At 39.1% G+C, this 144,179-nt stretch overlaps 2 protein-coding genes across 2 annotated transcripts in view; both read left to right on the top strand.

Annotated features, from left to right (window-relative positions):
- PLRG1 (pleiotropic regulator 1) overlaps positions 1 to 9,068 on the top strand; it is a 15,688-nt gene extending 6,620 nt beyond the window's left edge. The window contains exons 9-15 of the mRNA XM_041479983.1: positions 192 to 341; positions 461 to 562; positions 1,063 to 1,165; positions 1,774 to 1,882; positions 3,360 to 3,499; positions 4,953 to 5,146; positions 6,156 to 9,068. Coding sequence (XP_041335917.1) covers positions 192 to 341; positions 461 to 562; positions 1,063 to 1,165; positions 1,774 to 1,882; positions 3,360 to 3,499; positions 4,953 to 5,146; positions 6,156 to 6,215 — 858 coding nt within the window. The 3' untranslated portion in view covers positions 6,216 to 9,068. The remainder of the gene's footprint in view (positions 1 to 191; positions 342 to 460; positions 563 to 1,062; positions 1,166 to 1,773; positions 1,883 to 3,359; positions 3,500 to 4,952; positions 5,147 to 6,155) is intronic.
- Positions 9,069 to 27,996: 18,928 nt separating this feature from the next.
- Positions 27,997 to 130,305, top strand: DCHS2 (dachsous cadherin-related 2). Its single transcript, XM_041480135.1, has 20 exons — positions 27,997 to 29,823; positions 70,490 to 70,681; positions 75,587 to 75,818; positions 88,792 to 89,028; positions 90,358 to 91,377; positions 92,744 to 92,919; positions 93,270 to 93,369; positions 98,760 to 98,917; positions 100,022 to 100,856; positions 101,787 to 102,026; positions 105,919 to 106,053; positions 106,299 to 106,508; positions 107,709 to 108,566; positions 113,327 to 113,434; positions 116,875 to 117,086; positions 118,575 to 118,726; positions 121,548 to 121,678; positions 123,144 to 123,430; positions 126,135 to 126,273; positions 127,685 to 130,305. Exons 1-20 carry the CDS (start codon positions 27,997 to 27,999, stop codon positions 130,303 to 130,305), a joined length of 9,870 nt encoding a protein of 3,289 aa, XP_041336069.1.
- The last annotated feature ends 13,874 nt before the right edge of the window (positions 130,306 to 144,179 follow it).

Genomic DNA, 144,179 nt, shown 5'->3' with positions numbered 1-144,179 from the left:
CATCAGGGATTTGTGGAGTATCACTAGTTCTTTTCTTGAGATTTCATTTTTTACATGGTAGTAGCTGGAGAGTCTTTTTGTGACTGTATTTTTAACTTACATTGCAGCAGGATCAGTTACATCTGGGCTGTTTACCCAGATTCACTGTGTAGCTTTTTCCTGTCTACCTTAAAATGCCTATTTTGGTGCAGATTTGGGACCTTGCTAGTGGCAAATTGAAATTGTCTTTGACGGGACACATCAGTACTGTACGTGGGGTGATAGTAAGTGCAAGAAGTCCCTACCTCTTTTCTTGTGGAGAAGACAAACAAGTGAAATGCTGGGATCTTGAATACAATAAGGTAAGTTGCAGTTTCTTTAATTGAAGGAATTAGTTAGGAATTAGTAGTAGCAAATACAAAAATCAAAGTATTTGGAATATTCTTTCAATTATTAGTTTGCCTGGTTTTTATTCATCTAGGTTATCAGACATTACCACGGTCATCTAAGTGCTGTTTATGGCTTAGACTTGCATCCAACAATAGATGTGCTGGTGACATGCAGCAGAGATTCAACAGCACGAGTAAGTATAGCATTGTTGTGTTTAAACATCTTGATGTGTGTATTTCAGTATCTTCATTTGTAAAAATGAGTACTTAGCAAAAGTTATCAATTTAGATTAAATACTGAGATGATTTGTGTTAGTTTTGTCTTATATTATTGATAAAATTGAAGCTCAAATGCACAAATGTGCCATGTTCCTTAAGGATAATGTTTTATTTCTTAATTTAGTAGGTAGACTACATCATACATGTAGGATTGCTTAGTATTTAGAAGGTGGTGTTTTAGTATTAGTATTATGGTGACTTGAATGAGCCATATGCCTGGAAGTTCACTGGCCGGTTCCTGCTGCCCTTGAAATGTACCAGCTGAGGCAGTTCTGTAATAAATGGTTACCACCTAAATACCATTTTTTTATCTGTAGGACTATGGCAAGGAAATTATGTAATCAATGACAGTGCCTAAAATACATTGACTATGCACCTGTTGCTGACCTCTGACATATTTGCTGTGATTTCATAGATTTGGGATGTAAGGACAAAAGCCAGTGTGCACACGCTGTCAGGACACACAAATGCAGTAGCAACTGTGAAGTGCCAAGCTGCAGAACCACAAATTATTACAGGTATAGTAGGTGTAGTTTAATGAGTAACATGATTGAAAAACCTAATGGTGCATGTGTTTGTTCAGTAATTGTGTGATGTTCATGATGTTGGTGAATTTGCTCAAATCTCATACTAGTTTCTGTTGAAAATGGGCCCTGCAATGGTTATTACGTACTGTTAATGGTATGTTTAAGCAAATATGGCTGTGCATTGTTTGAATGTTTTTCTGCACTTCCTTTTTTTTTCTGGTATTTTCATTTGTGTTATAGTATGTATTGAGACTTGCATTTTCTGTGGTATTTCAGTTCTCCCCATTTCAGTTCAGGAGTGTCCAGTACTGTGGTTAAGTATTCCTCTTCTTTCCCATTATGTCAAAATCAAGCTTTGTAGTGTAACTTCTTAAAGTTACACTGCAGAACAGGACACTTCTTAAAACTGAGTAAAAAGCACTTCTTAAAAATGAGTAAAAATACTTTTGCAATCCGGCATCTTCCTTCATCTGAGGTGGCATTAGCACAGTATTTATGTCTCTCTCACATCATTCTGGCTGCCTTAGCAAAGTAATAATTATGATAAAATCCAGGTGATGGTTTTTACTATTTTTTTTTAAATTTTCTTCTCATTGTAGGCAGTCATGATACTACCATACGGCTCTGGGACTTGGTGGCAGGAAAAACTCGTGTTACTTTAACAAATCACAAGAAATCTGTAAGAGCAGTAGTGTTACATCCAAGACAGTAAGTTTTCTTTATTCTGTTATGCTTTCACAGTTTTTTGAGAATGGAAGAGAGCCAATGAGAATGATGATCTAGAATGGTAGAGCATAATAATGTGAGAAACTAATGCACTTAGGATGTTGCAAAAATGTACATAATAATTACCAGATACATTTTACTGCACTGATTGTGCTTCCCTAGTATTGGCATTGGTGTACATTAACAATCCTGAGAATGCCTTATATCCCACAGAGTTACTTCTGTGTGTGCCTTTTATTCAGTCCTTAAAACTCGGTGATACAGTGGTCATAAGGATAATAACAAATACGTATCTGAATGGTTGTGAGCAGGAATTGCAGTAGTTTTGTAATGGACCAATGCACACATGTGATTAATGCTCAAGGAGACAGTGATTAATAGAATGGTCTTTCTTTTGAATATGTGGTTCACTGCACAAAGCATTTCAATCTAACTGGCCTTAAAAAAAACTCAATGTGAGAATTGAAGCTTTGAAGCAGATGTTCTTGGAAGTGCTCTGAATTCAGATGCTGTGTTTTGATGCACAACAGTTGCCTGTTTGGATCCCCATGAAAACAATGGAGAAAAGGAGTTCACATAGAACTTGATTACTTCCTTGTCTTTAGTATTTTAAAATTACATTCTGTCATTTCCGTCAAAAATGCAGAATCTTTGATATGAATAAACTTCGTTCCAGTGTGTGCCTGAAAAATTGTGTAGCCTGTTAGCTATAGAAAAAGCCTATATTTTACTTACATTCTGAAAAAAAAGTAATTCAGGGTTCAGCTTCATCACCTTTCTGTGATGAACACTTGTTCTTGTCAAACTGTAGCAATTGTCAGCCTATAGTTCAGTATTTATTTTTTTTTTAATGTTGTGGTGTTTTCTCATAATACTTAACTTTTTTATTTGTGGTATATTTTAAATAGACAGCAAATTCCCTGGACATTGTGGCAAATGAAAGTATTCCTACAGGCTAGCCAAATAACCGTGTGACTGCTCGCACATCTTAAAATGAAGGACATTTTTATTTTGGGGTAACTCAGTGGGAGAATTTATCTTCCATAGTTACGTTTTTGCAGGGCTTTTTCCTTGCTTGTGTAATTTTGGAAGACTAGCCATTAGCCTATTCTTGGGGTTTGGTACCTTTTCATCTTGTTACCTTTGCTGGGGATGCCCTGAAAATTTCCCAGAGTAACAACTGAAGAGAACTTAATGTGCATTTTAAATATTTGTTTGCATATTAAATCCTACGGCATACAGGATGTTACAAAGTTTAGTTTATGAAGTAGAAAGAAAACAGTAGGAGTAGGTAATTCACGACTTCAGAAAATTGCTTAATTTCATGTGAAGTAAACAGATAAGTAGTTTTAATATTAAGTAATTTTGCAACTAGCATTTAGCAATAGTTTTAATGAAGGACATTTGCTCTGACTACAGCTATTTTGAGCTTTAATGTACTGTGTTTATTTTCTTTCAGTTACACATTTGCATCTGGTTCTCCAGATAATATTAAGCAGTGGAAATTCCCAGATGGAAATTTCATTCAGAATCTCTCTGGTCACAATGCTATTATAAACACACTGGCTGTAAATTCCGATGGTGTTCTGGTCTCGGGAGGTAAGAATGAGAAATACACATTGCTCTCTCTCCCCCATGTACATATGGCTAGAGGTCCTTAGGCAGAGATGCTCATGGAGCTCTGCTTTACCTAGGCCTGTCAGCCTGCTGCAGGAGACCGTTTCATTTTGTAGTGAGTAGGGCCACTTTCATGTCCTTGCATGTTTCTGGGCTGCATGCAAATAAAACAAATTTGAAGGACTTCTAATGTACTGTATGGAAGAGGTTTCCTTTTCTCAGCTGGCTGCTGCTGCAGGGCTCCAGAGTCCATCTTTTGTGATCTGCTGGTCATTAGTGTTGCATCCACTGTTGAGGCAGTGAGACTGGATAGAGGATGTAGAAGCATCTTGCTAAAGCTGAATGGGAATAAGGCACTTGGTCGCATGTGCCCTTGGTCTGTAGGCTAGGGATGTGGAGTAAGATGGAAATGTGCTAAGCAGGAATTGGGAAACAGCCAATTACATTGTCATCTTACTCTGATTATGTTTCCAACTATGTGTAAAAGGGTCCCCTGATTTTAAAATTTGGTTAAAGCTGTGTTTAACAAATAGCTCATCCCCAGTAAGAGCAAGAACTTCAAAAAATACTGGAATGGACTTACATGTCATTATTATTATTATTATTATTATTATTATTATTATTATCATTTGAAGACACTTTCAGAACATCCTTTTAAGATTTTTTTGTTAGTAGTAGGTAAGTCTTAAAAAACACCTTCTCCACATAAAAAATCTATTATAATTTTACTGATATTAATTGTGACTTTTAAAAAGCTAAAATTTGAGTATCAATTCTCCCCTTTACATCCTAATGCTATCTACAGTAGCTTCAGAGAAGGTGATGCTGAATCAAAATAAGTTGATTTTTACCTTGGAGTTTTCTGCTGTAGAAACACCCTTCTTGAAGGGTTGGGTTTTGTAACTGAACCCTTGGGTTTTGTAACTGAAAAATTTTCTTGAGTGCATCCTTCTGAATAGAGAGTTCTGATTGCTGTGAATGCTCTGTAGCTGATGCCAGTAGCAGCAATACTGGAAGTGGTTTAAACTGGATTTGGAATAAAATCTGCAAACATTAAACCTACTTTGCATTAAGTCCTTAATGTCCTAGTCTCTTTGGGAGGATGATGCCTCCTCATTCAACTTCAGTGGAGCTACTGAGCAGGGAGCTTAATATTCACCAATACTAGTCCTTACTGTGCCTCCAGTGCAACTTGCTGCAATTTCCCTGTGATGTAGTGTATCATCTCTCTGGGTTATCTGATGAAAATCTGGATGAGATTCTGAGGAAGGAAAACAGCAGAAAATAGGGGAATTTATAGGGTGTACTGAGCTATTCTACGTGAGTGTTGTGTGATGTATTCCTGATGTATTTACTAGTTGTTCATGATGCTGTTTTTAGAAAACATAGAAATTAACTGGTCAAAATACTAAGTTTGTTTGTTTGTTTGTTGTAGCTGATAATGGCACTATGCACCTTTGGGACTGGAGAACTGGATACAATTTCCAGAGAGTACATGCAGCCGTACAGCCGGGTTCTTTGGACAGTGAATCAGGAATATTTGCTTGTGTTTTTGACCAGTCAGAAAGCAGATTGCTAACGGCTGAAGCTGATAAAACCATAAAAGTATACAAAGAAGATGATACTGCGGTATGTCAAAGTATCTTTTTAAAGTATTTTCATAAAATCAGAAAAATTCAGACAAATAGAACACACATCTGTTGGGGACATGTTAAGACTTACATAATCCATTTTGTTGAAGTTTGAAAGACCTCTGTATTAGCATTAACAGGACAGTAGCTAATTTCTGCATTCCTAATTGTTGTTATGTGCTGTAGTACAAGTAAGTGTTTGGTCTGTGAACTCTTCTGTTAAAGGTCTTTGTGGTGAAGTTTGGAGAAATGTGAATACAATCATGTATGTTGGGTTTTGAACCCAGTGGGGAACTGTGTGGGGTTGTATTGATAAAAACATGGGAATCAGCAAAAGGATTGCTCTTTTAAGGTTTGTTGTACTTATTTATATGATCTGGATTAGTTGTTGGCCTTGACAATTAGTTGTTGGCCTTGACAATTTTTAGACTTAAGAGTCAAGAGCTTATTTTCAAACTGTTATTCTAAAATATGAATTAATTTACCAATGGAGAAGACAACAGGTGATTGCACAGTTTATCAGTGCATGTCTTCAGTATAAAGAATGTAAGAATTTTTATTAAATGTTGGAATTTTGCATTGAATTAGACTAGAAGTAAGTCTTAGATATAAAGAATCAGGAATTTTTTATCTCTTTTGAAGTTGGGCAAAACACACTCCATGACATCTACCGATACTGATGTAGACATGTCTGTCGCTGGCAGCTCCTGGTCATGTGTTTTGATAACTACAGTGTTGTTTTGGAAATGCCACTGGCAATCTAACCATTTTCCTTGCTGGAAAAAAAAAGACAAGTACAGCACAAGTATTGCTATGTACTTCAGACAGTGAGATGATAGAAAATTTAATTTGGGTAAACTAATTACATATTGTATATTAGACATTAATAATGCTACATATGAAATAGAGTACATATACTTCATAAGTAATATTTTAAACCAAACCTTAATTATAGGTGAGTTTCAAGTTTAAAATAATCCTTATGAGATTATTTTTTTTTCCTTTAGACTGAAGAAACTCATCCTGTCAGCTGGAAACCAGAAATTATCAAGAGAAAGCGATTTTAGTGCGGCAGCATACTACTTCTGTAATTTTGTTTTGGCTTTCCTGAGAGCATTCAGTCAGATTTTGTTCTGCCTAGAACAGCAGAGCAAGAAGTCAGCTAAGTCATTGCTATTTCAACATGTTTTATAATAAATTTTATTTCTCTTTCCTTCTGTCTTTTTTTGTTGCGATTCCAGCAAACCAGTTGAATCTTAACTTTGTGGAGCATGTATGGTTCATGAAAAACATAGGTGGCAGGTGGTTATTTTCTTAGACTTACACTCAATAGATTCTTACAAAAATATTTTGATGAGCTAGGTTGTCTGAAACACCCTTGCTTGACCTCAAAATTTAATCACAAATTTATGCATAGAAGTCATCTTCTGGAAGTTCCTTAGGTACGCTTTCAGATTTTAGACCAATATTGTTTCTTGTACATAGGCTAAGTACTAAGTTAGAGTTTCTGAGTAATTTGCAAACAAGCAGGACAGCACAATAATAAGGTAGTTTGCTTTATGAACATGGCCACTGAACATTGCTGGTGCTGTGTTATTGAATGAAATGGATCTTCAGAGTGTATCTTTCCCCAGGAAAGTGTTCAAATGGAAGCACTCATCCTCACTTAGTTATTTCAGAATGGGCTTTCTATAGCAAGGACTGCTGTTGAATCACTTTGTTTGCAGCACCAGTTGACTTTCTTTGTAGATGAACTGTTTGCTTTTGCCAGTTATCTAAAGCATATATGACAGTAGAGTGCAGTGAGTTTTTAAAACTCAGCTACAGGAAAAGCTCTTAAGTCATTTAAGCCTTATTTTACAGGTTGCTGTCTTCCCGTGATCTTAGGAAGGAATTTAAAATGAACTGTAACTGAAAGGTAGTTTGTACTTCTGGAGGGACAAATCTTTCATGGGCTCTACAAATAGTCATGTAACAAGCAGTAAATATGTAAACCTCCTTGCTATTGCTTATCTGTGATGTCTGTGCTGCTCTAAAGTACTTTCTCTTCACAGGGCAGTGGAGAAAATCATTGTCATCTGGCCATTCTGTTATTGGCAAATTCGCTAGCAGTGTTAATAGCTGCATTGGCAGGTTTTACGCTGGGTAGAAGCTGAGAATTAGTCTGTGGCCTCATTGATATCAAGCGTTGATATCAAGCAATTCACAATAATTATTTCTATTCTCTAGCAGTTTGACTTCTTTCAAATCTAGGATTTGTGTTAGAGAAGTGATTTATTTGCAATGTAATTTACAAAAAGCTAGTGAAATTATGTGTTGTTTATATTATGACAATTTTTGTCTTTTTTATGATACATAGGAGGTCTTGTATTTATAATCTGAATGTTTGACAATGTCATTTTAAGGGATTCCGTGCTGCATAAATAACTGAATTTTAGTTGACAGCTACTATCGGAAGCAACTTCACAAAATAGGAAGGGGAATATTTGGTATTTATGAGTTGAATTAAACATCTTTTATTTGAGTGGTAATTTGATTTTTTCTGGATCTTGATTACGGTTCTTTCCATGTTAACTAATACAGCAGTTAAAAATACAGATTGTGGCTTAGGCATGTTGTATACTGCTGCTAATGCTTCATTCCAGAAATCAGTCAATTATTGGTGTTATACAGAATTTTGTTGCTCACAGTGAAATCCTATTCAGGAAACCAGAGCAGAGAAACAACTGAACTTGAAAAGAGGTGGGATTGTTGAAGATTTTTTTTGTTTCATTTTGTTTTGGGATTTTTTTAAGAAGTGACTTTTTTTTTTTTTTTTTTGATAGTTTGGAATGAGGAAGGAGAAATTACATCTCTAGCTATGGGCCACAATTCTAGAACTCCTTTTCTGTACTGGCACTTTACTTTAGAAACTGCATGTATTTTACTCTTTATCATTTTGAAGAGAGATCAAAAAATCTCCTTAAGAACCCGTGTTTCTTCTCTGGACTTCTGCAGGAATCTGGTATCTTGGGGCAGTGGTTACCATTTCTTCTTTGTGCCCGCAGTAAAGATTTTGTTTATACATTAAAGGCTGTGCACTATTACTTGGGATAATATGTATCCTTTTTGGCCCTAGGATAGGCTGCCCCAGTTCAAAGTGTCATTTTTTTAAACGTGTATTCTTGAACATTTGATTGACTTGTTCGTTTCCTTCTCAGAAGTTTTTTCTCCCCTTGACACTAATGTGAATATCATCACATGTTTTTATGTAAGCATTGTTTGTGGTGCATCAGGATTATCAGATTTCATCCAAGTACTTCCCTGGTGCCGAGTAAGTCTGGATAGTCAGTTGAGACACACATAGGCCTGATCGTGTAAGGTACACAGTGACATTAGATTTGTCCATGTCAGTCATAAGGTGAAGCAAAAGAGGAGGATCTGATCTACTGCATGGGTTATCCATGCTTCTGGAAAGGGTCACAATGCAATGTCAGTTTAAATAATCTTGACTGGGAGTCTAATTACAGAAAATAGTCACTGTCCTTAATTCATAGAATTTGATGTTCTCTTCTGTATAGGCTCAAATTATTTCTACCACAAACCCTGAAATTTGTTTTATACTGTGTATAAAATAGCAGAGAACTTAGGAAATGGGGTTTTTTGTAACATAGAAAAGTGCAACTGGTAAAAGTGATGAATTTTCAGACGACTCTGCTTATACTGAGGCATACAGTGTAAGCTGTGCAGCTACCATGCTGTTGTGTTGCTGGCAGCGTGAGAGTTGTGCAGAACAAAATGTATTTGGCAGCTGAAAGGCTTACAGAAACAAGTGTCTAACAGCAGCTTCTTTTTAGTTTTGTTGGATTGGAATGAAAGTGCTATACCTGATGTAAGTGACAGCAATTTAGCAATCAATAAAACCTTCCATACAATATGAATTCATGTCTTTTTTCCATTATGGCTTTTATAGTAAGAAGAACAAAAAACAACTGTATTGAAGTGAAAATAATTCAGTATTGACATGGACTGTTTCCCATAGCACAGTAACAAATATTTCTGCACATCAGCTGTAATGGGAAGAGAGAAACTATTGATTGCTGTTTTATGCAGAGCTTCTTGTCTGCATGAAGAGATTAGCAAAACAAATTGTTCATGCATTTTCTCTAGTGTGTTTTTATAAACACAAAAACACCTCTGGGAGTTAAGTATGAGTTCTAGGATGAGCTCTGGGGGAGAGTTTTGTGGCAGGATCATCCCTTTGGTGTTACTGTCTTCCTATTGCTGCTTGTCTTGTATCTGTGTGGGATAGGCTTTGTAACACATGGTCATGTTACTTACGTCAGTAACATGTTAACTTCTTTCAGGTACATATTAGCACCAGGGTTTTGTTAACCTTTCTTTAAGGTTTTTATTTGAATATAATGAGTACACAAGCCCCAAACCTGTATCTAAAGCATGGATTAATTGGAGGCAATCATCTGCAAATTAGACCTCCGCAGTAAAATAATTAAGCTAAATGTCTGTCTCCTTGCAAGGAAGGTTGAAATCACTGACAAGAAAACTAATTGAAAATGCTTGGGAAATTTATATTGTGCTGGGTTTTTTTTCTTTCTTCAAAAAACCTGCACACCTTCCTCCCTGTGTTTGAGAAGTGCAGGTAATGTGTGAAATGCTCATTTCTGCCAATGTGTTTTTGCGACCTTTGCTTTATTTTTTTAGGGAGAGCATGTCTGCAAGATGTCGGCTTTACTCTTTCTAGTCCAGTAACAGTTTTTGAGTTTTTAGATGCTGCAAATCTCTTTTTTTTCCCAGGTGATGCATCACTGAGAGAAGGGATGAAGGGTTAGGTACTTCAGAGCAAGGTAGAGTCAATGCAGCATCGGTATGAATTGTGAGAACCAAAGGCTGCACATAGAGAAAAATAAGACTTCCCAGAGACCAGATAAGAGAGCTGTAATTAACTGAAACCTCTCAGGGAGGTGAAAAGGATAGTGGAAGAATTAAGACTGAAGGAGACTAGAGCTATGATGTCTGAAAGGAAATATTTGAAAACTTGCTACATGTACCTGGCAGGCTGGAGTAGAGGAGGCATTTCTGGATTAGAATGGAAGAATGAAGGAGCAGGAGTGTGTTAATGTGGGTGCAGCCAATGGTGAAAATGAAAATGTGGGCACCTTGATGCAAATAAATCTTTTTACAGCAAGCTATAAATGCATTTCTGAAAAGTGCAGGTGTTGTATGTATATGCATGTTCCAGTGCCCTCATGCTCCAAATTATAATTCAGTTTACTACAGAAAACTCAGTGGCAGGTGAAGAATTGTGGACCACTGCAGAATGGTAAGTCTGGAGAGATTTGCAGCTGCACTGGGATTTTCACTGAGGAGGTGCTTGCTAGCACAGTTCTAAACAAGGCTTAAAAGTGAAGTGTGAAGAGTGAAGCCAAAGTTTGCATTATGAATATCTTAAAAAAAAATAGGCTTTTTTTTTTTTTTTAAGATATTTGAATGTCGGGATATAGGGATTACCTTACAACACTGAGTTTGGTTTTTTCTGACAGGTAAGTGGTGAGTTGAGGAATGAGAAGTGGGTTTATAGCCACAGAATATGCTGAGAGGATGCATTGCTGTTGGGAGACTGTTGTGATAAGTAAGAGTGTAGCTTGTGCAATCAGAAAAGCCTTTGTGCTGCATCCAAAAGTGGTTTTTTCGGTTTTTGGTTTTTTTTTTTTTAATGGGAAAAGACACTACAAATCGTGACTTAACTATTTCCAAGTAAATCCCCTTGACAAGCAAACTTACTTCCTGCACTGACAACTAGACGTCTGCTCTCAATAAAGCAGCAGTATAGATTATGAATATAAAAACTCCATACAAAAATCTGAGCATGGCTTCAGCTGCCAGATGAGTCACATTTCATATCCTGTAGGTATATTAATTCTTTCCTGCTCATTCAATTTCTTTTCTTCCCATGCAACGTGCTAATGAACATGTTTCTTTTAAAGAAAGCTTGGCAATGCAAACCAACCAGAATCTATTAATTCTGTTAATGACTTTGTTCTATTTGGAGCTGAAATCCTGGTGAAGGAGTTTTGTGTTGCCCTAAATCAAACTTCAACAGGAAATTAGAAAGTAACTAGCAATCAATCACAGTAGCTAAATGGAAGCATAGATAAAATTGCTTGCTGCTTACATAAATTATTGTAGTGGAGTGCATTTTTTTTCCTGTTTTCCTGGGCAAATCTGATTGATTATTTTTGGTTTTTTGAAATTTTTTTTGTTAGATTTTGTTTGTTTGTTTTTTAATTTTTAGGTGAGGTTATAAATGTCCTTTAATTATATGAGAGGAAAGAAAATTGCTCCTGCTGCTTCTGCAGTTTTAGTTGCCATGCAGTTGCCAGTTCAGTGATGCAGTTTTTCTGGAGTGATTGTAATAGAAAGACTGTGTTTAAAATGGCACAGTGAGTTTCAAAGATTAAAATACTGAAGAGAAGGTGCACACACTTCCCGTAACATAACCCTGTGGCAGTGCAATTTTAGTTTTGTATTCTCTCACAGGTTTCAATTTCTCAGTTTTTTCCTTGGGAAACTTTAAGGGTGGAAACACTGCTAAGAAGTTGGAAGCTATCTCTAGCTCATATCTCCAGCCTGATTAATTATGATCTGATAACTCCTTTCTTTTTTCCCTTTTCCCCCAAACTCGTCCTGGCCTTCTTCCATCAACAAGATCCATGAGGAGCCTGTGAGACCCTCAGCTGTTCTGGAGAGCTTCATGTTGGCCAGGTGCAGCAAGCAGTGCTATCGATTGCTCTTTCAGCTCCCTGTGTGGTTCAGCCTTGCTGCATCAAACACTGACCGAACTATGCAGGGGAAGTGTTTTGTGGTGGGAAGTTGTTCCTGGAGACAGAAAATACTGACTGAATAACCTGATGTTGATACATAATTGTTCTGCCTCCATCCTCCCAGTTCCTCTCACCCTACTTGATTTTTCTTGAGAAATCATAGTAGTACAGCACACTGTGTATAAGATGCACCAGTGGTTGTTAACAATGCCTCACACTGGTTTTAACAATAAAATCTGATAACTGTTTTCATTCGTAACAGAAAATAAGCAGGCGGTAAAGCCCGAGGTTGAATGAGGCACACACAAAGGAAACCTAAACCAAAGTGAGGAAGATGTTCAAGTAAATCATGTTGAGTTTTTTCTCTTTTTAACATGTTCAGTTCAGCTGTGTGCCCAGTAATAGTTGCTAAATTTTCTCAGCATTCCACTGAGAAACATTCAGGCCAACCTGGCTGACTGTCCTGGCAGAGGCTTTGTATTGGTGAAGCTGAGCAGGGAATTCCTCTGGTGGAGGAATGCCAAAAAGGCTTTGAGTGAAAAGCTGTCCTTGTGATGAGAAAATGTCTAGCTTTTTTCTGTTTCACAGTTTCTTTGTTTCTTAAACCCCATAAATAGTTGCTGTGAATAGTAGACAGATCTAGTATTGCAGGTAATAAAGACCTTTAAATTGTGGTCAGACTTCTAAATTGTCTTAAAATTTTGGCCTCAGGGATATTCCAGGACATACAAGTCTCATGATAACACAATACCTATAGAGAAATAAAACAAAAAATCACAGGCAAGAAGCCATTACCAATAATGGTCACAAGTAGAAAATGGGAGAACTTTCTGCTCTGGAGGATATTGCATCTCCATACACGTCTTCCAAAAAGAAAAGCCTAAATGTTATTGCTCTATTCAAAGGGAAGACAGAAAGGATAGCGAGGTGAGGTGTGTTTATAAAATGAACAGCCAGAACATAAATGTCTGTGTGCTGTTCTGTGTGTGCCTTACACCCTGCTTACACTGCAGCAGTTAATTTGAAACAACTCTGGGATAACTGATACCTGTGTGGAGAGGTGTGTGGGATGTGACAAACAGAACTAGTGATTTTCTGCAGGACACACCTCACAGTTAACCACTAGGAGCCAGCATGTTCTAAAATAACCCAGCTGTTGTCACTCCTCCCTCAGGGCAATACTGTGTTTTCACACTGTTCTCCTTGTTTTAAGACATGTCAGTTCTCACTTCTTTTAACGTGGTGCTTTTCTCTAGTGTAGACAGGACCAAAGTAGTATGTGGTTGAATTTAGAAATGTTCCTGTATAAAGAATACACTTTGCTCATCCTCTTTCCTTTTCTTTCTCCCTTTTTTTTTCTGAAAGGTTTTCCTGTATGTTCTCACATGCAGTACACGTGAAGTCACTTCTCTCTTTCAGTAAAAGGGGAATGTAATTTGTATTATGCAGGAGATAGAATAAAGGTAAATGTTCCCCGAGAACCTTACCTTGGAAAAGATTAAAATGTCTTAGCCTCACATTTTGATGATAAATAGTTATAGTCAGCTAAGGCTCTTGCAAAAATGCATTTGATTCTCAACTTTTTAAATTAATTTTCACTGCTTTTAGTTTTCCTTACTCTGCTGTAATTTCTCCCTGTGCTGACGCTGACTGGGTGGTCAGCAAAGTGAGATGCTGCTTTCCTGCTTCCTGTGCACACTTTGTCCTTCCTCTTTCTCAGCCTGCCCCTTCCAGAATGGAGGGAGGTGGTGGGCAGAGACACAGCCACATCACTGTCCTCCCAACCCAGAACTCTGCCTCTTCTTCCACTCCTACCAAAAGCCTCCTTGTTGGCTCCTGAGCAGAATAAATAATAATCTGTTGTTTCCCTCCTGAGCACCAGAGACCATCAGAGAAGTGAGTGTATTACAGGGGAAGAAGAAATGGGTTTCTTGATGCCTAGAGGTTTAGAAGTTAGAAAGGGATCACCTGCTTGAAACACTGGAGTTGTGTTTATAGGGTCATGTCTTCTAAAATTCACTGTGGAGTTTGTAGAGACTCTAAAGCTGTTTTGTTGTTTCTCCTGTCTGAAAGCATCACAACAATAAGAACAATGATTGTGATCTATACTTTGCCACAACTATAAGGCACACTGAGCATGGAGTTGCATTTTTTATGTTTTCCTCCAAATAGCTTTTTATGCTTTTTTTTTTTTTTTCTTTTCATTTGAAATGGGACTGTGAAGTGTCACTGATTCACTCCATTGGATTTCTACATTTTGTTTGGCAAGGTCAATGCAGTTTGGGAAGCAGCAATTCTACAGCTGCTTTGCTCATTGCCTCCCTGCAGTGATCATTGTCCCTAACAAATATACAGCCTGAGCAGTAACTAAGCATAGCACAGAAATGGATCCTGCCCCATGGTGCTATGCTTAGTTCCTGTTCAGGGGCTGGATGACTGCAGTTGCTTGAAAAGCTTGTTTCTTACAAATCTCTGGGGGTTGCTAGAATGGTTTTGCATCCAGGCCATTGGTCCAAATATTAGTATTGAAGCATTTTTGCTGCTAAAAACCAAAATGTTTCCTACAAGGCTCAAGGTGGTGTAAGTCTACCATGGGAGCCATGTGTCAGTTTGGAGGTTTTCGCACAGGTACTGGGGTAGATCCAGCCTGTGCTGCTCCATCCATGTCCCACCTCTTGCCAGCCTTTCCTAGGAACTAGTGGCAGTGACAGCTGCTTCAGCAGGGCAGTGTCAGCTATTTGGAAATGTGCCCAGCTCCTTGGGCTGTTTGCTGCCTGATCATCCATCCCCACCAACACACACTACCAAAACCTGGCCATGCAAACCCCACACAACCATCTACTTTTCACGCAGGATATTAAACTTGGAGAAAATAAAGCATATGCACATTACTGAGAAAATAAATTTTGGGAAGCTAAATTTGCCGTTCCTTTTTCACATTATTTTCTCCTTTTAAATCAAGACGTGAATGTTGTGATATGCACTCTGTGTGTATGGTGACCCTTGCTGTTGCATCCCATAAAAGGAGGAAGGAGAGGAAGTGTTCCTGTTCTTGTATTTGCTCTGCTCTGAAGTCTTCTTTGTCTTGCCAAAATTTCTTCTTTGGCATTTTTTCCATATCTGGCTCATTGAAGCCATGCATTTGTTTTCCATTAGTTGCCTTGGTTAATATGATGAGTTTCTTTATTATTATTTTTAAATACTGCATTTTAAATGAAAAAATGCACTCATTCAGTGGTCTGATAAACTGGTGTTATTTGCTGTCTTTGCCTCATGTCCTTCTTTTCACTCATTTTCCTTCTTTTTAATTCACATCTTTGAGCCAGCTTTGCTCATTCATACATCATTTAATGTGTTTTCATGGGTGTGGTACTGCACACAGAAACCCCCAGTGTGAGCCCAAGCCTGCTGTGAACTCTGCCCAGCTCACCTGTGTGCTGGGAACAGGACACTGCAGGTACCAGGGACAAGACGGTGAAAAGAGCAAGGTGTGCTTAAGAAGCTAACATTTTTGAAATATCTCTGTTGGCTGGTTGATTCACTTTCCATCTGTCAACATTTTCCACGTCTGTTCTGGGCTTCTTCTCCTTTGACAGAAGGAAGTAGAAATAAAAAGACCACAAGAGAATAAGTATTGAGAAGTAACACTGAGCAGATGAAATGCTGGTCTACATCTTGTTCTGTGGCTGTGGGGCAACAACCCTTGTGGAGGAGTAGCAGAAAGCGGTGAGAGGAAAGGCATAACTGCTGCCAGGATGGCTAGGCATCCTCTCTGAACACATTTTTCTGCCCCAGTTTAATCTCTCTGGTGCTCAGGTCATTGCCCTTTTACTCACTGAGAAGAGTTTAGATGCATTTCCCCATCCTCAACCTTTCCACTTTGCCATTTATTCCTTGCTTCATGATTAACTGTGCTTGAAATTGGACACAGAGGCATGTGCAAGTGGAAAACCAAAGGAGAAGACCCAAACTGTGCTGTTGCTATTAATGGCAGGGCTAGCAGCCAGCAACTTCACTTGGTTATGCCAAACCCAGATTAGACAGTACAAACCCTGACAATTTGGTATTATTTTCTGAAGAAATTATTCAAAGTCTATTTTCTAGTGGGGAGACAAGACTGCATTTTGCATGAAAAGAATAACTTTCTTTATCTGTTGAGCAAACACAGAGCATCTGCCTAACATATATATATCCAAGAAAATGTAGGCAGAAAATGTTCATTTTGGAACTTAGTGGATGAAATTTTGTCCCTTTGGAGTAAATGGGAGATTTGCCATTGACTCCAGTCAGGCAGGCGTTTCACCCGATACTTTTTACATATGTTTTTATATGTTATGATAATTCGTGAATGAACTAAAATAGTCCTGCAGAGAATATATGAGGATTGTTCTTCTCTGGCTTATGGGGAGCAGCCTTCATTTATATTGGGGTTCTTGGAAAGAAATATGGATGGGAGAGTCTTTACCACATTAACAATACATACTTCATCTTGTATCTCTGTTTTGTGTAATCCATCAACAGCAGCATTGCACAGAGTTAGCTGAGAAAGGAGCACAGATGGGAAGAAAATGTTTGAAACCAGATCTGAAGGAGGCTGAGGTGAGTTTTCTGGATGGGGGTTGTAATCAGCAGAGAAAGCAGAGTATCTTGCCCTTTGAGGGTGTCTGTCTTAGGTTGTTCCAAGTCTATGATCCAAAGGCCTAGTTGGGCTTCCAACCTCATTCTGGCTGGATTTCTAAATGCTCAAGAAATCATTAGTAGCCAGGAGATCTTTGGGGGGGTTATTTGTTTGTTACCTGGCACGGGGAGATTCTGAAGAATCCTTGTGGACACAGACCTTGTCATTTCAGCCAGGTTTCTGCCTCCCAGCATCAGGTTCCTTCAACGTTCTCCTTATGAAGATGCAACTTCTACCTGATGAGAAACCGATACCCATGGACATTACGGGCTGGTTTTATCCCCTGTGAATGCACGATTCCTGTGCTCCACAGTCTGCTTTGGACACCTCTTGCCTTGATTTGAATATGTTAGCTTTGGCCTGGGAAGTTCCAACAGTTCAAAGGAGCTTGTCCTTTCCTGGCTCAGCCACCAGTTAGTGCTGGCCCTTGGCCTGGAAGGCTGCTAATGTAAGAGAGAAAAGGGGTAGCTGGAGAGCCATTTCTGTTCCGTTTCTGGAAGAAACTTCCATTCTTGTCCTGGTCAGAACATCTCCAGAGGATGAATAAGCGGTCTGGAACTTAGGGAAGGAAAGAAAGAGGATGAAGTTAATGCCATGATATTTTCTGTTGCAGGACTCTGGTTTGCAGGCAATTGGGGGAATCCTCCATTACTGTAACTGCATTTAGCTTAAATATGCAGTGAAGTGACCACCTAGAGAAAATAAAACCATAGCTAATACAAAGCCCATGTAAATCAGAGCATGAGCAGATATTACAAATAATTGGTAGGATAAAAATGTTGATGATGCTGTTGACTGCAGCGTAGAGAAGCCCCAAACTTTTACTGACAGATCTGCTTTGCCTAGCTTGGGTGTGAAAGCAGTAGAGCTGTTTGGATGGTATTGTGTGCAAGTGAATAAGCTTGTCTTTTCAGAGCAACTTGGGTGTCTTCCTGTTGCTGTGGTATGACTAATCCCAGCCACGATAATTTTCTTCCATGTAGTTGAGAGACATCTGTATTTCCAAGTGGATCCTACAGTTATGACTACATGGCAATTACTGCAATTAAAAAGGTGTGGTTTAAACTAAAAGATTATTTAAGTGCTCATTGCTAAAGACTTGCATCTGTTTAGCAGCCTAACAGTGCACAGTTTGGAGTGGTTCAGATTTTTCATTTCCCTGGTACACTACTGAGTCCTGAATTCTAGCTGGTACTTCTACCAGCTGCCTGGTAGAAGTACATAGTACATAGGAAGTACATAGGAAGAAGTATAGCCTGTGCCTTTAACCTAGGCAGCAATGGCATAAAGTTGTTGCAGTAAATAAAAATTTCAGATAAATGCTTTAGTGTTCAAGCAAAGAAGCCTTTGGGAATATTTAAACTCATTCTGATTTCCTTTAAATATTATCTTGGCCACAAAATACTATTATTTGTCCTTGCAAAGTGGTTTTTTTTCTGGAAATTTGTGTTTTTTTTAACACAAATTCTCTTGTATCATATTGTCATGTAATAAATTTTCGTGGTTTGGCTGATGTTCTGGTTTAAGCCTGTTCTAAAACAGAAGGAAGAAAAGTAGCCTAAAATAGCAATTAGAAGAGAGATTTGAGGGTTATGAATTATTTTCTATTTCTGTCACTAGCTTAGCTCTCAGCTCAGCATGCCTTGAAGTTGCAGGAAATGTTTTATTGATTTCAGTAGATCTTGGTTCAGGTGCATTTAGTCTAACCTTGGACAAGTCAGGTGCCTTCTGTGTTGGGACTGAAAAGTACATGTTCTGTTTACCCCTCCAATGGGTCACTATAAAGCTTCATTCATTCACATCTGCAGAGAGCTTTAGGGCTTGTAAATTAATGCCACTTTCTAAAGCACAAACTATTATTTCAGTGTAGATGAATTCATTTTACCTTCCCACCAGCTGCCAACAATCTGTTTAGTGCAATGAAATTCTGACAGCCTATGTCAACAACTGAAAGCTCATTCATGACCGAGAGAAAAAAGAAAGAGAAAATTCAGAACTGAACTCTTCCCCTAGCAGAGAATGGCTTTGTGTATGAAAATAAAAATTTTGTCTATCATTTCAAAAGGCCCTCTCATAAAAGAAATGCATGTTAAAATAAAACTGCTGTTACTTTTTCATTCATTGCATTACAGACCCCTCCTGGTTCTTGATGAAGAGTGAGGTGAAATATCGCACGACTGAGCTACAGAGAAAACAGCAAGCTGTTCCAAGTGCATAAGCCAAAATGAGCATTCAGAGAGAGATCACCCTGTCATGAGCTCATGCTGGCAATATGTTTTTTTCTATGGGTGTAAACTGAGATTTGAGCCTGAGAGAGACTCCATATTCAGCCCTGCAGGAGCACTTTTGTGCGTGTTGTTTTCTTTAGAATAAGTGAGGAAGTTGTGAACTGCTCCCAGACCTAGAAAAATACCTACAGCCGCAGCGAGTTCGATGGCCTGCTCCCCTTCCCTCCCCACCATGCAGCAATAAACTGGAGTCAGAGAAAACATGCAGGTTTTACTGAAGGGACAATGTCATTTTGCCCTTTATGATTACTTGGGTTTGTGTGGTGGTCTGAGCGTTCTGCCTGTTTTCATTCGGGAGGTGGTAGGCAGATGTAGGTTTGGGGTTGGCAGAGGCAGGGACATGGTGGTCAGGGCTGGGAAGCTGGAAGGCAGAGTGAGTCCCTGTGTGAGCAGGCATGATCTGAAGCCTAATGTCCCTGCCCCTGTGTGGCAGTGGGGTGCCCGTCTGTATCATGACTCTGGGCAGAGCCCAAAGTCAGCAGAGTGCCCAGTTTCTCTGTTTTGTGAATTTTCAGTCAAAAAAGTACTGTGCTATAGAGGAACAATGTCATTTGAATTTACTAGGATATTTTATGTCCTTCTGTGCTGGTTTATTTTTGCTAGATGTGAACAATACTGGGATTTCTGGTATAAACTGCCCCTTCCAGGCAGTCACACCTCCCTCTGCCTGAGGTCTACTCCCAGCAGAGTGTGATCTGTTGCATATCCTGTTCTAGACCTAAACACTTCACAATTCCTTTCAAGAGTGTCATATCATTCTTATTAGTAAAGTTTGAAAAGCATAGCATTAATTCTTTTCCTGGGTGACCTAAAAAAGGCTAGTAACTCTTGTTAGGAAAAGAATATATTTAAAAATAGATGCACTTTTCTAATCCCCAAAGTGCTGGCGCCCAGTTTTAGAGTATGACTACTGCCCCAGTAGGCTGGGGGCATTGTGGCACTGGAAGAGACCATCCCAGCTGTGCTGTACCCAAGACACGTACTCTGATGAATATGTTTAGGAATCCAGTTTCCTTTTCCTGATGGCATTTTTCAGCACATTTCAGAGATGGGATGCATTTTGAGTTATTTTGAAAGAAGCAGCTATAAACCCTTTGATGCAGGAATTCAGAAACAATGTGGTCAAGTCAGGCATGAACACATGGCAAATGTTATTGAAATAGTAAGCTGAGCCTACAGACACTTCTTGCCTAAAATTAGCTGTAGAAATTTAGTCTTTCTTGTTCTGTTGTCATATTCTTGTTCATGAATGTACATGGGTTCAGAAGTCCTGAATTCCTTTTACAGATGCCTAGCAGTCTTTCTTTTTCCTCTAAATACATTACAGAAGTTTATCTTATGCCTTACTTAAAGGCTTAAGAAACTTCTCCTTCCTATCCTTTTTGGCTGAGTTCACTCTAAAATACACTGATTTCTGTATTTACTGCAGTATGATACATCAAAGCATTGCAACCTATACTGAGGGTTATGTTAAAGGTAAGATAGTCAAAGATATGAATGTTCATGAATATTCTAGGAGTGATGAAAAAAACATTTAGAAATATATTTTTATTGACTATTTTATGGTGGGGAACAATCTGCTGTGGGTAACAGTGTGATATCCATGTTTGAAGATTTTAAAACCACTGCTGCGATGCTGTGTGTGATCTCAAGCATCTCATAGTTGACATTCCCACCACCAGAGCAGAAAATACATAGCTAAAATTGGTAAAACCCTGTGTTATTTTATTCTTGAACACACACACACACACACACACACACACACACACAGAGGAAAAAAAAAAAAAAAAAAAAAGGTCAGCAGTGAAATACAACTAGAACAGGCTGGGAAAAGCAAGCAGGGAAAAACAAAAGCCACTGCCTTGGGATGCATGTTGCATTGCTGATGCACACATGGAGTGAGGGCTCCACAGGGAGCTCCCCACCCCGGTGCATTCACTGTCTATGATCACTGTTTTTGCACAACTGCAAAGACTGTTTGGCACTAGAAACTGTGATGGTGAGATGGTTGGGGCTTTTCCAGCATAGAAGCCCACCTTGGGTTTGGTTTTTCAGGCTGGGACCTGTTAGGGTGGTGCTGTGACACCTCCAGCTGAAGAGCAGGTTCAGTTTCACCTCAGGGGTCGCTGTCCATTGCAAGATGTAAATGTGCCCTATCTGAGCACCTGCCTGCAGTCCTCTGTGGAATGGTGATTACGAGCCTTCTCAGCCCCATAAAGATTCTGTAGGGATAAACCCTATTAAAAAAAGATAAGATCTTGGATAATTCAGTGGCAGCCCCGTAAAAGTAGGATTTCCCCCTGCTGACATGAAGAGGCTTGAGGAAGCTGTCAGAACTGCTTTTAGATGCAGCTTATATGACCTAAATTAAAATAGGAACTGAACTTCTGTCTCCAGCACTCAGTCTGGCTTACTTTAAATCAAATAGGATTCATTAATTAAGATTTGTACAAATTTGTTTTCACGTCTAGTAAAAATGAGTGCCTATGGAGAAGGTGCTAGGTGCTCCACTGTCACTGACCAAAATTACATGAGCAGAATTACCCAGCAGTTGTACAAATAGGCATTTGTATTACAGCTGCCAATAGAAACAAACCTGCTACAGGAGGTAACACAAACATCTGCTCGCCTATGGCTGCTGGGGGGGTTTCACCCCATCCAGCCACACCTCCAGCTGTCACCTCCCCAAAGAAATACGTAGTACTGCATAATACTGTGTGCCCTGAAAATCAGCAGGTCAGGGTGCTTATACAGGGACAAGGAGGATTGCTTTGTTCTTGTGTATTTATAGCTTTGTCTTAATGGACTGTTTAAGAAAACATGTGAACCTTTCAGGAATGTAATTGTGGTAGTGTCAGTTGTAGCACAGCAGCCAAAACTCAGGCATCAAAACTCTTTATGAAATTATCATCTGGAAGAAGAATACAAATGCTCAAAAACTGCTGGTGAATTCATTGCTTTTAGTGTTTGTACACGTGAGAGAGAGAAAATAGCCAGGGGCATTAATTCACACATGGATTATGCTATATTTCACTTTTAAAAGCAAAGCTCTTTTCTGATTCACAGCTATTTAAAATAATTACTTAGCTCAATGCAGCAAGGGAATCAGCTGGCAGAGTGGCTTAGCATATTAAGATACAGCTTTATGTGTAGACCCTCCCTCCTCTCAGTGCCACAAGTCCTCAGCAGGGACCTCAGCTGATGAAGTGATAGCAGCAGGTTTCCAGTCTCAAGCACACTGTGTGGGCTGCTCTTCTGTGATCAGGGCAGCTGCCCGGGGAAGCTGGATTTTTGTAGATGGGAAAGCCAGAAAGGAACAGCCTAATCGTTTAGCCTGACTTCATTTTACTCGGTAATTCCTGCCTAAAGCCCTGTCATTTGTGGCTGAAATAGAACATGTCTGTTAGCTGTCTAACCTTGATTTAAAGACTGCAAGGGACAGAAAATGCATCCTATCCCATGGCACACCATTGCAATCATTCTTGCTATTTGCATCTTGTTTGCAACTTGAACTCTGCTAACTGACTTTTAACTTCCAGCTACTGCATTTTGGCTCTCTGGCACCACTAGTGCTGTGCACAGTGCTGGCCAACGTTAACATCAGCTAACTGACGTCACTGGAAGGAAATCTGGGAAGAGCTACTTCAGAGCAATCCGCTGCTTGATGGCTTCCGTGTCTTTAGATATGGTTGTAATGGTTTTGTTTTGCATGCTCTCAGCCAGCTCTTGATTTTTAGAGCTTCAAAGCTTAGAGAGAGATAGATTAGGAAGCACAGTAAATGCTAGGATATCGTATCCTGTAGATGTGGAATAACTTTCATATTGCTGCACTCACATCCCTGATTTAAGACGCTGCATCCAGATGAAGATAATCTGGATTTGGAGCTCCAGCAAATGTGTTTGGTCATTGCAGACTTTCAGTATCATCTGCAGTTCAGACAAACACATCCGACAATAGGATTTGGTCCCGTTTTGTTTCTCACATCTGTGTCCTTTTTTCTTTCGTTCTTCTACACACATAGAATTTGACTACTGGATCTGATTGCAGGTTGTAATCTATTGTTGTGTGACAAATTTGACAATGTAGATAATCTCATAAATTTTATCTGAAAATTCAACATAGTGCTCAAGGGAGATATGATATCCAAGGAGTATTAAATCCAGCCTGGGATATATTTTTTCATGCTTTCTGGAGCTACCTTTCAGGTTTTAGAGAGCCACCAAGGCTGGATTCAGCAGTGGCAAGCAGATGGCAAAAGACAGCTTTATGTGGAATGCAACCCATGTAGTGGGAAGCTCTTGTGTGTTTATTCCTGGCCTGTAAGGGTGAACCCTTTGCCATCCTAAGGAGATTGCTTCAAATCTGCATCAGCTTGTTGGAATAACAGACAGCTAAAGAAAGAAGCCTTTTTTCTGTTTTAAAGATAACCCCATATCATGTTAATTACAAATGAGGTAGTGAACACCTGTCAAATATGGAGTCTTTTACTTTTGGATAAAGTCTTCTTGCTAGATTAATTAAATCTGTGACCAAGTTTATAAACTAAATACAGGTATAGATATAAAATTAGTTAGGATGTCAAAATCTGAATGAACACCTACCTAGGAGAATCTAAATTAATTATGTTAATATTTATTTTAATATTTTATCTGATATTTTCTATAAACCTTTTTCAAAATAAATGATCAGTTTTATATATATATACATATATATATTGTGCATAACAAGAAATGTCTTCATCTTGTTGTGGATAGTGGGATAAATTTAACATGTGTAGGACACAGCAAATTTTTTCAGGCAAATCTAAGTATATTTGAACAATCACCTTGACAAGTGATTGGATTTGCAGCTGGGAAGGTGTGTATAAACACATTGGGGTCGACAGCAAAGAGATTAATGAAGATCCATAAAACACAAAACTGGGACTGACTATTAAGTCTGGTTGACAGTATATGAGATAAGTGGACTAGAAATAAAGTTAATGTGAAAATATTGATCTGAGTAATCCTACTTAGATGGTTATATCCGAGTTACAAATTCTGAAGTAATTGCCCACAGAAGGCAGCAGCAACATGCTCTACAGGTGGAGTGAAGGCATTGCGATATATCTGGAATGAAACTGAAAAAAAGCACTACTACTATCTGTACTACAAACAGTATGAAAGCCTTTCCCCTTTGAAGACCAACTCAGGTATATTATTTCCAGTCAGATTCTGGCAACTACATGATTTTTCCACAGAGAAGGCAAAGCATCTATTATTTCACAGCAAAAGGAGTTCAGCAAATTAGCTTGTGATTAAGAGTTAAATGATGGCTACCAGAAAAAAAAAAAAATTACATTTCTCTGCATTTATAAGGAAAGCAGTCCCTACATAGCTTTCTATTATAGTAACTGTGACCAGCCTCCATGTGGTCACCAGCAAATCTTTTGTGCAGCTGACACTCCTTCAAGGAGGTGTTGCTGAAATCAATATATGTGTGCCTGGGGAACTATAAATAATGAAACACCTGATGCTTTGCAAAGTTAACGCTTTCTCCATATATCACATATTACAGGCTGAATGCCCATAGTGACCCCAGCCAGTGAGGCTGGAGACAAACATCCTTTCTTAGATCCAGCTGCAATAGTTGAAGATATTAGTGCTTCCCCACGCCACAGTTTTGCCAGAAAGCTGATTTATATGGGTGTTCTGTAACCCAGCATAGGAAAAAAAATCACTGGGGTTAATGGAAATCATTGTTTCAGCATTGCTTAAACTAATCTCTGTCCTTAAACTAAACCCACAGAGGATCAGGGAACACCACCTGGTAGGCAGAAATGGAAGCATGGTGCCCACTGGCTGAAAGGCAATAACAAGCAGCTGACACCATGCTGTCTTCAAACAGCAGGAAATAACTTCATGGAAAATTTTTCAGGTTTTATTTTATTTGCTTCAGCTCTGTCTGGAGCAGTTCAGCCACGCTCTGCCCTCAGCTGGCTGCTACCGCCCATCTAATGAGCGCTGGAACGGATCCTGCAGCGCTCCCGCCCTGCGTCAGCCCCGAGTCAGGTGGCTTGGCTTACACTGCTGCTGCTGAAGATGGTTTGCAGTGAGCCAGCGAGTGGCAGAAAAGGAAGTGGTCATGCTGCTTTACCATCTCAGCCATGTCTTCAGCATGGGAGAGTCACATCTTCAGCTGCCACAGCTGTTGCGTGGGAGAGGCAATGTTTGTAGGTAGAATTAACTCTTATTGATAGACCTTGGTGGTTGTAACAACACTATCTCTGTTTCAGTGATCTTTTGCACTCTAGTGTCATACCCAGCTATAGTTTGTTATAGTTTAATTCTCCTTGAATGAAAAAGAATTTCCAATTAATCCAAGGAGGATTAAGCTATAGTAAATTGTCATTTTCCAATATGGGCTGATTAAATTTGAGCAGCTGATACAGCTATCACCTTCCAGCTTCCTTCCTTGCTCCTTTCCTGGAGGTTGGGTTCCTGCCACAGGACAGCTGAATTTGGCATGTGGAGCTGCTTAGGAGCACCAGAGTTCACTGCCTTGCATAGTGGATTAGAGGGATGCTCATACAGGGTTGCCTGAAGACACAGGCTTAAAAATGAATTCCTATGCTGTTCACCTGCCTACAAAGTCAGAGGTGACTTCCTCCAGGAATGGAATTGGAAAACAGCAGCAGAAGTAACTTTCTTCTATCTAACTGGCTGGCTCCCCAACAGGCAATCCCTTCTAAACTGGAAAGTTTTGGCATTTTGTGTACTCTAACCAACATCCCTCATCTTCAAATAATATGCTTATCCTCCTGTCCACTTTTTACAGTGGAATACTTCATAGATCTGAGGAGCTGACTATGAGAGCGATCTGTTGAGGATGTAGGAGGTGGCTAGTGCACTAAAACTTTGGCACCCTGCTTCCCCTGGGATAATGTCATGGTGGCAGCTTCCCACCATGTCTTAGAACTGTCAGTTCTCTTTTTTGTGTGGGTCAGCATGTCAGTGAGAAAGAAGATGGGGAACAGCAGGGGCAGCTAAATATATCCAGGAGATGGCAAACATCTCCTCAAGATTTAGAAACTTCTGTTTGTGATTTGTGGAAGAAAAGAATGAGGTCATGAACATGGCAAAAGAGAGGAAGAAAAAATGTTTAAGAAAGGAACGGAAGAAAGACTCAGAGAAGGCAGAAACATAAAGAAGGTAGAACGCTTAAGACGTAAAGCTCATGCTCACAGTAGGCAAAACATCTATAGTGTCCCAAAGATGTAGTATTTCTGGAAACATGCTGTAGTTGGGCAGTGCTTTCATATAACTTTATTTCATATAAAACTGTTGAAGTGTCCTAGTTTCACAAAATACATGACTACTGCCAGAACCACAGATAACTACGTCAGTCTTATTTTTCCCCTGCTATCTTTATGCATGCTGTATCTGAAGACAGAATTTTGCTCTTTAGGCACTGCCTGACCATGTCAACAGCAGGTTTTATTTAGTTTTTTGGTAAATGTGTCTGATTGAACATGATTCACATGTTTTCTTAGTGACAGCATGGGCTGCAAGGGACATGGCTGTTTTTCCAAACTTGCTGTGATTCAGTGGAATTCAGGCATTTTCATATTGAACATCTGTGACTTGGGGAAGATCCATGTTTTCTCAATGAATATGAATGAAGCTGGCAAGGGTCTCTGCATTTCCTTCTTGCTTCTATGCTTGTAATTATCACAGTGTATAAATATACAGAGACTTTCTCAGAATGTGCCTAAGAAGATCTGACAAGATCTAAGCTTTGCTCTGCCGTGTTTCTCCGTGTAAGGAGGCAAGTCAGATACAGTGGATGTGTTCCCCCTCCTGTCCATGCAACCACATACAGGCAGTAGTACTTCTAAACTTACTTTAGAACCTAATTCTCTCTCTTAATCCGGATATGTGGAATTGCGTAGGTCTCAAAAATGTTGGGGAAAAGATCCTCACCTTCTCCTCACTTGCAGTGAGTTTGCTCCCTCTTTAAGAGTGCTCTGGCAGTGTACTTGGGTAGTTCTTCCATGACTTGGAAAAGAGACAAATAGTAAAATAGCTGCCCTCTCAAGTGCCCCTTCATAGGAGAGGACTAAGCTATAGTAACTCCTCCTGCTACTTACTGTTCTTTGCCCTGATTTTACTTGTCTGTCCTAGGATGAATTTACTATTCTCTGAGCAGCTGTTAGATTCTTGCCTGAAAGCTGAAGTTAAGTTTGTAAAGGATCAGTGGGAACAGCAAGAGACTAGTAAGCACCGAAGCATTGTACTTGGCTTTCGTGGACAGATGGATGGCTGGTACTTAGCATTTATATGACACTGTGTATTCTCGGTGTCATTGAAAAACACTTATTCTTTCTTATACCATTCTGAGATAGGTATAGGAGTCAGGAATAGTGGTAAAGTTCCAGTCTTGCGGAAACTGAAGTTTCTGCTTAAAGCTTACTTCTGGTAAATGCTTTCCTGCCATGCTAAGTTGCTATTTACTGACTAAGTGCTAGGATAACAAGCAAGCCTTTTAATGAAAAATGAGGACCAGAATATTAAGGCGAGACAAATCCTTGCTGAATTGTGCAAACTCGTTCATCCTCGCAGATTTCTGTTTCATTTAAATTCTTCTCCTTCACGAGCCATGCCTCTGCATCTAGAGGCAGCCCGTGCGCTAGTCACGCTTTGCCCCATCAGCAGGAAGCCAGCTGATTCCCCGAGTAATCAATTTCGGCGAAGACCTCTCCGGATCCTGGGCGGCACCGGAGCAGCGCCACACCATCCCGACCCAGCCCGACACGTCCGTGCGTGGGGGAGGCGGCCGCCCCCCGGGCGCTGGGTGGCTGGGCGGGCGGTGGCCCCAGGGCTGCGGGGGCGCGGCGGGGCGGGGGCTGCGCGGGGCGGCGGCGGCGGGAGCCGCTCTCCCGCCTCCTCGCACACGCTCGTCCTTCCCATCACCGGCGGCGGCGTTCGGAGTTGCTCCCGCGGCGGCGAGGCGGAGGCACCTGCGTGGCGGTGGCGAGCAGCAGGGCGCGGGCTGCCCGCGATGCCGGCTTAGCGGCGGAGCATGGCGCGGCGGCTGCGGGCCGGCAGGTGCCGGGGCGGGCAGGGCGGCGCTCCCCCGACGGGACGGGCGCTGCCGCTGCTGCTGCTGCCGCTGTGGCTGTGCGCGGCCGGCGGCGGCGCGGCGCCGGTGTATAACCTCAGCCTGGCAGTGGACGAGGGGCTGCCGGCCGAGACGCTGGTGGGCGACATCCGCGCGGGGCTGCCACCGGGCGCGGACCCGCCCGGGGGCTTCCTGCTGTCGGAGGGGAGCGGCGAGTCGGCGGTGCTGGCGGATTTCCACGTCCAGCCCGAGACGGGCATCATCCGCACTGCGCGGCGGCTGGACCGGGAGCGGCGAGCGCGCTACAGCTTCGCGGCGGCCACGCTGCGCGGCGAGGTGGTGCAGGTGGAGATCGCTGTCACCGACGTGAACGACCACCCGCCACGCTTCCCGAAGGACAGTCTACAGCTCAACATCTCCGAGCTCAGCCCGCCCGGCACCGCTTTCCGCCTGCCGGCTGCCCGTGACCCCGATGCCGGCGGCTTCGGCACGCAGGGCTACGCGCTGCTGGAGGAGGGCGGCGCGGCGGGGGAGCCGCCGCTCTTCCAGCTGCGCTATGTGCGGCCGGAGCCGCTGGAGCTGGTGCTGCTGCGGCGGCTGGACCGGGAACGGGCGGACGTCCACCGGCTGGTAGTGGAGGCGTGGGACGGCGGCAGCCCGCGGCGACGCGGCCGCCTGCGGGTGTCGGTGCGGGTGCTGGACGAGAACGACAACGCGCCCGCATTCAGCCGCGGCGAGTACCGGGCGCGGCTGCGGGAGGACGCGCCGCCGGGCACCGCCGTCTGCCGCCTGCGGGCCACCGACCCCGACCTGGGCGCCAACGGAGAGGTGCGGTACGCCATCAATCGCCGGCAGAGCGACCCCGACGGCTACTTCGCGGTGGAGGAGCGCAGCGGCATCCTGCGTCTCCGCCGTCCGCTGGACCGCGAGGCGCGGGCCCTGCACCGCCTGGTCGTGGAGGCGCGGGACGGCGGCGCCCAGCCCGAGATCTCCAGCGTCCTCGTCTCCGTGGCCGTGCTGGACGTGAACGACAACAGGCCCTCCATCCGTCTGCTCTACCTCACCGAGACCGGCGGCCCACGGGTCTCCGAAGGGGCGCGGCCCGGCGACTACGTGGCCCGAGTCTCCGTCTCGGACGCCGACGACGGCGGCGACGCGGAGGGCGCGGAGGGCGACGGCGGCAGCATCTCGCTGGCCCTGCTGGGCGGCGACGGCGCCTTCGCCTTGCGGGCAGCCGGGGCCGGCGTCTTCTTCCTCTGCGTGGCGGGGCCGCTGGACCGCGAGAGCCGCGACCTGTACGAGCTGCGGCTGGTGGCCACGGACGGCGGCACGCCGCCGCTCTCCGCCGAGGAGCCGCTGCTGCTGCGCGTCGCCGACCTCAACGACGAGACGCCCGCGTTCCCGCAGCCCCACTACCGCGCCGCCGTCTCGGAGGCCGCCTCCCCCGGCACCGCCGTGCTCCGCCTCAGCGCCTCCGACGCCGACGAGCCGGGCTCGCCCAACGCCGAGGTGCGGTACGCGCTGGAGGGCGACGCGGCCGCCCTGGCCCTGCTGCGCATCGACGCGCGGAGCGGCGCCGTCAGCACCCGCGCGCGCCTGGACCGGGAGCGGCAGGCGGCGCTGGAGCTGCGCGTGGTGGCGCGGGACGGTGGCGTCCCGCCGCGCGCCGCCGCGTGCCGCCTCAGCGTGCGCGTGGAGGACGCCAACGACAACGAGCCGCGCTTCGAGCGCGCCGTGTACCGCGCGCGCATGCCCGAGCACGCCGCGCGCGGCCGCCGCCTCCTCCAGGTGAGCCCCACACGGCCCCGCTCGGCCCCGCTCGGCCCGGCCCCGCACGGCCCCCCACGGCCCGGGCTCCGCGGCCGCTGCCCTGGAACACCTGCGCTCCATGGCAGCGCCGCCGCGCTGCAGCACGGCCGGGAAGCAGGGAGCGCGGCAGGTGGAGCGCTGTTAATGAGCGCGGCCCTCGTACCGCCATCCGCACAAGCGCCCTGAGCAACGCGTTCCTTGTCCCGTAACACTTGTAGCGTGGGTAGTGTGCGCAGGAGCTCAGATCTTCAGAGGGAGTCTAGTATCTGCTCTGGTTGAACCTCAGAGGGAGTTAAACCAACTGTGATACTTTGAGGACTTGAGATGGTTTTCAGAGAGCCGGTAGGAGCCGTCCCCGGGGGCAGCATCACCCAGACTGAGCCAGAGAGAAGGGCAGACAGTGTAACACACAATTAAAATGCGCTTCAGGGTCTTTGTGATGGTACCCGAAGTTTCTGCTAACGATGTGAATCAACTCACCCTGCCTTTGCAGAAACTGATTAGTCCTAATAGAGAAAAATATTCTACTTGTCCATAAAAACCCCTTTTTATTCTTTGCAGGTGAGGCTGAATGGAGGCTTTGGAGGGCCAGAAGTTGACAGAGAGCCCTTTTGCTTTTAGCTTAGAAAAGCATTGCAGAATGTATACCTTTGAACTGAACAAAGCCTTTTCCATCAGAAGAAAATTCACAGCAGTTGGGCCTGTGAATGCTTCTGAGTTTGTGCAGAACTTACATGAATTTGGGAAAAACCATTACTTAAAGAGGAGACCTAGCAAGAACTGCAGTGTGTTTCCTCAGTACTTTTGATAAAAAAATCAATCTGCCTTTGCCTTCAGGTGGCCTACTAAATTAATTTTTTTTCTTTTCAAATCAGGAGCCACTGGTGATATTTTGGGTCTGACAATAGCTGATTGGAATAAAGAGCGTTTCCTTCTCTGTATCATTTTTCTCTTTTTTTTCCAATTGTACTCTGAGCTCAAGAAGTACACAACTTTTACAGCCCTAATACAATTTAATCTATAAAACCTTGGGAAGGTTGAGCTCGTGGAGCTTTTCATTTGGTATCCCAAGCCATCACTGCCCTTTCTTTTTCCTTCAACACCATGGGGATGGGGGGTGGGGAAGAAAAAACCCAAACCTAAAAAAACCCGGAGCATCGTGTACCGGTGGCCCCAGGAAAGCCCAGAAGAAGAGTAAAACGTAATTGTGGGAGTTGTCCGTGTCCCGGGGAGGGGCGAGGGCGCTGCGGCAGCGTCCGTGGTGCTGAAAGGCAGCGGGGCCGGACACCGCGGCGGGGCTGGCGGATAGCGACTGCTTGCTTTTGATTGAAGCCGGGAGAAGCCTCCCGAAGGGCTCCTGAGTGTTTCAAAGCGAATAACCTGTAATCGTGGTTTTACTGTTTTGGTTTTTTTCTTGAATGTTTTGGTGCATTAATAGAGCAGATTTTTTAGGGCCGCACGTGTCATGCACTGTGATGTCATGGGCGTGGATATCACTCACGGTGCGCTGAATTTTGGAAGTGTTACCATGCTGCCATAATCCTGTTTAGAGAGTGGAAAAAAATAGTCATGTCCTGGTGATGATTGAACAAGGGGTAATAAAGCCATACATGAATGAGAAGGAGGCATGAGAGACATGCACAAGAGGAATAGCAGATGAGCATCCTATGGCCTGCCAGGAGAGGAAGCTGGTTCTATCTGCAGCTTAGTCCAGGATCATTGCAGTAATGTCCCAGTTTCATACAACATTGTGTAGCAGGCTTAAACTTTAACAGGTCCACCTTTTAAAATTATCCTTGTATCTTTTCCCCCAGGAAAGGAAACCTTGTATTCAAAGATTGTGAGCAGGAAGGGCTATCATGAAGCGGACAGCTCTGTTTATATTGCTCTAGGAGTTGCAGTGAGTGATGAGAATGTAGAAAATAGGTTTTGGTTTGGCCAAGCTGGTTTGCAGGGTCTGTGATATGAGTCAGCCCCAGGTGGGCTCATGAACTTCAGAGCTAGCATGAGAAAGAGGTAACCATGTTACTGTTATTGCTGCTTCTGGAGAATAGGAAACAAACCAGGATATTGAAGGAACTACTCATGTCACATCTTCCTCTGCTGCACATCCTGGGAGGTGGTGAAAAACATTTGTTTTGTATTTGAGTCACAGTCATGATACCTGGAAGTCTTCCAAACCCTCTAGTCTTTTCCCTCTGCAAGCAGGGGGGCTCTTGCAGTAGGGCATTACTGAAGTAGTCATGTTCATCAGTAACCTTTGGTTGTGACAAAAGCTGGTGACAAACCTTTACCTCGTACACTGTTTGTCTAGAGCCTTCCACCTTAGTGCTTTGCTGTGCCTCTGCCCAGCCACTAAATAATTGCACAGCTTGTTCCCATATGTTCTTGACTGCATGTGGATAATGGGGGATTTCTTTCCTTCTGGGAAACCTTGAACTCCTACTGTGTTCATTCAAGTTATCTCCATTTCCCCCCTGCTCTCCACAGATGTAGCCCATAATAGGGGCTAGTCTTGTGTAATGGATCAACTTGCATGCAAGTCTGTATTAGTGGTTCCTCCTAGTCTGTAGGAATGCAATTAGAATAATTAACCATGTACTTAAAATACATATTTTTCAATCACTTCTGGAAATACTGCTTTGTTCCAGGCATATGTCTGGCCTTTTCCTTGTGGACAAAAGATCTACCTTCCAGTGCAGATTGACCAGTAAGGGAGAATCTGAATCCTGAAAAATAATTTGAATTTGTTTTCATTAATTAATATAAGAAAGAAATGTGGTGTCATAATGATTGCATCCTCAGGGTGGATAGCACAGGTGCAGATCAGAAATCTGAGCAGACAAATGGGAGAAAATTAAATGAAGAAAAGGGAAAATCATTGGAAAAGTAGAGAGTTATCAGACTTTACAAATAGAGCAGATGTATGCAGTGAAAGACATAAGCAGAATTTTGAAGTCACTGACAGCATTTGTTTAACTTTGGCCTATTTTTTGATACTAAACTTCTGGTTTGTTACCAGTTGTTATAGACACACCTTTATTAAAATATAGGCATTCCTGGTGGCATGCCTAAAAAAAAGGCATGGGAAGGTAAAAGTGAACACAACCAGAAATAAATTGTAGATCAAGGCAATTTGCAGTAACTAAAAGGGAAGCAGCAGAAGCACCCTTGGTGTGATGTGATGTCTGTAGACATTTTAGTAATGCTTTGATTTTTGCAGATGTATCAACATCCTGGTTTCTTCATGTAGAGGTACTGCATGTTAACTTTGAGTGGCCACTGGCCTTAAGCAGTTATTATGATGATCTTTCAGCATAATAAGATTCTATTTTCCTGAAGATCTTCAGCATGGCCTAGAAATGGAATAAGATGGAGGAATGAGTGAGAACTCATTGGGTGCCCTCCTGTCTTTCTTACTGTACTTTCTGAAGGACCAATATGATTACAAATGTCCATAGAATGTTGAGTGATGGTGGTGATTATGTCCTATTTCTGCATTCTTTGGTGTGAGCTTGACAATTTTAGGTAGATTTAGCATCTGATGATGTGTAACTCTTTGATAACTGCACTTCTGTGGCCTTAAGGTAAGGTGTGACAAAGTGTCTCTCTTCTGAGCCATTCATTTATCCTATGAATGAATTAAGAAATAAAGCTTTGTCATAGACTTGTCTTGATAACAGAGGTTTAATTCTGATTGCAAATTTTATTTTCAAACTTTTTTTGGTGATTGTAAGGCTTCTCAATACTCATTGTTATGGTTCTCTTTAGCACAATATATCTCTGAATTACAGTACTGTATTGCCAGATTTGTCAGGATTTCCTGTCTTCTAGCTGAAGTCGAGTATTGAAAGGCAATATTCTTCCTCTCTCTGTCTGAGCAGTGTACAACTTTATCTGAATTATGATAACTCAGAGCATCATGATGGCATCAGTTTGCCTGGTGGTTTTTTACCTGGATGGGTAGGGTAGACCACATTCTCTTTCTTATCCTCCATGGACTCCTACATGAAAGAGTATTTCCCTTACTGGCTTCTGCAAAGCTTAACAATTTGGTGATGATGACAGCTGTCAGTTCAACTCAAATTTTGAACTTAATGAAGTTAACACATTAACTTAATGTGTTATACAGCACAGTACATTCTGTATATGTTTGGGGCTTGTAGGTTAAACTTACTTCCAGTGCCAGTGTGCTGTAGCTTGTAGTGTATAAATGTGTGATGGTCATTCTCTTACAGTGCACATGCATTCTTATGAAAAGTCTAACAAGTTATGTATTAGAAACAGCCCATGTCAGTAGTGTTTTAGTAAATTTATTTTCTTTTATGGCGTATTAGAAAATTCATGTTTATTGGCTTTAGAGTCACCTCTGAAAGAGCAGAGGAAGAGAAAAATATGTTATCTGGCAAATGATAGAGACTCACATGCATTCCAGTGTTATGACAACTTGCACTTTTCTGGTCCATTAAGAAGGATGTTTCATTTTATTTAAAAATAACAGACTTTCTGATGCTGAGATTGTGGGAGGTTTGTAAATACAATGACATCAAAGAAAGATTTTGTTTAAACATCTTAAAGCTAATCTAGGTATGCCAGGAATTATGGAATAATAAATCAGTGAGACTTTAGAAAATACTATTTAAAGGTATAATATATGTAAGAAGGATGCATGTGGTTTGAGGATTTTTTTAAGTGCTTAGTATATTTGAAAGTTGTTATTTGTACTTTCTTGAAATACACATTTCCAAGAGCTACTTGCAGAAAGAGAGAATTCTAAAAAGACATTTTAACATGCATCTTCTCTAATTTTTCTCTACCTTCTGCAAAATTAAAAAAACAAACTAAGAGGACAAAAAGGAATGGAGGATACATCCCTGCTTTGAGGGATGGAAACTTAGAGACTGTAATCTGTCATTGAGACACTAAGCAGGTAGCACCAGCATTGGATGCAGACCACATTTTTCTTCCTTTTCTTTCCCTGAATACTGAAACAAGGAGCTAAAAGGACAGTCCTTTCCCTTATGGTTTTGGTTCTGGATCATTTAAGCCACACTGCAATTACCGAAAACAGAACGCAAGCCAGCAAAGAAGGTTCATGTATATTCTAAAGAGTTATGAAATCCAATTCTTCCCTGTTAGAGGTAAACCAGAAAGACGCTAAAGATGTCATGCCATGCATTCCTCTGCTTCTTGAGTTCTCCAGGTCTTATTTTCACTGTATTCTATTCAAAGTCAGCTGCAGAAAGGACAGATTTTTTTTGTTGTCTTGAAATGCTACTGTGTTTTAAAACGAATACAGTTGACAACACAGACCAAACCCCAGACTAAATTACAGTAACAGCAAAGAAATTTGTCATCTCATCTGTAGCTATAATACAAAACTATTTATTTGTTCATCCAATTTCTATTCTTATACTGAGTCTGAAAGCAGTTAACATGTCATCATTTATCTGTTAGATGTGTAATTTTGTAGCAATTACTTCTTTCTAAATTCACAACAAGTATCCCTTCACACTCAGAAGCCGTTCAGTAGATTCTCAGTTTATTATCATAGCTTTGTGGATATAAAATCGGTTTTTGTAGCTATGCACAACTTTTTGTGATTTATTAATATGTAGCTTTAGGAAGTGTGGGTGGTCTGGGCTCAAAGATAAATAGATGTTTCTTTGCATCTGTGCAGCAGTAGTAGATGACCATGCTGAGTGGATTGCAGGAAGGAAGAAAAAAAAACCAACCCCCAAAATATATAATTTTAATCATTAGGTAACTTCAGGTGAATTGGAACTCTCCAGACACTTTTGCCTAAGAATTCTGTTATGGTGGCCTTTTAGCATTTTAAAAATAGAAAAACAGTTCCATTTAATAATTAAAATATTTGTAAGAATGAGACTGTTCCTTGATGCAATCCTTGCCTGGCACCAAATGTATGCTTTGTAGATATAAGAAGCTCTGATCCTGGGAAATTGGAATTGTAAGCCTTTCACTTTGCTTCTCTTAGTTTGTGATTACTCTTAAATGTGGCAAATGTTAAATTTTCAGTGTCTAACACCAAAAAACCATAAACATTTGTTTTATATTTGAGTCACAAAAAAGCAGATCTCCAAAGGTAATTGCCCCTCCATCTGTGTAATAAATCTACAGCTGTTTGCTACCTTAATCCATGATTTTGAGAACATATGAAATATTGAAACATCCAAAACACATTGACATGGAAACATTTGGCTTTTATTTGAGAATTAAAAATTATGTTAAAGTTTAAGAACAAAAGCATTTAAAAAGTTATTGCAGTAAATTACCTTTTTTTCCCAGTTCTCGGAAAAATTTTTTAATTGATGTCAGCAAACTGGGTCTGGAAAGAGGGAAGTTTTGAAAGCTTATGTGTGGATAAGTCCAAAATTTTCTGCATAATTCAGTCTATAGCTGTGATAGGAAAACAAGCATATGTGATAAAGTTATTCTTGTTGGAGAAATTAGATGTGTCCCTAACTATGGAAGAGGAGTAATGATATTAAAAAGTCTTAATCATAGACTTTATATTGCAGAAAGCTGTGTATTACAATATTAGCTAATAGCCTGCTCAGAGCACCAGTGGCAAAGACAGAGTTCTTGAATACCTTTGGCTGCTCCATTTTTAGATTTTTATGCAGCATAATGAATAACATTTTTGTTAAGTGTCCAGCAAGAGTTCATTTGTAGCCACTGACCTTCTGGAGTAATGGTCATGAAATACTTTTTTTAGATGGAAGTCATCCCAGTTCAGAAACGGATGGGTTTTGCTGGTGTTCACTTTTATACAAAGAATTGGCATCAGCAGCTGTCCTACAGTACACTAGAGCAAATTATTAATAAGCTGCAAGTGCATGGATATGGTTGGTTCTGTCAATTTATCAAATATTAATGGATTTTATCGTCCTTACAGATATTCATGAATTGCTGGGTCAGCAGAATGCTTAGTCTTTCCTGGAAGGCTTTAAAGCATTGGGAAACAGATGAGATAGGAATCCCTTAAATTCCACCTTACTATGCAAGCAGATTGACACACAACTGGATGAGCCTTTTAATTTTACTTCATGGCTCAGTTCATTCTTGAAAACAAACTTCTAGTTGCATGCTGAAAAAAAAATCAGTGATTTCCAGAGTCTGCATTTTTCTTTTAAATTTGTCTGAGCAATCTGTGCTCCGCCTTGAGTGTCAAATTTGTGAACACTTCTGTAGTGAGGAATGAGGCTCTCTGTGGAACTGATTGTTCAAATCCTGCTGCAGGTGTGAACAGCATGGAAGCGGAGAGATCAGCTGACAAAACTCTTGGGGGAAAAATATCACACAGCTCATTTGGGACGGGTGTTATGTGCAGGAGTCAGTATATGTTTTGTATCAGACCAGTATCACATCTAGCCCCATATCCTTCTTCTCATAGAAGCTAAAAGCATACACCCTAGATGAGTGCAAGAGCAGGACAAATGTGACATTTTCTCCTATGGATTCATGGTGTTTGACCATTTTCAGCTGGAGGATATCCCAGACAAGGTAGTTTCTGCACATTTGTAACCCTGACTGGCTTTTTTTTTTTTTTTTCTGTAAAAATTACCTAGCCCTCACCTCAGCATTTCCCAAGTATCACTGGCCCTAATATGCTGTGGTGGTGGGTGTGTCAATCAGCTGCCTGCTCCAGGAGAAAGCACCTTTTGCTCTCAGCCTAGAGACAAAGAGAATGTTGGTCCAACTCCTTATGATTTCACACATCTGCTGTATCACCTCTCCATTCATTTCCATTATTGTTAGCTGAAGAGGAAAAAAAAAAAACCGGCATTTGGCAGCAGCTACTCTTTAACACCAAATGCTGAAATGTGCCACTGGTGAAAATATAAAATTAAGCACTGTTTACAAAGGAAATGTAGCAGAAGAAAGTTCACATGTTATAGAATTAATAGAAGATAGTGCCCTTGCTCTCAGTCTATGAGAAAAGCATACTAATCTGTGTAAAAAGGCACTTCTTTCAGGAGGAGTAATGGATTTTTTAAATGATGCTCATAAATCACAGTTCATTCAATCAGTTCTAAGCTCTTTGAGACAAGTATATAAGAAGCTGTACAAAATCATTAATTTCATTGGCACTTAGATGAAATAATTCTTCTCAGAATATTGAATTGCAAGTGATTTCTGTCATGCCTGAAGAGTGGTGGTGTATTTAGCATTGCAACAGAAGATGTGCAGCTACTTCTCACCTCTTTGTACTGAACTACTCTCCTATATAAACTTGTGTATATAATTTCATATTATATATAAATAATGTGCAGGTGATTAAATATCTGTATCCTTTCTAACACATGCTTGACCAAATGTTATAACTGTAAGGATTTACAGTAACTCCTAGTGAACTCTAACGCAGAAGGGATGTTTGTAAGGACCTGTGTGCTGGCTGGAAATGCTCGGATATAAAATCTCTGCTGACTCTTCTGAATAACTACTTGTTAAGTGTTTTTAGGGTAGAGGCAGGAAATACATACCAAAGCAGGTGGGTTACTGGTTGTGTTGTTTATGGAGTCAAATCATATTCCTCAGTTAATCCCATTTAAATGAAATAGTTTTAACTGGGCTTTCATTAAGTGAGTGAAATTGACGGTACAACCCAACCTTCATTATAGCATCTGACCGGGACAGTTAGCAGAACATTGTTTTAAGGGACAGACAATGCTTATATTGCAATCCTTTTTTGTGCCTATTTCCTCACTTCCACAAGCTTGCCATTGGTAACTTGGGTTACTCTAGATGGGTCAAATCTGTGGACTTTGAAATGCTTTGAAGTGCTTTGTTTAGAAGTGGGTTTTCATTCTATAACTGAAAGTACGTTAGAGATGCAGCTCTAGGTTCTCTTTCTTCCTGTTCTCTGTACTAAATGAAAACAAGCATTACATTTATGCCAGACTTTACTAGTTCCATTTCCTGTGGTTTATGACTTAAAATAAAAATCAGGATAGTTGTGCCTATTTAGTTGTGCTCACAGGCTGCACTGCTTTCAGCATAAACTGTTGCACTACTAGCATTATTTGATGTAACAAAAGCAAATGTACTAACTTCCAGCCCTGACAGATGTCTCAATCTCCTGCACTGACCTTGTGTAAAGTGTTTATGTCTCCCCTTCCCCCTCCTTGTCCCCAGCTACTTCCTTCATGCAGGGAATTAGGTTGTCATGCCTATGTCTGCTCCACTTCCACTGACTTGTGCCTACATCTGGTACTGGGAAAGTGGCAACAGGAAGGGCAGTTTTTAGCTAATGTCTGGCTAAACATATGTGAAACAAACAGCTTGTGTGTGCTCTTTTTTTAACAGTTATAAACAAACACATATGGTTTAATGCAGTGTCCAAGGAACTGGATGTATCTTACCAATCAAAGAAACTGCTGGAGATGACTGCACTCTGATTCTAGTGCATTATCTTCTACATGACCTTTTGTTTTCAGTTTCATAAAACTCCAATTAATATAATTTTATTCTACACATTCAGTTTTTCCTCCTTTGAATTTTGAGCTCATGTCCAGACATACCAGAGTAATGATTTACCAAAGCCTTTTCTTCCATGTGTCCTTCTGTATTGTGGCATTAATATTAAACCTATCATTTGCAGAAACTGTTTTCTCAAAGGCTGACACAAATACATTGATATCTGCATCTCTACTTCTTTACACCAGTAAGGTCACATAATAAACACTCTGCATAGATACATAGACACCTAATTATTTTTACTTAAGGTTATTTCATTAATCATTGGATAGGCTATTGCATTTTTATTAATTAGGTAATTTTATAGATACATTTCAGTTTGGTACTTTGATCACTATGATGCTTAATTGACATTTCTGTAGGATTAATGTGTGTTTACATAGACATGGACTCAATAAAGCATGTCTGTTATTCTCTTCTGAAAACATTGTCTTAAGATGTTCCCAAATGGAGGAGAATAATCACTTTGAGAGAGGGATTATCCCTCTGTTAATATTTAAGCCATCCATGGGACCGTAAATGTGTGTTGTATAGATGGGGTTTTTGGTGTACTCCTAGAAAATGCATTCATCTACATACATGTATCAACTCAGAGTTTTAACTTTAGAATTTGCAATTATATTCAGGGGAAGGAAAGCAGTAACCTTAAAGCACAAACTCAGCACTTGCTCAGTACAGTACACAAAACACTCAAAACATGTTTTGTGTACTGTACTTCTACTGCTGCTCATGAAGACATGCAACAGAACCTGATTTACAGCATTCTGAGAAATTAAATCACTGAAAGCCCTTTGGATGTTTTGGACCATGCTGTGCTTACACTTGTGGTTATTCTAGTGAGGTTCTGGGGTAGCTGTTCAGCCCCAGTAGTACCAAGGGTCACTTGGTGTTTGGAGCCCCATCAGGATCTAGTCTCCAGCTCATGGTGCAAAAGTAGGATGGGGCAAAAATTGCTCAAATTGAACATTGTCTATTGAATCAGACCACAAAATTTGGTAATGATGGGTTTTAAAAATAGACAAAACCTGGTGTTTCCTGCCTCTGCCTTGTGCTTGTGCAGGTGTATAGTAATACTGTACAGCAACATCACTCCAGTTGGTGGCTGGACAAGTTGAGAGACAGTGGGAAAAACTGGGAGCATCTTTTAAAAAAACTTCTGTTTTTCACACATACAGGGAGCTCAGAACACATGCTGCAATGAAATCAGCCACAGCTTGTTCTTTGGGGGGATTTTCAGATTCTCTGCATTTTGAAAATCTGTTAATTTAATGTGTGTCTGTGGGTTTCTGGGGGGAAGAACGTGCTGTGTCCATGCCCTGTAGGAGCAAGGGGATGAAACAAACTAATACTAAACAAACTAAATGTGACCTTCTTTTCCAGAGCCCAGAACCCCTTCTTAATGTAACACATTTCAAAACAATGTGTTGCTGTCACTAGTAATAGTAGAATAATTATTTTCCCTAAAAGATTAATTAGAAAATGAAGTCACAAGTTAGAAAATTCTTTTTCCTTTAGTTTTAGATTTGTGTAACTTTTAAAAGATCTAAGAGAGAGCATTTCATTCTGGTTTTCAAAAGAAAGAAGAATGGCAACCTCCCATGTATTTGGACCTTATTTGTTTGTTTGCTCCCTTTTGTTACTATGAAAGTAAAATTCCATATCCTGGAATTTGTTTCTTTTCTTTTTTTAGCTGTCTTTGAAGTTGGTGTCTTTAGCAATAATTTTGGCAGGGGTACAGTTTTGTAATGATTTTGCTATGATACGAGACTGCTTTTGTGTTCTCTTCCCATTGATAAAAAACAAACCCTAGATCTCTTAGGTTTGTAATATTCAATTAAAGAAGTAATGTTTACATTTTCTCAAAACTAATCAAAATTTTTGTTGGTTTTATTTTATTTTAATATCCACTTGTGCCTGCATTTGAGGATGGGGGAAAGGCCCGACAGCTGAAACAGCCTTTTTGAAAGGCTAATTGCTTTTAATTTTCAGAAATGTTTGTCTGAAGAGAGGACCCTAGCCAATAATTGGGAGTTAGACTAGATCATGTGTTACATTTCCAGAACCCTTTGGTTGTGGGACACAAGTTATCCCTCAGTTTCTAAAACCTAGTTGTTGAAATGCCATGTTCAGAAATCAGGAAGCACAAATGTTTTCCATGTCTATCACATCTTATCGGAGGCCATTTATAGTGCACTTTTTGAGACTTTGATTTTGTGCTATGCCATCATTCTTGCTAATTGCTTCTAATGGAAATCATGTTTTAGGCCTTCAAGCATGCACTAATCATGGTAATTTTTTCTAGAAAGTATGGATGAAAATGAGAAACATTGGTAGGGATTATCGGGTGCAAATCTCAGTAGCCACCATCCCCAGAGGCTCCCAGTGGCTACACCTCCCCTTGCCTACCCCACATTTCTGGGAAACATATCAGAACTGCTGTGCCTTCTGAAATGCATGGTCAGGCAGGTGTTTTCATCTGGCTCTAGCCAGACCATTGGACCTCTCTGCTCCATCATCTATATTCAGTGTTTTCCAAGTGGACAAGTTATTTGCAGAGGAATGTTAGTACTTAAGTGGTAACATCTCACCTAAATCAGTTTGGCATTTATCCTTTTTTTAGGCTGGATCACTTTAACTTATAGTCATCCATGTTTGTGGTTATTTTCTTCAGTTTCCAATGAATAAATTTCCAGGTCACAAGAGATATTAGTTTGTTGGTATGTAATTTAATATTTTGTCATTCTATATTTATTACTTCAGTCTTTTTATTCTTCTGTATAAAGATCCTCTTAATCTCCTACACTGATAGTGCTTTCTAGTTTCAGGAATTAGTGAATTTTATTGAGTTGCTTATGTTCTGTTTTTTTTTTCTTGTTAATGAATAGATTTAACAAGCTGGTTATCAGTACAACCAAGACATATGTTAATTCCCTTTTTCAAGACATCTTGTTTTGATTCCTTCTTTACCTAGTTTTATAAAATATAATTTTTTAACTAAAAGCTGTGCTGTCTGTACTAAGTAGTATGTAAAGAAATTTGATTTCTATTGGCTGCTTTATTAAATACAGGTCAGCTTTCTTCTGTGCCTAGAAAAAAATCTGTTATTGGAAAGATACTGAAGTACTTGGCAAGTGTTTTGTCTTCCTTTCTGTCTTTATTCTTTGAAAGTTGTTCTAGTAGTCTATGTCAGGCCAGTAGGATTGTAGTTGCCACATTCAGTTTTTCTCCTTTTCTGTAGTCCCTCCATTTGATATTTTTAAGAGAGATTGTTTTGTCAAGATCTAGAATGGTTAAGGCTGCAAACTTGCAGTTTGATTTGTCTGTTTTATAATAATTCTATATTGGGTCCCCCCACTTGGAATGCTGTTTGAATTTTGTGAGGACTTGTGTCCTCACTGTAGTTACGCTGGCCACAACCACTGCTGATAGCAGAAGTATGGAAGGTGCTCCTTCCCCAATGGCCAATTAAAATGGCCAATTTTAACAGCATGCTCTCATTTCATCTTAGTACACACATTTCTCTTTATTTTCTTCTGTCCAGGAATACCTATATTTTTTATATTAAAAAAATCACTTCAGTGATTAACTGAAATCCTAGGCTTTTCTCATATCCAGCCCTCTGGTTTTTTTGGTCTTTGTTAACTGCCCATTTGAGCATTATGTATTTATCACATAAACTTTGAGATACAGGCTAACTGTCGTTCATTCCTCCATTTAATTTAAACTTAAATGATAATTACATGGTCTGAAACATTCAAGTCCAATGGCTTTGCTATTTTCATTGGTTTATGAGTCTCTGGGTAGTCAAAACTTCTTATAAAGAAATGATTCCTGGTGATATTCTTTCTCCAAGAACATGGTAATTCCTTCTGCATATATTCAAGTCTAGCCCTGGGGCCAAGGAGACCTAGAGCAGATACTCAGCTTTATTCCATGTGGTGCTGAGGGAAAGAATCCACCAAACAGCAGAATATCCTCTGAAGCATTAGCTCAACACTTTGCAGCTGTTAAAATCTCATCTTCTTGCTCTGAGGACTAACCATTTATGTTTCTCTTGGCTCATGGACTTGCACATGAATTCATTCTGATTTTTTTTCTTTTTAATAACATACAGGTTAACTGGGGTTGCCAGTGGAGTTCCTCCTCTGGTGGGACATTTCACTGGCTTATGTGTTAGGGATTTATTTCATTAGGCCATTCATTCTTTAAGCCCCTGGAATCTGAAACTCTGTGGGGTCTCTAAGCACCTTCTGGAGATACCATAAATCTTTCAAGTGACTGTTGGGATTCAGCCCAGCTCCTCTTGGCTTCTGCACTTTCTGTCTTTTCTTGGTAACAAAGCTTTTCTGACATTTTGTTCTCACGTAAACTTATGTGTCTCCAACTAAATAAGACCACCTTCTTTCTGCTGTCTGAAAATGTCTCAGATTGCCCCCTATGTAGGCTTTTCTTTCAAAGATTTTTAGGCTTATGTTTTATCTGCTCAGTGACTCTTGCTTGGGTGTTCTCTGCTCTCTCCACTTCCTCCTTGTGGACAAGCAGGAGAAAACTCTTTACTGACTTTAATCAACCTCTCTTAATGAAGCAATTGTTATTCTTAATGGCCAGTCATTGTATCTGGTTCGAGTGGTATGGTTGGAAATAGTGCATATGAGAATTAGTCAATTAAAAAAAACCAATATTTATTAAAAAATTTCCAAATGTCAGACAAAGTTCATGAGTTGTTTACAGGGAGGATTCCTGGACTGTCAGAGTGAGTGTGGATATTCTCACTATGTGGTACTAAAACTGCTTTTCTTGAGTGGAATTTTTAAGGAAGCCTTCACAGAGCCTCAAGAGACAGACAATCATCTGTCATATTCCTCACCCTGCTTTTAAAAATCCTCTAGAAAATTCAGGACCTCTGAATATTTAGAATATCTGTAATCCCTCTTTGAATTAATATTCATTGAATTAAATAAGATACATCACTATAAGGAAGAGATAGGCTCTCTGACTTGGAAGAATAAAAATCTCAGTTGTATTCCTCTTAAATCTGTAAAGTTCTTAAGCATGATGTAATTGTGGTTATAATTCAGCCTACTTTTGTTTATAGCTTTGCTGTTGCATGTATGAAATGGGAGAAAAGATTACACAGGTAATTAAAGTCCTGATGGAAAATTTTAAAAGCAATTTTAAGATAATAGGAAGGAGGCAGACTAACAAATACAGAGATGAGACTGGAATATTAAGCTGCCATCCATAGCAGCTGGGAAAAAAGAGGCATTGTGTCATTATGGTGGATAACACCCTTTAATACCATATAAATCTAGAATAATTTTTTCTTTTTAGATATCTGAATGCTTCTTACCAAGTATACAGTACTAAGACCATTCAATATTCTTGCCATATTCTTTTGCAGCAACAAAGCTGTACTGTTAATTCTTATCCTTTAAATTATAATAAAAATGGGATTAAATGTAATACAGAATCATAAGTTGAGTCCTAGTTATTTGGCTACTCTCATTTAAAGTGTGAACTTTAAGAACACTTTTTTTGCATAAAACTCCTCTAGAATCATTCATTTCACTGGATTAGTTCACATTCTCTTCATAGGTATAGTCATTGCAGGCCTTGGAAACTGTAATGTAGTACACAGATTTAGATTCTGGGAACATTGTTTGTATTTGTGACAATTGCAGGGGGATTTTATACCTTCAGAGAGTTACTAAGCTGTAAGTATATTGATCACATCTAGCTGCAGCATCAATGAATATGGATGATCTTTATGTGATATGTTATTCAAAACCTTAAAATACTAACATTGATTTGGTAGAGCCATCTTTAATTTGCTCTTTCAATCTGTGTGTTTTGGACTAATTAGTCAGTTTCCAGTAGCTCCAGTATCATTAGTCAGAAGTTCTTTTAGGTAGATTTTTTTGATCGTCAATATGGTTTTGACATTTAGACCAGCAGCACAAAATAAGTCGTAGCAGGATTTGGCTGTTGTTATCTTCTCTGGTTCGAGTCCCCAGAGATATGACTTCTATTGGCTCTTTTATCACACTTACTCTGGTTCAGTGCTTTAGATATTATCCTGCCCTTTCTGAGCTGAAAAATTAATACAGGCTTTCACTTAGAATGATCCTGAAAATTGTTTCACTGTTTTGTTTTCTAGTTCCTATTAAATATGAAAATATGAATTTAACAAGGTGCTGCAGGCTGAACAAAATGTTGACGTCCTTTGGAAATAAAGCATATTTTTGGTCCTTAAGGAAGCAAAGAAGTTAATAAAGTAAATGTTCCATCTCTCTTTTTTCCCCCCCTTTTTTTCCCCCGATAGCTCAGTTGTTAATTCACTCATAAAGGGACAGAGGCGGAAATCAAGCTCCCATTTTCCTTTTTCTGAGAAGGGGTGTGTGATATGTGTAGGTGAAGGCTTTTCTTGGACATTAAAACCAGACAAAATTCCATATATGTTTTCCACAATAACAGCTGTAGACCTGTGCTTGGAAAACATTTCTAGTCTTGAAGGTGTTCTTAATCATTGTGATATTAATCTGGTGAGGTATTATAGCATGCCAGGATGTTTCCCAGGAAACTGATTATAAGAAATCCAGGACATGAAATTCATCTTGTGGTAATAAGACTTAAGAGAGGAAAACTGAAAGAGAAAGAAAAGTCCTGGACAGTAAAGCAAGGTCCTCTCTTGTAAAAGAGAATTTACTGTGAAATTTCAGTTCTCTTTGTGCTCTTGCCCTACCATTACTGTTGGGTTATTTCCCCCAGAGGCCTCTTTAATACTGAGAGCCTGACTTCATTATCTTGAAATAATTAGTTCAATGTTAAGTGCAAAACACTGAATATCAGTGATTGACTTTTGAGGAACCTGCAGGGAAGTTGTAGAAATGGGTATAAAAATGTGAAAGTGTCCAGGAATGCTTCTGCAGGGTCAGCTGCAGAGAAAGGCAATGATTTACTTCCAAGCCTAATGGCTTTGTCCAGGTGTTAACAATCTGAAGGGGGACAGTTTCAGCTGTGATCCCTGTACTGGGATATAACACTTCAGGCAGTTAATTGCCTAATAGATTTAATTTCTGCAGGAGAGATTACTCATGTAGTCATTCCCATTCCCTAGAAATTTCACCTGTTCAGCATTTAATGTGCGACTTGCCTTCACTTGCCACTTAACAGACTACTCTATCACTGACCTCTTTACTATGTGTTAATCTGTCCCTGGTTATGTGTTGTGAGCAGGAAAAATGGATTACTGGACACAGTAATTGCAACACACTAAACCTGCGTGTTGCAATTAAAACCACTGTAAATGTAGACATCATCCTGAATGTCTACTGATCACAAAGTTTTCCATTTTAGTAGTTGTATGTTGGGAAAAATCTTTATTAATGTTAGGTGTTTGAAAGTCTCACAGATTGTGTTTTCCTTTGACAAATACAGCCTTTTTGTGAATTCTGCTTAACTAGAGTTTATGCTATTTTTCCCTGCAATTAGAAATGGATGGGTTTAAGAGGTTAACAGTAGACATCTTTGTTATCATGTTGTTTTTATTCATTTTGCTAGTATCTGAAAGGTACTGTTAAGATACTGAGATGTGGTAAGGGCATGCCCAATTTAAAATTCCCCGGCTGAAGATCATGAGGACAATGTGTTACAGTTATCCTGCTACCAGATGAAAGTAGTCAATACTCTATCACCAACAAGCTTTATTATTTGATTGGAAAGGCTCCTTTACATATATATACACCAGGTTGTGATGGGCCTCCACAGCAAAAGTTAGGGGTTTTTTTGATGTCTTAATGGAGGTCATACTTATCTTGCGTTTTAAAAGTCTAGCAGGTACTTTAAAAAAAAAAAAAATCTTCAATGAATTTTAGATATCAGAATTTTCCCTGGGAATTGTGCAAAACAGTGCACTGAATTTTCTTGGTGACACTGATGTTTGTAATAAGGGGAGTTAAAAGTAATTAGCTACTTTTAAATATAAAGAGGAAGACAAGATTTAACTTTATCTCTGAGGTTTACTACATAATAATTTTTTGTATTGTGAGTTTTTTCTCTGTATCTCTGATACTGTGAAGAGTATCACAACTTTGAACAAATTTTCTGATTCTCTGCAGTCTCTCTTTAGATGCATCTGTAAATGAAGAGCTGCTTGCTTTCATTATCTGAGTCCAGAGAGGCTTAAGATAAGAATCAAGGCTTGAATTCTTTGATAGCAGTGTATCAGCAGGAATTAAAACCTTTAAGATTATTTAGTTGACAGTAATTGTCAAATTTCCAGGTGTCTTTATTGCAGAAAAATTCCACTCCAACTGTTTAGATAGCCTATGTATCTTTCAGATACAGTTAATCAACAACTGTCCTAAAACAAATTTAAAGCCATACATTTTATACCTTCAGGATGACTGTGGGCAGTATTTTATTACAGAAGGAAATTTGCTTTCTTCCGGAGCTGAGCAGCTGTAGTGTGTCCAAGTGCCTTCATCTGAGGAGCTCCAGAACCAACAGGTCAGCTCCTGTTGTGAAAAAGAAACCAGCCACCCACTTTCCTTTGTAAAACAGGATACTGACTCCTCACGGTGAAATCAGTGCTCAAAGGAGAGTGAGAAATTTAACAGCTGCTTTTAATTTCTCTTGAGAAGGCTCATATGCCTCCATGAGACTTGTGGTCATTGTCTTTAGGCAGCAAGAATCCCTACTGCTTGAAAATACTCTCATTCCTTCCACTTGCCTGGATTTTATTCTCTGCGCTGGGGTGATAACTCTTTCCATGGCTGTTTATCCTCAGCTTGGACTGTGGATGAGTAGGTGTGAGTAGACTTGTTCTCACAAATAACTTTGTTCTGATGGCTGCATAACAAATGCACAAAGGAAAGTCCACTGGGCAGAACTTGAAATATACAGTAAAAAGTGCTTTTTTTCACGCTGGCACTATAAACATGGCAGATGCAGTTACAGTAAAGGAGTTGTATGCATTATGTTCTGGGATAAAAGCAGGGAGTGTAGCTGCTGCTGCTTCTTGGGAGTTGAGAGTTTATGGAACAGAGCTCTGGTGCTACCTCCTTATTCAGACCCTTGGATGGGAAGCTTGGCACTGCCAGATGATATATGCAAAGAAGTCATTAAAGTGCAAAATGAGGCACTGCTGTGTAACATTAATGACTGGAAAATGAGCACATTAAGTCTAATTTATAAAACTTGTTAATGTACTGGGGTTTGCTAGTGAGAAAAAAAAATCTGTTTTTCTTAAGCACATTGAATGATACTAGAAAAATACTGTTTTCATAAACCCTCTTTGGGTGATTTTTGTTTAGTAGTTACATAACTTCTTAGCCTGTTGAAATGGCCCTGTTGAAAAGGTGTGGTGAAGTATTGCCTTAATAAGCATTACCTTAATAAGTTTTAAGGTCTCCTCTTCAACTATGTGGATATGGTTTTGAAAGTGAAGGTTTTTTTTTATGGTTGTCAACAAGAATACTTGAACTTAACAGATAGAATTGTATAAATAGGGCTGAAAATGTGAGAATGCTCTTCCACCTCCTCAACATTTTGTCAGATCTCCTTCCTGTAATGGATGTCAACAACATCCCTTTCAGCCCCAAATGATAGTAATTAATTTGCTGTAGTTTCCCTCCAGTGATTCTGTTCTTTCCCTTCCCTCTCCTTGTTTATGTAACTGTGTTATCACCAAGCAGCCTTCTGACTCTCCGGAATTTGCCACTGCTTCTGAAAACTTTCATTCTTGCACTGTGGGACCTGACTGAACCACAGCTGAACATTCTTCCCACTGAACAGCTGCTTTGGCGTTCATTGTCTTGTTGAGAAGGGGAGTTCTGTAATCATCTGGAACAATTTCATTTTGTTCAAGGAAACATCTTACCCATTCGGAATCTAGTGGTGCTTTTAGCCATGGTTCTTGCAAGCCTAGTATTTGACCTGCTGTTTAATGGGAGGGGAGTTAGTCAAAGGAAAATGAACAAGAGGAGATGTGCTGAGCAACTGTGACTGCTAACCAATAGCTGTGCTGCCTTTCAGTCTGGTAGGAGCCCTTACAGGATTTGAGGCTCTGGTGTGTTCGGTTATCTGCTCTGTTGCAGTCAAACTTGTGAGGCCTGGAGGTGGAAGAACTTGTGATCCTTGTGATGAAATCCAGCTGTGGAAGGAATGGGCCCCACCCCCCAAATCCCCCCCATCTCCCCCACAGCTGTTCTGGCTTTCTGAGAGTTTGGGAAGGATGTTAAATTCAGATGAATACCAAAGCAGATAGCCTAATGTTCTGTAGGGAGGTTGCATTTGATACAAAGGATACTTGAAAGGTGTTAGGGTTTTATAACAACTCTTCTTTTCCACTAGGACAATCTTAGGATTGCCAGGATTCAATCAGCTGTCCACTGCATATCCTACGTCTTGGATACTTGTGAAATCATGCTCTTGTATATCATAGCAGAAAGGGATGTTGACAGTACATAAGCCATTATATTTCATTTTTCCCCAGTGGTTTTGGGGAGAGGAAGAGCAGGAACACTTTGATTTTCTGAAAAGCGCTCTAAAACCAGCTCATCACAAGCCCAGTGACCCCTGCAAGGTGTTTATGGCAGTAACATCCTCAACTGGGAGGAATCCTGCTTCTTGGCAGCTCCTGAATAGACTTGGAGGCAATTCTTGTTAAGTGTTTCACTTGGCTTCCTCAGGAACTGGGAGTTTACAGACAGTAAGTAAATAAGGGAGTTGAATAAATGGATAGCCAAATATGGTGAGCTTCAAAAGAGATCCTTCTCAAAAGATTTTTAAAAGGGAATATGGCATAACTGAAAAACAAGAGGGAAAAGTTAAATATATCCTGATCTTACAAACCCAGATTCTTAGGAAGAGCTTTTTAGCATGTAACAGTTCAACAGTCTTACTTTTATACCATTTTATTCTTCATGAATGGGACTGAGTGTCTTGGACTTCTTACTGCTGCTTCATTTGTCACAGAACACACTGTGAAAGAAACTAGTCCTGTTGGTAGCCAAGTGAAAAACAAAACAGCCTAAAACTGTACAGATAGTGAAACCCAAGTACTAAAAGTGGGTTCCTTTGTTGTTGGTGCTGATACACTCCAACAGGAACTTGTCCTGTCAGAGTAGAGAAGAGGTTTCATTTTGCCAGGGCTGGCTGATTGGGGATTTTATGGGAACCAAATGTATGCTAAGGAACTATGTGAGTGTTTCCCACAAAATTAATAAAGTTTCATTAGACTTGTTGACATTAACATGTCCAAATGCAGTTGTTCACATGACATTATCTGGTTGCACACAAAATGACTGCTATGTGACCTTTCAAATTTGATAAAGGTAGTATGTGATTGTGGACAGGTTAACCCAGTAGACAAAATAATAATAGTTACTTTACTGAGTGATTAAAGCTCAAAAAAGAGGAGAGTAGATATGTTTAGCTATAACCCAGCCAAAGAAAATAAGGATCGAGACTTCAATGGTAGCTCAGATTTATGGGATTCTGATGCTCACTGAAAAAAGGGGCTAGTATCAACTATATACTAGCTTAAAATTAATGCAACATTTGTAATTTTGCATCTATATTGTAACTGTATTTGTGCTCTTAAGCATGTTAATGTGAGACAGCTGCTACAGCTTCATACAAAGAGGATGTCCACATAATGAGCTGGTTTTGCATGCGCCAGAGAGGATCTAGTCTTCTAATCTACTATTCACACTTTAAAGCGGTGTAGAAAAATCCTGTTTCACCTCAGAACTTTGTCTTGGCACTAAACAAGCAGGTTTTTCTGATTTCCACTGATTCAAAGTTCAAAACTGTAAGTCCTTGTTATCTGCAAAGCAGCAGAAACAGCTTACTTTCCCAACTGCTGTTGGTAACAGATGTGAAGATGAGAAGCTTTTAAAAATTGTCAGTGTGTCTGTCAATGACCAGTAGGCCCACAGATGAAGCCAGATGATCTTTGGAGTTGCATAATTCCTCAAAGAATGCAGAGGAGCTGCATGTAAAGTAAAACAGGCAGGCATAGTACATGCATACTCACCCCACAGTATTTGTTAACTACAGGTTGTGGCTTTGTACATTTGATCTTTTGAGTTATGTAATCTTCTGTCATGTAGTTATTGATTTTTTATGTTAATGAATTTGATTTCATGGTGAGATCTCTCTGACAGACCTGCTTATATGATAAGCAGGTATTAATTAAGGATTTAAATATTTTGTTAAGGTCTGCTGTAATATTACTTGCTTGAAGAGACTTTGTTTCACTGTATTTTGCAGCAAGAGATATTTCTCACTTCTGTCGTGGGATTATCCCATTCACTATTGACATACTGTCTTTGCTTTTGATTTCAGTTTCCAAGCGGGAGACTTAATGCATGAACAGTACAGTCTGTTTAATTCCAGAAATGTATCTTTTTTTCCTTGTGGCATTCAATATTTTGACGTCGGCAGCCTGAGCTGTGGGCAGGGCTCTTTGTAATGTTATCATCAATAGGAGCAGTCATGCTGGAAGCAATGGGCTGTCGTGAAGCTGCAGTCCAAAAAACCTGATCAATCATTTAAGTATTCCTATAATTTGTCTTTATCCTGTTATTTGTTTAGCAAAACATTGCCAATATTTTTTAGTAATTTATTTTTGTCTTTGGGTACATTATCTCAATGTGCAAGTGGCAGATAAATACATGCCAGTATGACTTTGCTCACAGATTATCACTGGCACTACTTGCCACAGAGTGATATTATTTTCTATACTAGGTGTAAAATGAGCCTTAATAAAGGCACAAAGTCTACATTAATTTGCCTTTGATTGCCAAAGTGATGACATTACAAGGCTAAAGATAATATTTGTGAAATTTCCCAGTCCATGGCTATCATGTTAAAAAATAATGGAATTCTTTGCCAGGGCAAAGATTATCAAAGGAGGGAAAATATGCCATGACACAATTTGGTTTGAATTTTGTATTAAATCTATTTTTATTAATTTCATAATGAAGAAGAAATTGCATAAGGTTCTTTTATTTGTGAAAATTCATGGTTTAAGAGTTTTAAATCAAACACTGAAGATGTATTTCTGTAATTAAAGGAGTAATTTAGACTGGAGGGAAGCTAGAGCAAATAGTTATTTTTCATCAGATTGTAGATTAGATGGCAGTCTGGAAAGGAGATACTTGCAGGGTAGAAAATAATGCTGAAAAAGAGATTTTTTCTGTGTGCTGACCTGCAAAAAAGGGCTTTTCTTTTGTCTGGAACCCACAGGTGTTGACAGTGGGGTTGGTTTCAAAATGTGTTGAGTGCTGTCATGGTCAGTTCAAACCAGTCCCTCAGGATTTCGTGCAGTAATAGAGAATACTGCCTGTGCTGGGAAATTGATTTTGACATACATTTTGCAAATGCCTTTGCATGCTAATGTGATAGTGTTATTAAAATCCTGAATTCCTTGTGCTGTAGAACAGTTGGCATTCACAGCAATGTTGCCATTTTTTAAAAATCTTTGTTGTAGAAGCTGTAATTTTGTTTTGCCAATTTTATTTGTCTAGTATAGCTTCATATTAATTTCACGGTGGAATTTCAGGACTACTTTCCTGCCTTTTCTTAAAATTAGGGAAAAAAGCCCCACCTGTCACTGCATTTTTCTCCTATTCTGTCTCATGATTTTACCAAGTGTTTTATTTTTTCTTGTTCAGATAGTTTCTACTGTTTTCTTTCTGTTCTTTAGTTGGTCTCATCCTATCCTTCCTTTACCTACTTTTATGTTATATACTTTGAGATATTGGCCTGTGGCCATATATTTACCAAACATACATGAACTTGAATTTGCTCTTGGGATTTTAAGTTTGCTGTGTGTGAAGCTGCACATCTTCCTGGAAAAGCTGTGGCAAGCAATGCATAATGCTGGTATCACTGTCTTTATATGAAAGTTCATTCTTCTTCCTGTTAGGTGTTTCATTTCTTTACACACCAACAAAATTTGAATGGAATTTGTCCTCTTATTTGTTTAATTTACTCTAATATTTAAAGTTATCTTTCTAGTGTAGTTAGATTAGGTTTCTAAAATTTTTCTCTTGATTTTTTTTTTTTTTTTTTTTTTTTCCCTGCTGGTGGGCTGATGTGGAGGAACCACAGTGACTTCTGAGAAAGTGGGTTTGGGCTCTGAAATTATATTGGAAATTGTTATTCTTTGTTATGAATGGGTGAATTACTCTAATTTGCTGGAAGTGGATCTTCAAGGAATCAGAAAAGAGACTTTTGCATTGTGGGCTACGAAAAGTGAGATGCTCTAGCTAGTAGGGTGTTATTATTGAGGTCAGCTTTAGCACAAAGGACTGTACCACCTGGTACTCATGACATGTACCTGCCTTTTTCTTTTGAAGCTGGAGACCTAGATTTCTGTCATCATCTCATTCTCCTGGAGTTTTGTGCTGAGTTTCCCCTCTGCTCCTTTCCTACTTCTGTACTTCAATTTCACAGCACTGTATCATAGTACTCATCCCATGAGTTGATATTGCCATAGCTTGTATTCATTATCACTAATTGTAGTAATCCATATCTTGGTCTGTCCTGCAAAGTATGACTAAGCAGCTCCTGATTTTGAAGCATTCTGTAGCTTTTTAAGTTATGCCTATGGAAGATGACTATAGAACCAAGTGGAAATGAAGTAAGTAGTTCTTCAAAGAAAAAAAATGGTGAATGGCCGCAGGATTTAGTAGAGGATCAGATTGTAGTTCCAACTTTTTGAATTTATAGCAGAAGTAGACCAAATCCTGCAGCGGAGAAGGCTGCAGGATATGACACCATGATGTTGGCATTGGACAAGTGATAGAATCAGAGGATGATGGGAAGTGTCTTTTAAATTATGCATAATTCATGCATCTATCTCCTTCGACTTCACTGAAATATATATATTTAAAATTAACTCCCATTCGCTGTAATTGTGTGTTCCTAGCACAATAACATACAAAAGACACTTCCTTGCCTTAATGGCTTGGATTTCATATAATAGAGAAGTAGTAGTAGTGCATGTCTGAAGCAGTGCTTTGGCTTGCCTGATATTTTCTCCTGATAATTACAATCTTTTGTGAGTAAAGAATACTACACTACTTATGGACAATTTTCAGAGACAGAAAAGCCATTTTCAATTAGTGAGAGGAAAAGGAATGTAAATCTCTCTGTTCCATCTTATGGTACCTTTGGAAATTGCCCCTCTGACCAACAGAGAATGTATTGTAACTTCAAAGAAAGTTTTGCCCCTTAATGAGAATACAAAGTATCATTTCTGTTTTTTAGTTTTTCTATAATCTCTTTCCCTTGCTTGCTTTTACTTGCTTATTTTGAGCATATTGCACAGCCTAGCAGATAATTATTATAATCAAGTAGTTGGTGAGAATCCCCCAATTTGTTGTTCTGTTTAGTTGTGTTGCTGTCAAGAAGAAGCAGTTTCTTTCTTCAGTGTAGGCTATTTATGTGTGTTAATGGTGAAGCAGCTCTACCAGGAATTATTTAAGACAACTCACTTCATGAGCTTTGGCTGCTACTGTTATAGTCACTGTATTTAATTATTTCTAGATATACTTCCAATCCATTCTGCATTTGCTTCAAAACACACTCATTTTATATCAGCCCACCTGTGCTCCCAGTGCACGTGACATGCATGACATTACCAGATGTGTGTCCAAGCTGAGGCATTGGGTTACTGGTGTGAAAGCAGCTCAAATGACAGAGTTGTGAATTGTAATGGAGCACAGAGCATGGTGGCTATGTGGAGATCATGTTTCTGTTTCCTGTCCCAAAAAACTGTATCTTCATTTACAGTGCCTATTAAACTGCTCAAGCTTCTTTAATTCTCCAAGTGTGCATGTGTAGCACTGGTGTGCCAGATGGAGTATACTTTGTGATAGAGCAGTTGCTTTCCCACCAAGCCCTATCACTCTCATTGTAATTAATTCTTTCATAAACTTCTGAATTGTATTTTGTAACATCTTGTAGAAAGAATCACATTTTAAAATATTATTCTCTTGCATTTAGTTTTCCTGTGAAGACTACTTTTTTTCATTTTTAGGTTTCACCACTTTGGAAAATAGTTCTTTGTTAGTAGCACATGTATATTCATGATGATTTGTTTTGATTGTTTTTTTTTTTTTCTTCTGTGGAACTGACTTTTTCAAAATGTCAGGGTTTTTTTTCCAACTTTTTCATTTAAGACAGTGGATGTCCTCTAACTGTATGACCCTTTCCCTGCCATCACTTTTCTGCTGGAGTTAATTTGAGCTGCAGAGGTGCTGTGCTCGCTTTAGACAGAATTAGTTGTTCTGTAATTCCATAATGTCAGTTTCCTCCTTCCTTATGGAGGACTCTGGTGCATTATTCTGACTAACTGAAAGTATCTCAGTTAGTCAGAGCATGGTGCCAATGACACCAAGACCATGGGTATAATCCCATTCATTTAAGAGTTAGACTCGATTCTTTGTGGGTTCCTCCCAACTCAGAATATTCTGTGATGCGTTAAGGTCACTCCTTTAAGAGATCACTTTGTGACTTTTCAACTTTCATGCCTAAGTGATCATTAGCAGCAGTTAATTATTAGTCATTACCAACATTCCCACAGGCAAAAGGGACCTTATTGCAATCCGTAGTAGATCATTATCTGTGGAAAAGGATCTTTACTGGTACTGCTCCATCATTTTTCTAGGATAATGCTGACTCCATACTTGTTAAGGAGATGGAAATTTTTAGTGCTTTTTGATGGGACTCTGCAGATGCATTAGCCCAGCTTCCCAACACAAGCTGTGACTGATGTCAAGAGTTTCCTGTTTCAGAAATGGGAAAGAGAAGAGAGAGACTGATACTGTTTATCTTGGCCAGAAAATGAGTAAGGGGACACTAAGTAAAGGAATTATGAAATCATTGAATATTTCAGTATAGATATTAGGAGATTTTCACTCCTTGTCTAACAATAGAAAATACTTCATTAAATTGAATAGGCATAAATTAAAAAATTATGAGAACATTCTTCCTGGGAAGAAGATACGTAGCTATGACTTCTCTTGGAAAGGTTTTTTTTTTTTGAGAAAAGTTGTATATTTACGGATTTAAGACATGTAAAGACAGTTCATTTGGAAGAGTTTAAAGAATTAATAAAACCCTGACCTTTGGTTATTAGCCTGTTTAACTATTATACTTACATTGAGCACTTCAAGGTAGAGTGGAATAGAGTAGTTTAGTTGACTGCAGTTCTTGCATCTTGCCCTTCAGACTGGCACTGACCATTGTCCAGTAACCAGGTCCTGCACTAAAGATTCAGTTGCTCTGCTCCAGTCTGGAAGTTTTACATCTTTATAATGTTCCTTCAAAAGCTACAGTTTCACTTGGGAAGGAAAGGGGGGGAAAAATGAGATCGTAATGTGGTGAGATGAACTAGGAAACAAGCTCTGATTCTGTGTAGTGGAATGAGATCTTGAGAATAAAATATACTGGCATATTTACAAGCAAAGTGGAAGCCAGTGGTGCAAAGTGGAAAGAGCACACAGAAAGAGCCCAGATATTCCCATCTCTCTTCTGTGTTCTCTCCAGGGTCTCTCATGTGGTTGAAACACAATAGTTCTGTTGTGAAACTTTAGTTGCTGTGATTCCCATTTCTGTTGTTTAGCAGGAGCCAGGTCTCAGCAAAAAACTGTTTCAAAAGTTAAGAGTGTGTTGCTATGTGTCTGCTGTATAGCTGCTGGTGAGGGAGAACTGCCACTCTCCGAGGAGGTATGGGAAAGGACAGGACCAGGGCTAGGGATGAAATCACATGGCAGTGGTCAGGATAAACAGGCCACTTTTTTGCCATATGATGGAAAGTTCCAATAAAGGCAGCTGAGAATAACTAACATCGTGGACAGGTACAAATAATATGCATGAAAGATGGAAGCATTTGAGAGCAGAATCTCATTATTCAGCAATTTGCTATTCTAATGTGCCTTTTTAGCTTCTCCAGAAAATGGGGGAACATTACACAGCAATGGAAATTAAAGGGCTACAAATTTAGCACATAGATGTGACAAAACTGCAGGGATCCTTCTGGTTTAATCAGAATATCTGGTCTGTTTAAACTTTAAATACCATGATGCAAATAGTCTCATCCATTAGTCTGAGAAAAAAGTAATGAGGAAACAGGGAATCGGTTGTCTAAAAGCAGCACATATGATAAAGTGATTTAGTATTAGAGACATACTGTCTGAATATTCAGGGAGGCCTCAATCCTCCCAAAAATTATGGATGTATAAATTCTGTATATACCAAGTTGGACATACACTTCTTTTTGGAGTTGCTATGTTTCTAATTTTTGTTTCTGAAGAGTAAATACTGAAGAATTTCTCTACTTGCCAGCGCAACCTCATTCTTCTGATTGCTGAAGTTGAAATTCATTCCAGTTAACCCTTTTGATAATTGAAGTGGCTAACTCCAAAATGTTCAGAACCAGTTCCCAGAAGAGTATTACCTCTCCTAAGAGAAAACAAAAGACTTTGGAGAATTGTGGAGCTGAACAAATGGCCCTAACTATCTGATTTTCATAATCTCCCACTTCAAAACAGCTGACTTCTGTGCAAGAAGTATAGGAACAGTATAGGATTTCAGTGCCCTGTTTGGAGGAGAATTCCTAGTCAAATGAAAGGGATGCTTGTGTCTGTATCACTGATGTGGCCAATTTATACCAGCAGCCCCTCTCAATTTCCTTCCCAGAACTTAATACATCTGTTATTTTTACAAATTAAAAATCCCTGCTAGTACACAGTGTGCTTTCCTTAAATGGTACACTATGAAACTTAGTCACTTTCTGTGCTTGTGTGTTTGCTTGAAGTATTCCCTCATATGATGTTCCTGTAGTAGACGGGGTGTATTTTGTAAAGGTCTTAAGGTATGTCAGGTACTGGATCATGCTATTTAAATACTCTGAACTCATGAACAAAGGATGAATGTAGAAATTTGAATTTGTAATCCATCTGTTATAATGGTGGGGGGACGTCTACTTGTGCTGCAGGTTCATGACCCTTTCTCTTTGGCCCTGTTAGTTGGCTCAGGACTGTTCTGGCCTGGAAGCTTTTGTGACTTTGCATTTCTGTGTGGTGCATGCAGCTCAGTGGGACAGTCTGCTCCTGGGTTCCCTCCTGATGGAGGTGCATCCCTCACAGTGACAAATGAAATATTTGTCACTCAGTGCACAGTCTGGATGTGTATCCTGACTTGTGCACATATAACATGCTGGTCTTGTGGCCACCATATAGTTGGGTTTGTGTGTGGAGGCTGTAAGAGCAGGAACTGATTGTAGAAGGAAAGGTGTTTTGTTCAGACATGTAGGCTGGTCTGGAAAAGGCATAGAGTACTTCTGGCCCCATAATTCTGAATTACATAGATGTCACTACATTCATTTGAAGATCTGTAGTTTCTGAAAGAGTGTACACACAACTATTTTTATTATTGATGTGTATGACTCGGCATGATAATGTGTTTCAGGTAAATTTTACTAGCCCTTCACCAAACAGAATTTTTGTTGTGTGAATAAGTGTAATTCTCGTAATACTAATCAGGACTTTTAGTTTGGGGTTTGGAACTATTTTATGGTAAGTTCAGTTTTAAGTATTGAGAGTGTTTAAAAGCTCTGTCTTATGTAAAATTTAGAGTGGTGATGAGTTTGTCATGCTTCTCAATATCATTGTTCAAACATCATGGATCATAGGTGATACCCTTTAACTCTTTGGGAGTGGCTCTGCCGCCTCCACATATTCAAAACTGGACCATCTGAATTGTGTTTGTTAAATATACAGCTAGCTTAAATTAAGAACTCGCTGGTTTAGTCACATTTATTGGGCACTCAGTGGGTATTGTGTTCCAAACCAAATAAATTACTAAAGGATTCTTTTTTTTTTTTAATTAGGAAAAAAATTATTATCCTAGATTTTGCTTCATGTCATGCAATTGAGGTTAACATTTGCATGTTCTGTCACTTTTGTTCTTTCTGAAGATTGTTTATTGTTGCACATTGTCCTCTGCTAGCCCCTAAATTCTGTGAGTGTGACGCTTGTGTAGAGCAAAAATAGCTAGAAATGTACAGGCAATGTTGTAGAGAGAGAGAACAACATTGGTGTGTATATGAAGAAATTGGTTTAGAAGGAAGGAGAAGGGAAACGTCTCAATGCTTTGTGTCAGACTTCATTTTTGCACCAATTATTAGGAGATATATAAGATCCCTTGCTAATTTTTAGTCTACAATGAACAAAAGATGAAAATATTTTTTCTCAAGTGCTGTGAATACAATATTCAAGCTGTGAGTTTGGCCATGTTTTATATTTTCCATAAAAGCAGAAATTAACTAAGAGAGCTCTCATCTGCTTACTTCCAAATATAAATTGGACATAATTTATAAGACTCCAGTTGCACAAAATGTATGCTTTCCTTAGAAGAGAGTTTATTCTTCTTTTTACACTTAGAAACACGGCATTTTGCAGGCAATAACTGAAAGTAGTGCAGGCCATATTTCTGAAAGCCAAGCTAGAAGGTGCTATTAACACTGTGATTTTGGGCATAAGCACGTTAACAGATATTCAGAAGGAGTCAGGACAGAAGAGGCCAGCTTTCTGACAGGATTCTGGAAGGTGTTTCATATTTGTTAATATTTGGCAGTCTGTTTAAATGAGCATTCAGATTCTGAGCATTAGACATGCAAAGTGATAGAAGCCTTTGCCTTCATTTACTTACGTGTTCTGCAAAGCCTGTCTTGAAGTGTTGTTCTTGAACCTCACCATGCTGATCAAAATAAAATGGGACAGGTGATGGTGATAATGATATTGCTATCTAACTTACATGAGTACATTTGCTGTCATCATTAAAAGTCTGATTTTTCATGGATGAAATAGAAATATCTGCTTTTCAAGAGTGTGTGGATGGCTAGGTAAATTAAACAAGACCATTGTCATAGAACTCATTGACTTGGGTAGCAGTCTGAAAGGTAAATAAATATCTGCAAAAAAAAAAAGAGTATGGGCAGTAGGAAGCCTACCACTATTTGAAGAAATAAATAAACTGAAACAGCTGATGCCATGAGGAAAGCAAAAGAATTTGTGTAACTTTGATCAACTTGCTTTTTCTGAGGATTTTTTTGGATTTTTTTAAATAAGGACTCCTTCCTGATTTATGGAATGTGGTGACCAGTCAACTTGCTGCTCTGGCAAACACCCATGTACATTTAATGGAATACCCACAGCTATAATACAGATGTGGGAGGGACTGGCTCTGGGTTGACCCTCTCTGACATCTTTGGACTTAACTCAGAAAATGTACAGTTTTGCTTAACCTTCTGTTAGGGATTTTTGGACAGGTTTCTTCTCCAGTGACAGCAGGCCTCCAGCTGGCCTGCCATACTACCCCTTTCCCTGGTGTTAAACCACCATATCTACCTAAGGAGTGCAGAAATTTACAACTGTATTTGTAAGTGGCAATTTAGGTAGCCCATACATAACCTTTCCTTACTGTAAAGGTGCAATAACAAGTCCTTTCAGGCTGACAACAAAGTAAGTTTGAGCTTTTCATCTTGGCTGCTCACTGATACTTGCTAATGTGACTTGGAAAAGAACTAGAAAAAAATTTCAATAATCTGACTATATACAAATAAAGCTTCTTGGGTTTCATTCTGTCTTCTTTTTCTTTAAATGGACCACTACTCTTAGTGATCTTGTTTGCAACAAAGCTCCATAAATTTTTGTAGCAGTCCAGTCAGGAATATTGGTTGGAGCACTGTGGTTTGCAGGCGGGATTTAGCAGCTCAGACTGGTTTTGGGGCTTGGAAAATGTTTGCACAAATGCATCTAAGTGTTCAGATTTAGCCTCTCTTAAGACCATGCCACTGCTTAAAGAGGGTTTAGGTTCTACCTGGACTGAACTTTTCCTACCACCTTCTTACCATTTGCCTCAGGTCAGTTGCATCAGGAACTGACTTGGCTGAAATCAAATGTTGCACTAATGACAAAGTTTTTATGATGAGCTTTTATTGGATCCTATTCTTTATCTGTCTCAAAATCCATTTGCACAAACCTGTGCCAAAAGGAACACAGCTGGGTGCTAGGTTGCTTTTCTACTTACAGAGTCCTTTCTCTCCTTTGAAGCATCCTTCTGCAATTTGTCTATCACAGATATGAGTATAATGAAAAGATTTTGTCATTACATTAGAGTTCTAAGATCACACACATATGCTGAATTCAGGATACATACTTCAATCATGTAGTTAAATAATATATCACATTACAGCTGTAAAAGTATATACTTATTACTGTAAGTATAAAAATGATGTTAATTGATCTAAGCAAAAAAAAAATGGAATTGTTCTATTATAGGATGATATATTCAGCCTATAATATGTGGTATTAATAATAAGTTACACTATAGATTCGCTTTTTGTACTAAGTTGCCCTAAACAGGATAGCTAGTACCTTGAGTTTTGCTTTCTAAAACTTACTAAATATAATTCTAAAATAATCCTGCCACTAGAAGTTAAAACATGTTCCAGTGTACAATTATTAAAATAGCATATTCAGTATGAATAATTATTGTGAGAGTGAGTCTCAATTATAAAACCCATCGCTCCTTGCTTTATGCAATTAGCACAGAATAGGGAAATTTTTGTGCTCTGCTGTTGCTTGGCAGAGGTATTCAGTCTTGGGGCTCTATAGCTTACTAATGAATAAAAATGGATTTGTACTTAAACCCTTAACTGTTCATAGCAAGGTTTTAGCATGTCGTAAAATCTAAAATTATAGCAGAGTATGTGAACAGAATTAACAAATGGATGGAGCTGCTTTCACTGAAAAGTAGGGGGTTTGACTTTGGGTGATTTAAATAAGGCTTTAGTCTTGCATATATTTGCTAGTTGCTGTTAATTTCTTTTTCTTTCCTCAGAAATACATTCTCTTTTCATTTCTGTTCTTTCAGTTTACATAGATGATAAAATTAAATTATTTTCTATTTGATTATATTTGCACAATAAGAAGGAAAGCAATGTAGACCAAACAGACTGATGGAGTAGATAGTCCTTTTAGCAGACATTTTCAGTGCTGAAACTCAAGCTTTGAATTCCCAAAATGACTTTTTTAACCCCTACTCTGTCATGTGATAAGTAGGCCTTTAGCAGTACAACTGCTTTTTATGAATTCAGACATTGGCAATTGTATTTTGTAGTGGTCCAGATCCTATCAGTGTAGTAAGAGTGATAAGGTCAGGCATTCCAGGTTGGCCCTGCCTCCCACACCTCTGGATCCTGACTCACCTCAATAGGATCTAGCTGCTTGTGTGGTTTTGCAGAAGGCGTGATAGCACAACTTAAGGCATTACAGGAACAGCTGCATTAAACTCGAGTGAATTCAGGCTCTGGCTAGCATCAGAGCAGGATTTGCAGATTACAATACAGACTGAAATGCCTAATTCTTCCTGGATCTGGACTTCACTTGCTGAATAGTGTCTGGTGTTCAGGATGAAAGAGTGATGCTGTAATGTACTTAGGCTGTTTTCTCCTCCAGTGATTTTAATTTTTCTTGCTTTCTGTAGACTAACTGAAAGCAGTAAATCAAAGATCTGTCAATATTTTTTATTGGCAGGTTTGTTCACAGTCATCAGTTAGATACACAGAAGAGCAGAGAAGGCAAAAAACTAAGATCTCATAATCGTTCATCATGTAAATTAAGTTTCTTTTCATTTGTTTGTTGTAGGGAAGATAGAGAATGTTGTAAAAATTGGTGTATTATAAAGAAGTAAAAATCAGTGTGATTTTTAATGAGAGATTCATATGTGAAGTGGGGTTAGTTTTACTTTATTTTAAAACCATGTAGTTAATTGGAATTTCTGTACAATCTCATGGAGGCACAAGCGGGAAAAAAAAAAAAAAAGAACCAAACAGATGTAGTTGTTTGAAAAGCCAAAACCAAAAACCTTATCATAATTAAGAGATGTAATATTTAGTTGAAGTTATAGTGAATATCACATTTCATGTGCTGTCCTGGCCTCTCTCTGCTTGCATTTTGGCTTTTCTCTTTTCACTTGAAAGGCTGTTGAGAATTATTGAATATTTTGATGGGACTTGCTTCTTATTAGTACCTTCATAAACTGATGGCAATTTCTGGAGTGAATCAGAAATCAGCTGGGGGAATCAGCATCAGCTTCAGTACAGGTTAGCAAGGTTGTGTCTGTGCAGTGCTTATTGTCAGTTGTTCAGCTGTGGTAGTCTCCATCCTATGGCAGATCAAAAGAATACAGAAAGATTGACATTAGTCAGGTCCATTGACCTGAGTAGCACAGTGAAGATTTTTTGCATCAGAGCAAGGATGAGGACTAAGGATTTTCTTACTTGTTGGGGATTTTTTGAGTATCTGGTACCTGTGGTGGTTGACAAAGTGAGCGTCAATGCCAGTTGAATCAGCAGCTTAAATTTCAGTTATTTTGATTTGTGACTTTCCAGATGCAGCCCAGTTTGAGAATGAAGAATGGGGCTTTTTCTGCTGTCAGTGCAACTGTCAAGGACCAGCAGTTAAGGCCTCAGGCAAACAGTTCCTGTACTTGAAGTCAAGGTTCATACTTTTAGGACTTCAAGTGGATCTGCAGCTTTATTCCCATTTCCATATGTTAAACCTGCTGCACTAGGGAGCAGGTTAATCGTGGGTGCTGAGGCAGATAGATAAAATTCTAAAGTAATGTATTTATTGCACTCTTTTGGTTTGGTGTCAGCATTATTGTCTGCACTGCCTCAGGCAGCTGTGAGGTAGAGATCATTTGTTTGTATTTGATATGCTATTTTCTCACTAGCCAGGGTTGTAAGTCAGAGCACTGGCTTGAAGACATTTGATGATGTGTGATTGTGGCAGCATGCATACTAATCTATTGTGCAGATACACCCAAGCGACTTGAAAAATGCCTGCTACCAGTAATTTCACTGCTAATATTTCTACAGTCACATTTTGCTGACAGCATGCTACCAGCTCAGGCTGCTCCTCTCCTTCCCTGTAGTCGTGGACCTGGCATGAAGGTCTGGCAGAGCAGATGCTTCCACAGTAGTTAACCATTCCAGTGGTGCTTGGGTTGCCTACATGAGGAATTAAAACACTTCTCTGGTGAGGGTCTGCTGTCAGGTGTTGCTGTACTGCCTGGAACAGGCCTGCTGTCCTTCAGTATGTCAAATGTAAGGACGCTGGATTTTGTGCTGTTGATGACTGCAGGACAGAACCATGCTTACACCATTGATCAGCAACCTAACTCTGTCACTGAACCTTTTCTTTTCAGCTCCCTGGTAGGTTTTTTTTTTTTTTTTTTTTTTTGTAGTTTTCACCATTTTGTCTATTTAGTCTTGTCTTACAGTTGGATGATGAATATTGTGGAGTACAGTACACAGTCATAGAATCTCAACCTGAACCTTCCCTGGGGCAGCTTGAGGCCCTTGTTCTGTCACTTGTTACCTGGGAGAAGAGGTGAGCCCCTACCTGGCTACAGCCTCCTTTCAGGCAGTTGTAGAGAGCGTTAAGGTCACCCCTGAACCTCCTTTTGTCCAGGCTAAACACCCCCAGATCCCTCAGTTGCTCATCATATAATTTACTCTCCAGACTCTTCACCAGCTCTCTTGTCTCTCTGGACATGCTGCAGCATCTCCATGTCCTTCCTGTAGTGAGGGGCCCAGAACTGAGCAGAGCACTCAAGCTGTGGCCTCACCAGTGCCGAGTACAGGGGACAGTCACTGCCCTGCTCCTGCTGGCCATGATCTTCCTGATACAGGCCAGGACACCACTGGCCTCCTTGGCCACCTGGGCACGTGCTGGTTCATGTTCGGCTGCTGTTGACCAGCACTCCCAGGTCCTTTTCTACTGGGCAGCTTTCCAGCCTTTAACCCTGCACAGGCTTGTTGAGACCCAGGTGTAGGACCAGCTACTTTCCATTACTGAACCTCATACAACTGGTCTTGACCCATGAATCCAGTCTGTCTACATTCCTCTGCAGAACCTTCCAGCCCTCCATCAGATCTCTCCACCCTCCCCACCCAACTTGGTGTTGTCTCCAAAATGACTGAGGATGCTGTCAGTCCCCTTGACCAAATTATTGATAAAGATATAGAACAGGGATGGTCCCACCCAACTGGTGGCAGCACATTTCCCACCACTGTCTGGACCCAGCCATCTAGCAGGTTTTTAACCCAGTCAAGAGTGCACCTGTCCAAGTTATGGGCTACCAGCTTGTCCAGGAGAATGCTGTGGGAGGCAGTATCAAAGGCTTTAATGAAGTTGAGGTAGACACATCCGCAGCTTTTTCCCCTCATTCACTTGGTGGATCACCTGCCATGAAAAGAGATCAGGTCAGTCAAGCAAAACCCTGTCTTTCCTAAACCTATCCTGGCTGGGCCTGATTCCCTAGCTGTCCTCAGTAGTGTAGTATGCTTTCATTTACCCTATATTCTGATTTTCTTTAAAATTGGCAGCTGGCAATTAACTTTTCATTATATGAGTAGAGCTAAAACAACCAAACAGACTTCTTGTGCAAAAAATAAAGGCCCAAAATCTGTCTTATGCTCTGACATTGAGTCCACCAAGCAGATTTTAACAGCTATGAAATCTGTATCTTGGTTAGCTGAAATCAAGTGAAGAAAACTTGACAGAATATGTGGTATGAGAAAAAATCTTAGGCTGTAAATACTTGATTTAATATTTTTTAGTCTCATTTAATTGCTGTCACAGATGACCAATAGTGATGGTTTACTTGACTGAATGGCCTGGTCTTTCCAGTGGTCTGGTCTATCTTAAAGATGTGAAATTAATCCTGGCAGCTCACATGTGAAATTCAGCACTGCAAGTCAGTCATCTTTAATGCTGCATACCCTAAATCCTAAAAATTATTTTAATATAAGTTCTGAATCTTTGATCTGCAAGTAATATCGTCTTTTCTCTTGTGGTTTTGTGTGCACAAGACATCTCCCCCATTTTTGCATATAATGTAAAATATTTGCTTTTCAAAATACGTTCATTTGTTAGGAAATAATATCTAGGAAGAAAAATAAAGGTATGTATAACCACAGGGACTTAATTTTAATTTGTTGAGGATAAAAATGAGTGGTGTTCTTAAATGAACAAAAAAAATAGCAGGGGAGTTTTCTCTTAAAATGACATTGTTTAAAGCAATGTAGAATTTAGTAGCAGATCTATTTCTCTATAATCTTGTTTATTTGTTTATTGGTTATACTATTCAATGCCTGTAAAATATGGGGGACATATTGCCCATTGCTATGAGTTGTCATCATTCCACTGAAGTGAATGGAAGCAGCTGAAGATCTGCCAAATGTTAGCTTTCTGTAAGCTCTGAAGTATCTCCTTTCTTAGCATAGAGCTCAAAAATGGTTTTGTTCCTTCTTATTTAAGTGAACTGCCAGCAATTTTTTTTTCAGTTTAAACCTCTTTATGTGTTACAGTTGAATTGCACATGAGGGTGAGGAAATTAGGGCAGTAACCCCTAAAATCACAGATTCTTTGAGATCATCCCCTCTTTCCATATCCAAATAGAAGATGATTTCTGCATCTCCACCACTGTTGAATTTTGTCTTCTTACACCCTTTAGTATCTACCACTTCACACCGTTTATTGTCCTCTTGCACTAGTGTGTCTGAACATCACACAGGTGGGTCAGATTTTTTTACTTGTTCTGCACAACATTTCTCCAGGTCCCCCTCTTTTCTCCTCCTAAGACAATATCAGAAGTCTAACCACCTTATTGGTAGTGTCACCAGGATAGAACAAACTGTTTTTTTTCTCTGACAGATTTTTTAGTCTAAACATTGTACAAGTTGACCAAAGGATGTAGGCTACTGGAAAGGATGACTGACGGGAGAAATCCAGCCAGGAGCTATCCATACAATGACTCTTGTTGGCTTTAAAAAAATGTTTCTTGGGGAAATACTTTGTTCTGAACTTATTCCCAAGTTTACACTCCTTAAAAACTTGGATGTTCAACTTACTGCATTGAAAACATATTTAGTGAAAGGAGAAAGACCTTGGAGGCATAACCCTTCCTTTTCTTCCCCTTTATTTTTCTCTGAGGTTCCAATATTGTATTAGGCTTGTCAGAGGTGTTACATATTTTGTACTCTCTTGCCTCCCACTTCTTCAAGGCACATAAATCCGTTCAACTCCATCACCTTTGGGGTGTTGCTAGCATACAACACTCTTGATCAGTCCACTGTGAAAATTCCTGTTGCTGCCTTCATTTCCTCCTGTTTGGGTTGCTGTAACTCACAGCTTTTGGGCAGTTAACTGCTGCAATACTCTGTAGGATTGGTACTTACAGTATGCTATCACAACCCAACATGTTTCAGACAGTGACTACTGTGTGCTTTAATTCCTAAAATCTTCAATAACGTGGTCACTTGGTTGTGTCAGAAAACTTGAATTTATTAGCGTGTTTTCACTGAATTCCTCCTTCTAAATCAGTTTGCATTTGGTTGATAATCTTAAGGGTATTTTTTCAGCCTCAATGATTAGTTAATGATCATAGTTAATAGCGTCTCTGACCTCAAGTGTAGTGCCATTCAGTGTCAGATCTGCCTGCAACAGAAAATTTTTCATTCGCTTTTAATTCCAGATCTTCCCTCTTCAGATCAAAGGTTCCGTGGTGAGTGATTAAAAAAACGGCTACTAAGTGGGTAGAAATTGAATGGATGTGAGATACTTGAACGGGGAGAAAGATTATATTTTTCTCAAAAACTGAATGTCACTTAGTTCTGCTGCCTGAAAGATGATTATAGTAATTTAAGTTGATCACAATTAGACCTTTAAATTTGCATAGCCTTGAACTGAAGCATTTTTATTTAAATTCATCACTCATTATGCCTTTACATGTACTGTTCAAAGTCTGAGGACTGCATAATTTACAACAAAGAAAACAAGTCACCGAACGTAATGAGCTAAACTTCTAACAATACCTTCAAATTTCACCTGCAATTAATCACTCATGCTCAGTTGCAGACAAAAATGTTAGCATTTACACGTGTAACTGCATGTCGGCACAGTCAGACAGAACATTTCAGTACTGTCACCCCTGTTGGATTTCAGGCAAAATAAATAAATTTAAATAGTTTTCTTATAAAGGCCAAGTGAATTATTGTTCCATAACATTAGGGTGGTAGATTACTAAGAGCACACTAGATGTATGTTCTGTTCTGGTTTTTATGACAGAAATAACAAAGTATGAGGTTGGAGAAACATGCATGTTGTAGACTTAATTTACATACAGCTGTAAAGCATTTTTAGGACTAGATATTTGTTTAGCTGTGCATGATTGTGAGTTTTGTCTTTAAATTGCCCAGAACGAGTGGTTGGACCCAGGTCAGGACTGGCCACACGTTGCAAACTGCTGCAGCTGTGGGATGCAAACTGCAAGGGTGTGAAAAGGGCATGAAGGGCTCTGCAAGCACAGGGCTCCCCAAAAGGAGATTTTTTTTGGTGGAAACTCTGGTGTAATGGCATTTGGCATTGTGAAAAACCTTTTTATGAAAGGAAAAATGTTATGGATCGTGTGGTGCAGTCACAGTGATACTTCTGAAATAAAAAAAATCTTGAGTTTCCATGAAGAAGTGGAAAAGTCTGAAAAACAAGCAAAAACCAAACCACAACAAGCGAAAAATAATAATTGAAATAACACATGTATCTTTTGGGCTGTCATTTTAAAATTCTGATTGATGTAACTTGTCTAGAGTAAGTTTTAACTTTATGATTTGAATTGGCACTTTTTATGTGGTTTCCCTTTCCCCACTTCCATGCTTTTCAGCCTTCCCAAGACATGTTTTGTTCATTTGGTTTTAATTCAGTCCCAGTTAAGTATCTTCGTGCCAAAACAATTCTTGTGCAAAGAAGGCAAAGGCAAGAATGCAAAGAAGGGAGCTTGTGATGCAGGCACTGACTGGTCTTTATGGCCGCAGTGGTTCTGGTAGGAGCAGCAGCCAAAGGCTGTTCTGGGTCCCATGGCCAAATGACCTGGCACAGCTTGAGTCCATGCAACTAAATTAATTTATATCACCCAAACAGGATGACCTAATCCAAACTTACTTCTAGGAATACTCCCTGGCCTGGACTGTTTCTTTTGAAACTCTACCTAAGACTGTGCCAGATGGTTTTCTGTACAGGCAGGCACGTGCAGACTTCCACCTCTACCCTGGCTGTGGTTGATGGCTGTGGATCTCACCTTACCTGCCTGTGTCAGGTGCAGGCACTGACTGGCACAGGTCTTCTCTGCGGGCTCCCACCAATTGTAACTCTTGGGCTTTGTTATACTAATGTTTCCAAAGCTCCGTTAAGGTCTTTGTTAACGCCTCTGTTAGGGCATTGTGCTTGTACAGACAGGCTGATGGAAAACCCACAAAAATTACCATTTTCAAAGAAAAAGTAGTAAATAAATCCAGTTGTGAGGGAGAAATTCTTTATGTATCTCCAATAATGGAAAATTGGAGAACTGAAAATACTGGTTTTCTTAATGTGTATATATTTTTATAAATTATTTTCTACCAAAATGTTTCTAAATTTAATTGAAAACTATCACAATGGAACCTACCAGAGAAGAGCCAAACTCAGCACAAAACACTTGTTATCGAAGATCTTAGGGGAATAAAATTGAAGGAGCGATGTAAAAAACATTTGTGTTTATCATTTTAAATCAACCCACTTGTGGGTCAAAAAGCATGAGTGCCACCAAGCCTTCTTTCAAGTGAAAGCCAAGTTAAGATCTGGGGAGCCTTTTATAGAATACACATGCAGTTAAGGATGTCCTGCTGCACTTTTCTGACCTACATGTGGCATAAAAGCTTTCTGATTTTTCTTAAGAGCTACCTCCACTGCTAAAAACATAAAGGGAAAATAGTTTAAGGTATGGCTTAAGAGCATGGCTTTTCCAGTCATGGGAAAGGAAGAAGATTGATATTTACACTGTCAGTAGCGGAGATATTTTGCAAACTGCTGGCAGCCAGCTTAGGTAGCAGAACATGTTTGTATTTATTCTGTGTACACACATTTACTTTTACAACACAAATGGGCTCAGAAATCACAGACACTTTGTTTTAATGAGTAATAGTTTCACTGGCTTCATTTTTATCTCTGTCTCCCTGCAGGTCAAAGCAACAGATGCAGATGCTGACCAGTTTGGAGAAATTGAGTATTCTCTTTATGATGGATTTAATTTTTATGAAAAATCCAAAGCTTTCCAGATTGACCCACATACTGGTCAGATCTTTGTGTCTCAAGACATTGACAGAGAAGGAGATCCAACCACTTATGATCTCTTAGTAAAAGCTACAGATGGGGTAAGTTTCACCTTTGTACACTGCCAGATTTGTGAATGCATTTGCAAATTTGGATGTCTGGTATACTTTTAAATGAGAATGTAGCAACTATATAAAAATTGCATGAATTTGAATAAAATATCTTGTCCTTAAAAAGAGCAGAAAATTATATTCATGAACAGTGAATTTTTACACAAACTAATAAAATTGCCTGGGAAATACCCAATGACTCCTAAAAAAGGTTTGGAAAAGTGTTTCTAGGATGTTACTCCTTGCTATTTTTCCTCCTCCTATTGGAACCAATGGACTCCAAGTTACTTTGCTCCCTGCTTTCAAGACCACTGCAGCAGTAATAAGACAGTAGCATGGGCTAGAACTGCATGGCTACTGTGGGTGACAATGACTTTCCTGGGTAAGTTCCTTGTCCTTTCTAGCTGGCTGATGCCATAGCTGCTGCTGTGGCTGGATGCAGCCTCCCTGCAGCTGCATGTCTGGAAGTTTTCTCACTTTTCAAGATCTGGTGTTTGGAAGTGAGCATTCATGGTACAACAAGGGCAGGGTAGTTGCATGTCCTGAAATAGTCCATTGCAGATCCTGGCAAGGAGGGTCAGGAGACATTTGCTGTGGTGGGAGCATATTAAGGTGTCTGGGAATAAACATCTTGCCCATCTGATGCCATGTAACAAAAAAATTTTGCTGGTAAGATCCAGAAAAATAATGGAAGAAAAATATTAATTATATTTTCATTACAAAATATTCATTTTGTGATTTGCAGTCTGAGGTCTTTGCTTTGTAAGGCCCAGTTCGTACTTGTCTTTACCTTCTTCAGCTTAATAGTGAATTGTGAAGAAGCTGAAGAAAAGATTATTGGTTGCCTTCAAATGTTAAAATTAACATAAGGACACTTTTTGATATGTTATTCAGGTCGCATTTTGCAGTACAATTTGTCCTGAAAAACATAGAAATTCAATTATTTCAGGCTATGCACTTTTTATTTCTTATTTTGAATATTAAAATTGCATTTAAGTCAATGTCTAAGTGTATCTAATATAACTTTTTTAAAATATAGTTTTGTTAGAAATGTTGTATTTTACATTAAAATGCCTGTAGGTGTTTTTTATTATACACTGAAGAAACTTAGTGAACTATGATTTCTGTATTAATGAGTGGATTAACTTAAATAGCTGCAGCTGATGGTTGTATTAATTATTTCATTTTGAGAATGTAGCCATTGAGGGAATATCCATTTTGTTGAATTCAGATATTTGTGTAATAGTTAAACAGTGCTTTTTCTTTAGCTGTCCCAATTCAGTGTTCATTTCATAAGCTACAGAAATATTCTTTAATTAATATTGCCTTTAGCAGTGTGCTTTTTCTTCCTCATAGATGTCTTCAGAGCAGAAAAAATTACATAAATATATTTGTATGTTTGTGTCCATGCTCATCTGATTTGAATGTCTAATAACTTGACCCTACTCATCACAGGGGGTTTGGACTGGACAACCTTTGAAAGGTCTCTTCCTACTCAAACTATTCTATGATTTTAATATAAGGATATAAGAGTGGGTTTTTCCAGGACAGTGCCTGTAATGTCTGTAGCAGAGGTAGTTCTATCTGACCATTTTTGAATTTCACTTGTATGTGATTTCTGCCTTCAAGATTTATACTTGAATACATATATCGAAAAAAACTTTGAAGAGTAAAGCAGTCTGTATTGAAATGTATAACAGCAGAAAATTAGGCATTCTGCTATGCTTCGTAATTTCATTTTTCCTCTCATTCACGTGTTTTGAAGCTGTATAAATGTAAACGACACATACACATGTCTGAAATATCAAGATTAATCATTAATAAAGGGTATGTGAGAGCTGGACAATAGCAGTGAAACTCTGAAAAGTTTCTAAAATATTCAGTCAAGTACAGAAAATTATTTTAAAAATCTGAAAGAAAATCTGTTTGCATGAAGAAAAACTTGATGCCTTCTTTTTTTAGTTAAATTACTGCTCTATTGATAAATCTTACCTTAAGTTAAAGGAAAATAGGTAATGATTTGAAACTGCAGGTTATTTAATTTTTAATTTGCTCTGTCATTTATCTCTGTTTATGGAACTTGTGTTTTCAGAAGTTCAATAATGGGGAGAAAGGCTCAGCTTTTATTGCCTTGTTTGTGATACGTAAGGCTTGATCTTTTTACTGGAAGTCAGCACTTCGTAGAAGTTTGCCCACCTGACACCTAAATACTAAAGCATATAAATTCAATATCAGCTTTTCAAAGTTTTTAGTGTACCTGAACTCGTGTTGACTAAATCTCTACCTTTAAAGCAGAATTGTAGTAGGATGTTTATCTTATTTCCTGACATTCTGCTGCTGATTTTGATGGATTAAAGATGTTGGGTATGGGGCTCAAAGTAGAGGCTGTGATCAAGGAAGAAATGTGCACAGAAAAGAGAGAGGAAGGATGAAAGGCCACTTGTGACAAAGAAGGGTAGAAAGATGAAAAGGAAAGAAAATAACACAGTTAATTAGAAATGATGAGGAAACTAAAGTATTTTCCAGGTGGTGTGCAGTTTATCTTACAGCAAAACTATCAGTTTCCTCCACCTGTTCCTGGCTACTCCATTACATGGCTTTAGAAATTGTCTGTCATGCCTTTAATGCATTGTGTAGAAAATGTAAGACGTGAACTTGAATTGCAAACAAGAGCCTGTGGAGAGGCAGGTGGAAAACAGCTTCTGTTAAACTGGTTTTAATAAACATCCTGTGAGACCTTGTGGGAGCACTCTCACTGATTAAGCAAAAATGAAAAGAAGTATCCTTGTATCTCCTGTATGAAATGGTAGGTCTTCAGTTTTTCAGTTGATTCATCATCACTGCAAAAGGTTCAGTACAGCATCAGCAGGTGTATTAGTGACTCTCTTCACTGCCTTTCTGCATAGAGACACTTTGTCTCTTGCTTTTTGGTAATCCACCCTGCCTATCCAATTTTTTTCCTTATCATGGAAATCCAGGTACTGGGGAAGGGGCTTGCCTTGAAGTGGGGATGTTGGCATTGGGCTCACGGCCATCTACATTTCTTCATATTGGCATGGTATTCATGGCAGTCCTAGTAATTTGTAGGCTGATTACTGTCCTTTAGAGTCCTGGTCTCCAGGCAAGAGTCCTGGCTGCCTGTGCAGCAGCATGAGCTCTGGAAGCATGCCATGCTTTGTTTTCTTCAGAAGCACACCAGGAGGATGTGGGATAGATCTCCTTGTTTGTGGGTGAAACACAGACACATGATGCATAAGATCATCTTAATTTTCCACTTACTTGAGCCTTTATGGGAATGTCACTTCACCCAACAGCGGTAACATTTACAACACAGAAGAAAAAAAAAAAACAGGATAAAGCAAAAAATCACTATGAAAACGTGAAAGTAAATGCTGATAGTATTTTTTTTTAATTAGTCGGAACCTATGGACACACTAAGCAAACACTCAAAAATAGTTTTGTGGGAGATTGTTATATGGCAGGGTAAGTTTAAAGTAGTCATATCCAGTCTGAATCCTTGGATAGTTTAATGAAGGTCAGGTTTAAAAATAATTGATGTGAACAATTGGACTGCAGAATTATGCAACATAGTTGGTTTTGGGTTGGTGTGGTTTTCTCTGTATCACAGCTACTGTGACTGCAAAATGAAGTTTGCACTAGCTCAGCATAGTATGTGTATGCTTGAACATCTGATCTGTGTCAGCAGTTTCTCAAAGTGACTGCCACAAGCACAGCATGCTCAGTGGACTTTGAAGAGCTCAGGATTCTTCCTCCATCTGTATTTTAATGTACCACATAAAGCACATGCAGACTGTACATGCCTGTGCTGCCTTGTGCCTTTGAGCATGTCAGTGCTCCAAAATTCAGTTATCTCTGCCACAGTGGACCTGCTTTCTTTTAAAAATGCTTGTACTTCCTGTGGCTACAAAATAGTCTTGAAAACATAAACTCCTCCAAACTCATGGAGGGAGTCCTCTGAGAAGTAAATTGCCATTAGTTTCACTCAGGTGCCTGTGGGGTCTACACTTCAGTACCCAGAGAACTGTCTTTTTTGCAGGTTGTCAGAAAATTCAGTGCTTTGTCATAGCAAATCAGTATTTTTGTGTAGCATGGTATGATAAGCCAGCTTGTAGTTGCTCCTTTTTTCTCCAGTTTCACTCCAGAGCAAGGCTAAATGTGGTCCTATGTGGTATTTTAGTGGGCTTTTGTAGGGCATCTGTCAGTGAATTGAGCACAGGTATTGTAGGCAGCAGCCTGACAGGTCAGTTTTTGGCTGTCCTGCACTGCTTTTAGTTTGTGTCCCTGGTTGAAAAAGCCTCATATTCACCATTATGATGGTCACGCTTTTACATCTGAAAGTCTCATAGAGAGAAGTTATTCCTGCTGTACTGAAGCACCACAGTCACCTGAGGGGCATGTCTTCCTGGAGCATAAAGCCCTGACTTTTATCTGTGAAGGAATAAGTGGAGTGTTGAAGATGTCAGCAGAAGCATGTAAAGTTAGACTAGCAAGGTTTTTGATGTGTGGTGCTCATAAGCATTAACAAAACTGACGTTGTGTTCAGGCCTTGCCTTGTAGAGAAGTTAAATCTCTTTATGGACTCCATCAGCCCTTGGTGTTGTGCTGAGCACATAGCTTACTTCTGTGCAGTGTTTTGGGGTATTGCAGGTACTGTAATTTGCTTTTAATGGACATTTTCATTGATCAATATTGTTGCAGCATGCTCCATTTCCTAATGATGGACTGAAGCCGTCTGTGTACCATCCTATTTTAAAAATGATCTTGTGGTTTTTTTTTGTTTTTTTTTTTTTTATCCAACAGGGGGATCTGTATACCATCCTATTTTAAAAATTATCTTGTGGTTTTTTTTTTGTTTTTTTTTTTTTTATCCAACAGGGTGGTCTAAGTGCCCAAGCTTTTGTTCGCATTGAGATAGAAGATATTAATGACAATCAACCTGTTTTTGAGCAAGACGCCTATGTGACAAGTATCAGCAGTCACACACAGCCAGGAACAGAAATCATCAATGTTGCTGCCACAGACAGAGATTCAGGAATGTTTGGCATTGTCACATATGAGTTGGTCCCAGGGGAATTTTCTTCTTTTTTCACAGTGGATACATCCACAGGTACTGTACGTGTCCATGATTCAGAAAGGTTATAATGATACAAGATCTATATTCTCCTTGATTATGCTTTTTCTCTTTAGAGTCATGTCAGACAGGTGAAACTTAGATTCTGATGGAATATTAATTCTAGAGGTAGATGGAGGATTTAGGTTTAATGTGAAACCTTTGTGTTCACTGGAATAAGCAGAAAAATGGAAAACGTAGTACATGCCAGCACAATGAAGAACAAGCAGCATGCCACTTATCCACTATTTTCAGCCCTAAATCTACTGATCAATGTAAGAAATAATAAAACTTTACTTTTTTTACAAAAATATATGCATTTCTGAAATTCTTAGGGCTTACTCTTGAAGAGCGATAAATCACCCTTCACGATGTTCCTCCTTTCATTTATTTTCTGTTTCTGTTCTAATCTTTCTCTGTACTGTGCTAAGTCCTCATTCTGCTCAGTCTTACAATGCATATTTGCCTCCCTGTTTGACGCAATGTTTAGCTTTCTAACTGTGCTTCTCAATAAGTGATTGACTAAACTGAAATTGCCATTTTTCTTGAGGGCCAGCCCTTGCATGTGAATGTATCCTGATCAACAGATGGTCATGGCACAGATTATTTTATATATCTTAGACTGTGATACTTGTGTGTAGGTATTAGCTCTTTGGCATTCAAAATCTTGCAAGGTTCTATTCTTTCAAAATGGTGTCTGTTTTTACACAGTTCCCAAAACATTCTGATGAACAGAAGAAACTAATCTTCTTAGGAAGTTAGGCTGCTTGTCTTGGCTATTTCAGAATTTATTTAACTGTGGACTTTTAACTACCTGTCAAGTCAGGCTCTCAGGGGCATAACTGATGCCAAAAATACATAGGTCAGTCAATAATTAGGGAGCTGGATCTCCACAGGCATTTAACTGGTCATTTTAAAACTGTCCCATCAGGCTTGTTGAAGAGAGCCCCTGTGGATCACATTAGCAGCATTGGCTTTGCAGCAACCCTCTGCTGAAAGAAAGCCTTTTGAAAGGTTTCTTCCTTGGATTGCGACCTTTTGGCCTCTCTTTCCAGTTTGGCACTTTGTATAGGAAAAATGTCATGCTTAATGATGGAGACTCTATAAGCTTGTAAGTTACTATTACCTCATGGATCTATCATGGTATTTTATCAAAGGCAGACCAAATTCAGGGTGAAGTTGCTTGAGGTCATTATTGCTGACATTTCATGATGAGTAAAGCTCTTAGGTCAGACACTATTCCCAGCATTATAGTGCTTGGAATCTGATTGCACTTAATCAGATCGCCTGGGTAAATTGACAAGGTCAGACTGTGTCTAATTTTAGCTTATTAATATTAATACTGTGGGCTTTTTTTTCTGAATACATTTTTTCCATTTACATTCTTCCACATCTATTGAAAATAGACCTTATGCTCACTCACTAGTGAGGTGAATTATTTTTAAACTATAAGAAAAAAATAAACATTTTAAACAAAAAAAAAGCCCCAAAAAAGAACCACACATGCACCCACACAAAAAAAACCCCAAACATTAAAATTGCCAATATATCACACAGAGGTTTTTGCAATCCTTGAGCTCGAAAACCGGTTTAGTATTCGGGAGAGATGAAACAAGTGGCTCACTGTTAGGGCACAGACATTTTGAGTTCTTCCTCCTTACCTCTTGTTACAACAGAGACATTTTCCAGTGTTCATTGTGCTAAAGCTGTCTTCATATGCTCTGATATATGGGCTAATTTAGCTGTGCCTCTCTGAAGGTTATGTGAGGGACTTCATCTAGTTAGCTGGGCAACATTTTGTGGACAGAGGGCAGCAGATAAGTATGTGAAGGAATAGGCATTCTCCAGGAGATGGATGCTCAAACCAGAAAGCCAAATGAGATGATATTACAGTTTGGTCTCTGTTTTTCTGATCTTAGGGATTTGCAGTCTGTTTCTGTTGTGTTTTGCATTTTTTCCAATTCACAGTATGGTATATTCTGTTTTATCTGCTCCTCTCATTATCAGAGGACCTAAACAGAAGGACAATGATGATATTGGAGAACTCTGTGGATTTGGCTGCCTGATAAGTTTTATTTTTTAAATATTTTTTTTCTCGCTGATAGAGAATTTAGAAAGGAGAAATGAAAAGGGGTGCTTTAGTAGTTTTGACTTACTGACTACTTCATTATAGCCCTTAATATTTTATGTGGACAGAGATATTTTCAGTATTATGAGATTTAGAATAATTAGTGGCAAATGGTGTGTCACATTACACTATGATACATTAAAATAATATGCAAGATGATGCTGTTGTCCATGACGTATGTAATTTTTTTTTTTTTTTGCCTTTTCTCTTTTCTTGCATGAAAATTTCTCACTGTAATTTTCTTCAGGGATGTATGTTGAGTGCTGCACTTAGAATACTCACTAAAAATTGACTTTTGAATTTTTGGAAGATAAATGGATAAAACAGTAAAATAACAATTGAAACCCCAAATCTTCACTGCTATGTCTTGCTTCTGGCTCTTTTTTGTTAAAGCTTTTTGTTTTTCTATGAGCTGTGTTCAAAATATCCTACCAGCTGGCCAACTCCTCACTATATAGAATATAACAATACTGCTTTTGATACATAGATATTAAGAGGTAGAGGCACATCCAGGCTCTTTGAAGGGGCTCCATCTTTTGTTTTCAGCACTGGGACATGTGGATGTTGTAAATAGATAAAGTCAGTGGGAGTGGGAAGGAACATCCTTTCATTGACCAGACAGACATTCCACTGAATTCTTTCTCAATTTTAAACAAGATTTTATTAGTTATATTTGTTTGCTATTATAGCTTTTAGACACTGCATTTATTGTTTGTGATATGCTCTTGTCCTCATAAATAACATTTATTATGTTTCCATTTTTGAAAAAGTTGAAGTGTTTTTCATTTGATTGATGAAAGACTTTCCACAAGAAAAACCACTTTAAGAACTGTGTAACTAGAAAAATGTATGGATAGGAAACTGTAAACCAGCTCCTCTGCTGGTTCGTGACTCTTGCTATCGTTTGTTTCTAGTGTTGGTGTAAACAACATCTTGGCTTCATTATGTTGCCTTTTGTGGATATCTAATCCATGCATGATCTATGAACAGTACTCGTGAATTGATTAGAACAGCACAAGTTGAAGAGCTCTTCTGGCTAAGAAACTGTTTGAGCTATGTTTGTTTATTTTCCCATTGTTACCTAACAAGCTATCTGAAAGAGAGTGTATTTATAGTTATGGCTGAGCTGGTAATTAAAAATGTAAGTCACAGGATGCAATCATAAGTGTGGCAGAAAACCTATGCAGTGCTTGACTTTAACACTTTAGGATTAACAACTGAATTAGTAAACTTCCATTACAATAACAGCATTAATACTTTTCTTCACTCAAGGGCATGCAATTAATTTTTCCATTGATCTTAGTGATGTCCTTTTCAAGGGATTGGTAAAAAGATGGTTATCATCATCATCACCATTGCTCTGGTTCAGAGAAGTTGTTTCAAACCAATGAAATTATAGTCCTTGAAAATTATTCTGGACCAGTGTGACTTCATGTGTCAGTCTTCAGGTAAATGGTCTGTTCATAGTCTTAAAACAAATCCCCTAGCTAGTCCTTGTGTGCAGAGAAAACTTCCATGAAGGCTAAGCAAAAGGCAGCAGCCATGGTTTCTCTTCATGTGAATGTATTTAAACCTAGCATGAAAACCGTGTAGAGAAAGTATCATTCAGTCATTGTATATTACAGCAGTATAAGTATTTAATTTAGCTTCTGTTTCTTTCAATTCTTTAAGGTATTTAGTCTCATGTTTCTCTGATTCCTGCCTAAATTAGATGCCTAGAACAAAGGCTATGACCTTCCTTTTGTGTATTTTATTGAGAATGTGTCTGTGAATGCAGCGGATAGACCTGGGCTGGATGCCAGGTGCCCACCAAAGTCACTCTATTACTCCCCTCCTCAGTTGTGCAGGGGAAGAAAATGATGACAAAAGGCTTGTGGGTCAAGAAAAGTGCACGGAGAAATCTCTCAGCAATTACTGTCACAGGCAAAAGAGACTCAATTTGAGGAAATGACTTTAATTTATTGCCAATCAAATCAGAGGAAGGTAATGAGAAATAAAAACTACATCATAAAAGACATTCTCCCCCCCACCCCTCCCTTTTCCTGCACTTAACTTCACTCCCAATTTTCTCTATGTCCTCTGGCCCTGGCAGCGCAGGAGGATAGAAAATGGGAACTGTGCAGTTCATCACAGGTTGTCTCTGCTGCTCCTTCTTCCTCATACTCTTCTGTTCCAGCTCAGGTCATTTCAGCAGGGTCCAGTCCTTCAGGAACAGATTGATCCAGTGTGGGTTTCCTGTGAGGTCACAAGTCCTCAGAAAAACTGCACCAGAATGAGCTTCCCATGGGGTCACAGCCTTCTTTGAGCATCCATCTGCTCCAGTGAGGGGTCTTCCATGGGCTGAGAGTGGGTCTCTGCTCCCCTGGGAGCCTCCATAGGCTGCAGGGGGACAGCTGCCTTGCCATGGTCTGCACCATAGGAGCCACTCCTGTAGCCCCCACACGGCTAAACCCTTGCCACATAAACACAGTACACTGAGATATTTGGAGATCTCTCCATTGACTTGAAGATACTTGGATCACCCTTTTGTTATAATACTTTCTGTTACTTATTTACACCAAAAAACACACTTTGAGGAGAACAGCCAAGCCTTGTTGCAAGAGCTGGTTAGTAGTTGAACATTTAAAAACGTAACATAAAAATTCAGCACAGAAGTACAGCTCCTGCAAAATGAACATTCTTTTGTGGAAATTTTGACTTGCTAAAAACCTGCTCCCTTTAAGATGCATTCTCATTTCTTTTTAGCAAAGGGCATCATATGACTAAAATGACCTGTAAAAGATGTAGAGCAGTCTAGGAGCTTAGTCTGTTGGCAAAGAATAAAAGGATGAATACACCCTAAGATCATGCAAATTTAAGAATATAAGTACCTTATCCAAAAGCCAAAATCAATTCCAGCTTCTTGTCACTTTAACAGTGCCTAGCAATGGATACAAGAAGAGGAATTGAGTAGAGTTTGTGCAGAACAGTGCCTCACTGGTGTATGTTTCTTGTGGCAGTATTTTGGTGCTGTACTACTTTAATTACTGCACTATGGAACCATATGTAAATGCAATTTAATGGCAAACTAACTTGCAATAAACTTTGATTTGGTTCAGAATAGATTCTTTCCAGTTAGGGATGCTGAAAAATTTAGTTTTATCAAAAAAATAGAACTGTTTTTTAACAGCTGCATCTTTGGAAATCTTAATAGCTTTATTTTTGTTGCAATGCAGCTTGAAAAGTAATGTTGAAATACCAACATTTCTTTTTATGGGGGAAAAAACCCCAAAATTTTGCTTAACTCCATGTACTATACAGTGCTTAATATATAGCAGATTGTACTAGGCATCAAAGTAAAATGGGGATGCACCCTTTCTAAAGAAAACAAGGCCCATATTTATGATGATTGATGATGTTTTCTTATAGTATTGTAGGAAAAAATACTTTATTTTTAAACTACTTTTGGCATTTTCCTACAGCATGTAGTACATTTGCTAAACATATGAAGAGCTTCACATAAATAACATTTAAAATTAGGAGTGCTTTATTTTGGAACATTTTGAGGCCACTTCTTTTTTTAAACTGCAGTTTCTTCAGTTACTGTCTTTCTGATCTGTCATATGATATTGACAGTGTTTTTGGAATGCTGCAAATCAGTGGAATATGTCTGAGACATTGGTTTAGCACAGTAAGTTTTCACCTTTGAAGAACTTTAAGTTAAATCAAAAAGGAAAAGTTAGTGGTCTCAGCTGAGTTATTTGTGGGCATTTACCTTCACTGAGATCTTACCTAATGAGAAATTTATCATAAAGAATGTAGAAAATAGTATGTTGTCCTAGAAGCACACAAAACTTGCTGCAATAAGTGTAAGACTGCAGATTTTGGCTCTGAAAGTTGTGTAGCCGAACAGCATGAAAAAATATCCATACTGCTAGCTCCTAATGTATCTTTTTTTTTTTTTTCTTTTATGTATAAAATCCAATAGAATCAACCATCTACAAAGAGAAATAGTCCTACAAACTATGTGCCAAAAACTCAACCGTACAATAGTGGAGTGTATGTGAGATTATTGTGCATGAAAAAATGCAAACTATTAACAAAAATACTCTAGCCCATCCTCCTTTGTCCTAGTTAAGCCAATGTCAGACCTCAGAAATAGAAGAGCCCACCAGAAGAGGCAGAGTGAACTTCTGTGGCATTGTACAGATGATGTGGGCTGATTTTAAAAAAATGGTGAAAAGAAAAAAGTTATGCCCAAACCTCCCATTTTAGAGGAGGTGAATAGTGTGATATTTAGACAGTGAAATTCAGACAAGCAACCCTTTTCTTTGCTAGAGACTGCATCAGTCTCAGAGTATAGGATATATTTACTCTACTTTGTCTTCTCAGTTAACCTAAAGAAAAGAAGAAAGTGGCAGGTCACACCAAGGGAGCAGACAGCTGTGATACAATGTTAGAATGAACGTAGCAGGGAAGTGTGTGCAGCAGAAAATCAGTCCATGCAAATGAAGGGCAGCATCTGGAATGTTTTGTAATGCTCTTAATATAAGAACAGTAAATATATTGTCTTTAGCTTATAGCAGGCTGCATTCTGTATCTGTCCTGATACCTTTTCTACAGTACCTTCAAAGAAATACCATTCCTGGTTACCATGGCAGTTGACTTGTGTTACCAGGTTGTGCACTGAGCTGTTTTTGGATCTAGAGGCTGGCAGCTTGATTGAAAAGGTCCTTGATTAAGTAGACATTTTTGAAAAACTTTGATAAGCTAAGCAAGGAAAGATGACCTGTTGAGAAGGTGTGGCAGGGCTGGAGCTGTGCAGATTGTGGGAGAAGATCTCTGCCTTTGTCTTTGAAAATACAGCAGTTCACCAGGCCAAAGTCCTGCCTGCTTACTGGTGTAAGCTTTGATTTCTGGATGGACCTGTATTTGTGTGAGAGTGTTCATTTTGTACACAATCAGACAGCAAACACACTGAGTTACTAATAGGGCAGATTAAAGGAAATAAACCAGGGCAGAAACAAAGGAAATCTTGTAACAGCAAATTATATCTCTTCGGTTATCTGTTCTACTGAAAAAGTGGAATTTTCAGAAGGGGTTTTCGTGGTGTTGCTGATTTGTTTGGTGCTTTTTTTAAGGGAATAATTATTTAAATATGTAATAAAACAAAATAGAGTTAGGAGGAACCTGATCTTCTAAACTGGCAAACGGTAGTCTCTAGGGACATAAAATTTTGCATCCCAAATTACAAGACTTTGTTTAAAAAGCACTTGTGTAAAAGAAAACCACCTAGGTGATACAAAACCATTCTAGTACTAAACTCATGCCTTCTTTTGCTTGATATTAGAGGCTGATGCTCAGGTGGGTATTCTTTTTGTGACTAATGGAACTGTAATTAGAAATTTGTATTTTATGTGTTGATGAATACTTCTTAGCTCCCTAAAACTCTCTGTAACCTATAGTATTTGAAATAGTGCCATGCATCTGGGGGAGCTGCAGTGTTAAAACTGCTTATGTTACTTTATAGATCCAGGTGCTGGTTTGTTTTGTGCAGACTCCCTGATGAAACTTTGATATGCTAAGCAAATTCTTGTGATTAAACACAGTTTGTTTGTATAGCATTGGTTGTAGACACTAAGTCCTTTTATAGCTATTTCTCTTTCTAAGAGGAAAACTATGAACTGAGCACAAGAATTTGCTAGAGAGGGGCCAGTGTTGAAAGCATCTCCCGTGCAGGGGTATGAGACCTGTAAAGTACAAATGTAGCTAGAAGATTGATATGGGTTCGATCAGTTATTTACTACAAAAACATTCAAACACTAAATATTTTCAAACTGAAGAAGTCCTCTTATTTGCTGAAATGTAAACCAGCATTTGTGCCAATAAAAATAAGCTTTTTAAAGACTTTTCATGTGAGTGAAGCTGTGTGTATTACCGTGGGTAGATTGTAAATAACAATTTAATTCCTTCCTTTCCCTGGCTGTTATTAAACCAGCTGTTCAGTGTATTTGGCAGAGTGTTGCTATGGTTACCATCAAGAATGCAGCTTCACTAAAAAAGGTGCATTTTAAGTACAGGTGAAATGCTAAAGCTGGAACCTGTATGCAGTGCCGAGATGACAGCATGGGCAATGAGCTGGATAAACTTAAAATAGAAATGTCAAGCAGAAACACTTTCATTCTTCCTTAAAACAATGCTAATTTTAATGTTAATGCAAAATGCATACCTCCTAACTGCATTGATCTTCTGGAGGATCACCCTGTCTGTGCTCATATTGAAGGTTTTTTTGACACATAAAAAGCAAAGTTGTGCAGGCACCCCTGCACTGGGAAGCTGCTGAGTTAGGGTGGGTGCTCTGGGCAGATCCGTGGGTCACCTCTGACCTGCACAGTAGTGAACAGCAGGTCCAGTGGCCAGCTTTGAAGGTGAACTGGGGTGAGGAACCATATGGACCTTTTGGCCATCTGCTTGTTGTCTGAGCTCTGTCAGCTGATGCCAGCTGGCTCATCCTAGGTTATTTACTGAAGAAATAGTGCCATCATTTAAACTTTGTTAGGTTGTTTGGTTTCAAGGGCTTAGGTAACACCACTGGTAACTGTTGATTTGATTCCTCTTGGCATGTTCTAAAGTTTTGGATTTTTTTTATTTCATGAACAATGACATAATATTAGAAGCCATTTAAGTATGCATACCTATGTAATCCAGACTTTGTTACTGAAGTTAGTGTATTCTGATTTTTGTCTTTGCAGCACTTGACCAAGTGTGAAAAACATTTCGTTTACCTACAAATGCCTATAAATGTAGGGCTGATTTTTGTTTTGCTTATGGGAGAACCCTGTGCAAAGCAGATTTTTAAAGTGCTCAGATGGAGATGTGTGTGGAAATCCTATTGGGTGTACCAGTATGATTTTTTTTCCCATACAAAAAGTTCTTTTGGTGAGTGAATCTACTTTGGTGCTGGATGCTGTTGTAAGATTAGGACTGAACACAGGATGATGAATACAATAAAATGTATTTTAAAACAATCATTACATGTGGATTCCTGTCTCCTGCCTTCAACTGTTGAGAAACAGCAGTTAACCCTCTCATGGAATAGGGTGCACCTCCACAAAAATAAGAACAGCAAAATCCCATGAGAAATTTTGCCATTGCTAGAGGATGGTGGGTGGGAGAGAGTCCTTCATTAGTGCAATTGCACTTTCTGGGCAAATAGGAACAAAGTGAAGATCAAGACTTCTTGGAAGTTCCTGCCCTACCATGTACAGTGAGTGAGGAAGTATGAAGCAGATGAAAGAGCTGGCAGTCATGATTTTTCCTTCAATAGTACTAGTTCTCCCCATCCATTCAGTCCTCCAAACCATTGTAATGATTTCTGCTAGCCCTTGAGCACAGATTGTTCTGCAGTGAAACATCTGTGAATTCCAGCATGGCTGTGCTGACCTGCCTTGGGGCAGAGCTGTTCCCAGACTACAACCTGCAGTGGCAGTTGCTAATATGCATCCAGCACTGCAGGTTCTGCCTGAAATCTGTATCCAGATCATATCCAGGCAGCAGGCAGTCTGTATGTCATGCTTTTGATTTATAAGGGCTGTGATCTGCAATCAGTTACACCAGTGTGGATCTGGTCAGGAAAATGAGATTGCCAAGGGGTGAATGAAGGGTGTTAATTCTTCTTCTGGTGTGTAATTACAGGATTGTTCACCTGTGAAGCAGAATTGATTCCAGCTCTCTCTCATGCAGAATAAGGAATTAACCAGGGATAAAATCTTCAAAGCACTGCAGTGATATAAATATTAATTTGAAAAAATGAAAATTAAGTGTTTTTAAAGGCAGCAGATAAGACTGTTCATTTATATGGTCAGCCAAGCTATAAGAAACGTATCACTTTTCTTGAAGTTGACCCACACTTTGTGGTCTTCCTGGTCCCCTGTTGGGAGCTTTGGTAAAACATTCCTTGTAGAGGAGCTGTCTGATTATTCCCTTTTTATTGTCAATGTTTATAGAAACTGTTTTTCATAATGGAAGAACTTATTCTGTACTACAGCAACCTGATTGTTTTTAAGTTCTCTGAAGCCTTGAATTACAGACTGCAAATGATTGTGGTAGTAGCAATAATGAATTCCAATCTTAATTACAAAATGGGGAAGAAATGAAAACCATGGTTCATCTTCAGCCAGTGACTTAGTGAGACATGCCTCTGAGTTTCACACACTGAACCTGTGACTTTGACAGTTCCTGCTCCTTGAAATTTCCTCTGTGTTTCTGCCTTTGCAGTAGTACTCAGGCACCTCCTGTGCCGTGCTGCAGCAGATGGAATGCACCCAGCCAGCCTGCTCTCAGGTGTGCTGGCAGCTGCTTTTGGCCCAAGTGGTCCTGACTGTCCATTTTAGTCACAGTCTGCTGTTTTACCTAATCATAGAGAAAGTGAAATCCCAGATGCTGCTTTCTTCTACGGCTTCTTTCCTGTCATGTGGTGCCATAATAGAGCCTAATGAGGCATGTTCACCAACATATGGCTGAGCTATCTCAAATGTCTCTATAGATTATGTATCACCAGATGCAAAGCTAATGTCCCGTCCTACAAATGCTGAAAGAAACAGAATGTACACAGTTAAAAGCCAAAATGGGTTATTAAATTTCTGCATACTACAGTTTTTGAGGTTGGAGGGAACCATATGGAAAACACATACTTTTTACTTGGATTCTGCCCTTGTTCTTATGGTGTCATTGGTCCTGCAAAAGAGAGCTGAGTTGGTGAGATGTACTTGCCTATTCCCCTTTTTCCCTATGACACAGCAAAAGAATGAAGAAAGAAAACAAAATCTTTTATTAATTTTCTTTTTGCTTTCTGTAACTGAACTGGCATGGAGTGTGCTGCAATATGTTTAGGTCAGCAGAGAAGGAGCTTTGGTTCTGAAATATTTCTCTTCAACACGTCTTCAGAGCTCCTGGAGTGGAGTTCTGTTTGCTCCACCCTTTGCTAAAGGATATTCTGAGGTCTTTACTTACTGCTCTGAGAGTAAGATTTTCAGTGTGATGCTTTTCTGTAGAAGTTTTCCAGTTCCCACATACCTCTTGAAGTATCTAAAATGAGAAGGACATACTTATATTCTTGTCAATAGAAAAATATCCAGTTGGAAAATTAGTAACATACAGTCCATTTGATTTGTTTAAATTAATTGAAGAGAAATGGTGTTAAAAATCCATGTGTACATGTTTATCCTGTGGAGAAAAATAGTTAAACCCCTTTTTCCTTCAAGCTATAATTGCTCAGATTACCTCAGGAAATACCAAAAGTTTATGTCCTTGAAGGACTACTTTATTGAACTGCTGAAGTAATCATAAAACTCAACCATCAGAAGAAAAAAAATTTTAAAAAGCCAATTAGAATTGCATCAGTTGTTAGCAAAGGAGCTGGATCAGTACTGAACCCTGAATCTATCTGTATGTATCACTGTTGAGCTTTTAGTGTGGTGTGTCACACTGGAATAAGCTTCCCTTTTTGTTAGTGAAAAATGTTTTCCCTTGATCCTGAAGACCCTTTTACTGCATTTTAAGCATGTAAAGACATAGTTTATTATAGTGCCCTCACAGTATATTTGGAAAGTCTACTGCACGCCCATTTGAATATTTATAAAGATTTTATGTGTTTTCTATTATTCTGCTTAAAAACTGATTGTAGAAAATTCACCCTAAATTCTGAGAAGATGTAGACTCATTGAATCATCCGTTGATTCTCCTAAGGCACGTTGAGCTAACTCTAGTTTTACCCTGTCTAACCACTAAATGTCCAACTTGAATGGCAGAAATCATCCCTACTAAACTTGTCTTGACATCCAGGAAATTATAAAGGTAGCCCAAAGTTTAAAGGTTTGGTTTTACTGAACTGCCAGAGGTTCTGTGTCTTCACCAGCTTCTACAAAAAACTAGGTGATTTCTTAAAAATATCTGTAGGTATGTAAAAGGTTGTCCCTATTAGTTGAAGTATTTGAGTTTACTGCAATTTTACTGCTTGACACACTGTGATTCTAGCATGTAGTGTATATTTAGTTAAACACACTCATTGCTAAGAAAAAATTTCCTGCATTTGGTCACCTTTCATCTTCATTTTTGTGTTGAAAAATTTACTTCACAAATAGATTAGCTTGAGGAATGTACTTCCAAAGTGCTATATTTTAGGACTGAGCATTTTATTTTCTTTTCAAGTAATTACTTCATAAAGTTTATATAAAATGTAATTGTTAGCAGCTTGCAAATTCAACGGACCTTAGAATTCATTATTAAGGGGTATTTTGACCGAAACTTGTGATCAGACTGCCGGTGATTGCTTCCCAGATACTTTCCACAGAGCCCCCTGCTTCTAAGATTTACATTTTGGGGTCTTGACTCATTTTGTGTGTATGTTTTATTTCATGAGTTACTTAAGCAAAATGTCTCTACAGCCTGTTTGAAATAACATTAACTTTACCATTTGCAGAGATAAATTAATCTTCTGAAACAATACTTGTTTTCCACCCTGATGCATTTCCAAATTGGTATAGGCTAGTACTAGTAGTAAAATTTAGCATTGTTAAAGATTTAACTGAATCTAAAATTAGATTTTCTAAAATGTTTCTAAATTAGAATTATGGACACTGTTTTGAAACACAACTTGCTATCTTTCAGTGGCTCGATGAATGGCAAAGATCAAATAGTTTGAAAAGAACTTGGCTCTCAAAAATTGAATTTGGAGTGCTGATTTTTTTCCACGTGGTCTGACCTTCTCTTACAGTAGCAATACATGTTGAAACTATTTTGACAGCCTGCTGAATTTTATCTTACATCTCTCTTAAGTGCTATTTTATTTCTGTGTACTTTCAGGAATTATTTACCTGACCTCAGCTCTTGGCCACCTGGCACATTCTGCTCTCTTCCTGACTGTTTCTGCGTGGGATGGGGGTGGCCTTCCGTCTGCCAGCAATGCAGCTGTCACAGTAAACATCCTTCAGACTGTTTTGGTCCCTGCCATATTTGAGAGATCCCGGTATAGCTTTTCTGTTCCAGAAGATGCACCTGAAGACAGCGTGATTGGCACTGTAAAGGCCAGAGAGCCTTCAAGTAAGTCATGTTCTCAGTCAGAGATTATGTTGTATTTTTGTTGTGACCATTAGCAGGAAATAGCTGTAGATGATTTTTTTCCCATAAACCTCTGTGTTATTCATTCAGTCTGTCAAGCATTAAATAGAATTTAACTTTGGTATTTACAGCAACTGGTGTAATGGCTGGTTTATCAGGATGCTCTTTAGAACAATTGGCGATTCATGGTACTCTCCTTGGTGGTCCATAGAGATTGACAATGGCCTCCATTTTTTTCCTGATGGATTTCTATAATTGTAAATGAGAAGACAGGAAGCTTGTTGTGAAAGTTTAAGTAAGTGTGACGGTCTGGCTCAAGTTAAAGCATTAGCCATGTAAGGAAAATCTCAGAGCAATACTTAAAATCAGAGAGTATTCAGAAGTTTCAGAGGATCTGCAAGAAGTGCTCCTGGCCACCCCTCAAAAAATGAAACCAAAACCAACCAACCAAATAAAACCCCGTATTGTTTCAAGTTAAGTGGAGAAGTCCAGATGAATATTTGCAGGACCTTTTGAAAATGTATTTAATCCATCTGGTTTTGTTATCATTTGTAAATGGAAATGGATTAGCTCCCAACAGTCCTTGGTAATAAAGAGCCCTGTCCTGAGAGCCATACATATTTGGTTCCTATGCAGAGCAGTGGGATCTGTGAGTCCATATAACAGCCTGATGATGCATCTGTAAATGTAAGGTGGTAGGTGGCAAGGTTTCATACAAGCTTGATTAGTCAGGTCCTTCCATTTCCTTCGTTTGGGAAGAACTGTCCTCAGGGTGGAGACAGCACCCTGAGCGTGGCCTTGGTAGTAAGCCTGAATCTTTAGACAGCTTGTTATTAAGGTAGCATCTGATCTATAAATGTTACAGCAATGGTCACCCGTGAACAGTAAGTTTATTAAAATACTTTTTTTTCCAGGGAACTGCCACCTGTTTCATTTCTTGCTGTAGTGAATGCCTGTGCGTAGTGAAATTACTCCCACAAGACTAATTTATAGGTGTGTTTTTTCTGTATTTTAGATCAGGGAGAAACAAAAGGCTATTATGTGATTTTCTCTATAGAGTTTTATAATACCAGTGTGATGAAAATCAAAGAGTACAGAAGTGGACAAACTGTAGATTCATATTTTACTGAAGGGCTCCAGAGATGGGAGGAAGGAAGCATAAAAAGCCCAAGAATGTCAAACATCTGTGTAGCTTACATTTATTCCATTGAATTTAACAGCATGCATTCTCCCCAGATGTTCTTGCCAATGTTTATGTTATCACTTCCATTATTTTTTTGTTATACTTCTTGTTGTTGTTTCCGTTTCTAGATTCGCTAGAAGTGGTTTCTTACAGAATTTGTTCCGGTGATCCGGATGGGAAGTTCTCCATTGACCCCCAGTTTGGCATTATCCGCACCAAGAAACAGCTTGACCATGAAGCTCAGTCTGTTGTGGTGCTCACTGTTCAGTCACAGCTGGGTGACTCCCCCGTCTACAGCAGCACTCAAGTCAACATATCAGTGATAGACATCAATGACAACCCCCCAGTGTTTCTTACCAAATCTGATAAGGTAACCATCTCATGTACCCAGCCTGCCGGCACTGCTGTCTACATTGCTCATGCAGAAGACAAAGACAGTGGCCTAAATGGGGCAATCAAATACAGTATTGCAAGCAAGCAGTCAGATGCATTTAGCATTGATCCAAGTCTCGGAGTGGTGAACCTTACTAGGACAGTGTTTGCGGAAAAGCAGCAGGAATACACTCTACACATAGCAGCTGAAGACTGCGGAAGTCCTCCTCTGACTTCTTTGCTGATGCTGACAGTGGTTATTGAAGAGCAGAAGATGGGCACTACTTTGGTTTTCCAAAGCTTGGTGTATCAAATAGAAGTCAGTGAAGCTACCTCTCCAGGTGCCCAAATCCTTCAAGTTCAAGCCCACTCACTCGATCCACGAAGCGTTACCTCCAATCTGACATATTCCTTAGAGCCTAGCACTGATTCTGTTGTGTTTGGAATCAGCTCTGATACTGGCTGGATTTATCTTCGGAAACATTTGAACTATGAATGCACACAGATGCTGAGTTTTAGAGCATTGGTCAGCACATCTGAGGATGAAAACCTTAGGCATAATGCAAGTGCATCTATAATAGTTAATGTCCTGGATGAAAATGATCATTCTCCCATGTTTATGCGTGAGAGCTACTTCTTTGAAATTGAGGAAAATCCAATTCCCAGTGGTGTGGTTGGCACCATTACAGCTGTTGACAAAGACTCAGGAAGAAATGGACAGCTTTCCTATTTCCTCTTGTCTGATGGAAAGTATTTCAAGATGAATTCTAACACAGGTAGCATTTTATGATTTGTAATTTGCCTAATATTGCTTTTGGAAAGCAACCTTCTCTAAGACGACAGAAGTAAAGTATAAAGCTTCCAGGAACTGCTGTCAATCTTTTGGGTTGATATATGAATATTTTAACTCAGAGTGTCACAATTTGGGGATGAAATGAGCCCAATATATATTCATGAAGAATGGACTAGCCCTTAAGATTTTAATTTTTTCATTACTTTGTTCAGGTCACTTGGTCATAAGTTTCAGTGTTTGGCTGAAACAAATTAAAAGAGGTTTTAAGTTATAGCTTCAGTAGTTCATATGAGAAAATTTTTTGCCTGTGATCAAGTACAGTTGAAAAGTACGGATCAGCCATAAGTAACTATAAAGGTATTCATGAAGTTAGACAAAGTGATTTAAAATAATTGTGAATGCTTCTGTAACTGACATCAAAACTGAGTTCATGTTCTACATGGCATCAGAGAAGTCAAATTGGCTGAGAGAGATTTTTCACAGCATAGGATGTACTCTGCAGTGAATCCCAAATGCCTCAAGTAATAAGGGTTATGTCTACACAATATAACACCAGAGACCAGAGCACGGAGAGCCTAAAGGAAGGGAATCCTTTAAGGGATACAGGCATCGTAAATAATCCAGTTTAGCAAAATGATATGTAGGAAGCAATGATCTGCTGTTTAAAATTCTTATTTCCAGATGTCCAGTCCCCATGGGGAGTGAATAGGCCTTTCCAGAATTTCTCTGTATGAATCTCAAAATAAAAGCAAGTTCCTTTTAAGCACACTTATGGAACTTTACAGGCAAACAGAATACTGCGAGTTAACCAAGAAGGTTTTTAAAAACCACGTGGTTACCTGTGTGATGAGCTTTGGTCAACCACAAATCTCTGCCTATATTGGGTATGGCTAAGCAGACAGGGAGAATATTGGTCAGATTTATTTGCTGGGTTTACCAGAATGTATGGGAGACATAATGGTTTATGATTAATGTACATAATTAATAAAGGCCCCTTGTTAGCAGTTAAACCCCTGTGCTCATGTGTTATCTGTTCTGGAGTGTGGTGGAGGCCAGATGGATTTCTTTGGAAGGTCAGCACTTTGGTTCATACTGTTTTATACCTTTGCTCGGGGCACCCAGTGTACAGTAAAACATGTCATAGGGCACTAAATGTGCAAAACTGTGATTGACAGAATGTTTCTGCAGGATGGGGTTTGGAAAGCTGAGTTTTTCATGTTGGTGATCAGGTGTATCAGAGGGCACATGTCATAATTTCACATTGAATTAAATGCATAATTGCACGCACTGAGTGCTAGCACACAGTAAACGCCTAACTCCATTTCTCCCCCCTTTTCCTTGGCCGTCAGGTGAAATCATAAACTGGGCGGCACTGGACCGCGAGGAGCGGGCGCACCACGAGCTGCGGGTGCTGGCGACAGACGCGGGGCGGCCCCGGCGCAGCGCCACGGCCACCGTGCACATCGCCGTGCGCGACCGCAACGACCACGCGCCGCGCTTCCCGCAGGGGGCGCTGCGCCGACAGGTGGGGCGGGGAACCGCGCAGCGAGCCCTTCCGAACCGGGGCACTGCACATCGCGCCAAAGGATAATACTAGCGCAGTTCTGTTCGTGTGTGCAGGGCATCCCTTTTGGTTTCCTACCTCCGAGCTTGCCATAGTAAAGATGCTCAAGTTAGTGCTCTATGCAGACTGCGACAGAGGGTTGCTAGAACTCTTGTTTAACCATCTCCTGAAATGCTCATTGCACACTCTAAATATTAGCGAAATGGAAAATAGTGCAGCAACTAAACTCTTGTGTTATGGCAAGGGATTTGTTTTAAGACTGCCTTTATCTGTATATAATTGCAAATCATTTATGAACTGCTTGGTGACAGGTTTTGGAAGGGCAGCCATCAGGGACACTTGTTGCCACCATCTTTGCAAAAGACTTCGATTCTGGAAACAACGGTGTTGTATTATATTCAATAGAATCAGGTAAGAATTTCAAGGGTTAATTAATACAAAAAGATACATTAAAATAAGTAGCATTTTAGAAAAACCATGCATCATACAAGATTTTATGTTTATTTTGTGTCAGATAGAATAAAGCTGCCTTTGTAAATAGGAATCAACACCACCATGTGTCTTATGAAGTATTTAAGGAAGTGCAAGCAGCTGCCTTTCCTCCCTTTGCTCTCTGTCCCATCTTTCATGTGGTTTGGTTGCATCTGTGGCTGGCCAGAGAGTGTTCAAACAGCTCTCAGAAAAGACTAGGACCATGATCTTTTACTGTACAGTTTAGTATTTCAGTCAGTTTACATCTTAAAGAAAAAATTATCTCCCTTTTCCCATGACCAGTTGGAAATTTTCCTGCTAAAATAACAGTTTGTGACAGTCTGAGACAGGGATCAGAGGGATCAGCTGATAATCTGGGCAAACAATGAGGTTTGTGGGTTTTAGTTCAGGTTTCACCCCTTGTTTAGCAGTGTGCTAACCTGACATAGTGTGGCTGCATGAAAACACTTCTCTTTAGTTTTCCCCATACTACATGTAGTAGTTCGCTTCTGGGGTAAGTGGTAGGATCCAGTTTTGTTTGAAGTGAAATTAATAACAGAGCAGTCCTAAGTTAGAACATGAGTGGGACTGGGGCATTAATACTGGTAGGAGACATAGATGTGATGTCTGGATTTGCTGCATACCACTTGCTATGCTTTCATAAGAGTGGGAACTCCATCTATAACCAGGAAGGAAAACAGGTCTGTTCCTCCTGCTTTCCTTCACTATTGCTTCAAAACAGTAAGAGTTCCCAGGAGAAGAACTATTTCTTTTTTGCTTGGTTTCTGTTCTCTTCTACCAGTTTAATGTAATCAATACTTTTTAAGGTTGGGATTTGTAATCTATGGTAATTTGCACATAAACTTTACAGTTTCATCAGAGCAAGAAAACATAATTCCCTTAATTTGGATATAAATGGCTGCCTATTCCAAGGGAATTGGATGGTGTCTTAGACTTCTGCATTGTAAGTAAGAATATTTTGCACAAATAAGTTCCCCCTTGTAAAAAAGGGAACGAGTAGTGTGCAACCCTTTGTTTGAAGAGTGATGGCCAGGCAATACAGGAAGTGTTTTTCAGGGGTCTTTGCCTGTTCGTGTATCTAACTATATCCCCTTCCTTCAAACAGCACATAGGACTTTCTTACTGGCTTCACTGTAGAGCCCCCAGAGGGGAGTAAGTAAGAGTTCAAATTATAAAAATGACTAGCAACACAAAATATGACTGGTCTTGCAAAAGGCCTCTTTGGAAAGAACAAAAGCATAAAACCAGCAGCAAACACACCCCCATTTCCCCCATTTCAAATGCAAAAAACCACTAAAAAATCCCTCCCAGCCTTGGAACTAGATATTTTCCTGATAAACAAATCCAGAAACAGCTGAGCTTCTCTGATACTAATTTTTGTTGTTAGTTGGCTCACAGCCTTTAACATCTGGTCTTCTGTTTCACGGTGAAGTTTTTGCCTGGTTTATATTTAAAATAGTATTTTCTTGTTCTGGGACACTGTTCAGTACTTAAATATGAAGAAGGAACATGATCTGATTTACAGCCATATTTGTTAAACAGAGAGACAGCAGGTTAATTGGAGAACTCCACACAGACCAGTGCTCTATTCTTCAGTCATGGGTCTGCCACAAGATGGAGAGCTGCAAGTGTCAGTGTTAGCTGTTAAGCTTGTAAAAGTTGCTAGGTAATTTTTAATGTTTTTGAAGTCTTAAAAAATTTTAAGATAGGAGCAATATATTAAGCTATGCAGGAATGTTAATGACAAATGTCAACAAAATACATGAGGGCAAATTTGTAAAAGAACTGTAAGGTTTACACACCAGATGAATTTTGGGTTACAGGGAAGTGTTTCCTTCAAAATGCCCCTTCCTCTTCCTAGAAAATCAAAGCAAACCATCCTTTAAAAATGTGTATGTATGGAAGTGGGTGGTCACATGACCCTACTTCCACTTCTGTGTTATCACTGATGCAGAGGGAGTTAATCTCAGATGCGTGTACTATTTATTCCTTAGTGATGCTGGCAGTCAGAAAGTGATTTGCCTGTTCTTCTTTATGAGTGTCAATAGGATATAGTATAGCATTTATAACAGAAATTAGTATGTATTTATAGGGCATCTGGAACTACTGCTTTCTGTGTTAAGTCTAGCATTGACAGAGGCTTTTACAGTTATATTTGGAGCAATTATGTGAATGCAACATTAGCCCTTGACTACACAAGTGCCAAGAGAAGCCTAGTTACACTGCTAACATGCACAAATTGGCACGTGCTGTCCATGTGTCTGTGAAGCAGTCCTTGTTCTCCAGAATGACTTGGAAGCAGCATGCAGGGAGCATTCGTAGACTTGTAGAGGGCTACATTTCTGCACAAGCCCTCATAATGTTCAGGTTCTTTGGGAGCCATGGCCTTGCCTTCCTCTTTTCTGTTAAAGGAAGCGACTTTTCCATCATTTCAAAGGAGAAGAACATGGTCAGGGTCACTAAGTATTTTAATGCCTAAGAAAGAAAGAGTTGTTCAGGAAATCAGGTAAAAATACATAGCTAACTATCACTGTGTGCTGAGGTCACTAATCTCTGAGAAATCTTTAGTGTTATTTTCTGCCTGCTTTCTGGGCCATTTTGCCTAAATGCCAGTTTCTGTAAGGCCTGAATGTTCAGCCAGCCAAAGTTCACAGTAAGGCATTGCTTGATGTTTCTCAGGGCACCATTTTTTTTTTCTTTTTGGTTCTAAACTACAATTTCTCTGATCATCTTTGAGAGCACAGAGCTGAAAGAATGGCTGAGTTTTGGAGAACCTCATGTAAATGAAAGTCTGGCCAACAGTTGGACAAGACAGAGGTGAAACACTTAATTGTAAAAACATATGTATTTATTGGCAGGTTACCTTTGCAAACTCAAGAAGAGACTGTGGCCATTGGAATCTAGTTTTTGAGAGATTCAATTTTTTTCTGTTCCATGCTTCATCTACTCTTACCAGTTTCCTTATTTCTTAACCATTTCTCCTATACTTTCTTCCTTTTCTCCTCAGGTACAAAAGGACATATTTAGGGTGTATGATATAAGCAGCAGTTGTCTAATTCAGATGACTTATGGAGATGAGAGCTAAAGAAATATTTCTGGAAATGCAGTGAGCGTGAGCTTTTAGACCAATGACTTAAATGCTGTACAGGTGTTAAACTTTTTCCTCAGTGTAAAAGTTGTTTCTGAATTTCAGTCAAATGGCTACACTTGGAATACATTTTAAAAATAGATTGATAATAATACTAAAACCAGATATGGGGCATTTCAGTTTTGACTGTTTTTATAACGTGGTATCAGATAAAAAAATGAAAATGTGAAACACTTACAAAATAGAAGTCCCAAGGGCTTTTTGTTCTATACAATATCTCTTTCCAGCATTTTCAGACTTTTTTGTTACTTTTATTGCCACCAAAATATGTACAAAACTATTTCATGCAATATTTGAACTTTAGTGTAACTGTAAGTGTAGATTTTAGCAAAATACTGAAAATATACACTTGCAATTCACATTGTGTTCTGTTTCTCATATCTCCTGTGACTTTTGCTTAGCTGGGATTTTATGTCATTAAACATTCTATGGAACAAAATAGCAGATCTGTGACTGTAGACATATTGTTGGGACCTACACCAGGAAAGTAAACCAAAAGCTATTTATGAAAGCAGTAATATAACAGCATTAATATTTTGAAACTACCATAAAAAATGCAAAATGCAAGACTGTCTCATTCAATATAATTGTCTTTATATATTGTTTCCTTTTTTTGGCAATTTCCTTGTTAATGTTCCAGACAGCAAGACTCAACTCAGAAGGGACTGATGGAGAATTAGAAAGCTATATTCACACAAAAAATAGCAGAACAATATTGCAAAAAACTCCTATTTGTTATTTGTGAAAATCCAGTTTTCTAATTAGCTTGCTAAATATTTTTTTTCTTCAAATGCTACAGGTGCAAATATTTTACAGTTGCAGATGATATAATTGGATACACATCTATATGTGCAGTTAACTAATTTGAATGCGCAGATTTGGAGAACGTAAACTGCTTCATGCTCACTTAGGTGCCTATGGAAATATAGTTGTTTATGCGTGTTTTGTGTGCTACATCTGCACTGAATTTATTTTTACCACAGTTGCTTACTGTAATAGCGGTTCTTATGCTGCATGGCTTTATTTAACCCACTAGCACACCTTATTAAAAATTCACATAACAGAAAGCTGTTTGGATAGGTTTCTAAGAGAGAAGTACTTATAACAATTGTGATTTTCTCAGTTTCTGGTGATGTTTACAGAGTAATAGATACTTTTCCATTTTACTAAAATTTGGAAGTAATTTGTATTCTATTTCTTGAACATGGGGGAGCTATGTATCAATCTCTTTTCCCAGGGGAGGTTTAGATTGGATATTAGGAAATATTTCTTTACTTAATGATTTGTCAAGCATTGGAACAGGCTGCCCAGGGAGGTGGTGGAGTCATCATCCCCAGAGGTATTTAAAATACATGTAGACATGGTACTTAGGGACATGGTTTTGGGAATTTGGCAGTGTTGGATTAAAGGTTCCACTTGATCTTAAGGATCTTTTCTTCAACTTAAATGATTCTCTAATTCTAAGTCATGAAGAGCTATTTATTCATCTATGTTAAAATAATTCTTTGCAACTGTCAAATAAATGATGTGGCTGCAAGTAATAACTTTAATTAAAAGCCACTTATTATTAGAGTGCCACCAGTCCTCGATGAAAGATACAAGCATAATTTCCAACATTCACATGCAACAGCTTACTGTAAGATTGTAGCTGCCCCCAACTAGCGGCTGGTACGGAGCGCAGGGAGGGCAGGTGGTGTGGCTGCAGTCACGGTGTATCAGCAGTGCTCTTTGCTGGCCCCGTAATCTGCGAGTCACAGGAGATACTCAACCCTTCATGCCAGTTTGGAGACTAAGACTTAATTCTTTCTCTGGCCCTGTCTGCCAAGGTTAGAAATAGGAGGACCAGTCCTGGGCTATCTGTCACCCTCCTGATGCACACATGATTGGTGTGAGTAAAGTTTGTACAAAACTGGGCTGTTGCTTTAGTACTCAATGCAGTTTCTCCCCATATTTTTCTAAATCCACATTAAGTGGTTTATAATAAGTAAGTACTCAATGAAGGAAGAGGAGGTGAACCAAACAAGCCAGAGAGATCCAAATGAGTGCAGCAGGTTCCTTTCCTCTGGGTCCTGCTCCTTTGCACTGTTCGTTACAATGTTCTGTACTATGGAGGCAAGCTGTTACTGATTTGCAATAACACATATCCATTTTTACGCTACAGAAGAGGATATAGGATACTTCCAGATTGATGCTGTCAGTGGAGAGTTAAGAACAACACGGCCTCTGTCACATGCTGAGAGATCTGACTACAGAATGATGGTGATAGCCAAGGACCAGGGGATGCCTTCGCTTCAAGGGCATGCTGCTGTTTGCATCCAGGTACTTATTTACCTTGTACAGATAGATTTAATTACGTTAAATGCTTAACTTTTCTTTTTTAAATGCTTTCTTTCTTTGAAGAAAAAAACAATTTTGGAAGAAGGTTGGGAAATAAACCGAAAAAAGGAAGAAGTTCAAAATTGTAAGCACCTTGTCTAGTGGTAATTTTCCTTAGCTGTTTTTCTGTTGAGGGAGGAAGTCAGAGGGCAGACTCATTTTGATTTGTTAAGGATGCACAGCAGCATTCTGGATCATCTTGCAAATAGATGATGCTTGTGCTTTAGAAAATCGTTGGAAACACTGGGAAGTAGGAGGAAAATATCCAGGTAGGCAGAGAGAAAAATATCAAGTGGGATTGAAAGTGGGGAAGAGAGTAGGCTTTTTTGTTTTCTCCACTAAGTTGCTCTCTTTTCTAAATTCTGCGTCTGTAACTTTGTATAAGGATATCTTATTTCTTTGTGTTGGTTTACACAGGGCTGCTCTTCGTGGGAGTGTGAAATGCAGCATGGGCTCATTCCATAGCCAGCCACCTGCTGTTCATCGAGCCACAGTGGGGCTGCTTTGTCCAGGCCACCTGTGCACTCCTCTGTCAGAGGCTGAATGTTATTGAGGCTACTATTTTCAAGTCACCCTAAAAATGGTTAATTTTGGATAGCTTGTAGCTTCAGTCCTGACAAGGCAAATGCTGTTCCCAAGTTAAAGAGAGTTAAAGAACTCCTCTCCCTGAGCAATGAGAGAAACACTGGGTGATGAACTGACTGTAGCTCCCATTCCCTGTCTCCCTGCACCCCTGGAGGAGGAGGGAGGGGTGGGGGAAGGTGTGTTTTTAAGCTCTTATTGTACTTCTCATTATCCTGCTCTGATTTTGTTTGCAATAAGTTCAGTTAATATCTCTATTTCTAGTCTGTTTTGGCCATGATGGTATTTGCTGAGTGATCTCTCCTGGTCCTTAGCTCATGAACTTTCATTATGTTTCCAGTGGCAGAGGGGAGTGAGAAAGCAGCTTTGCTGGTACCTGGCATCCAGCCAGGGTCAGGCCACTACACATTACAATATTCATAACAGCAGTGGGAAAATACTGCAGTCTTTGTGTTTTGGTTGCAGGTCATCCCACTTTCCAGCGGGAGATCTGGCTTCTTTCAGGACTTCAAGCACTTTGTTGTACCTGAAAATTTTAAACCTGCACAAGTGTTGGATTCTCTGAAGGCATCGAGTAACCATCTAGCACTTAACAGGAAAGTGCATTTCAGTATTGCTAAAGATGATAATGTTCATTTTGAAATAGACAGCTTAACAGGAGACCTTTATCTTTCCAAGGAACTTGATTATGAAACAGATTCGCACTTTCTTTTGCAAGTTATTATAAAGGATTATAATAATCCCCCACAAAATAGCACTGTCTTCCTAAGTATTGATGTAGAAGATAAGAATGATCATTCTCCACATTTTCAAGATGACTTTGTAGTGATTGGCATAGAAGAAAATGTACCCATTGGCACTCTGGTTTACACATTCAATGCAAAGGATGGAGATGGTGGTTTTCTGAACAGCAAAATAGAGTATTCCTTAGAAAGAAGTAACACAGGTGAAAATCCATTTCTTATTCACCCTTTGTATGGCACCTTGACCACAGCTTCTCCACTGGACAGGGAGATTACTCGTTCTGTGATCTTGACAGTGTTTGCAGAAGACCAGGCAAAAAATCTGACTGATCGTCGTCTGGATTCCCTGGCTGTCAAAATTGTTATTTTAGATATCAATGACAACAGTCCCAGTTTTATGTCTTCGCCTCTTTCCTATGTCATGGAGGATGTGGAGGTGGGCTTCCTTGTACACCACATAATTGCAAAGGATCCTGATGAGGGAAGAAATGGACAAGTTACATATCACATTCTTTCAGGCAATGAAAACAAAGCCTTTGTACTGGATAAAATCACAGGTATCATATTTTCTTGTCTCTGGGGTTTCTTGTGTTGTGATTCTCACAGTAACATTTGGGAGAGCTTACCATACAACAGTGAAATACCACATGTGTGGCACTCTGCCCAGGTGACTTATTGTCCTCAGGAGTGATTGCCTTGGGCAGAGCACCACACAAGCAGGGCAGTGCAGAGCACAGTGGTCAAGCACTGTGAGACTCAGCTCAAAAATTTTGGCATAACACTGTTACTGTGTTGTGTAGGTGTACTGGGGCATCCTCCAATAGTGTATTGAGGAAGGTGGGAAGAAAATGCAGACAGTGAAATACTTCATTCTGATTTTGGTGTGATGCATACTTAAAGCATGTGCACACATGTATGTTATGGTATGTACCTATGAGGAAAGGCAAAGTTCAGATCAGGGAGTCTGCATTACACTGTGGGTGGAATGTGTTCAGTGGAAGCTCAAAGTGCTGATGAATTTCATTCTTCAGCCCTCTGAAAGTCTCTGCTTCCTAACTATTATACCATGTTCTCATAAATGCAAGTATCACCTTAATTGTTGTAATATTTTCTAGTTCTTATTCTGATTTTGAATCCATTAGGTGATGCAGCTGACACTGATTTGTAGAGTTCCTAACTGCATAACTTACGTGCAAAAGAAGACAAATATTTAAGTTAAATATAGCTAAAAAGTTAAGCCCAAAGTTAAATAAATAGGAGTCTCTGAAATTCACTTTAATTTTCCATGAATCCCAATTTCCTGGATGCCAAAGGCAGTATTTCTGGGCCAATTAGCACTGTAGAGGGAATCAAAGGTAATGAATGCAAAGTCCAGAAGCCTTGCAGCAGTGGCATGGTGATGCTACATTGAAGCTGTGAGTGCTGGAGCAGCTGGGTTCCTAACCTGGACGAGGATACTTTTTAAAAACATTTTTTCTTTAAACTAGGACTCTTGACTACAGCCCAGTTTCTAGACCGTGAGGTTCAGGAACGCTACAGTTTGACAGTCATCGCTCTTGATGACGGCAGTCCAGCTCTCTCTGCCACACAAGTTCTAACCATCATTGTTCTTGATGTGAATGATGAGGCCCCGAGATTCCTGGAGCAACTTTATGAGACTGCAGTTCATGAGAACCGAGATCCAGGGGAGTTTGTCATAAAAGTGGAGGCTGTGGACCGAGATGCAGGTAATTTGTGTCCTTTTGCTTGTTATTTACTTGTGGACCATAGTAGGCCAATCCAATCTTGATGTCTTGTGTGCACAGATGTTGTGCTTTTCCCAAGGTAATGTATGTCTTTTGGGTTTCCAAATATGAGTTTTGGGTCAGACTCTCAATCTTTAATTAGAGCTTGCAGCTATTCTGACTTGCAGTTTGGGGTGGCTTCACCTCTGATGGTTATATTAAATGTAAAAGCTCTTCTTGTATGACACAGTGTATTGTAGGTTTCATGTGAAGAAAGCCAACGTGTTTTGATGTAAAGCAGCAAACAATATTCAACTCAAAGTTGATGTCTGAACATTTTTTCGATCTTAATCAGAGCGTTTTGTATCGTTTTAAAGCAGTTCACTAGCCTGGTTTTGTAAGCCGGCAAATGTGCACTTATCTTTTCTGACCAGAGAGGGGCACTGTCATCCAAGATTTTCAGGCTGGTTGAACTGTGAGGGCTAGTGGAAACTGCTCCGGGTTTTAAAGAGGCCTTTGCATGCTAAATTGTGTTAATGCATTGCTTTTTGAAAATACACAGAATGGATGAATAAGATGTGGGGATGGTTCATCTCCTCAGTGAATCACATGTAAGGACTAAACCTGAGAGACTCTGCTAAGCAACAAAAAATTCCCTCCAGTTCTTCAACTGCCTGCTCTTTTCAACTGTCTAAAATGCATAGCATATGATGTCACAGGTAGTCCATGTGCTGGAGCACTTGTATAAGTCTGCGTGATAAATAATAAAATTTGAAAAGAGAGTTAAATATTACAATACTGCCATCTTTGGCCCAAAGGTAGTCTCAGCTCTGTGAATTACTTCATTTTTACTGTGGGTTCACTTTCTTTATAATTGTGTAAGACTGTGCTATGTTAAAAACAGATAATGGAACTTGTTAGCAAAATAATCTTATGTATTCAGTAAGATTTGTAATTTTAATGTAGAGCACATATTGATTACAAAAGGCTGATGTGTGGGCTCAGCAGAGTTATTATGAAGAAGGACATTTCCCCACAAGTATGTAAAGTATTTAGGAATTAGGAATGTGTAGGTATCCCTGTCTGTTATGATCTCTATAACAGCTGAGCTGTACTGCAGTCTGCCTCTGTATCTCACTCTTCCAAATATATTTCTTTTGTGGATCACAAAAAAGTGATACTTGAAGAAAGGTTTGGAAGATAAAGGAGACAACTGAGAATTTGCTTGAATTCTTCTCCCTCCTTTTCCATCCCTTATATTTTTTTTCACATTTTGTGGGAAATACAGAAGAAAGGAACTTTCCAGAGCAGTTAGTGGGAGGGAGCTGGGGTGGCTTGGCAGGGTGAAGAGGAAGGGCATTCCAAGTGTACTGGGTGGCACAGTGTGTGCCTGCCTGTGCAGACACTTTGGGCTGGAGCACTGTTGTGGCTGATGGTTCCTTCCTGCTGGTTTTTTAAAGTATATTTTCCAGTAACCACAGTCCTTCTGTTGGGTCTTTTTCTTATATTTGCATGATTTGGCCCCATGTCGTGGGTGTGTCATACCATTGTTTCAAATTAATATTGAAGTGATGTTCATAATGTAAGAAAATTCGATTTATATAGGAGTCATATAAATATAATGATACAATGCTACTCACTTTTCTTATGTTTTTGGAACATAGTTTTGGAATAAAATTTCTCCTGTCCTGGTGTCCTTTTTTTTTTTTTTATTAAATTGCAGTTTTGCAGTTCACTTCCCATTAATATTTGCATACTCTCAGTGGAGGACTTTGTCCCATCGCACTTTTTTGTTCACTTTGTATGTTCCCTGAGTGACCACTGGGAGGAACCAGTCATTATCAACCTTTTGTTTTATTTTCCTTTCTCCTTCATTCTCTGTGACTGGAAGGGGGTCTTTCTGGGGGGAAATCACAAGTAAAACTTCTGACTTTGGAATGGTTTTCTTTCACATGAATATCCTTGAAAACTTTTGTTCAGCTACCTCCCTCCTGGACATTACAACATCTGCACTTACTGCAACTCTTGTGTTGCCTGACTTTGGGAGCCTTTAGGGAGCCCTCCATGCTCTCACCCCTACTCAGCTGACATCTGACAGCTCAGCATCAGTAAATGCAAGTGTAAAAGACGTTGACATTGGAAAATATGCATGTTGGAAAAATACACATGGCAAAGCAAAGATACCAGCAGCATATTTAAGATAGGTCAGGGTTTTTGCTTGAGGTAGGTCTTTGCAGAAGACTAAACTAGCAAACCAAACTAGCATTTGGCAAGGTCTCCTTTTAAGCTGATGTGTACTTCTGTGGTTCAATAGTTATGTCTGGAGCCTTAGGAAAAAAATCTTAAAGGTTAATAGGAACCATTGACTTTGAGTTATGAGACATCCATTAGACATTATTGTAAAGTCCTATAAAGATGAGACTTGAATCTGGATTTGGGGCAGGGGGAACCTTTTTTATTTCAGTTTGTAATTTCAGCTCCTAAAGTGTGACCAGTGCTACTGAATAATTAACCAGCAGATTGGATTGAGTGCCTATGTGCTAGCTGCTGTGCTGTGGTGTGTGCATGTATAGAGTCAGCATGCTCCACTCCTGGGCAGGGTGTGCAGCTATTTCTAAATGCTCCTTTACACTCCTAGCAGGGGGATATGGGAAAGGAGTCAGTAAATGCTTGGTAAATAAATGTAATTGAGATGTCACATATCTGTGTTCTTTAAGGATTAAAAGTTTTAACTTCAGCATTGTGTGAATCATCAACTTGGATGGCACCCATGTTTTTTCAGCCCTGGTTGTGAATAGTGTCCATTGTGGAATCTGCTGGAGAAGGAACAGGGTTGAAGCAGCTCAGTTGCAGGAGGCAAGAAGCTGATACTATCAGACCTGCAGCTTTGTGTCTTTTTTTTTCATCTGTAGCATATCGGTGATAAAGGATAGATAAATGTAGGCAAAACTGTGAATGGCTTTTAAAATTTAGTTGAATGTTATCTGATATGGGCAGATCAGATAAATATAACCTAAGACTTTGAAGACATTCATGTTTACTGTCCTCACTGATGTGATTTTTCTTCCTTCTTCTGTAAAGCTGAAAGGATTTCTGTAAGTCGTCTTTCCTCCTGCTGTGTATTGTACACATCCCTCCCTTAACTTAGTTTAGGTGTGAATGCATTCATGGCAGTAATTCTCTTAATCAAATTTCTGTAGCACTGTCAACCACTTAACAAAGCTATTCAAAGGCAAATGAAATTGACTGTGTTAAAAACTGTAGACTTTGTTTCTCCTCTCACATGGGTGTTTCTCCATCAACTCCAGTGCAGATTGTCTTGTGCTTGACTGCAGCAGATGAGAACAGGCAGGCAGTGTTTGCATATGACAAGTGTCATGTAATTTTTCAGGTGTACCAACTGTCCCTGCCCTACTCAAAGACTAATTCTGGGTGGGAAAAACACAAAACGGTTGACCGGAATGTAAGAAAATTTTCAAAAAAAATAAGGGCTCAATAGTCAAATTCTTAAGGTATAAAATAGGATAAAACTCATTAAAGGTAATAATATAAGTGTGATGGAGATGACATTTTACTTTCTTTGGGAGGATATTGAAATGAGAAGAAATATGAAAGGAATTATCTCACAACCATAATAGGTAAGAATGTTGAGTCTCATTTCCTGTTCAACTAAGGCAGGCAACTTTGAAAGAATGGTTTCTAAAACTTTTAAAAGATTTAGCCTATTTCCTAGAGAAAGATGGGAAGGCTAATATCCCTGCAACTGGTAGGTCTGATCAGGAACTGTATGGAATAGTCATTCAGAAGAACCTGGAGGGAAAAGAAAGAGACAAATAAGTAGACCTGAATGTGAGGAGAATTGCTGTTTTACTAAGATTTCCATTCTGTTTTAAAGGGCTGAATTCCTTGCTTCAGTATGAAATCTTACCAGGAACTGGTTATGAGAAATTCAAGATGAACTCGGACAGTGGAGAACTCATAACAGCTGCATCACTGGACAGGGAATCCCAGGAGGTTTTCAGCATTAAAGGTAGCAGTGTGAAATATCTATGAACACCTCTAGAGTGGGAAGTGAGAGTGAGTGAGGTGTTGCTGTCAGCATAACTTTTTTCATGCCTTCTGAATTAGATGCAAGTGGTAAGATTTTTCCAGTACAGAAGAGCATATGCTTTTTGCATAGCACAAATAACTCTCCTACTCTGATGTTATTAAAGAACATCTATTGTTGCAACCACAACCACTGAATGAAATTTAGTTTCTTTTTATTGATCTTAGTTTTGGTTCGGGATAGTGGAACTCCGTCGCTGTCAGGCACCGTGACAGTGATCTGCACAGTGCTGGATGAAAATGATCACTCTCCGACATTTCTTCTTCCTCCCTCTGAGATCTTTATTCCAGAGAACCAACAGCTTTCTGTTGTTTACATTATCCGGGCTGTAGATATGGATGCTGGCAATAATGGAGTTCTAAGATACAAAATAACTGGTAAGTTTTATTCCATCATGTTGTTATTATAAATCAGGGAAATATTTAAACAGCAGTATGCAAGTTTTAGGCTAGTCTTGACTTTACCAGGCCTCCTGAGCTCCCATCTTGTCCACATGCTTCTTTTATGTGGAAAAGAAACGAGATCTTTCACCCTTTTGTCAGCACTAATAAGCACTTCCCAGGCATACTTTCATTCTGTGTTCTGGATTTGAAATAGTGCAGAACAGAGAAACAAAAAAACATACCAAATGCTGGAATGAGACATCAATCATTAAGGCATAATCTTTGTCCTTTTTGTTATAGTTGTAGAAGTCTGAATGTAAATAGTCCCTTGAAAATATACCAAAGAATTAATTGAAATTTATTTAACACTATTTATTAAATTTTATTTCATGAGAGCTTCTTTCACCCAGCAATTAGTAATGTCATACTTGGCTTCCATCTTGCCAAAGTGTCCACTATGCCAATGTAAGCTCCACAACTGTTCAAAGCCTCCTGTAGTATCTTTGGACAAGTACAGCTTTGCTGTGCTTACTTTCGCTTGTGGCTCTCAGCAATAGCTCAAATGTAGGCAGAGAGCTACTGTGGTAAAAAACAACAGATTTTTCTTTGAAGAAACAGTTGTGAATTCCTTTGTTTTCTTGGTTTTAATGTTGTGATCTTTATGACATTTAATTTATTTACCTTTGGTCCTTCTGCATGTTATCAAGTATGTAAGCCATTCACTGTTACTAAAAATGCTGACTTTTCAGTTGACTGCTTCATTTTTATTCCCAGTGCTCCCAAATCATGACCTTGAATTCCAAGAGATAGGTTTGTAGAAGAGAACAAGGAGCAAGCAATTACAATTGTCAGCAATGCTTTATAGATCTGTGGATTTTATAACTAAGGTTGGGAAGAGGTCACTTCATGGAGCAGCATAGGTGGGCTGGTTTGGGAAAAAAAGATATGCATCTGGCCAAAAGGCCAGTCTGTAAATTGTTATGACATTCTGCATTTGCTATCATTGCCACTCACTCATTTAAATGAAATACAGGTTTTAATTTGTATAAGAAATAAAATATGTGAAAGGCACATGAGCACACCAGCTGTATGAGCAATTGGACCTTGTTGTTGCAATTAGCATAGAGCATTCACAAGGGGTTCTTTTTGAAAAGTAGTTGTTTGTGATCATTTCATTTTTTATGTGTTTGAAAGGTGGAAATGTTGGAGAATACTTCACACTAAATAACACGTCGGGCAAGCTGCTGGTCACTCGTAGCTTAGACAGAGAAGACATCAGCAATTTCACTCTTGTAATTGAGTGCCATGACCTAGGCAGTCCCTCAAGGACCTCCACTGCACAGCTCTATCTAACAGTCTTGGATGAAAATGACCACAGCCCGTTGTTTGCGAAGACCCAGTATCAAATCTCTGTGACAGAAGACCTGGAGGAAGGCTCAGCCATCCTGGAGCTCTCTGCTTCTGACGAAGATGCTGGCCTGAATGGTGAAGTTATGTACTCCCTTATTGATGATACCTATGGAGCATTTGCCATCGATAGTGTCACGGGATCCATCGTTACTACAAAGGCACTGGACAGGGAGACCAAGTCCCAGTACACTTTTAGGGCTGTGGCAAGTGACTGCAGCACCCATTTTCCAAGGAGCACCACTGTCAGTGTTGTGGTGCACGTTAATGATGTAAATGACAACGATCCCGTTTTTATGCAGAATCCTGTCAGGGTCTTTGTGCCTGCTGAAACTGCTGTGAATGAGACAGTAGCCACTGTGAGAGCAGAGGATGTGGATCTGGGATCAAATGGAGCTGTTGTTTTCAATTTGATGATGGCAGAAACTGTATTTCAGGTCGATGCGAAGACAGGTGACATCATTCTTCGGGAGCCCTTGGCTTCCGAGGACTTCAGTACCCAGCTGGTAGTGACAGCTTCAGATCAAGGCATCACACCTCGAACAGCCACTGCTGTGGTCATTATCTTTACAGAAGAGCAAGAGGAGGTGATCTCATTCAGCCACAGCTTGTACGAAGCAAGTGTGCCTGAGAACAGTGCAGCAGGTGGGCGTGAAATCCCTCTTGTAGTCGCCAATCTCTCCTCCTTTTGGAATGGAAATTGTAATGAATAATATAGGGAAACCTTTTTTTTTTCTGTGCAGCAGCAGGGAAAAGTTAATGTGGATGTAGCCAATACCAATTTGCCCCTTTCGAATGCACCAGCATGAAGAAGATGCAATGGAGGAGGCATTGTCTAATCATCAGTGGGTTTATTAATTTAGCAAAATTACTTTAATGATGGGTGGACAGCATTTACTTGTTGTTTCACTGGGCAGTGCACACAAGCTCAGATGAGTTGAGTGTTGGGAACCAGTTGCAACCTGGCATTTATTCTTTTCACAAAACCCTTCACAAACTGTAGTAGCTTCCATAAATACCTTACTGAAGTTTTGGACTTTGCAGAAGAAGAAGAAAGGGGAGTAGGATGGGGTAGAGAAAGTTGGAGGCTATTGGTACATGGTCACTTGGACATGCTTCTACAGTGTCTCTCTAGGTAGAGACTGCACTATGGAATGCCACCTGTAGACCAACCAGCTTCAGTCACAAGGTGCTTACAGATTTATTTGGGTTTGTTCTGGATATGGATGAGAATTACTGCTCTACTTTTCATCATTCAAAGAACATTAATAGTTATCCCTCCAGCCAATTAGATGTGGTATCTTCTCCTGCATCAGGGATTGGTTCTGTCCTGATGAGGGGCAGAAAGGAATGGCTTTCACATATTTCTGTCCACAAATTTCACTATTTAATTGGCCAGATGTATTTAAAGATCTGACTTGCACTATATTCTCAATTAAAACAGCTCATGAGATTCACCTTGAACAAGTAATTTTTTCTTTTATAATTCAAATTACCCTCAGTAAAACAAAAGCAGTATTCCCTTATATCCTAAGGGTTTTGTGAGACTAGTGGATTCCTAGATCTTGAGTAACAGCCTGTATATTGGATTATGAATCAGTAAATAAGAAATGTGTTAGTAATTTTGGAAAACCAATCAATATTCTTGGATGATTGCAAACAGAAGAGGGACTGAAGGGTGAAGATGGTTGTTGCAGTAATTACTGCTGTGGTTATTCAGCCGTTCCTTCCTCTGTGCTTGTTTGGGACTACAAGCCAAATTTTTGAATTGTTACATTTAATGAAAGAAAATAAAGATCAGAGCTTTATGGCAATAGATAAACTGCTGTGATCCTAGATTTTTTCAAGTGTAGATGTGTTCCTGGGTCAGGCTAAAATGCTAGCCTGAAACTACAGAAATGCCCCAAGGAACTGTGGTATCAGAATGCCATTGTGTTCTCCCATTCAATCTATAGAAATATAATTAAGATTCAATTTAGGTTGTTTTGATTAAAGGAAATTTAGCAAAGCTTCGGGGTAAACAGGCGGGTTTGATCACAAAATGTTAGTTTTTGTTTAATAATACTTCTATTTGCTAAGAAGATCAAATTCTTCTAAGAATATAAGAGATTTTACCAAATGCTAGTACTGTTTGTCTCTGTTTATTCTATTTTCCTTTTTTCATAAGCATAAATAAATATCAAATATTTTACATTTCAGTGGGGAAGAAAGGCATGATTGTAATTAAAACTCTTATAGAAGTTAGCTTATAGGATAGATGTGATCCTGGGACCCCTACAAATGTGAATGGTACCAGTGTGTTCAGTCCAGGGAAGATTTACATTACATACTGATTATTTGTAGAACTGGTATTAATAAATGTGGCTTCTTTTCATAATTTTAGTTCTGCCTTAACTGATGGAGGGGAAAAATGCTATGTTTATTTTAAAAAGAATTAAAAATGTGAATAGTATAAACGACAAAAAACCAAAGCCAAGGGTCCTTAGTTTTAATTTAGTATAAACCCATCAAATGGGCAAGTGCCTCAGGAACTGGTCCTTGGGGTCACATTTTCTGTAAGTGTTTAACCTCCAAGTTTGATGACCTTTAGAAAACCCCACTTTTTCTAAATTTTTTTTGTTTAATATTGAATATTTAATGTCTTTAAATATTATAAACTGTACTACAGCAGGCACTTAGAAGCTAATCAATAAATAATCAGGTGACTGTGCTCTTCAGAGGGTAAGAAATCTTTATTATTTACCCAACTTTTAGTTGAATAGTTGTTTGCCTAACACTTGGAGACAGATTCACCAGTAAAACTTCCTGACTCCTCTATTTTCTTTTTCTGTTAGATATCAGATATGTATCCCCTCATTCTTTAAGTCAAAGAATCACAGAGTGGGTGAGGATGGGTTAGGGTTAGGGACCAAAAAGGTCATCGGGTCCCACCTCCCTGTTCAAGCGGGGTCATCACAGAGCACATGGCACAGGATTGTGTCCAGACGGTTCTTGAATCATTATCTCCATGCTCAGCTTTTCATTTCATGACAATTAAGAGGTCTGAAGAAATAATGGCAAGGATGAGCACAAGTTAGATAGCAGAGGACAGTGAAAAGAGACTGCTATAATAAGGACTGAAGAAAGAAGAAAATGCTACAGTGATACAGCAGCTCTGTGTGGTGCTGGTGTTAGGACATACATATAAAAAAAGCCCCATATATATAAAACATATATGCCCTAACAAAGAATTCAGCAAGTGTTTTGGTGCTGATTTGGCCAGGTAGGCAAATGCTCTTCACTCTGCTGTGTTTTGGTTTTGAGTCTGCAGGCATAGTGGTGGGATCTAGGCTGTATAATACAGTTTGAGATACTTCCATATGCAGTCAGACTGTATGTGATTAAACTGAAAAAAACCTGGATTTACATATTTTACATCACTCTTCATGTCTTTCAATATTTTTTACTAATTCAGAGGTCAATTGCCTAGCATTTCAAGCCAATCTGACTGCTTTTGCTTTGAACCTGATCTCCCTGCTGCCTTGCTCTATCTATTCAGTGCTGATCTCAGCCTCAATGTGTTTTGCAGGGAGAAAGCTCCCTTTCCCTGATTTTACTCTGTTAAGGGCTGCATGATGTGACCTCTGCTTGAGGCAATGTCTGAATTGAGTGTGATTGGAATGGCGAGTTCCAGCAGATGGACGATTTCTATTGCTTTTTATCTGTATAGGGCCTGCTTATGTCACAGCTGACCTCACACTTTGGTCAAGTTTTTTGACAATGAACTGTAAAAATTCACTGTCTGGAGGAATCATTTTCTGTGAAGGGCATTAGAAAAGAGATTTTTACTCTGCTATAAAAGAAGCTTTAAACAATTCTATCTGCATGAAAAATGTGGAGCTTAAAGATTAGGATATGAGGACTCAGAAAAAGAGTTTATTAACCTAACCTCTGAAAAACAAGGATTCAAGTAGAAATGCTGCTGCTTCCTTTATTTCTGGTAGTATTTCTTCTTAAACAAACAAAAAGATGCAGAGAGTGTTAAAAGATAAAGACAAAAACCTTCAGACTGTGGAGTTTTTATCTCTAACTCTGCTCTGAGGATGGTGTGAATGATTGTCCTTGCAGTTTTCTGTAATAAATCAAATTTGCTTGGCAATGAAAATTCTACCTGCGGCCCCTTATTTTAGTTCCTAAAAAACTCTAGGTCAACATTCATATATCTCTCTTTACATATTGAACAGATAGATGTTGATTCCAGAGCTTTTCTAGTAAATATCTTACAAGTACATTGACAAGTACAGAAAATCACATGTCAAATTTGGCATACTTTTTCTTTTGGCAGACAGATTTTGAGAGCAAATAGTAAACCCTTAATTGAAAAATCCTGGTTTCTAAAATATAATATGTAACTGCTGAAAGAAAAAAAGTTATTGGATTGTTGTAAAAACAATGTTTCCTCTCATTTTTTATACTAAAGTCTTTTCCTGTGGCATCCAGGACACTGACTATGACCTTTGTGATAAAATAACTAGTTGCCTCTAATGCTGTTTGAAAGAGCTCAGGTTGCCTCATTCCATCACAGCTGCATGGAAACAATTACAATTTAATTAAATATTTAAAAACATTAAAACCAATGGCCATATATGCTAGACAATTTCGTAAGTCACTTGAAAAGAATAATTATTTGGAGGTTGTGATAAAATTTACTATATTTTTGTTAAATGTGATGGTTCTGAGCAGGATAATTTATTGAGTTCCACATTTTCCCTTTTATTTTATTCCAAAAAGGATTTGTATTTCATGTCTCCTGCATTCTATATTAAATTATTGGTCTTTTCATGGAATTTGGAGTCCATGTGAATTGACACACAGCTATGCACATAGTTTCATCTTTTCTTTCTCTTTGTCAAAAGGTGACTAATTAAAATTCTGAAGGGTGTTTAATTTAAGGTACTGTTCAAAAACCCAAATTGAATCCTGATAAATGGAGAAAAAAAAAACCAAAAAAAAAAAAAAAAAAAACAAAAAAAAAAAAAAATAGATCTTTCTGGTCATTTGTGGGCGACCTGATGCACCAAAACAACAACAACAAAAAAAAAATAGATAAGACTTCAGGTAAGAGAGAAGTCCAGTGATTCCTGTGAGTTTGCAATTAGGAAAGGTTATATCTCATAATTTTATTTAGGCAAGTAAAGTTGTTATAAGATGTGTAATTTACTGAGGAAGGAGGGATAGGCAGTGCTTTGGCTATGAATTTGCATTATAGGAAAAATCATGGGGAATTATTCTTATTGTCTATTAAACTAATGAGTGAGCACCTAACCTAGTATGTAGTTGTGCATCTGCTATTAATATCAATGCTATAAAATTAGAACAAAACCTTCTAGGGTAAACATGATGCAAATGTCTTATTTCTTCCATAGGTACATCACTTCTAACAGTAGAAGCCTATGAACACAAATTTACAGGAGAAGACATAAAATACAGCATCTTCAGTGACCGGGAAATATTCTCCGTACACCCTGTTACAGGTACATTTTATAATTTTTTCAGGTATCTGTGTGTATTTTGTGTATTCCTACCACAAGAACAAGGGCTAGATATCTTAAGAGTACTCCCTAGTAATAATTCTGTTACATTGAGCAGGTCATTAGTACTGTCATAAACTTGATGTAAAAAGAAATTGAGCACCAGTATACCTGTTTAAAATACTCAGTTCTGATTTACTACTGATCACCAGGTGCTGGGAGTTGATAAACTACTGCTTTGTGATTCAAGCTGAGATTCCAGCTTGTTTCTCATCATACAGTTTCCCAAAAACTCAATAAACAAAATCCTTCAAAACAGTTCTAAAGTAGAAGCTTTAGACTCTTGTTGATTTTAATGCTCTTTGTTCCAGGCAAACACCAACACATTTTAAAGTCAAGTCTGTTTATTTTTTTGTGATTGTATTTGTGTTCTGCATCAGTTCTGCTTTCACCTGCTCTTCTGTCAGGAATTTCAGGTGCAGGAGGGTGAGCTGTTCCCCATGTACACTTACATTTTCTCCTCTAAGGCTCGTAAGAGAGCACAGCTACTCTGGTTACCTCTCAGCTCCTAAACGTCTGCAATAAGTTTGCTTTCTGAATAGCTGCAGTCTCTCTTTTTGGGATGGCATATAGACAGTGTAAGCAGTTTTCCTCAGAAACAGTGTAAATATTTGTACCCTTAATAAATAGCTTGTCTGTGTGTATTTTGGAGCATTAGCAAGTTCCTACCACAAGAACAAGGGCTAGATATCTTAAGAGTACTCCCTAGTAATAATTCTGTTACATTGAGCAGGTCATTAGTACTGTCGTAAACTTGATGTAAAAAGAAATTGAGCACCAGTATACCTGTTTAAAATACTCAGTTCTGATTTACTACTGATCACCAGGTGCTGGGAGTTGATAAACTACTGCTTTGTGATTCAAGCTGAGATTCCAGCTTGTTTCTCATCATACAGTTTCCCAAAAACTCAATAAACAAAATCCTTCAAAACAGTTCTAAAGTAGAAGCTTTAGACTCTTGTTGATTTTAATGCTCTTTGTTCCAGGCAAACACCAACACATTTTAAAGTCAAGTCTGTTTATTTTTTTGTGATTGTATTTGTGTTCTGCATCAGTTCTGCTTTCACCTGCTCTTCTGTCAGGAATTTCAGGTGCAGGAGGGTGAGCTGTTCCCCATGTACACTTACATTTTCTCCTCTAAGGCTCGTAAGAGAGCACAGCTACTCTGGTTACCTCTCAGCTCCTAAACGTCTGCAATAAGTTTGCTTTCTGAATAGCTGCAGTCTCTCTTTTTGGGATGGCATATAGACAGTGTAAGCAGTTTTCCTCAGAAACAGTGTAAATATTTGTACCCTTAATAAATAGCTTTAAATCCCTGACTTTCTGAAGACTTTAACCTCTGATTATCCTGATGTCTCCAGACAACAAATGGCATGACACTAGAACAATTTTTTTAGATGAGGGGTGCTTGAAGTGCATACTTTTGATTTTCAAGTCCTTCTTATTTCACTGAAATAAAACTAGAGAGATTAGCCTTAAAGAACATCTTACAGATTTTTTACTAAGGAAATGAATCTTCTCCAATATCACCTTAAAAAAAAAAAGAAAATTCAAATAGTATTTTCTCTTTTTTTCAAGCTAGGCTGAAAAATGGTTACATGATGCTTTGAAGGATCTCATAAGCAATGTCTTCCCAAACAGGAGTGGAATTTCTATGGCAGTGAATGTCACAAGTCTTTTGAGACATTTGATCCATTGTGGTTTCTTCTGTTTCCTTTCTTCTGAAGCCTCTCTTGTGTTTCTTAGAAAAAATTAATTTAAGTTCAACCTTTAAAGACTTTTGAAGAGCAGTGCTTACATTAGCATAATTTTGACACCAGTAATTCTCTACCCCTTGCTTCTACAGCAGAAGTCTTTTGAGCCTTATCAATGCCCTGTAATTCATGTTCTGAACAGCCAAAGGTCTGCTCTACTTGCCTTTTCAAGCACTGATGTTAATTAACCACATTTTGAAGAAGACTTTATACCATTTTAAATTTTTTATTATGCTGTAGAATTGTAGAAAGAGTAGGAGGTGACTCAAAGACATTAATTAGTCTGTCCCTCTGATGCAGGAGGGGAATCAATTGTGCCAAAATATGACAGAAATTTGTACTCTCCTTAAAAACCATCAGGGACAGTGATTCTGCAAACCATCTTACAAGTCTGCAAAAGCCTTGGCAGTTGGAAAGTTTTTATTCATATTTTTCTGAATGTATGCTGACATGTTTTAAACTTATTACTTCTTAATCTAGTAAGAGTAGACATGAGACAAAGCCAGCCCCCCTATTATTTGCGTATTTGAAGATTGTTACCCTGTTTTTTCTTCAAGTGAGCTTCTGAAGAATGAGCAACTCTGGCTCTTTCACATGTTCCTCCTAGGTGGTGTACCTCAAACTTGATTATTTGTTTCAGTCTACTCTAGAGCCTTTCAGTTTGCTCTCAGTCATCTGGAAATTTATGTCTTCTGCCACTGTCTGTTTTCTTTCCTCTGTAAACAGAATGTGATATTTTTAAGTGTTGTGCTGAAAATAAAACACCTTTGAAATCTTTATGTTCAAGACACAGGTTCATAAACAGTAGTTAATGTTTGCTTATCCTAGAAAATAAAAAATAAAAAGCACTAGTTTGGGGAGCCACAGTTGATGCATTCTTATGATAACCCAAGTTTGGGATAACAAAATTCATGACATCATTACTGAAAAGTCCCTGCAAAACTGAATTTGAATTTTAATGAAAGTTAATATACAAATCAAGTATGTTTTATGCTTAGATGTAATGCAGAATTATGAGTATATTCCTAGAACTTTGAAATAATGTCTATGGATTTCCAAGGACATTTCATGTTTAATGTGGAGGTGGCCAGTTGTGCTTGTCATCTCAATAAGTCTCATTCTTTGTTTATTTTTGATGGAATAACAGCTCAGGGGAAGGGGGCTCGCTGCATCAGAAGGAGTGAATGTTTTGCTGTGTGTCAGTCAGGTACAGAAATTGCTACAGCTGTTTCCTGATGTGGATTTTGGTAGAGGGGCAGATGTAGCCACTGTCAGATGAGGGACAAGGGTCTTTTCTGAGATGGGTGTCTCACTGTTGTGTGCCAAGGAGGAAACATCATGCAGACACTTTGTCTCTATTCCTCTGCTAGTAAATTGGCTTAGTTTTTGGAAATTGCCAGTGTAGTGGTGGTTGGTGAAAACTTAGCTATCCAAGATCTATTCAGTATCTACCATGTTGGGTTGTTGGTAGGTAGAAAAAGAACACAATGGCAAGCTTGCTGGAATTCTGTCCTGCATTCAGTGGAGGTGACCATATATTTTCGTAATTTCATAACTGCATTTGTACATTTGTTTTTTCCTGAATGAGTGTGTCACATCTTGAGATTTTTTTTTCTTATAATAAACCAGGCACAATCACAGTAAAAGAGCCAAAGTACCTTGATTATGAAGATAAGTGTAAAATACATCTTACAATTTTGGCTGAAAATAACTTCAATTCAGTGTTCTGTGGAGTGACAGTTTTGATTCAAGATGTGAATGACAATGCACCTAAATTTGAGCAAAGCTATTACAAAGCATCAATATGGGAAGGCCAGAGTCCTAAAACAGACATCATACAGGTAAGTGGAAGTGTATCTCCCCAAGCACAGTGCTGCAGTTCAAAAGAAGTTTGGCTGATCTGTTCATCACTACAATCCTGTTAGCTCTGTTCTGGACCACTCTGTCTTAAAAACTAGGAGTAGGGTTCTTGGTGTTGCTACTAGTCTGCTTGGATATCTAAAATATTACATGATTCTTTTTTTCTAGACCGTATTTCAGATCAGATCATTCATTCAGGTCTGTTGAGCTGAAAGAGAATTCTGTATCTTCTGGATAACTCTGCACCTGGAATTTAAATTCTCTTTTTTTTAAAAATTCTGTTTCTATCTTCAAGCAATTGAAAAATACCATTCAAATCTGTGGTTCTGGTTACAATATAGGCTGGGTCTTGTATTAATGCATCTACTGAAAGGACTATAGCAATAAAAAGAATACTTTCTACTCATCAGACTAGTAGAGTCAAACCCAAGTGTTCAATTTAAAATCTGATGCCTAAAGAGCAGCTTGTCTTAATTTAAATGTGCAAACACTTCTTCCTCTGAATGGGTCCATTCTCCCAAAATGTTTCCAGCTGGCTGTGTTAGAGCAAAAGAAGACATCAGTTGGACTAGAAGAACACATAATTTCCTCAGTACATGTTCTTGCATTGCAAGTCAGGTCACGGTGAGGGTCATGTTAGGTACTAAAGATATTCCCTCTCTAGAGAATAAATAAACGAAAAGCTACAAATGCCTCCAGGGCAAAGTGATTAGAAACTGATGGACATTCTATTTAGAGAAACATATGTCCAGGAATGGAGAAAAATCAAAAGGCAGTCAAGCCAGATGTGTAATCAAAATTTTATGACAGAATACATTCTATTATGTTTCCTTTATTCAATCTGACTGGTTGCCTCTGCTATGTTTTGGATCCCAGACTCATTATAATGCTTGTTCAGCGACAAAAAAATACAAAGATGACTCTTCAAAGAGTAAGAGGACTCTTTGAGAAACCTGTTCACTCCTGCTGAATGTTCCTTATTCTGTTGGCAAATCTTTAAAGATTACCTCTGCCCTTTTTACATTTTCTGGTTGATATTTTTAAAAGGTAATTAATGAACTATTCTATGAAAGCTCTGAAAACATAGTAGTTTAATTATTTTATCCTTTATCTGTTTGTATAGCAGCAATACTTTAAAGGTCAGTCCTGTACCACTGAGAAAGTGCATTTTTATGTGCTCAACAGGGAGAGCATTCTAACAGCAACCTAATAGTAAAATTATTGCATTCAGCCCTAATACTTTATGTAGCTGAATTTCAAATTACTCATTCATGTGCAGCCCATTGCAGTTCATGAGCAGATTTTGTGACCTTACACAACACTCAAGCTGGGGACAAAGATGAGGATTTATTTAAATATGTGCAGTTGAAAGGAAAGTAATCAGAAATATCTGAGTGTAGTATAAGGATTTTCCTTCTGAAATCATGTTCTACTGTTTTTAATTAAGCCTCAGGTTTGCTCACAAACAGGTATTTGCAACTGACCTTGACAGTGGGCTGAATGGAGAAACTGAATACTCAATTGTGTCTGGTAATGAAAATGCAACATTTCTGATTGATTCAGCGCGAGGAATTCTAGCAACTAATACAGGCCTAGATTATGAAAACACTTCATCTTACAGGTTTGTATTTAAGGTTCTCATACAAATGTATTCTTTTTGTCTAGTCTAATTTGAGGATATTAATGTTACATATTTCATCGTTTCCTGTTGATATCCATTACCCACAGAACCTGGGTGCAAGCCAGACAGCACTGAGAACAGCTCTAAAGCTGCCCATTTGTACTGTAGATTCTTGTGTAGTTACCAAATTTAGAGAAAGAAATATAGTCTAGTTTAATCAATGACAACACTTATTGATCTAAGTGTGATTATTCACTATAGGAACAATGACAGTTCCTGGATTTTAGTTTTTTAATAACTGTACAGCCACTCCTTCTCTGGAAATGTACTTTATAAAGACACAGTGAAAACACTCAAATCAAATCCAAGAAATAGAGATATGTTCTCATTTTATTTGGTAGGTAGTTCAAAGTTTCTAATCAATAATGTGATAGAGACTCTTTTTAAACTGTTTCTATTTATAACCTGTCTTGTACAAAGTATTAATTTTTTCCAGTTTTTCTGAAACTCTGAATATATATGGTCAAGTGGACATGACAGTTTTTCTTTATGGGTCATTCCATAGTTGGATTTAGAAAACAAATAAATAGCACCTTGAAGAGAAAATATGACTATGAGGATTCATTAATAGACCCATTTTAAGTACTGCAATCTCCACAGAAAGTATTATTTCTGTGTATGTGCCAGTAAAAGTTGCCTTTTTTTTCCCCGCCTGATTGTGGTATCAGTTAAAATGCTTGCACATTTTACTGTCCTGTGGGACCTGAAAGTTTTAAACATCCAATAAGGATTCTTATGAATGAGAATGACTTGTAGAAAACCACATCCAAGAATATTGACAGAGTGTGTGGTGGTTTTGTAATACCAGGCTGATTTGATAATAATGTCCCCAAAATACTTTGTTTTAAATTAATACATGTGGCACTTAATTTGGAGGGTTTTTTTCAGTTTTTCACTGAATCAAAAACATCAATTCTGGTTTTCAAAAATTTAAATAGTACATTTTATTTGTAACAAATGCTTTAAAAGAACACCTGGAATAAGTCCTTCAAAGGAAGGATGTTTACTGTTGGTGAAATGTTGAACATGAGAGAATAATAATTCTCATATAGCTCTTTAAATGGGAGAGTGATTTATTTCAGTATCTATGTTAGAATTCTAGACCTTGACAGTTTGTTCAGGGAATCTGTGGCTTCATATTCCTTCTCTCTAAAGCAAGTTATTAATGGGTACATTGTTAGGTGAAAAGTGAATTACAAAAGAAGCTTTCAAAACTATTTCCTGTTTGATGTCAAAATGTTACTGTTGTTTTTTCCAATTTGCAGGGAGTTGTTTATATATCTGAATTGAACATTTTCATCCCCAGGAGTTCTAAGTCCCTTACAAGAGGGCTTAAAATGAAAGTGTTGACAGAACCTTGATTTTAATGCCTTGGCTAAAATGTTTTTATGAGAGGGTTTTTTTCCTGAAACCTTAGAAAGTGATTATTTTTAGTAAAATATTTCCATATGTATACCTTACCAATATTCATTCTAGAAAAAATACACTTTCTATATGGAATTATGCATGGTCACTGATTGAATACTAGCCTGCAATTTAAGTTATCTTCTGTTGGATCAGAAACCACAAGGATACCCAGAGCAGAGCTGGTGTGGTTAAGGAATGGAAATGCTGTAAGCCACAGCTTGAGTTACAGCCTTGGTAATCCATATTGTCAAGTGAACATTTAGGAAGTAAAATATGTACTTGACACTTTTTAACTGTTACTTAGAAGAAAGATGGAGAAATAAAGTGTTTAGGAGATCTTCGGGGAGGCAAAAATATGTGGCACAACATGAAAACAGTTGTTAGTACATAAAACATTTGATTGAGATGCTCAGCTTTAGCCTGTATATCCTTTAGCTTAGTTAGTTGTTTCCTTTTCTTTTTTTTTTTAAGGTCACCTGTTGAGTTAGATTTAATTTTGAATTCATTTCTGGAGTCTTCCCTGCTGGGAAGTGGTAAAGTCTTCCAAATAATCTCAGTTCACATTTGCTTTTTATTGTTCATAAACTGATTCCCACAAAGAGTAAACCTTTTATCCATGTTTATCATGTTGCTGCTCACTATTTTCTTTGCTACATTGTTTGTGGAAATGAAAAGGTTGTTTACAGAATTTACAACCCATCCTTATGCAGACGTGAAATGGAAGTTTAAAGTCAAAATTCTTCTAACCTGACAGCAAGATTCTGATCCCACTAAAATCAGTGGGAACTTTGCCATTGTGAAATGGCACATGTATTCAGGGTTTTCACTTTATCACTTGCATTTATAATGTAATGGAAGGGCTACTCTGTGTCTGCAGGCATTTTGGCTGAATACTATTTTAGATGTTTTTGTATTTTCCAATTTCCACATCCCTTTTGTTCCTTTATAAATAATGAGGAGAGTCAAGTTCCTGCAAATGATAATTTAGTACTAAGGTTTTAATTCCTGCTCTGAACTACAAACGGGAGAACTGTGTCCTATTTGAAAGAGATGTTTAATCACATACATTTGGTATGAAACTGGATTCAATGAGTACAGATGAACACTTCCCTTTCTTTGTATGATTTTACCATTCTTTTGCTACGTAGAGTCTCCTGGACATTTTTCCTGCAAAATGAAAAAGTAAAACGGTGCACAGTCAACCTTACAGAATGAAAGATGGAATTTAAGAATTTCAGTGAGGAACAGAAATGGCTATTCTTTTTGGGTTTAAAACTTCCCCTGATTATAATAGTGGTGGATAATTCAGTGATTTCTTATCAAAAGTGACAATTCGTGCCTCCTTTAATTGTAGGTTGGTTGTACAAGCTGCTGATAACGGAAACCCCAGACTCTCTGCCACAACTGTTGTGATGATACAAGTGTTAGATGTTAATGACAATGCTCCAGTTGTCCAACCACCAGGTGAAGTGGAGGTCCCAGAAAGTAAGTGTGAAAGTACAGCTAAGTTTCCTTCCTAATTCCTAAGGCTAGGAATTCTCAGATAATGATTCAGTGCTTTTGGTGATTTGTGTAACCAAACAACTATAGTAAAAATTATAATGGATAGTATTAAAGATGAAATATCAAAGAAAATTTTGATCTGCTTTTATTCTCAGAGTCATTATTTTTAATCTTTATACATTGTGAATAGTTTGGAATAAAACCATAGGCTATTTAGGAGGAGGAAAAAAATCTGCAGAAATACCGCTTTAATCTGTTCATTTTCAGTATTGTACTCTTCATATGTCTTTGATTTCTGCTCTTCTCCAATAAAGATGTTTGGTGTTAAAACCACCATTGCTGGAAATGAGACATTTTGAACTTCATTGTGATGAAAGAAATACTTCTTATACATTTGAATGAACTGTTACTCAAACTCTGTAGCTAAATCCAGTTGATGATCATTAAGAGAAGGACTCAGGACCTCCTGAGTTCTCATCCCAGCATGCGTCTTGTGTGTTGTGTGATATTAGCTCCACATCTGCACAGCTTGACTCCTGGGCCTGTAATTTTCAAATACAGGCATCTTACATGTGAATCCATTAAGATACACAGCAGAAAACTTATAAACACCAGTACTCCTGTTAACACAAGATATCAAGTTTGTCTTGTCTGATATATTTTAGTCTTTCCTACATTTACATGCCACTGGTAATGACAAATACAGAATTCATAGATGCACAGTGGCTGTCAACTACAGGTTACTTAATTAGTATTTTGTATTCTGTTTAAGAACACTTGCTTTAGGACATAACACAGTATTTTTGAGGCTTCATGCCCAAGGCATGCAAATGAGAAATGGTTTAGCTTCTGTTAGTTCCAGGCTTTGTGAAATGATCACTAATAGGCTCAGTTTGCAATATCTGGTACTGTCAAATTGGCCCATGACAAAAGCTGTCTGTATCCAGTTTCTCAATCTCGTAGGATTATACCTTCATCTCTTCACATTTTTGTGCCATGTAGGTCTGTCTGCAGGCATTGTTTCTCTCTAGTGGCCTGCTCCTCATTTGGAAAAGCTCCAGAATTGCATTTCCTGGTTCTACACAGATCAGGGTCTCTAATGCCTCAGTTAAATATTCTTGTCGCATTGTTCAGTAAATGCTTGTGGAAAACCATGTAAGTTCCTGCTGCTGGTGAAGAAACTGTTATGACTACACTGGATCTGGCAAAGCCTAAAGAAAACCCAAATTAAAATTGGGATACAGCACATACCTTTGAAGAAATACACTACTGTTTCCATAGCTTTTCTGGATATTGTGATTATTGTAAAACACAAAGTTTAAATACATCAAAAGCTATACAGAAAGATTACATATATCCAAGGGTCAATATTACAAAATAGGCAAAATCTTCAGAAATTGTAACGTTATCTTTTAACTCTGACTTATTCTCAAAATTATTGTTTCAGATGCCCTGCCTGGTTTTATAGTGACTCAAGTGTCAGCAAGTGATGCAGACTCCAGGCCAGCACTTCAGTTTGGTTTTATTTATGATATTAGTCCTGAAATTAAATTTGCCATCGATCAGCACACTGGTGTCATCACAGTGGTGGAACCATTAGATTTTGAAGAAACTGCTGTGTATACGCTGCATATCATAGTTTCAGATTCTGTGCATCAAACAGAAGCAGAACTCACCATCCTTGTTTTGGATATCAATGATAACCCTCCAGTGTTTACTCAAGATTTTTATCAGGTGGGAACATGGCAAATGAACAATCAGCATGTGGTATCTTTCCATACAGGACGATAAATAGTAGGGGTGCTTGTTCATATTTGTCTTTGAATGCCTGTGAGAACTGAGAAGAAAGGTCTCTGCCAGCTATTACTGAGCAGAAACAGAGCAGAGCTCTTCTAGGGACCTCCAGCCCCTTCCTAAGAATTCTGCTAAAAGGACTGAGGAAACTATTCAGTTTCAATGTTTGTGGTTTCTGTCTTCAGACAGCAATTGGTGTGAATGCTAGATCATAAAGCATGCAATCATCGCTAGGATACAATACTGGATACAATCCAATCCAATCCAGTTTGGGGAGCAGGGTCCCGTGTTCAGAACTTCTTTCTTCTGAGATATAATGCTAAACAAGTTGGTTTTATACTGCCCCAGTTACTATGGCATGAATTTCTTCCTTTGCAGTTACACAACTCCACAGAGGTGTAGCAAATGCCCTTGTGGTAGATGATGCACATAAAGTTTGCAATGTGTAATGCTGCCTTATAGCAATAGCACTCACCGAGGGAGTGAAGGATATGAGTTTTGACCTCCCTAACATCCCTTGAGACTGAGGAGGGTACAGAGCTCAGCTTTTGGACTCCTCGATAAGCATTTGAACCGGTACTGTTGTAGAAGTGAAGTTATCCAACAGGGAAAACAAATCTTTTAGTGACTATGGACAGCTGTGGGCCATAAAGAAAAGTGGAGATCAAGAAAAGTGGAGCATATATAAAATAGAATCATTGAGTCATAGAATAGTTTGGGATTCATGGCATCTACAAACACCATCTAGTCCAAGTGCCTGACCACTTCAGGGCTGACCAAAAGCTAAAGCATGTTGTTAAGGGCATTGGCCAAATGCCTCTTAAACATGGACAGGCTTGAGGTATTGACCACCTCTTGAGGAAAGCTGTTCCTGTGCTTGACCACCCTCTACATAAAGAAATGTTTCAGCCTCAGGAAGAGGAGGCTCTAGTAAATACTAGCGTGGGCAAGTAAAGATGGGCAAACCAAAGTCTTCTCTGTTGTGTCCAGTGACAGGACAGGAGGCAGTAGGTGCAAATGGATGTACAAGAAGTTCTGTTTAAACATCAGGAAGCACCTTTTTTTTTCCCCTTTCAAATACTAACAGTGACTAAGTATTGGCACAGGTCTTCCAGAGAGGTTGGGGAGTCTCTGTCTCTGGAGGTATTCAAAACTCAGCAGTATGTAGTCGTAGGCACCCTGTTTTAGGTGATCCTACTCTGACTAAAGATTGCACCTTGGAGGTACCCAACTGCCCCAGCCATTTTTCAGTCCTGTGAACTGAGCTGTTTGACTTGATGCTTTCTGTGTGTGGTAGATGTCCTCAGAGCCAAAAATATGAGGCACCACAGAAGACTTGGTTTTAATAATGTTCCATTTCTAAGTCTCAGACAGTTTTAGTAAAGAAATAAGTCTAAACATTTGGCCTAGTAAAGAATTTTCTACCTCTGAGCATGTGCAGACACAGTAGTTTAATCACTTAGATACCTCTGGGACAAACTGTAGGCACTTGTGAAACTTTTGGGTGCCTGAGTGGACAGAATTTGTGTAAATTTCCCACTTCAAATAGTAAACCTACATTCTGGAAAAAAATGCATTATTAATATTCAAGTGGTTTTTAGACCTTTATTTTCCTCAATCCTCATATGTGCCTGATTTTGGACAGTAGTTTAGGCAAGTACTTTCTTGTGCCAGTGCAAGAAATCTTTTTTGTAGATTGGAGCAGATGTTATAGAGAGCATTATTAATTGATTCAAAACAGTGTAGCTTTATTTACTATTTTAATGTAAACTACTGAGCTTCTCTTTCCACAGTCCTGATGTTTTGATGTGTTGCTTGGCAAATAAGATGCACTGCTTCTTTTTGGTTGACAATATGTATAATTCCCTATTCATCATCCTGTATTTTTACCCTTTTATTGTTCCTTCAAGTGTTTTCGTATTTATGCTCCTCATATATAGTTTAATATATGTATGTGGTTATTATATACATATAATCTCTGTTTAAATTACTTAAACTAACACTTCAAGTTATGACAGAGGTAGCTGCTATATCATACTGTTCATCTGAAGTTGGTTTTATGAGGTGCAAGGAAACTTTGGTCACAAAAGTGCTGTATGAAACTTGAAACAATGAAAATTCTTAAAAAGGGAATGGACTTTCTTGGTTTCCTAGAAGAAATAAAAGGAAGCATTTTGAAAAGTTAAATTCTAGGAATAATCCAGTGGTGATTAAGTGCCCTAGTGCTGGAGTTTTCAGGGTGCACATATTGGCTTTTTTAGCATTCAGTCATATACTCCAAACAGGGACTGCAGACTGTATTCCATGTATGGAAATTAAGGGGGTTTTGAAAGAAAGGGGAAAAACCTTTAGTTGCAGTCCATAACTGTACTCTTGAAAAAAGTGATTCATTTATTTTCTGAACTTGCTGTCATAATGAACTAGATGGATTTTACTACTGTTTAAAGCTTACTATGAATTTTGGCTATATTGAAGGCATAGTTTTCAATATCTCAGATCTTTCTGGTTTTTGTCCCAGAAGAAGAAGCTAAAACTACTTCCAAAGCTGGAAATTGTGTGGGTTTTTCTGATAAGATCAAATAAAGGCAAAATTTTTTAATATCTAAAATCTTTTATTAAGCTCTGTTTTTATTTTATATGTCAGGTGAACTTGCCAGAGCTCATTTCTATAGATGCCACTGTTCTGACACTCTCTGCCATAGACAGAGATTCTGAACATAATGGAATGATTTCCTACAAAATCCTCTCTTCCTGTGAGGGATTTTCCATTGATCACAAGAATGGTGAGTCTGCATGGTTTATTAGTTCAGCTTTTTAAGTATAAATCAAAGAGTCCTGTTGCTTTCTCACCTGTTGCCAGTGATTACTTGAGTTCTGGAAATTTGTGGTGGCCAAAGTCCACTGTGTTTTTGCTAAATCTGCCATTATCAGTGGGGAACTATCGCATCAAAGACTGGAGTTCTCAGTTTGTCCCCAAACCACGTGTATTTCTTCTGGTCTAAATGCAGTATGTGTATTTGATACTGCATCATTGAGGGGAGGTCTTGCCTTCACAGCATTAGCTATGATTTCTTAGCATCATGGAATAGTTTGGATGTGACATTTAATGGTCCTCTAGTTCAACCCCCCTGCAATGAGCAGAGACATCTTCACATAGGTCAGGTTGCTCAGTATCCTATCCAACCTGACCTGGAATGTTTCTGGGGATGGGGCATCTACCACCTTTCTGAGTAAAGTGTTCCAGTGTTTCATCACCCTCATCGGAAAAAATGTTTCCTTATATCTGATCTGAATTTACTTCTTTTGGTTGAAAACTATTACTCCTTGTGCTATCACGAAAGGCCTTACTAAAATGTCTGTTCCCATTCTTATAAACCCACTTTAGGGCCAAAATAACATCTCCCTGGAGCCTTCTCTGGGCTGAACTATCTCAGCCTTTTCTCACAGGAGAGGGGCTCAAGTCCTCTGATCATTTTTATGGCTCTCCTCTAGACTCGCTCCAACAGGTCCATGTGTTTTCTTTGGTGAGAATTCCAGAGCTGGATGCAGCACACCAGTTGGGCTCTAACAAGAGCAGACGGAGTGAATAATGTCCTTCTCCCTGCTGTCCACGCTGCTTTTGGTGCAGCCCAGGATACAATTGGCTTTCTGGGCTGTAAGTGCCCATTGATGGGTCATGTCCAGGTTTTCATCTACTGATACCCCCAAGTCCTTGTCCACATGGCTGCTCTCTATCCCTTCCTCCCCCACCCTCTGTCAATATCAAAAGTTGCCCTGATTCATGTGCAGAACCTTGCACTCCTCTTTGTTAAACTTCATGAGGTTCATGGACCCACTTCTTAGACTTGTCCAGGTCCACCTGGATGGCATCCCATCCCTCAGGCATGTCAGCTGCAGCACTCAGCTTGGTGTCATCTGCACACTTGCTGAGAGTGCACTCTATCCCACTGTCTATATCACTGAGGAAGGTATTAAACAGTACTGGTCCCAGTACAGACCCCTGAGGGATGCCACTTGTTACTGATGTCCATTCAGACATTGACCCACTACTCTCTAGATGCAAGAGAGTTATTTTGTTGTGTACGGCCATTACAGCTGGGTCATTTTCAAATATGGCTGTTTAGAATCAGCTTTTGGAATCACATTTACTTGCCTGTGAAGTGTGGGCTTTTGTTAATTCTGTTTTATTTTCAGGTTCGCTGTTTGCCACAGAACCAGTTATGCAGCTGAAAAATATTTCCATTATTCGTCTCCTGATAGAGGCCACAGATGGTGGCAGTCCCCCTCTGAGTGCAGTTACCTCCTTAGAGGTACATGTAGAAGATGTCAATAACTGCGCCCCTCGCTTCACAAAGGTTCTGTACAATCTCAGCGTGAATGAGGATGCCTCAGTTGGAGAAAGTGTCCTCCTGTTCTCAGCCATCGACTGTGATTGGACGCGTGACAACACGTTTGTTGAATACTCTATTATTGGTGGCAATGCTGAGAATTTATTCTCCATACAAACAAGTGTCATGGGGTTGGAAACATCCTACAGACTTGTCGGCAGTCTTGTTTTGAACAGTGCTCTTGACAGGGAAACAGCTGCTTCTCACCAGTTGGTTCTCCTTGCCTCTGATCGTGGAACACCTTCCTTGAATTCCACTGCCACAGTGCTAATAACTGTGCTGGATGTTAATGATAACCCTCCAGTATTTAGCAGTCCAGAGTATCATGTTCATGTCAAAGAAAGCATCCCCATAAGCAGTCACATCACTGAAGTTTCAGCGAAAGACTGTGATGCAGGCACTAACGCAGAGATCACTTATGCTATCATCTCTGGGAATGACAGAGGGCATTTTTGCTTGGATGGTAGAACAGGATCTGTAAATTTGACAAAAAAGCTGGATTATGAGGATACCATGAAATTCACTTTGGTTATCCAAGCCACAGATGGTGGAACTGATGTAAAAAATATGGCTTTTGCTGTTATTCTTATTAGTGTCCTAGATGACAATGATTATGCCCCGCTTTTTTTGTTTCCCAGTCTGAGCTGCACTGTCAGTGAAAATCTGCCTACGTTTTCTTTTGTGTGTGCTGTTTGTGCATTGGATTTTGATAAAGGCTCCTACGGGCGCCTTACCTACTCCATTCAGTCTTCATGTTTGGCTCATCGTGAAGCTGCTAGAGACCATGACATGTTCTTCATTGATCCTGTAACAGGAGATATTCATACAAAGCAAATGTTTGACTATGAAAGTCAAAATAGGTACTGTCTCATAATCCAAGCAAAAGACAAAGGTGATTCACTGGCTACCACTGCAGTTCAGATAGATATTGAGGGGAGAGATGAATTTGACCCAGTGTTTACACAAGAACATTATTTCTTTAATCTCCCTGACAAGAATGAAGCAGGCCAGTTGATTGGTAGAGTGACAGCATCAGACAGTGATGGTGGACTGGATGGAGTTGTTCATTACTCCCTTCTAAAACCTTCTCCATTCTTTTCTGTGAATCAAACCAGTGGCAATATTTATTTGACTCAGAGTGTTCACAGAAGGAAAAATGGCATCAAAAGGAATGATGATACTCTGAAATTGTTGGTAAGAGCTCATAGCCCCAAAATTGTGTCAAGGTTCACAGCATGCACTGTTTTTGTAAATGTTTCCAATTCTCCTGAGAGTGATCCCACAGTGTCAGCACACAGTCTGACAGTGAGTGTTTCCATCTCACTGATGGTATTTCTGCTGTTTGCCGTCAGTCTTATCACACTTACTCTGAGACTTAAGCAGAAAGATCAGATGAATGCTTGTGTGAAAAAAAACCCAGTATCCTCCTCAGCTGCTGATATGAATTCAATAAAAGAAGACGAGGACTGCCAGAAAATCCAAAGTACTGAGAGCAGTATGCTTCCCATGGGTGCTATAGCAAAATGGCTGAGCCTAGCAGGACTCGGAGAGGGGAAGGATGATGATGTCTCCTGCAGGCATTCAGACTCCAGTGGCCATGGTTCTGCTGAAGGAGAGACTGCAGAGGACGAGGAAATCAAACGGATCTATGAGTGTCCTTGCAGAAAAAGCATTGGCTCAGCACTGAGCGAGCACGGCTCGCAGATGCCAGATTCAGGGATCCCAAGAGAATCTGATCAGTTCTCCTATCATTCTGGAGAAACAGATGTCACAGCTACCATGCAAAGCATGGAGAATGTACAGACCATTAAAGGAGAAAGCAGGGAAGAAACCTGTGACTATGCACACAAAATCTTGTCTCAAACACTTATGAAAATTGGAATAAAAGAGGAAGGCATAATGACAGACTTCACAAGAGACTATGTCCTGATGCCAGATGGGAAAGACTCTGGGTATGATTTGCTTGGAACTGTTGGCACCTCAGATGAGGATCTCAGAGGTGGTTATAGCTGGGATTATGTGCTGAGCTGCGAACCCAGATTTCAGCCTCTTGCCTCAGTGTTTAATGATATTGCAGAACTGAAAGATGAAAATGTTCATATTCACAGCTTCTCTCAGGAGAAGAAATCTCTTGTTTTCCCTCCTCCCTTGATAACTTCAGTAGCACAGCCTGGCATAAGGACAGTGCCCCCAAGAATGCCAAATATAATATCAGGGCAAGCTTTTGATAAATACCCTTATCCTCCCATTATCCACAATCATGGATACCCTTCACCGACTATGACCCCCAGATTTTCTCCTACTCTCTCTTTACTTACCATGCAGACACCTTCTGCTTCTCCAGTAGTGTCTGATGGGAAAATGATAGGAACATGTCTTATTGATCCAAGCTACGAACTTGCAACAGAGGAAGAAATTCAGGTCTAGGTTATTAACTGACAGTATTTTATGGTAAAAAATAGGGCTTAAAATGTATTTTGTTACTTTTTAACAGCAGAATATGCCTGTCATAGCTGTATCACCAGTATTCTTTCTGTTTTCATGAGCCTGAAAAGTTAAAATGTAAAGTAATCAGAAATTTGGTAACTATACCTCTTGTTCTTCCCAGAATACCCTGTGGGACTACACTTCTCTTTCAGCTCACACGTGCGGTTTCCTATGTAAAACACACAGCCAAGTGCCTGATAACCAATTTGACCAATTTTACCATTTTTATTATAAAACACATAAATAACAAATAAAGGAGGGATGTGTAAGTACAGCAGGTGTGGGGGTGAGCAAAGGCTAAAACAAGGACTCCTACTGAGCTCTTTCTTTAGTCTTTACCCAGGTTTCCCAAATCTCAGCCTCTGGTCCCAACGATTTGTTTGACCTGGTGTGGTTTCATCAAAACAGAATAATCAGTGGTAAGATAAAAGCAACCATCTTCTCTATTACTAGCTTTCAAATAGATACCTATTGGCATTACAGAGGGTGCCCTGAGGCTCAGGCAGCTGTAAGAACAGACAGTGTTACAGTTCTGAACGTTGTGTGTGCCTCCTCCCTGGTCTTAGGTTCTGCGCTGGACCAAAGATCTCTGCAAGACCGGATAATCTGGCCTTGTTTGTTGTATGCATCATACACATTTTGTGTACCTATGTTTATCCAGACACATACACATGCTGTATATGCTTGTATATTGATCAATAAAATACACAGACAATACATCTAGAATAACTCTGTTTTTTCTTCAATGCATGTTTCAAAGTCCTTTGCATCACACATATTAAAACTGGGCTATAAGGAAGTGTCTAATTGTTACCTAGGATTCTGCTACTACAAGCTGGATGTGTACAGATGTATATATTGTACAGGTCTTAACAGGTGGAGGGAAAGCAAGCAGTGTGGTTAGGCTGAGTGATTTTGTGGGATCAGTAGCATGTGTGCAGTGGCTGCTTTTCCTCAAGCATGCACGTCAACAATTGCAGCCTGTGGGCTCATAACCAGTCTTTGAATAAGATCCTATTTCTGAGGCTACACTGACACTGTACCTCCTGCACATGCAACAGGATCCATGATGCTATGTGTCTTTTAAAGCTGGCATTTGTTCTTTGTACTGCCATGGAGTCAGAAACAAGACTTAGCTTAGGAATTCATTGGGACAGACAAATTTTACTAAGAAAGAAGATGGGATGGTAAGTTTTGTAGTCAGACAAAAAACTGTGCCAGGAAGAAGAAAGCAAAAAAAGGGATTCATTCCCAGTTTGTATCTAAACACAGAGATTCAGGTAGGGACATAATTTCAGAATGAATGTTATTCTCTCTCTGTTGGTGTTACATTATATACAGCCTGATTGGCTTTAACTTATATGTCTGAAGGTGTCAAATAATTTCTAATACACTGAAAGGTGTTCTTTGGGTGTTCACTTCTGTGCAGTTATGTTATCAGAAGGCACGCAGAGCTACCTTTTCTGCCAAGTCAGCAACTTTGCTAATTTGATTTTAGTTTCAGATGGTCATGGACAAGTGGCAGCTATTGCTCTAGTGAGCAATGAGCACATGCCATCCTCTAGAGAGGTCATCTTTTCAGCATGGGATCAGTGGAAGAATGAATGCTTTACACAGCAAAATTGTTTCATCCTTCACATTGGTGCTTATGAAGCAGGTAACAAGGCCTTGATTTCATGTATACAGTCTAGGCTAATGGATGAGTAGCTTTTTCTTTGCTAATATGGCTCTTTCAAATGTTCTAATGCTATTAGCATTAGAAATCATTAGAAAGCATCACTAATCATATTTAGGACAATATTTGGACCTTGCCTTGCTAATGGGTGCCTACCTCCTAGAGTTCTTGAAAAACAAGAAAATTGTTTCTGTTTGTGCATTTTTAGCTCCTTCAAATTCAGCTTGTTTTTGATGCCTTTCTAAGAAGATTAGATATGATTTGCATCCTATTTATCAAGCACATGATATAACCGATTAATACTTTGTGCTCCTATTAAGTGTTACAGCAATCTTTTCCTTGTTTCTTAAGTATTTATTGGGGTTTTTTTATCAAATGAGAAACAACACTTAGCTGATATATTGTTGTGTCATATATAGTCAAGCTCAAAAACTTAAACGTTGAAACAAGTGCCTGCAATAAGTCATGCGCAGTTCTTTTAACCTTACTGTTTTTTTTCCCTAAGTAAACAGTATAACTTTTATAATTTACCATGACTTTAATATTAGCTTGCCTTGAAGAGGCTGTGTTACTTTGCAATTCTGCACACCAGTTTTAGCACTTTGGAGAAGGTACAGAACTTGTTAGTGGAAAATCATATTAAGCTCAAAAAGCATAAGCTATAAAATAAAAGACAGTTGTCTCTTCTGGAATTTTGGCTGCCTGCCTTCTGGATTTGCTTGTTGGCAGCCTTGAAAACACTGGTGTAAATCACTACCAAATGGATATAAAAATTCCATCTACCGGTAGTAATTGTTATATTGACATTCAAGCAGATTTCTGTGCAAAGGGAAAAAACCTTCATATTTTTGGGGAACACATATTTACAGATTATAACATTGTATGCCTGTTTTCTAAAATGATACTAAAAACACCAGTTACCTACACAAGTCCGTATTTATTTTGTACTTTATCTTCAGCTGATGACAAATGTTATTCCTAAAGCAGTTTTAGGTAAAAATAGTTGTGATAAAAATGAACCCTTGTTGCTAAGTCTATTGCACTGTCAATTCCTAGTATCATTTACATTTGGTAGCCATCCATCCTCTGTGCTGCATGTCACTTGTTTTCTATAACTGACATGTGACGTCCTAAAAACTATATTTAACTGTTCTCTTTGGGATATCTATAAACTGCAAACATGCTCCCCTGGAAAAAAAAAAAAAAGTTACTGGAACATCGGCTAACACCAGCCTGACAATTGTGCCCATATGGCTTTATACTTCTCCAGCACAAAGACCAGTTGGTAATCCAGTTGGCCACCATAGCCATGTGTGAGGCCATTGGGATTAGACCTCCTCCCAATGGCAATGCCTACATTGCTCCCTGAAAACCAGCCCTCTGGGGGTGAAGAACACAGAGGAATTGAATCCTTGCAGGAAGGGAATTGCACTGGTTGGCCACAAGTGGAAGGGGGTGTTCCCTAAAATCCTGTAAAAACACTAATTGGAATAGGAGGCAGTTGTGACTTTGTAATTGAATATACTGTGGTGGGAGGTTTATATTTAGGATTTGACTTGCTTGGCAAGTGAAATCACTTTGCAGCTTCTTGCTCTTAATGTCTGTCACAACAGAACCGACTCACCACGGCAATATGTGGCTCAGTTTCCTGTAGATGATCTGGCTGCAGTAAATAAAGTGTTGCAGAATCAAATGGAGTATAGTTTTGGGTGCCTCATAGTTGCTAGTTCTGTTAGCTGTTTGCTAGCACGTATGGAAAGCCTAATGTATATTCAGTCTGTGCATGGATTTGTGAGTTCAGAACTCATTCAAAAAGCTGCAGTCTGACATCAAAATCCTCTTGGTGGCTTTGAAAATTCCTTCATAAATACACACAACATTTAAAAAACACTGGAAAAAATGTGGATGCCTAAGCAAAAGAAAAGGGGCCTTATAGAAGGGAAAAAATAAAGATCTAAAACTTTCTGGTTAAGACTTGCACTTTACATTGCTGCTAGGACTATTCCTCATAAAACATCAGATGCTTTTCTTCTGTAATGTGTAAAAAGTAATAGGAAAGCATCTGTAAGGAATACCGAGAGGCAGCAGGGTAGGCTAGAATTACAAAATTATTCTGTTTCTTGACACGTATGAGTTACTTCAGTAATTAACTACCAAATCCTTTAGCTCATGATAGTCAGAAAAAATCCCAATTGCTGCCTTGTTGCTATATAAATGTTTAACTGACCCTAATAAGTCCTGTGCTGGATGAAGCATCAGGAGCCAAACCATATGCCTGAAAATGCAGATGTCATAGTAAAGGACTGAAGGAATCTATCATGGTTTTCAAAACTTCAAATGAAAATCTCATTACAATTAGAAAACTGAGACTTCTTGACTATCATGTTTAAAACAAGGTATTTCTGCCCTACAAACCACACTGAAAACTGTCAGTCACATCAGTGTAGCCTTATCCTCTTGAAAATAGTCTTATGTTTTACACTTTTATGAAAGTTAGTATTTACATAATGCTGGTTGCCTTCCCTAAAACTGCATGTCCATTGCCTGTGAAAAGCTCTCAGAAAACTCAGAAAATGTAAGTTAAGCTGTTGATCATGAGAGCTGTTCAGCTGCCAGTAGCTGTTGCACAGAAGTGACATTTCAGAGTGGCTGGGGCTAGATGATGCCTACTCACTAGCTCGACCTGGGGGAATACCTGGCTGTATCCACCTCCACCATTTTGTTGGAAACTTTCAAATGGGAAACTCAATAGAGTTTCCAAAATGTTGTTACTGGCGCCATAACCAAAAGAAGAGAGTAGCAAGTCATACATGTTTGCATTGACCTCTGAAAGTTCTGTCTCAAGTCCCATCTTGCTGGCTCACACTACTTTCCAGCATCTCCCTTTTAACAAACTGTAGGTTCTATTTAATTTCAAAGGTTATTTTTTAAAATACTGGGTTCTGATCCAACACCCCAAGACTTCTTCCACTGATTTAAGTGGGACTTGAATAAAAAATGCACTTAGAAGAAATGGGCAGCATATGTCTTGCTGATGCTCCTGCAAGAGTCAGTGGCAGTGGAGAGCTGGCTCCCCAGAGTGCAGGGCTGTAAACCAGCAGGAGGGAGCATTAAGAGAAAAGAAATCAAGAGCCTAGAAAATAGTAGAACCAGCCATGGGGCAGGGGGCTGGGATTTGGAGTGGAGATTCCTCTGTATTTCCAGGTGATTGATGCAAACCTTGCTTTATATGCTTATTTTGGAGCAACTTTTAGAGAAATCTGGGAAGGTCTGTAAGGGAAAGGTCATTTACTGTTTCCTTATTCTTTTATGTAAACTACAGATGGCTGCCTGATTTGCTACTGCTTTTACTGAATGCACAAAATAATTACACCTTCAGAAAAGGATTTCTCTGCTTGTCTACCTGAGATCAAGTGCAGGGTTGAATTAGTCTTTACAATTATCATAGTAACTGTTAAGGTAAACAGGAAGGATTTGGGAATTGTTGAGTCGTTGTTGGGGTTTGGGGATTTATTTGGGTTTTGGCAGATTTTGTGGTGCTGGTTTTTGGTTGTGTTTTTTGAAAGATGCATGTGTTTTTTCAGTTTTAGGCTGAATCCACAGCCATACAGGTTTTGGAGTTTAAAATCTGTCTTCTGTCACACTAATGGAGCGTCTTGTGCCATTGGCTGATCATATACTCACTGGGTAGAGATTGGTAAATTTCAGCAGCCTGCTCTTTTCTCTGGCAATAGAATTGCAGTAAACTGTATTTAATTTTGTTGCTGAATGTCATAAACTCTAGGCTTGATTGCTGATATGTTTGAACTCCCTACTTTTCCTTCAGATTTTTTCCATATGGAGTTAAAATGTTTCACTGTTCACCATTTTCATCCCTCACATATGTCTTTTAACTTTGTTTTAATAACTGAAAATTGGGCATTCTGATCCCTAAGCACTTAAGGTGTGGAGCCAAGTTGTGAATATTTCCTGTTAAAAGATTGTAGTGTGTTCTATCATTATAATTAGAGATAAATGCAGATTTAGTAACACAAGCCTTCTCTTACCAATAGTTTTTCTGTGGGGTTTAATGAGGTCTTCTGTGATTTGCAGAGTTAAACAGGGAAGTTTGTAGCACAAAGATAAAAAGCAACAAGGACATTTAATTACTGCAGCTAGTGCAAAGGCGAAATGATGAAGCAAGGAGGACATCTTGATAATCAAATTTTAAAATATGACAGTAAGTAAAAGACCCATCCAGTTCACCCACATGCTTGAGACCTTGACTTCTTAGGAAGATCTTCTGTCAATACTGCAAGGTAATAGTTTGGGGAGTGCAGGCCTGCTAGTCCTCTGTACAGGTCTTTTTTTTTTTGTAGCAATGATGATTCTCACAGGTATAAACAAAAGTGCCTGATACTGTATCCCATGGCAGAATTAGTGATGCCTTATGGCAATAATGGCAACTGAAACAACACCATCAAACCCGTCTGTCACCAAGCTTCTTAGTTTACAAAAAAACTGCCTAAAATAAATAATAAAAAGACAGATTTTGGGGTATTCTTCCTAAGAGAGAAATTAATTATGGATCTGAGCAAAATCTTTCAAGTGACTGCTGATTACATTCTTTTGAAATGTCTATATATTTTCTGCTGGGTGACTCTCCTAAGCAGAAATGTGAGTCTCAGCAATGGAGAGATGAAGGTTTATGACAGAGAAGATGGGATAAACTGGAGCTGAATGGAAGAGCAAAGATACGTAACAGATATCGAGTAGGTCTCTGTTAGTGAGGACTCCCTGTTAGAAAAAACTGAGTACTTGACAACTCAGCTGTTTCAGAAAATGATGTTGTTCTGCCTGCCAGGGACAGAATTACATGTTAAAAACCTGATGCAGAAATAATCTCTGAGAAACAAAAAAGCTACTTTGCTCATCTGCAGTCTCCTGACAAAAAAACCTATCTGCTGGAGTCTGTCAAGGATAGTGATGAAAAGCTGGGGTATCAGGACCTTGCAGTCTAGATGACTTTCCTGGTTCCAGCCAGGACAAGGTTAACTTTGGCAGCAGCCAGGAGGGGCCATGGCCTATTCTATACCACCTGATGTCATTGCTGGGGGCAGGGAAAGGGAGCTCTCTTCTGGGGAACAGGAGTTCCTTCCATTCGAGGGGAGTAATCCATTATTGTCGATTGTCAGGTTTTTTTATTTTCCATGTGAGTAGTTTCTTTTCTTATACCCTCTGTGGTTAGTATTGTTACTGTTCATTTTCTTGTCTTATTGCTCTTTCCAGTAAATTGTTCTTGTCTCAATCTGTGTTTTTTGCCTTTAGCTCCTCCAATTCTCCTTTCCATCCCAGCACAGGAGTGAGTCAGGTGGAGACCGGGAGCGAGCAGCAGTGTGGGAGCACTAAATTGGAGGACACAATTCCTAAATCATGACAATGACCTTCAGAGGAGTTCTGTTGGTCAGCCAAGAAGAGGGAAAGAATAGGGGAAGACCATGTGGATGGAGAAGGTCAGGGAGGACACATATGATTTCTCAAGCCTGGCTGAGTTACGTAGAAAAGAAAAATCAGGTGAGGAGGTGAGATGAGTTCCAGTTGTAATTATTCCAGTTCAAAACATGCTCACTGTCCAGGTACACCAGGTTTTGATTGGTTACAGAGTCTGCTGTAGCCTCTAAGGTTGGCTTAGGCACAGGTATATATGTACACACAGGACTTTCTGTAACTGTGCTGCTGGGGTGTTTAATAATATATATATGGCTAATTATGTAGAGCTAACAATTATTTACAAAGTTATTGGCAAAAGGTGATCTGTATTAATTTTTATTTTCATTAAAAAATCACATGCTATAGAAAACTTTACTGGAGAAAACAAGCTTGTGTCTGTAACCAAAAGTTACTTTGGTTAAAATAAAAAAAATTATAAACCTGTTTCAAAGAAAGGAAGAAATAGGTCTGTAACTAGGAATTATGTCTGCACAACATTACCTACCTAGCAAGAGAACCAAATTTCTTCTGAATGGGCTGATTTGAATATCTGAAGCTGTTCTGCCACATACTTTGCTCCATCTGACAGACTCAAAGTTCACTAGCTCAAGTGGAACATCACACTGACATAGCTACGCTACCCACAAAGGCTTTGATCACATTCCCCACTGTGTTGTATAAGCTAAATTCTAGGATTACTGACTTCAAAGAACAAACTTTCATAAATATAGAGGTGAAGGCATTGGGACACAGCAGTCTGGAGGCTCGAGAGGTTTAGAATTGTATCAAGCCAAAGATGTGAACATTAGCTGGAACTGTCTGGATAGCAAAGATTATTCAGGGCAAAAAAGCCCCACGGGGTATGGACTGTCCAGTAAGAAGTGCTTATGTTTAAAAGGGGACAAAGTGTAAGGATTGCAAAAAGTCAGTGAATGGACTTGAGAGTATTACTACAAACTGCAAAAGGCTTTTTACTCATAAAGAGAAAGAAAATAAGTAGGAACCCTGAAAATCGAGGTAAAGTTTAAAAATAATCTCTTCTAGCTAAAGTGAAGGCATTTTTAACCTTAATTTGCAGTGAAGCTACTGGTGATGATGATCATGGGATTAATGACAGGACAAAGGTAATAATAAGGGCAGGGAAGGAAAAAGAGACAACCCCTAAGGTGAGGACGATGTGCTCAAATAGAGGGGAAATAATAGTTCTTGTCCCAAGGCTGAAATAGAGTATGTGGGTGCGGAGCTGGCTTGCCCAACTGCATAGTATGGTAAGGCACAAAATGGTGTAGCTTTTAATGAAGGAAGGATAAAAAGTATGCCACTGGAAGTCATGATGAACTCCCCCCAGCACAGAAGAGGAAAATAAAAGGATTTACCCAGCTCTTCAACAGTTACCTCCACTGGAATGGAATCAGCTTTGGGGAAAAATCAGGACACACAGATGCAATAGTATTGTGCATGAATTTCAGGATAGGTCATGTGCCCAAAAGACTGCACTCTTTGAGAAGATAGCTAAATGCATAAATTCAATGGAATTCATGTGTTTGAGTTTCAGAAAGACATTTGACACAGTGCCAAGTAAGAGTTAATTCTAGAACTGCAACATGATACATTTATTGCAGAGTATATTGGCAGGGAAAAATAGAGTTGGAGCAAGGTCATTGGTAGAGACAGATAGATTTTTCTGGACTGCTTAATATTTTCCAATAGAGTCAGCAACAGAAACAAGCCTGATTGAAACAGAGCTTGGTTAGTTTAAAAAAGGGAATTTGGAATAATTTCATATGTGAATTGGCCAAATTTCATCCACCAACTATTGGATCATATAATAACTTTTTCTTCTTTAGGTTAAGGAGCACCTGATATGATTGCTCATTGTAACTGTATCTACTTTAATCTCTTTAACCTTTTCTACTGTCATGCCATACACCATTTTCTCTAGTCCTTGAAAAATTTTTGTGGCTGTCATCAGAACCTACATTTTCAACACCTTGAAATATATTTAATTCAGTTGTTATTACAGTACTCTTAAATACTGAAAATAATTGCAACTTTACCTTTGTAGACCTGAAGTATTTGCAGTCAATTTTTATTTGATTGTTGTATGCAAAGTACCCCAGCTTCTGAGTCAGCCATGTTCATCCTGTTATGTGTTATCTGACCATAACATCGCCATTCTTTCTCTTCCTAATGGACTGGACAATGCTTACTATCCAAAAATAATGTTGGAGGTTCTTCATGTTCTTCCTTCAGAAGTACAAACCAGAAAGAAGTATTGAACACTTCTGAATTAATAGTGTTTCACACACACTTGTATTTGAAGAAAGAATTTACCTTTATTTGTACAGAGAAAGAAAATACCATCATTTGAAAAGGTTGCATAAAACATAAATGCAAGTACAAAAGAGAATGTGCATATTGGCATGGGCTTCAGTACTCTTCAGGGTACCATAAGTCACAGAGCTCTGTTTAATCCATTAGGCTATCTAGAACTGCCATTTCTTAATGAGAATTTGGGACCAATTGAGTTTTTTTCAAAATTTGCCCAGGGATTCAAATATTTAAAAGTATTTTGTTTGAATTCTCATCAAACAAAATAGAGATGTTCACATTTAATAAATAATGGATGAAAATTCAAAGGCAGGCACATTTTACTTAAGCTTCCAGTTTCACAAATCTGCCTCTTTTTCTTCTTTTTCTGTTTCCTTGCCTCTCTTTCTCCCCACTCCCCTCCAATATCTCTTCCTGCCAAAATTATTTGGGGACTTGAAGTCAAACCAGACAGCTGTAGTCAGATTGCTGAAAGCATATTTTGCTATCAAATGTTGCATTACTGAATCATCTCACTCCATTTTAGAGATGTGAAAGTACGGAAGATACGTGTTTGGGATAGATATAAAAATTGTAACATTTTTGGAATGTGGTCTGAGAAAGTTTTGCAGTGTGCATTTGGAAAGATTCAGAATTTCTGCGTGAAGATACTGTGGGTGAGTTATGTAGGTCATCTACAAGAAGCCACGCATTTCACACCACAGCTTGTAGATGCCTGATATTTTACAGCAGCTTATTCATAAAATATTTTAGTAAGTTTTAAAGTTTTATTGTTTCTATTTCAGTCTCTGCTTGTAAAGCCAAGCTCCATTAATACTACAGTTCCAGCTATAAAGAATTCTGTGAGAGGAAGGGAACTTATAAATAATGCATTTAGAAACCTCTAAAAAGGATCTTCAGAACTTTTGGCACTTGTTAAAGCAGAATATCTCATGATCAGTGACAGACAGATCTTTTTTTTTTTTTAACCATAGATAGTTAGGTAGGAAGAGCTTCCTGTTTTCTTTAATTAAATTAAATATTTTGTTTGCAGCCTAGGCAGGTCATTAGGCTTATCAGTAGTTTTTATTCTGAGCAGGCTAATTCCATGGATGAGAATCATAGTTTATTTTGGGGAGAGAAGAGTCAACTTGGGAAAGGGCATCACCCTGTTCACAGGACTGGTGTCTGAGTCCTCTGGGCATCCGAAACTACCACAGCTGGATCCCAAGTTCCTATCTGCTGATACTCTGCAGAGCATCATCTGCAGCTCAAGGGCTGAATCAACCACCGAGTTTTATGTATTGCAGCCTATAATTGTATAATTTTTTTGTGGAAATCTTGGAGGGAATACCCCAAGTTCAACAGTAGTACCTCCTCCCCAAGAACTTTCCCAGCAGGCTTTGTTGTTTTAAATGCATTGCTGGTGGTTTAATTAGTTCTGTTTTCCTATGGACATTCCTCCTGGTCAGAGTGCTCAGTTCAAACAAAATACGATGTCCTTTCTCAAACAGACTTCAAGGCAGGACCCTGTTTCTGTCAGGGGACACAGGAGAGAGAAATCCCACTGCTTTTCTTCTCTCTAATGTCTTTTACCTCTTCTAGAAAAGATCAACCACAAGGTTTCCCTCTTTTCAGTACCTGCAAGTATAAGACTGTAACTTAGCTATTTGGGAATGATTCCTTTGAATCCAATTCTTCCCCAGGGCATCACTGGGAATTCTCACCCAAGATAAGCAGAAGAGTGCTCACAGCATGAAAAGTTACATAATTTTGTGCTTTCTTCTGCATTAAATCTAACACTTTATGACTTTCACAAAACTCACCACTCAGAAACCAAATTTAGGAGTCATAAACAACTTTAATAAATAGGCTGTAAAAGATGTAGAGTCCCAATAAGATAAGAGATAGTCTTTCTGTCAGAGCAAAAATTGCCAGCGGTTGAAAAGTCTATGGAAACATGTGCTTAAATCCTGTGCAGCTTCACATTTAGATCTAGAAGATGTAGCTCAATGTAGCTTGAAGAATTTCAAGAATTCCTGGCTGGCTTTCACCAAAGGAAAAATAAATCTTTGACTTCTTTTGTCTCCTTCCCTTTCTTTTATTGTAGACATTCTGAATGCTTTTCTTACTTTTTTCATCTTGCGTAGTTTTGAAGCATTTCAAATTCCTTTCTCTGTTGCATTCCCATAAATGCTAAACAGTTCCTGTCATTTGCACAAGGTATAGGCAAAACAATGCAATAAAATAAATAAAATTCAATAAAATAAGTAAAATTCAATGCAATATTCAAGAAATAACTTTGTTTGACAGTGGCTGCTGTCAACAAACCTGATGATCTTGAAGGGGAAAGCTGGAGACTGGACAAACAGATGAAAAAGGAAGGGAACTGAACACTCTCACAAATTCTGTGGTTGTTAAATGGCTTGGCACAAGTACCAAGTTTCTTTTTTTGGTGAAGTTCCTGAATTGTAGCTCAAGAGTTTTAAGCCAGGCCTGCAATTTCTGTCTTTGGAATGTGCTTTGTTCTCTGGTGGGTTCCTGAGGTGATGCACCCACTGCTAGGCTGGACTTTAAAGTTGTAATCTGGTCTTTGTGGGATCAAAGGCAACCCATCAAAATGAAACTCTTGAGGATAAGTTCCTTGTTCTGCATCTTGCCACTTGCACTCCTGCGCACTGTAAAACCATTTACCTCATGATTAAAGTCTTTCCATAGCAAGTGACAAAAATTGAAAACTCAAGCAGTGGGATCGAGAGCCTATAAAGAAAAGGTAATTTAGGGTTTTTAACAGAAACAACTTTATTATGCTGCCAAAGAATTTAAAAAATTACTCTTCTTGGGTCTGATTTAGTTCTTGCTTGCCTATGCTGAGAAGCTTCGGAGTATTCCAGTTGGTCCTTCACTGGTTATTAGAGGTTGATTAATGCAGCAGTAAAATATCTTTGATGCTTTGGAAAGAACATATAAGTTGCTTATTTTGTATTAGATACCTTTCATGCTTCAGTCTTGAATACTGCTAAAATAAGTACTGAAAAGAACTCTGTGTTTTCAAAGAAATAGGAATTGTCATGGATTTTTTTTGTCTTTGGTTTTATGTAGCTGGTTTTATTCAGTTATAGCTGCAACTTCACAAATGGATTGAAACTTGTAAAGCAGTGAAAACCTAAGGTTTTACAGAATTGAAGACTTCTTTTTCTTCATGTCTAATGCTTCCCTGGTCACCCATGGTAGTGTGTTCAATACTGAAAGTGATTCTAGCATCATTTTTCTGCATAACTTCCTATGTGATTTTACCTGGACAACCTTGTTTCTTCACTTCATTTTCTCAAAGGGTTCAGAGAATATTGTGTGCTTTGATGAAGGACAAAATAGATAAATATATTAAACTTATAAGCTCTTAATAAAATAATAAAAAGAAGAATATACACAAGGTGTAAATCATATAAATAACTCCTAGAGTTCTGTGTTTCACTATTACCTGGTGGATAATGGCATTTCCCAGTGGTGCATAAATTCAAGGTAGTAATCTGTCATGTATCATCCAAATGCTTTAAGAATAGGTAAAAGACAACAGTAATTTCCAGATTAGTCAGAATGGTGTTATTTTCTTTACCCTTGCATTTATAAATTCTGAAAGAGTTTCTCTGGTAAATAGTTGTCCAAGGAAATGATTCCCAGAAGAGGAATCTTATTTTAAAGCACTAAAATATGACATGGAGGAAATTGCTTAATAAGAATTTCTTTGAATATTAATGCCAGAATTGAAACCTTTCTGACATTGTGGGAACCATTTATTCATGTAAAAAAAGAGGTGCAGATGACTGATGTGTAGGGATATTGAGATATTTTAGAAGAACTCTTAGAAAATTTGACTGGGTGAAGCTGAGGCTGATTTTTGTTTGTTCCTTTGCTGGTTGTGGCCTTATGTGATTTCTTATATTGTTTCAAGCACAATGAAACTTTTAAAAGCAATCAGATGTGGCCACCATTAAAAGAAATATTCCCTCCAAAAGCAGAGTGGGAGGTTCAAGTAGCCTAGCTTAGCCACTGGTTTATCAATTTTCTAAACATTTGATCTTGCCAAGGTTCTTACCTATCCTGAATTATTTACTCAGTCAGTGAACTTCTTACTGAGGCAACAGGTGCCTCTAGAGATGTGCTCTAAGCAGTCAGCTTTTAACTTTGTTGACTCCCTAAAGAGTCACACTCAGAAGATGACCTGGCTGTCATCACTGTCTCAAGGAATGCACAGAATACTGCAGGAATCTCAATTGCCTCTGGTGACCCAGAACTCCTGATGTTCCCTGGCTGCAAAGGACTAAAAGCACTCATCCAAGAACTAAGAGTTATGAGGTAA

The sequence above is a fragment of the Pyrgilauda ruficollis genome, unplaced genomic scaffold (assembly GCF_017590135.1).
Source record: "Pyrgilauda ruficollis isolate IOZ18807 unplaced genomic scaffold, ASM1759013v1 scaffold5, whole genome shotgun sequence".
NCBI classification, from domain to species: Eukaryota; Metazoa; Chordata; class Aves; order Passeriformes; family Passeridae; genus Pyrgilauda; species Pyrgilauda ruficollis.
Note: the sequence above shows the minus strand (reverse complement) of the source record. Positions and strands in the feature narration are given on the sequence as shown.

What these genes read in the sequence shown, in the direction of transcription:
- DCHS2 (XM_041480135.1), top strand. Translation starts at nt 27,997, where the DNA reads ATGGCGCGGCGGCTGCGGGCCGGCAGGTGCCGGGGCGGGCAGGGCGGC. An exon ending in CTAAAACAGACATCATACAG is followed by an intron (nt 117,087 to 118,574) that starts GTAAGTGGAAGT and finishes GCTCACAAACAG; the next exon opens with GTATTTGCAACTGACCTTGA. An exon ending in TTCCATTGATCACAAGAATG is followed by an intron (nt 126,274 to 127,684) that starts GTGAGTCTGCAT and finishes TTTTATTTTCAG; the next exon opens with GTTCGCTGTTTGCCACAGAA.